At 36.3% G+C, this 144,179-nt stretch overlaps 7 protein-coding genes and 1 pseudogene across 11 annotated transcripts; 3 read left to right on the top strand and 5 right to left on the bottom strand.

The window, feature by feature from the left end:
- The first annotated feature begins 263 nt into the window (after positions 1-263).
- On the top strand, positions 264-3,475 carry LOC113077673 (uncharacterized). Of its 2 annotated transcripts, none has more exons than XM_026249989.1 (7): positions 264-392; positions 622-752; positions 1,497-1,586; positions 1,666-1,760; positions 1,871-2,025; positions 2,623-2,739; positions 2,857-3,475. In XM_026249989.1, exons 2-7 carry the CDS (start codon positions 628-630, stop codon positions 2,950-2,952), a joined length of 678 nt encoding a protein of 225 aa, XP_026105774.1. In that variant the 5' UTR covers positions 264-392; positions 622-627; the 3' UTR covers positions 2,953-3,475. The 2 variants fall into 2 exon arrangements, with proteins under 2 accessions (XP_026105774.1, XP_026105776.1); XM_026249991.1 differs by having other exon boundaries at positions 264-476.
- A 614-nt stretch (positions 3,476-4,089) lies between these two features.
- Positions 4,090-5,582, bottom strand: LOC113077672 (interleukin-1 receptor-associated kinase 1-binding protein 1 homolog). The gene is made up of 4 exons (XM_026249988.1): positions 5,230-5,582; positions 5,087-5,152; positions 4,866-4,996; positions 4,090-4,731 (listed from the first exon to the last, which is right to left on the bottom strand). The coding sequence occupies exons 1-4, from the start codon at positions 5,521-5,523 to the stop codon at positions 4,473-4,475; spliced, it is 750 nt and encodes a 249-aa protein (XP_026105773.1). The 5' UTR covers positions 5,524-5,582; the 3' UTR covers positions 4,090-4,472.
- Positions 5,583-54,711: 49,129 nt separating this feature from the next.
- Positions 54,712-64,393, bottom strand: LOC113077674 (T-box transcription factor TBX18-like). The gene is made up of 8 exons (XM_026249992.1): positions 63,575-64,393; positions 62,533-62,707; positions 61,865-61,966; positions 60,884-61,055; positions 60,269-60,436; positions 59,032-59,096; positions 57,662-57,756; positions 54,712-56,532 (listed from the first exon to the last, which is right to left on the bottom strand). The coding sequence occupies exons 1-8, from the start codon at positions 63,798-63,800 to the stop codon at positions 55,874-55,876; spliced, it is 1,662 nt and encodes a 553-aa protein (XP_026105777.1). The 5' UTR covers positions 63,801-64,393; the 3' UTR covers positions 54,712-55,873.
- An 18,296-nt stretch (positions 64,394-82,689) lies between these two features.
- LOC113077676 (uncharacterized) lies at positions 82,690-91,869 on the top strand. The gene is made up of 6 exons (XM_026249994.1): positions 82,690-83,251; positions 85,038-85,330; positions 88,465-88,642; positions 89,446-89,529; positions 89,627-89,858; positions 90,945-91,869. The coding sequence occupies exons 2-6, from the start codon at positions 85,098-85,100 to the stop codon at positions 91,700-91,702; spliced, it is 1,485 nt and encodes a 494-aa protein (XP_026105779.1). The 5' UTR covers positions 82,690-83,251; positions 85,038-85,097; the 3' UTR covers positions 91,703-91,869.
- Positions 91,870-95,826: 3,957 nt separating this feature from the next.
- Positions 95,827-105,907, bottom strand: LOC113077668 (ethanolaminephosphotransferase 1-like; annotated as a pseudogene).
- Positions 105,908-107,239: 1,332 nt separating this feature from the next.
- LOC113077670 (protein SOGA1-like) lies at positions 107,240-120,942 on the bottom strand. Of its 3 annotated transcripts, none has more exons than XM_026249984.1 (11): positions 119,852-120,942; positions 118,542-118,766; positions 116,761-116,916; positions 114,969-115,034; positions 113,336-114,478; positions 112,538-112,624; positions 112,121-112,282; positions 111,696-111,947; positions 110,085-110,128; positions 108,648-110,001; positions 107,240-108,050 (listed from the first exon to the last, which is right to left on the bottom strand). In XM_026249984.1, exons 1-11 carry the CDS (start codon positions 120,626-120,628, stop codon positions 107,904-107,906), a joined length of 4,413 nt encoding a protein of 1,470 aa, XP_026105769.1. In that variant the 5' UTR covers positions 120,629-120,942; the 3' UTR covers positions 107,240-107,903. The 3 variants fall into 3 exon arrangements, with proteins under 3 accessions (XP_026105769.1, XP_026105772.1, XP_026105771.1); XM_026249987.1 differs by having other exon boundaries at positions 111,807-111,947; positions 119,852-120,941; XM_026249986.1 differs by having other exon boundaries at positions 113,336-114,475; positions 119,852-120,941.
- Positions 120,943-122,409: 1,467 nt separating this feature from the next.
- LOC113077667 (oxysterol-binding protein-related protein 2-like) lies at positions 122,410-131,427 on the top strand. Of its 2 annotated transcripts, XM_026249981.1 has the most exons (15): positions 122,488-122,564; positions 124,876-124,943; positions 125,128-125,228; positions 125,300-125,411; positions 125,523-125,598; positions 125,757-125,891; positions 126,561-126,658; positions 126,768-126,950; positions 127,238-127,345; positions 127,485-127,574; positions 127,771-127,897; positions 128,992-129,111; positions 129,200-129,323; positions 129,439-129,529; positions 130,492-131,427. In XM_026249981.1, exons 3-15 carry the CDS (start codon positions 125,192-125,194, stop codon positions 130,592-130,594), a joined length of 1,404 nt encoding a protein of 467 aa, XP_026105766.1. In that variant the 5' UTR covers positions 122,488-122,564; positions 124,876-124,943; positions 125,128-125,191; the 3' UTR covers positions 130,595-131,427. The 2 variants fall into 2 exon arrangements, with proteins under 2 accessions (XP_026105765.1, XP_026105766.1); XM_026249980.1 differs by lacking the exon at positions 124,876-124,943 and having other exon boundaries at positions 122,410-122,564.
- Positions 131,428-135,133: 3,706 nt separating this feature from the next.
- Positions 135,134-144,169, bottom strand: LOC113077675 (CDK5 and ABL1 enzyme substrate 2-like; the record flags this gene model as incomplete). Its single annotated transcript, XM_026249993.1, is given in 10 exon segments — positions 135,134-137,522; positions 137,675-137,879; positions 138,390-138,496; positions 138,843-138,940; positions 139,330-139,498; positions 139,695-139,791; positions 140,681-140,758; positions 142,431-142,523; positions 143,935-144,101; positions 144,104-144,169. Coding segments are annotated over 10 exon segments (1,221 nt in total), but the record flags the coding sequence as incomplete, so codon positions are not given.
- Positions 144,170-144,179: the final 10 nt, after the last annotated feature.

Below are 144,179 nucleotides of genomic sequence, written 5' to 3'. Positions count from 1 at the left end.
CCACATGTATGAACGTGAGTCTGCAAGATGTGTGCATGAGCGCATGGTGTAAAACTACAAACCGTGTGTGTTGTTGTGAAAAAGAAGAAGTATTTTTGGCGGGGTGTTGGGTTATGATTCAGGATATTTGGCTTAAAAAACTGTTAAAGTGTCTAGCACTTAAGGAAGAAAACTAACAGAACTAAATTAATCATGCGCACGCGGCATCCGTTCCTTACGTGGCGGCGCGAGACGCGTACACACCTCCTCTCGTGGGCCGCAGCCATTGGACGCGCGCTGTCTAATAAAGCTGAACTTAGACGCGCAGGTGTCAAACCGAAACTACCCGCATGTAAATATTTTATTGTTTTCAAGGCAATGCATACACAACGCATTACAAACTACGTGTGTCGGTGAGTTCTTCCTGTTATCAAGTTAAAAATAGTCTTTCTGACGATAGTGAATTCTGTGTTTATTCATTTAAGTTCTTGCATAAGGTAAGATACATACAATTTGTTCAATAAACAGTGCAGAAAACATTTAGGCTACTGTACAAATATTTTATATTTCAAATGTAAAAATACAACAGTAGGCTAAGAATCTGAGTGCTGATGTGAAATTTTTGTCATACTGAATGCACAGGCAGTGATGCCTCAAATCACGTTAGGTGTGATCATACAGCTGACGCTCCTGCTGTCAGCTCTACCTGCGCAGTATCTCATCTCCAAATGGACAAGCGGCACCGCGACACAACGACACATCGCCACTCAGAGGTAAACACCTGTGTGTGTGTGTGTGTGTGTGTGTGTGTCACACTATGGGACTTTAAAAGTAAGAAGGTGTTTTAAAAAAACTGCATTGCATCACTACAACTGAGAATTTGGGTCGGTGTTTATTTATTTATTTATACTTTTATTCAACAAGGTTGCAATGAGTCAAATCAAAAGTATACAATAATTTTATTTATTTTAAACTTTCTGTTCATCAAAGAATCCTGTAAAAATGTTTCCTAGTTTACACAAAATATTAATCAACATAACTGTTTCAACTTTGAAAATAATAGTTAGAAAATGTTTCTTGAGTATCAAATCGTCAATGATTTCTGAATGATCGTGTGACACTAAAATGGAGAAAAAGACTGCTGAAAATTTAGCTTTGGCACCACAGTAATTACTTACATTTTCAAATGTTTTCAAATGGAAACCAAGCATTTTAAATTTTAATTCACAGTATTACTATTTAACAGTATTTTAAATGCAGCATTGGTGAGCATAAAGACTTCTGTCAAAAACATTCCAAAAAATCTTCTGACCCCACCAATTTCAGGTTTGGTGATTAGGCATTTTTAATCAGCTTCTTTAGCATTCTGGTACTGTGCTTCTCAATTAGGAAGTTGAAATATATATATATATATATATATATATATATATATATATATATATATATATATATATATATATATATATATAAAAAACTTGTCACTGCTTGTAATATTCCATTACATCTTTCATATTCAGAATCCTTGACACATGGGACTCCATAAGAACATCCTACTTGAACACAGCTGCTTGGGTTGACTGGCTAAATACCTGGATTCCCAAACTACCGTAAGTCTATGCTAATTATCTTTTTTAATTCATTTAAATTCACTCAGATGCTGAAGTGGGATGTCATGTCATGTTACAGGACCTTCGCTGAGGAAGAGGACGAGTATCAAACTCTGGAAGAAGCGCTTGCAATCGAGCTGATGATGCATGATAATGAGCACGGGTACTTTGCAGGTAATTCGTCTGAATGATCTCAAATGAAAGTGGTCATTTAGATACTGTATATATTTACTGTATTTAATTACCTTAAAAGCAACAGAACATGACAGATTATTGTTGTTCAGTGTCAAAGGAGGTGCGAAGCCCCAGGCCGGCATACGTGCTGCACCGTGTAGGTCAAGTTGTGATGACACAGAATAATATGGTGGGGGTGATCATAGGATGGGACGCAGGACTCAGAGCCCCACCAGAGTGGATCAAGAGAAAGAAATACTCAGAGGTTTGTTAGATACATAAACACTATTTTCATTGAAATTAAATAAATCACACACTCTTACAAATAAAGGTTCCAAACGTGGATTTTCAAAGTAATAGGAAGCCATAGAAGAACCAGTTTTGGGTTCCCCAAAAAACCTTTCAGTAACCACTATAAAGAACCTTTTGTGCCAGTGTGTGATCTGAGTCCACCTTTGGTCTGAGTCCTTGTCTTTAACCAATTGAGTTTGAATGAAACACATTTATTAATGTCGTTATCTTAATTTTAATTTAATCTTTAATTTAATTTTTTTAATCTTTCACATTATACATGACTCGGAATCATCTGTACTCTGAATAAGTTCTTTGTCCAAAATGCCCAAGTACAAGTCAGTCATAGTCCATCCGAGTTCATTCATAACTGTAGTCTGAGTCCAAGTCCAAAGTCCAAGTACCCCAACACTATTTTGTGCATTCAAAAGGTGGATTTAAAAGGTTTTTCACAGAACCATCAATGCCAGTAAAGAACCTTTAATTTTAAGAGTGTAAATGATGACCTGACAATGAACCTGAAACCACAGAAATATAACAGTAGTCCATTAAAAGATGTATTTGTGTATAGCTGGAGAGAGTCAAGGATACTCCTCATTACAGAATAATGTTCAGTGGACCCGATTCCTCATCAATACTGATTGGATACATTCCCCAGAATAACATCAAGCTATTTCAAGGCTTTCAGGTGCAGAGAATTCTTTTACCTTTATTTCCTTCTTAAAACATTTGTGTTTTCTTGGTAGTTTCTTGAGGTTGTTTAGATTCCGTATTAATCAGTGTTTGTGTCTGTCTTGTGCTACAGCCAGACATTCCTACTCTACAGCACTATTTTTCACACTTTGATGGGGAAAAGTTTGTTTTGGAGGAATGGTTGCAAGAAATCTACCCTCACGACTGAAGGAGTGAAAACCTGTGAGGTTTTAAAAACACTTTGAAATGCTTGAGAACACAGACATTATGTCTGCTACCCTTCATTGACAGTATTGATTCTTTTAAAGCAATTGAAAAACAAAGACAAAATGAAGTAAGAAAATGTGCGAGATATATCTTGTTTACTTACCCCATAGACTGAGTAATTTCAGTTATTAAACTTATACTTGTGGAATATATATAAATATATGTTAAGTGGCTTTCTCAGGGCAAAATATATATGTATATATATATATATATATATATATATATTCCACAAAAAGCAATTTTTAGTATTGCTTTTTTATATTCTTAAAATGATTAATTACTTGCAGACTTTGCATAGTATAGGTAAAGTTATGAAGGAAACTACTGTGATAAAGGTCAAATAAAGATTAAATGAAATGTTTTTAAATGCCCTTAAGTCAATATACACGTTAATTGGACTCAGATGGGTTCCAGAAAATTAATTACTTTCTGTTAATACCATATAGTATATTTATTCACATGAATAAAATGGAAGGATTTGTTGTTTAAAACAGTATTGAGAATGTGGTAAACAGTGTTCAAAGTAAGCCATTGATACAAACATGATTTCTTATTAAAGTTTAATTTATTTAAAATAGGCCTACTAGAAAAGTTGTCTCTTTACTTCTTAAAAGCCATCAGTCTATGTGCCATTCCCATAATGCATTGGGGGCCGGTGAGTACACGTTGGTCCTCCAAAAACACATCTTAATAAAAAAAAAAAAAACCTGACATGTTTAGTCTAATTAAATTAGTATGGGAACTATAAAGTGAATGAACATGTCGCAGTAAGGTGAGATCTGTTGCACGCCATCATCATGTGTTCGGCAGATGCAGGTATGTGGCGTTTTTTTTCCTTCAAGCATGAGGTTTTTTGGAGTGATGGACCACATCCATCATGAAAATTGTATGGTAGTCGTTATGGTCATGTTTTGTTATCAAACTCTTATTAAAATGTTCATAGCAAGTGCAACTGTGCAAGCAAATTTCGAAACCTTACCAAAACACACATTGTCAACAAGAAGTAAACACAGTGAAACACCTGTAAACACTGCCAGTGGTTTTACAAGATTGGGGAATTTGATTGGATTTTTGGGTGTCAGTACGTATAACAAGCTTGCAGAGTTTCTTTATGTGTGCAAGTCAAGACACAGTCATGCAACAATATATAGTACATGTAATCCCTATTCAAACACAGTCACATCTAACTCATTTGTTAAACTTTAACATTGTTTTCTGTCAATGTTTAGAACATATTTTACAAGTATATTTTGAGTTGCACACAGTGCTATTCAATATATTCTGGAATTTGGAGACTTAATTAAGTGACACCAGTAGAAACAAGTGGTATCTTTATTTCTAGCTCCTTTTGTGAGTATCTGAGGTCATCTATGGTGCTCACTTCACAAGACTATGTGTTTACAGGTTATAACAGCAAATAAATGAAATAACATGTACTATTATTATTGCTAAACAGAAACTTCAAAATTTCCTCCTGTTGCTGTCCTTTGGTCGCAATTCAAAGGCCACAAATACACGCGAAGAGGCAGTGACTAATGTAACCCCAGTCTTCTGATGTAGTGTTAGAGGAGAGTCAGTCACTTCATGCTGGCCGCTGGTCCACTCTCGTGATTCTTCCTCACGTACAAGCAGCGGCCGTCCCAGAGCTTGTCCCAGAATGCAACATGCCTCACTGGCTTTTAGCCGGGCATTGTCCACAGCTTCCAAACATACTCTGCGTCTGCAGAGAAGACCATAAAAATGTTTTGACATGCTTTCAAACAGGCTTATTAAATTAATTTCATGTTACAAAGCTGTGTTCAGGCAAACAGTGGCGGTTTATATGAGGACTGAGATTGTTCAAGCTTTGTTTACCTCAACAAACTGAGACTTTCAGCGCTGTGACTGTAGTAGGGGTCACCCACGCACACGCTTTTGTCAAGTTTTTCAATCAAAACTGAGCGTGCTTGTTGCATCTTCTCAAAGTCTGAAAACACCACAAGCACCTGCACAGACAAAAGGGATAATTAAAGAGCAAATATATTATAAAATAGGTCAAATAGGACACATGCAACAACTAATGTTTTCCATTTTACCTCAGCTCGCATGTGGAAGAGCTCTTCCTCTCTTTGTAAGTGCTTTGTCACAGTGATACTTTCTTCCTGTTTGGAAATAAACTATTATAACTTTTTGTACTTTCTTTATAAATAACGTTACACAGATTTTAATTATTTAGCACCTTGACGTCATGCTGTCTCGCGGTCTGTAGTATGTATTCCAGTCTTCGGGTAACGCTATTGGTCACGTCGTTTACATGTTCTTTACTGTTTTTGACGCTGATGGTGACGGTGGCTCGGTCCGGAGGATACGATAACTCCGCACAGCCAGTCATTTGAACCACTCTTGTGTTGTTTAGAGTGTGTAAAGGTGTTTGCTTGCGACCCCGGTTAAACACCGTTTCGTTTTCGTCTTGGTAAACATCTCCAGCACTCGGTGAAACTGCAGCAAAGACACGAGACGGACTGTGCGCCATGCTTGTTGGTAAACCAACGTGGCGCTATGGCAACGTGTCCAGCGCATGGCGGGAAATGTCGTCTCCTTTGTTGTTGTACGTTACGTCACAATAGCAGTATCTGAAACACTGATCTATAACAGAGATCTCAGATCAGTGATCTGAAATGCGACGAGCTCTTGTGTAGTCGAACGTGTTTAAGCCTGTACGCTTCAAATACTTAGAATCGTTCAAAAATGTGCTTTATTTTATTCTCATAGACTTTGAAGGCAAATTATTTTTGAGAACTGACCAGGAGAGGGCAGCAGAGATCTACAAAGTGATTGAAAGAGCTGAAGACCGAAAGCCTGGAAAACAAAACAAAAACAAAAACAAAACAAAAAAACACAAAAAAAAACTTACATAATACTAAATTCCTAAATCAGAAACATTATTACTATTATTATTCCGCTATAAAAAAAAGCTATACAATTGTAGTAATTGTATGAATAATATCAGTATTAAAAACAACAGTGATTAATAGCAGAAATGGCAGTGTATCTCTTAATGCATATTTATTTAATTATCCTTTTTTAAAGGATCAAGTATATATATATATATATATATATATATATATATATATATATATATATATATATATATATATATATATGTACATACATACATACATACATACATACACCCATGTGTGTCATGTTATTTTAAAACATTGTAATTGCTTATAAATTTATAAAATCTTGTTTGTTTTATAACCAAACTTATTTACTGATTTCCAAATCAGACCTTTAATAGTTTGTCAATTGATAACTTACGATATTTAATAAATGTTTGTATTATTGAGCACAAAAAGATGTTACATCAAAAAGAATAGAATATTATTATTGTTATGCTCCTCTGATTATTATTGTATGTATTAGAAATAATTAAAGGCAGAACAAGGTTCATGCATGGCCACTGAAAGCAGTCTGTTTGTATTAAACCGTAAAGCCCTCTGTCTAATATAGCTCTGAAAAAGCACAGGACGTATTTGTTGATATTGTCTCGGGTTGTGCATAGTTCTGTGTTAGCTTTTTGAAACTGTTTATCTGATGATGTGTGTTTGCCAAGATCCATGCAATGGCTTCTTTTATTTGTTTAGCCTTGTGGGCCCTGACTCTGGACCACTGCCATTCTGTTGAAGGAAGGAATATTTAATGTTCAAGCTGGGATTGTGGGTGCAGGAGTGGGGTTTGGAGACACTGAGCGCTTCAAACGGGTTGATAAGTGATCCGATAAGTTGCGTACGGAAGCGCAGCAGTCGAGCTGTGGAAACAAAGAAACAAGCCCCATTCCCAGGAAATGAAAAATAACATTAACTCTTTATCCCTCTGTCTCTGTGGCCCAGAAAGAAATTAACTCTGTCAGTCGCAGTGAATCTGTTATATTCAAGGGCTTTAATATTTTGATAAATTAAATTAATTTACCATATTAACATTTGGATTTTATTTAACTTTATTTTACTGCATTGCTGGTCTTTATTTCACTCATTTATAATACTACAAAGCTACATAAATTCACCAACAAATAGTTTCAATAATTTAATTTACATCAGAGATCACCTGTGTAGTCCACCTGTCTGTGATGTCATGTGACACCTCTGTCCACCTGACCTCTCTCCCGTTGGCTTTCAGTGGTTGGTCTCAAAAGTGCCTGCTTGCTGTGAACCTTGGGAAAATGTGCTTTGACTCGTCTTTCGTGTTCCTGGACATGATTAGAGACTTCAGCAGGGGAGAGGGGGCGCTGAGTCTGCCTGAGGGCATGAACGTATATGTATTTGTGTGTCTTTTCCCATGTGTGCCCTGTGGTGCTCCAGTTTAAATCGGATATGTCAGTGACATTGGGAGGCTCTAGAATTCTACTTGTTTGGACCGTTTCAAATTAAACTAAAGTTAGCTGTAAGATGCTCATTTTGTGTAGGTTCTGCACATTTTGTTAGGCAGATAAGTTTCAACCAATAAAACAAAAACAAAATTGATATTTTAATTTAGACTTTACAGTGAATAATATTTGGTGCAATAATTTTCAAGATTTCTGGTGTTATATCAGAAATTTGCTAGTAAAATTAATTATTAATTGCATTTAAAATGCAAGTTTCATGAATTGGAAATTTTCTAGTAAGTCATACTCATACACTTTGATTATTATTTTTATTTTTTACAGCGTGTAAGTTAAAAAAAATTTAATTTAATAAAAATACTGCAGTTTGCAACATTTGGAGCTCATGTTTTTTTTTCTGTGAATACATATTAGCTCAAATAAACAAACTCATGCACTGTTCAGTGCAGCCTGTCATTTAGTTGAGTTTTATCTCAGTTTTCACTCAGTTACTCCATTTCTTGTTTACATCTTCAGGAATGTGAATGACACTTTACATTAAAACTTTGTGATAGACTTAAACTTAAGGATATCAAATTCAGATCAAAGACCTAAATTATTTGATTCTTTTTAACATTTGTTCATTTTGTAGCAAAAGTTCCATAAAGGGTACATGAATTTATTAAAACATTGTCAGTTTGTACACCACATTATAAAAAGGAGTCCCCCCATTAAAAAAAAAAAAAGTTTAATTTATAGGTTTTCACCTTGTAGAATATACAGTGAAGCAACTTGAGTGACATAATTCATAGTAAAGCTTGGAAATTATCTTTTTTTTAATTTTTTTTATAATATCTTAAATATTATTTCTTTATTATATTTTTTTCCCCCACTTGTTTTGCCAGCCATTATGCAACATGAAAGACACATCTTTGCAGTATCACGTCAATCAATCAAACTGTCAATCATTAGAACTGGTTTATTAATGCTTCACCTTTGGTTCTGACCCACAGGGCTTGCTATCTCGGGCCACTGCTGACACAGACCACTGATGTGAAATTAAGAGTTGTTAGGATGTCTGAATATTGAGAATTAAAGTGGTTTAAGATCTATGAAATCATTTTTGGTAAGCTCTCAGCTTTCTGTCTCTTGTACATTTAGTTGTGCGTTCACTGTCTCTCTCAGCCTCAATCTTTCAGTCATTCTTACAGTCTCGCATTGTTATGTAGAAATGTGTATTTTAAAGGCTGCTTGGATTTCAGAGCTCTATTAAAAGTTCAAAGCTGCAGTTTACTGCTGTAACAAGAGTTACTCTGATCCAAACACTCGGCTAATGAGAGAGAGCCAGCTGCACCCCCCACCTCCCACCCTGTGGCCTGTGGCTCTTATATTTGAATGTGCATTATTGTGCAGATTAAGGAACCGTTTTATAGATCTTAATCATTTTTTTTATTTCCGTCAATCTTTAAATAGATCTTTCCCCATGTCCTCCATCTGACTCTGTCTCTCTTCTGACCTACTGATAGACTGAAGTTCTTTTTGATAATGGGAAATCTTTGCCGGACTTCTCTCTCTTCCCCTATAGTCCCTAATCTGAAGCTGTTCAGAATCCTGTGTGTGTTGTGGTGGGGTTTCTCCAATAGTTTAACAGTATATTATTCCAGGACCTATCTATAACAAGATTGAATTATTGCTCTTCTGAACTCCAGAATGATACAAACAAACAAGTTAACACTTTTAAAGGGTCCTTGTGATTATTTGACAATGGTCCTGGAGGATGATAAGATGAGAAGAATGATCTGGCTGGCCACAATTCAGTGAGGAATGGAATTAAAGAAGCTGTTTTGAAATTCTCCGGCCCTGTAAACCTTTTTTATGTGATTATTAAATATAAAAATATCATGTTAGAGGGGAAAATACACATGTGAGGTCATCTGGGCTCAGAGGAATGGTCTTCTAGACTTCTCTTATGGACTGTGCCATTTTAATGTCAAAATGTATTTTACCAACTAAGGAGAGAGGTACATTTGCACTTTTGCTGTCTAGCAAAAGATTCAGTAGGAGTTATATTGATGTTTTTGTATAGTGACTGCTGTCCCTGACAAACAATATCTGAATGATATGAATGAACAATGAAAATAATTTAAATTAAAATCAATATTGAATATTTCGTTTAATGTTTTGTTATTTTTTGGAACTCAGTCAGGTGATACAAAGGACAATAAGCAATCAGCCGGTCATTATGGCAGAATAACGCTTTTAGGATGATACAAGGTCTTGATCACTCTGTTCTTTGTTGATTCGGTTCGGTCATTAAAGATTTTTTCCCCTTTTTTTGAAAGTGTTTTTTTTTTCCACAATTTTTATCATTATTTTTACATCAATTGTTATTATAGATAAATGTTTTTCCTACTAATTTGTTTGTTTATATATATACATATACATATCTCCTATCTGTGGTAATTACAAAGTTTTTTTGCATTATTTGACATTTTGCATTATTACTTCCATTTCTTTTTTTGTTACTCTTTAAATGTTTTATTTGTAGTAGTAGTAGTATTTAATTCAGAAATAAGAATCTTGTTTGTAAATATTAATTTATAATATTTAACCCCCTCCCCCCAGCATTTTTGGCAGATTGCAGGATTCTTTTTTCAGCCGTGTAACTTGCCATCCAAACTAAACCATCTACAATTATATTAAAGTTATTGTAAGAGTTTTATGTGGTGTCTTCAAAGAGTAACACTGGTAGTGTTTCCAAACTCTGTAAATGTACATTTTAAAGATCATTCATTGCCAAACCCTCCAAAGTGATGCCCTCTGTGCTCATTCACAAGCTAATGTAAGTTTCACTGCATTTCCTCCCCTTGCCTTGGCACAGTCAAAAACATTTAGTTCCTCCTATCTCGCTCACATTTAAACACTTTGGGTTTAGCCTAACTGAGCTGGCTCTACAGGGCAGCACATGCCTGTTCTTAAACCCAGACCTGCGTGAGCAACAGGAAACTTCCACAGCTGAGTCGAGCCAACACAGTGCTGCTCTGGGACATGGCGAGGCTTTAACCCAGACTCCCTGAGTCAAGATGGTGACCCTGCAGTAGAACTGAGCCTCTACTGGGGTCTCATTTAAACAGGTCCAGTGTTTTGTAATGGATCTGGGCGAAACATAGAGGATGAGCCGTGATATTTCTGCCCACAGATTGAAGGGAGAGGAATGGGAATGTGTGTATAATAACAGAGTCTAGGAGGGAGATTAATGTGTAGAGTTATTGGTGTAATGATTGAGTCGCGCTCTCTGGGTTTCAGCTTTCGAACCGATTAAAATAATGAAGTACCTATTTTCATCCAGGACACACTGGAGACCAAGTAGACAGAAAAATGGCCTGTGTGTGTTTGTACTTTGTGACTGGGGAGGTTGCAGGGAATAAGTGGCATATTTTAGACGGGTTGGCAGAGATATTTGGGTTGGTTTCTGGATGGTAAAAATATACTTAAGAAATGCTGAATAAATGTATCTGTTTACATGTGTGTTTGTAAATGTGAAAGAGAGAGTTAGTGGTGATATTATATTGAGTGTTTAATAATGGGAATTGTAGAAAATTTAATGATTCAGGTTCCTCTTAACAATTCCAGAATTTTAATGCTTCAGTTTAATGGTTCTTTTATTACTGAAAGTTGCCATTAAATGAAAATTCATGTTATCTAGTTTTTAAATGCATGTCATTTGTCTTCTTGTGAACAATTCATCTGTGCATATGTTTCTTTTTTTGACCTAGTAATTCTTAATCAAATTTTCCTTTTCATAACTCAGTCTTCTGGTAAAGTGACAAACGTCTTTTTTGGTGTGGAACATTTCCAGTTATTTAGTGCAGTATTTGGTGTTAATACGTTGCAGCCAGCCCAAGCCAGAGTAAGCATCACTATCAAACAAAACTAAGCCATATCAACAATCAGTCTGATTTGTTAAATATGCGTGTTTGGGATTCAGGAGTCGGACTACACGGGTTTCACAGTATGTTTTGGATTCACTAATAAGGACTGGCTCATAAGTCACTTGTAATTGGACTACATTTGCGCCCTCTGTTTTACATTGTAGATTGAGTAGCAGTGTTGTGGTTCTATTGAATAAATACTGCATTTTTGGTTGTATTTTAGTGTAGGTTACTGTCTGCAGCAGCAGAAGAATGCAAGTGCGAAAACTGTTAATGAAACCAAACATCATGTTATTCAAAAAAATGTAACTGGTTCTGAATGAAAGAGTGAAGCACGTGTGTGGTAAGAATGTTCTCCTGTGAGTAGACTAGTCAGGTGTTGACAGAAATGCCTTCTCCCCCAATACACATCTAGTAGTGTACCCATCCAAACCATGAGTTCTCCTTCATCTGGTCTTTGAACCATTAAGTGTCCGCTGACCCCTGGAAGCAGCCCCTCAAAAGAATGATTGACAGTTAGATGCTGGGGCTGAATTAAAAACAATTGGGGCCACAGAAGTTGAAAATCAATATGTTAAATATGATATATGATGGTTACTGTAACAGTCATTTAAAGATGAAGTGTGTATAATATATTTTTGGGATTAAAATAAAAAAAATGTCGATCCCATCTTAATATGGAAAGACAACTCTTAGCAAGCCATTTGTAGCGTGAGTTTACTATACATTTTAAACATTGTGGCTGTGTGTTGCTATCAAAGCATCCATTTTTGAACCGAGAACAATCCTTTAACCTGCTGTTTCCCAAAGGAACAACATCTATACCAATTCCCTTTTTATTTGATGCCATTCTCTCAAGTCTTCAAATGTCCTGAACTCAGTGTGGATGTTTTCACCAAAGCACACCGTGTGCGAGCACGTGGAGCATGGCCAACTTTGCTAAGCAGGAGTTTTAAATGGTCGAGGTGCAAATCTACTGCCCATGCGCCAAGCGGGTGTCAGTTTTTCCTTGGCTGACTCGCAGACTAGCAGATCAATAAAGTTAATTTAAAACATTCACACTCTGCCATCTGAAATCAACCATTTAATGGCTCTCTGTTCCAGTAAAACTGCAAAAAGGCCTTTCGGATTTACAGCAACAATAAGAGGGGGGATAAAACACCGAATGCAGTCGGAAAATGCGAGCATAAAAAGACAAAAGAGAGGAAACTCTGGCTCTTTGTTTTGTTTTCACGGCAGACCAAATGCTTTAAGACCTCATTATTGACGGTAAAGGAACAATCCAGATGAAATGTAGAAACACATGTCTCTTGATCTCTGTTTTGAGAAGAAGTAGTCCAAATGGAGGGACAAACCGTGCCATGGACAAAGTTTCAAAAATTAAGTTGTACGTTTGAAGGAGTATTTATGTTCCAAAAATACTCCTTCCGGTAGGTCACAAGTTTCGGAAAGTTTTTTTCGAGTATGGCTCTGTGTGATGTTAGATGGAGCGGAATTTCCTTATATGGGTCCTGAGGGCACGTCTGCCCGAAGAGCGCGCGCTCCCGTATAGCAGAGCACTGAGAGCACAGACTTCACTGATCAGAGTGAGAGCGTCGCAAAATGTCTCAAAAGGAGTGTGTTTTTGGTTGCCAGTGCAAGACAACCCTGCACAGATTACCAAAAGAAAAACAGCATTAAGGGACCAGTGGATGGAGTTTATTTTTACAGAGCATCAACGGAGTTGTGCAAGTGTTTGTGTTTGTTTCCTGCATTTCGAAGATGCATGTTTTACAAACAAGGCCCAGTTTGACGCCGGATTTGCGTATCGTTTATTTCTTAAGGATAATGCAATCCCAATGAAAAAGGGTCACGATCGTGTGTTGGAACCGCATGCGGTGAGTAAAACTGCTTCAAATATCTCTGTGTTGTTAACTTAGCTATCAGCATGTAAGCACATCAAGTAAACAACATGCGATGTTGTCATCAAACTGCACTTTCCACATGTACAGCTTAAAAAAAAGACGACAAAGTGGAACTTAGTCACTTTCCAAAACCGCTAAGCAAATATATACAGTTTCAGTACATACCACATAGAGATGTCATTGCTGATGCTGCTCTTGTTAAATTTCAGCCTCTGGATCTGATTCTGGATTATAAATATATGCCGAATCTGACTGTTAGCCATGGTTTGTTTTGGATGATGTTTTTTCCTCACGGTAATGTCACAGCTTCCACATGCTCTCAACGCAAAAGCCTACTGGCGCTCGTGATTCTTTAGCTCCGCCCACACGTCACGCCTCCAGTCGGTCGTGTTTTTCCGGGAAAAATCGGTACAGACTATCTTTCTCTTATGAATATAATAAAACTAAAGACTTTTTGGAGTTATGAAGGATGCAGTACTACTCTATAGGTACTCAAGATTAACAGGATATTGAGTGAAAATGAGCATTTCACCCCCCTTTAAGAAGACAGATAAAAATAAATAAACACATTTAATCTGAAAAGGAATATTCCAGATTCAATATGAGTTAAGCTAATTTTGCATTATTTTTGTAACCAACCCAGAACATTCTTTCAAGCATTGCTATGCAACTTAATGAAGCAGATGCCTCTGATCCATGCAAACTATCATAAAGCTTGAAGCTGTGCACCGACACACTCCATGTGTTCCCTTTTAGCAAAGTGAGTGCAAAAGCCCTGCGTGCTTTATCTGAACTTTTTCACTTTGAGCAAATACACCTGCGGTCAGCACATTAAAGACCTCCCATCTTTACAATGCTCTAATTGGCCCTTGCATTCATAAAACACTGTGAGAATGAATTACTTAACTACATGTTCATGCTTTTGGCGTCATCTGCTCTGGCCCTCAGTTGTTTCTAATTACATATGCGTTACTTTGAAATGATTTGTCTCTCTTCTAAAAAAGTGAAGTCATGTTCTAGACTCCTCTGGTTTTCCAGTGAACCTTCTAACATGAGTTGGCCGGAACAGGCACAGTTTGCAGTGATCGGCCTCTGGAGAAGACCCTACCTCCTGAAAATGCTTTTCATAATACTGAAGACCGCACGACATGCACCATAAACACTCGTTACACCATCCGTCAAACACAAAAAACACACACGCTCTCTCGTTCACACATATTCTCTATGGGACCTCAGGGAGACATGCATTCATCATCATCCGCAACAGGCCGGAGATAAGCCCATGCTAAGACACACTAGCCGATGACTTGTCACTGTTTATGAAGCAAAACCAAAGAACTTCCCGTTTTCACCGTGACAATTAAATTAGCTGAACGAGGGATGGAGGAGGAGGAGAGAGGGCTGAAAGATGGATGATATCATCTGCCTCCATCTCTCTCTTTTCACAGTGATGTCTTACTTTGGCTTTACATTAAGAGAAAATCCATTAAACAGCTGTGCCTGTTTTAGCGAGATCATGGTGGAGTGGATTTTTCAGAGATAGCATTACCAGCTCTCTTTATTTTATGTGTCAGCAGAAGAGAAGCAGCGTATCTTAACAAGCGAGCATGGAATCGATTAGATCTTGAGTCTTTCTCTGTTTCTTTTGCACCTTCCTCCTCTTTCACAACAATAAAATGTGACAATTTTCACTTTCCCCTCTGGTTCTTTTAATGCAATATTCCTCATGACTCCTTGCTGACAGCACACAACCCCCTCAGACGGACGTGTGTATTTTGGTTTGTCACTTAGTTCTTGCTAATTTGGTTTAATCTGAGAATCATTTGGCTATATAAAATTAAATCACATTATATATATATATATATATATATATATATATATATATATATATATATATATATATATATATAACATAACTACTAACTAGCATAACTACTGACAGTACGAAAGTCATTTGCTGCAATATGTAATCCTCATAACAGATTTTGACTGTCATTATTCTCTTATTTAATTCTGGGGTTTGTAGCACATGTTCAGACATTAGCTTTTTACCTAATAATGTTAAATGAGACACTTTGAGATAAGTCAAATTGAATCTGTAGTGCAGCCAGAGACAGGGAGTGGTGAAAGAAAGAGAGAGAAACAGGGAGGAACGAGAGCAACCCGAGCATCTGTTTCTTGTTAAGGTCCACCTCACTCAAGTTTTCAACATTGAGCTTCAAATCATCTGTTTCCCTCAGCTTCTCTGGTGAGACTGGTCAAATGAAAGAAATGAGGACATTGAGTCTCCAACTGTATTTAATAAATGATGGAGAACGGTAGAATGAATGAATGGCTAATTTATAACAGGTTTTGTTTATAAACATCAAGTCAAACGAAGTTAATTGTGGTTTTCTCTCTTTTTTTAAAATAAGAAAATTCCCATGTATTTTAGGAGTGTGTGAACTGATAAATCGATGTGTGTGCATGTGTGAGTGTGTGTGGTCTGAGATAGTGACTGGTTCTGTCATTCTGTGTAGGATGTTGCCTCGCCCCGTTTCCTCTTGTCCTATCATTCTCGATTTTGACCACACTACACCTCTTTAAAAATGAACTTAAACACACGTCGGTGAGGTATCTGGTGAAGATCAGCTTACGGCAAAAATAATATTATTTTATGGACAACTGAAAGAGTGAGAGATTTAATGCAGGATCACACATAGGAGAACAGAGATGATTTGGTTTTGCTCATTTATTTATAAAGTTTTGTGTGTGTGTGTGTGTGTGTGTGTGTGCAGCTCTGTAAAATCTCTTCAGACATCTTTGGCATATTAGAAGCTTATCATAATAAAATGTGTAATTTAATGGATTTGCAATAAAATTGTAATGAAGGTAGGTCTATGTGATAAATGTAAATGTAGAAACATTCTGAATAATTTGTATTGTTTTATTGTTTTATATTTTATGTTTAGTGTTAGTTCATACACAACACTTTTTTTAGACTTCAAACCCTACTTATTTTAATATTAAGCACAGACTTCTTTTTATTGAAACCAGACTATGTAGTTTTTCATCAGGCCAAAAAAACATGCAAATAATCTTTTGAAGGAGGGAGAATTGATTTGATTTGAATAGTTGCATATAAAATTATGATATTAGAAAAACTAAAAAAATACATAAGACTTTTTTCTAATGTAGTCTGTTGTTCTGGGAGGTAGACGATTGAATCTTATGTGTCACTGTAAGTTTGTTGCATTATGTTTTAACATTTATCGAGCATTAGAGTTATCTGCTTCAGATACTTCAAAAGAAACTATGCTGAACAACTTAAGACATCTGATTTAACACGCATCCAGCATCTGAGAAAGCAGGTTTCATTAAGCAAGTTCTTACTCTGCCAATAGTGCTGCCATTTGTTTCTTTGTGCCCTTTAGGTTCTCCTGGATGACCTATGACCTCAGCTCTCCACACCATTTGGTGCTGGTGTACTGGAGGTCTCAATGCTTGGACACACACAGGCTGTCTCTTGAAAAATATTTTACAGATGTATCCATATAAATATAATATTTTTGACAAGAGACATTGATAATCACAATTGTATTTTCCTGGAAATTGTCATTTCATAGCTCAGGAGTCTTGATGGGAATTATTAGTTATGTTTAATCAAAGTTTGTTTTTCTTAAAATAGACACAAATTAAGTGATTGTTTATGTACAGCACAAGTAAAAACATAAAGAAATCGAATTCGAAAATGTTGTTAAAAAGCACCAGGTTTGCTGTGTTTGTTTTTTAGGGTTGCAAAAGTAGGCATATATTAAATAATAATAATAACAAATAATAATAATAATTATTAGTAGTAGAAATATTTCTTTTTTATTACTACTCAATAAAAAGATTTAACAAAATAAGAAATATTTTAATATTTACTTATAAAATAAAATTAGTATTTAAGAAAATGTATATAATTATAATGTATATAGTGTAAATTTACATTACTAATATTTGTGGCTGTCTTCATTTCTTTATTTTCAAATGTTAAACCAAACTTTTACATTAAAACACACATCGTCTTTAAATAATTGTACTGTCTTATCATGATTTTTATTTAATTTAATTTATTTCATTAATCATACAGCCTCTATGTACATTAATATTATAGAAATATTATATAAATGTGGCCAACTCTTCAAATAGTTTAGTCTTGAAAGAATTAGTTGAGAAATATTTGAGTTCATACAGAGATCACTTTTTTAACAAACTAAAGACTCAAGTAAACATGAATCTCAGTTTACTTTTCAATTAGCTCTTATTGGAGAATCATTATTTTAAAGAAAATTCTTTTTTTATTTACAGCTGAGTTGATCAAGTGTGTGTTGATATCTGATATTGTGTGTTCACGTGTGTTTTTGTGCGTCCACTATGCGTTCAGACTCTGATGAGGGTCTGAGCTTGTGTGGTTGTGTTTTGGTGTGTGCGGTGGCAGGTGTGTAAGAGTGAATGGTGATCCGAAGAGAAAGACGAACATACAGACACACACATAAAGAGTAGCTTTGATATATTAAACCAGGGAAATCGGAGGGAGGTAAAGTCAAGCGTAGTGTTCACACACACACACACACACACACACACACACAAACTCGCACTCCAGCTCTGATCTGATTCTGTTGGATGTTTTTAGAGCTTACACTCACTTCCTTGTAAACATGCCCACGGCTCCTGTGGTGATAGCCGGCTTTGACACGCCGCCAGTAGAGGGCCTCACTGTATCTTCATGGAGACGGAGAACAGCGGGGCACACGCACATACGTGCACACACATGTGCATGCTCTCACACTCTTTCAACTTCACATATGGCCTCAATGTGTCCGTGTGATCGCCATGGATACAGAATGGGTCCCGTTATATGGCTCTATTGCTGCTACAGATATAAAATCAAATCCCATTAAGACACCTGGAGAGGGAGAGTGAGTGAGCGAGTAAGAGAGAGAGAGAGAGAGAGAGAAAGGCCAGGAGAACTGTAGGGCTCACCCCTGGCTGGTGCAGGTCCACTGAACACACAAAATCCACACATACTCACCCTCACCCAAAAAGTTTATGAGAAAGAGACTTACTGACAGTTTCACTATACAGAGTGAGGGAACGGCAGACCAAATGAAGCAAAGTACACAGAGGAGGGAGGCTACGGGAAAAGAAAGGCTGAAAAGGAGCTTGTTAATTTAAAGCAATTGCTCAGCCAACATTAATGCCATTCCAAACCTGAATGATGTTCTTTCTTGAACTGAATAGAGATGTTTAGTAGAATGTCCTTGCTGCTCTTGTCTATGCAACAAAGATTGACATTCATCAAGGGTTATAAAACTCCAAACAGAAATGTACTATAAAACTTTATTTCAAGATTTCTGGGATCATAATAGCTTTGTGTTAGGAAAAGATCAAAATGTATGTTATTTGCCAAGTTGATTTGAAATCTTCCTTCCATTATAGATCTCTCTCTATATAAATTATTTATTTTTCAAAGAGGGGTTTTGAAATGAACTGCGATTGAATAAACAATGACGTGAAATTGATGAATTTTTGTTAAAATTTAAAATAATTTAAATTACAATTATTAAAATTAAATAAAAAAATTAGATTTATGCATTTAGCAGACGCTTTTATCCAAAGCGACTTACAGTGCATTCAGGCTATCAATTCATGTATATTATTATTATTATATGGGCAAATTTTCCCAAAAAGTTTTTGTTTAGGAATGATTTCAAGCTTTATTTCCATTAACATTTTTAAAATACTTTCAAGGAATAGATATTTGAATTATAATTTCAGTAATAGATTAACTTAAAATAATTATTGTAAAAAAATGTATGTCTTTCCACAGGCTTTTTACGGATGGCATAAGTGCAATCTCATTCATGCCTCAACTGCTAATGTATTTCATTCATTAATATTTTTTATTATGAAGTATCTCAGTTCAAACGGAGTCAAACATTCTGGAATCAGGCTTAATTGATAACACTTTGTTTTTGATTCATTAAAACAAACTGGCTCTCAAGAATCTTTTGGAATCGGAGTCACCAGACTGCATCGGCCGTACTGTAGATTCAGCAGCAGGTTGCAACACCACTCAATAACTATTACAGGAAACACTGTCAGATTATTTCTACCAGTGTTTCATCCACATTTGCGGCCGCTTCCTGTTTCCCACAACTGTTGAGTTACACTGGTATAAATATTACTGATTGTAAATTCTAGGGACAAACTCATTGCATTCTTGTAAACCACATTATTTTTTAATTCAGTTCTATCTGAAGGAAGGAGCACATCTTACTTTTTTAAACCCTGATTTGAATTAATATTTTTTAAAAATGTATCTGAACATTAAGTCCAATGAGTTTCAGATGATCAAATAGATAAATTACGTTTTATGCAGTCTTGAGTTTTTCCACAGATCCAGATGACCGAGGTGTTGATGATGGATCATATTTGGCTCAGATTGCGTTCTCTGTCTCTCTAACACTCATTTTGTCCTCCTTTCTTTTCTTCCACCTTACACATACCCCTCCAGCAGCAGTTGTGGCTGTTAGACATATAGAGAAAATTCAGGGAAGTTGAAAATAAAAGGAAAAATGTGGAATAAAACGTGTGAGTGGAACCCTCTCCTAAGGGCAGGGTAAACCTCTGCTGGTTCTCAGATCACACAAAGCCTCTTGAACAACAGCAAAAGAATTGGTTTAAAATGCAGAAGGGAATGCCAGGCACTTGGACAAGTTTATATCATCATACCAATTGAATGATAAAATAAATGTAACGTATTTAAAGCAGGTGCATTTGATTTGTGGTGCTCAACATCAGGTGTTATTTTTAAATAAAATTAAAGTGAACCATCCTGACACATTGGCATTTGGAATCTTAAAATGTGATATTCTATTTCTACATGCTAGATAAGATGAATGAGATACTAACAGCAGCTCTCACATTTACAGGTGGGTGATTCGAGTGTAAGAGGTTAGGCCATGTTCACTCTCTCTCGGTTTTACACGCTCTCACAAACACACACACACACACACAGGCAATCTGTGGTTTCTCAGCAGGATGCAGAGATTATTTTATCACTGCAGGATTCCGGGACATTCCTGCTGGACTTCCGAGTGTTGGTGGGATAAAAGCATAAGCAAATCCCGCCGCTCTTACTTGGGTTTCACTCCCTGGGCAGCGCTTCTGTTTGGCCAACAGGCTGCGGGCCCCAGGCTGGTGATGAGAGCCAGGTTTTAAAGGCCTGAGTGTATTTATAGTCATTTCCCAACATTGCTGCATGACTCCAGCACAAATACATTACACATTTGCACTCCTAGAGCGCTGAACACGGACACAAACCCCACAATTTTACATACAAACTTCAGAGTGAAAAGATTAGGAGAAAAACTGCGCGGTGTTGTTTGTGATAGTGTGTTCCGTGGAGACAGGAAGAGGGTGAGACTGAAATGGTGAGAAATTCTGCAAACCTCGATGGGGTCCTACAAAAACAAAATGAAAGTTTAGGGCCCTCTGATCATTCTCCATTGACACATCAGCCCTTTTCAACTGGGTAAAGTGAGTCAGCTTCAAAGTAACAGAGCAGATGAATAGAAGCATAGAGAGTCAAACAGAACAACACTATACTTCACCTCTGACTCAATGATATTTACTTCTGTAATATGCAACACTCATCCAATTCAGGATAATTGAATTTCATATTATAGTTTAGTACATCGAATAATACAATGTTATATCACAGTCCATCCATATGCAGCTCTGATCAAATTCAGGAAAGTTGATTGTAGTGTGGGGCTCCTTAGCCATATCTTCCTATCATCAGCCTGTGAAACTGGAGATACATGATATTATCGTACTAAATTATTTACTTACTTTGTTTCATAGCCGGAGAGTGAACCAACTCCAGGGTAAGGCTAAAAGCAGCCTAATGTTAGTGTAATCTATCAACTACACATTATATATTTTTAGTCAAGTAGCATATGGATGTCATGCATGACTAAATTTGTATTTTTTTGGACTGTTTGAAATAGAAACATTGTAAGTTACTAATTATAATGCTTATTTCCTCAGTTATTCAAACAGCAGCTAAAGAAAACGAGCAAAGAACATTTATATTATCAAAAAACATCCTCACTGACTTCAGTCTAGTGCGTTTATGCACTTTAAAAACACTCCTGTTATAATCAGTGAAGCTGTCTACACTGTATGATGAATACATTATTATCGTTTATCTGCACAACCCTAGTTTATTTCAATTCTATTCTATTCTATTGGTTTTAATTTTTTTTTTTTTTTTTTGGTATTGACTGTGATACATCAATGTTACTTACTATGACACATTGTGTGTTTTGTCAGTATAAGTATTATTGAATGATGAGTGAAATAAATAAATTTTTATTTTGGTTTAATAATTGGATTACGTTAATGAAAATAAATTAAAATGCTGGTACATACCTAAACATACCTTGTTCAATAAATTGTTTTAAATGTATTTATTACTGAAATTCTCATCATTGACGGTGGAATTGCATTTTGTTCCTAAAATTATTATTAATGGAATGGTCAAGGAAATGTAAATTTTTACATTGCTATTTTAGAACAACCCAAGCTTTACAGCCCATGCTTTAGACAGGAAATGTAAATGGATTAATTATGGGTTAAAAGTTAAACTCCCACACACAGAATATTCTGAAATGGATCGTCCAGACAAGAGCACTCTCCAAGTCTTTAACACACACACACACTCACACACACACACACACGCTCACACATAGAGCCGGTGGGGCCGGGATTGGTCAGAATGACACACTGTAAAATTTTACAGGTGCAGTGAGGCGGGTAATTGGTGTGTTAATTCGTCCACAAGCGATCAGTGCAGTCTAATGAAATTTCCACTGGTGTTCTCTTACATCCTGCAGGTCAGGAGGCAACTTCCTGTTTGGATAAGAAAAACTTTAAAGAGAGCGAAATAGGGGAGAGAGAAAAGGGCACACTTTGACTTTCAGCTGTGCTAGACTGGGCTGAGGGTAAAGGGGATGGATGGAATTTTAATTTGCCGCTACCCACCCGCATAACTACCTACGTACACACACACACTCACACACACACACACACACACACACACATGCTTCTTGGATCCCTGTCTGCAGGCGTTGAAAAGATCACAAAAGGAGAGTTTATGCAAATGTCTGGAAGAGCCACTGAGCATCTGACCAATTAATGTTGCAGGTGGATAAATGCACCTGAGGGCTTGACACGCACACTTCACTAAACCCCCCAAACATGCATAAAAACTGTTTTAGTTTTCAAGCTGAAATAGACTTGTCAGCAAATCACTCTCAGAAACCGTTTGTTTGTATGTGTCTGATCATCTGAGAGGAGTTGAGAAGCTCCTGTTGAGAAGACATATGTGTAAGAGCCTGACATTTGACCTTTGACCTTTGGATGGAATTCACACACACACACACACACACACACACTCATTCCAGCTGCTGATGAGAGATCATCGCCACTGTCACATTGCATGTCAAATCAATATGTGATACAAATGTCCTTTAAATCTCTATTATATATTATTGTTTATAATTGTTTGATACAATTGTTGTCAAAATATGCTATTTGAAAGGTAATTTTGTATTAATATAGGTAACACTTTGTAATTATAATTATGTTTTTTTTTTAGTTAAGTCATTAGGTATCATTAACTATGAACTACACTTCTATTCATTTTATAGAGTTTATCCATTTTTTTAATGAAGCATTATTAAAATCTGACAATAATGGTATAAAAATTTATTTATTGATTAAATGACTGATATAAAATATCATTTGTTTTTTAATTATCTTTTGTTAACGTTACTTAAGATATTATGTTTCATAAACTAACAATAAATGACATTTTTTTGTGCTGTTTTTAATCTAGTTTAATTCTATGTGTAATTTTAATCTATTTATTAATGAATTAATACTATCAATTATTTAATTGTACTAATTCAGAAATATTCAGGTACTTAATGTTTGTTCAAAATGCTTTTTATTTATACAACTTGAAATAGCAAAAACGTGTTAATAAGTATAAGGTAATATTCATCGGCATTTAATAAATGATTTAAATGTATGGCTCGTTATGTCATGATACACTCTGCTAAAAACTAATATTGGTCCTTATCGAGATGTGTTACCAAAATGTGTTATTGAAGCATAAGCTTATTAATATATTAGCTTATAAAAGCACCGTTCCCGTTTGCAGTTTGAGTATTTCTGTGAGGTTGTGTGTTTATTTGAATCTTGATACCGGTCTGTTTGTTCACGTTCAGGGTTGCTTTTGCCTTAAATCTATTTACAATATATGAGAGCACATATAATGTCCTGCTGTAATGGGTGATGTGACACTGCATTCAAGTGCTGAAAAGCTGTTATTTCTGTTCTGTCGATGAGGTCCTGTGATGTGCAGAGCAGACCATTCTTTCATGCTCAAACACACACAGTTAACTGCTACATTCAGTGACACTGACTTGCATGGAGTCCAAATTTACCAGATCAGCTTTCCCCTCTGGGAAGAAACTTTATAGGAGTGGTCACTTTTCCCTCTCTGTTTCCCTCTTGAAGAGGAACAGTCTACAAGAGAATGGATTTGATTTAAATATGATAGAGTTATCATGTGTGTGAAACAGTAATCAGGGAGATCTGACACACACCTCACTTCTGTCTTAAAGGCATGAAACTCTAATACATTCACATTCACTTATGAAAGGTTCTGCTGAACCTTTTGGTGAAATTATGCAGTGTTTGCAACGGGATTAATGATGTTCTTAATCGAGCTTAAATTTGTTACAAATTTTACTATATGACTTTCATACAGTTGGCTGCTTAAAGAGATAGTTCAGCTAAAATTGTAAGCCTAATCCTGTTATAATTTACTGTCCCTAATGTCATCCCAAACGTGTATTACTTTCTTTAATTATTTGAACACAAAAGTGTTCTTTTCCATTCAATTTTAATCACACAAATTAATGTTTGGCTTCAGATAATTGACATGAGACGCATATATACTTTTGTTGGTGCTTCTGCATCATGTATGAAGCTTGAAATGATCTGTCCCCATTAATAATAATTACACTTAAAAGAAACGGCAGCACTGTCTTATAAATTCCTTTTTTGCGTTCAAAACAAATGGGTTTGAAATTACATGATGGTGAATAAAAATGTCAGAAATATGAGTTGTGGATGAACTATAATAATAATAATAATAATATATATATATTTCTATATTTCTTTTTCTTTCTTTCTTTTTTTTTTACTAGCAATTTCTGAGTGAAAACTGTTAAAATCCTACACAACATTTTCTTGAATCTAATTGTCACAAATGCAACATATCAACTTATTTGTTTTAGTAATTAATGGTATGTAGTTATGTGTTTGGACACAAGAATGTAGGAAAATTATTGATAATTTATCTCTGTTTGTTTTGGGGACCAGCTTTTCCAGTTACCAGCAATGTGTCCATCTGACAGATAACTGAAGGTGAAAATTCCCATTGAAACACTAGGGGGAGCCAGGCACCATTGTCTCTGTCTCTTTGTCTTTTTCACAAATAGACTCTTGGTACAATAATGAAATGCTCTGTGGATTGGCATAATTACATTAATTTACATGTATTAAACCTAACTGTGCACTATACTGGAAAGAATTAGCTTATTTAACATAATAAGATGAATATTTCTTGGATATGGTTATTTTGGTTTAGCAATTTAAATAATTGAATTATGTAGCTTTATTACATTATATTTTGTATTTTTAAAGACATTAAGAAATTCAGTCATCTTATTACTGTCACAACTTACCACAGAGTTAATGAACATATGAGATTTTCAGTTTGCTTTGGGATTTAATGTATATAAAGCATTTCCTTTGCTTGGTTCTTTTGAACTTCATTAAATGTAGGCAGTCTAAAAAAAGACAGAAAGGACCATGAGGTTGCGTTTGAAGACAGACTGTTAAAAAGTTTGGGATATTTTTCACTGCGTTAGATTCAAAAACACCCCAAACCAAAATCCACATTCTACGGAAAGCTGTCAACGTGTAGAGAAATCAAACATTTGCAAAAAAAATGGAAACATAATCATGCTAATCAGAAAATCAGGACCAAAATGTCAATCAATTCTTTTTTTTTAAACTCTCTAAAAATGGTTCATTTCATCTAGTAATTGGAAGGACTGATTTTTTTCTAATTAGCTGTTTTTGGATAATGACTAATTACAGATTTACAGACTGTTTGCCGAATGCATATCACAGATTGAATGACCATCCAGCAATTCTGTTTTGTTTTTCTTTTTGTTCTGATCTGTCTTTTCACCCACTTATTTTGTTAATTCATCTTTTTCATGTTCTAAAATGCATGCACATTTTTAAAAGTCATGAATGAAAATAGCTTTCTGTACACTCATAATGTCCCTCTCTGCTAACGAACACATCAGAAATAGTGAACTAATTGGTCTGGGTTGGAGTTTAGGATCTAAAATGAATCAAATGCATTTCAATCCCTGTTTTGTAGAATATCACGTGGTTTTCAGTTGTTCAACATTGAAAATTGTTCTGGTTTGCCCCTTAATCTGGCCTCTCTCTCCTATATCTGGACAGAGCTGGGTATAAACTGGCCCGCAAAGGGCTGCAGGGCTGTTTGGACATGCTGTGTGTGTGTGTGTGTGCAGTGAAAGAAAGAGGAAGAGAGAGTGTGTATGTGTGTGTGGTGTGCAGATTTTTCAAAGCCACAGACTAAATAACAAATATTAGAGAGACAGGGTGAAACGCATACATACATATACATGCTCTGGTCTCTGGATGACTGACAATAGGCTATTTCTGGATGCTCAGTCTACATTCGTTTGGTTAACCATGGCAGAGATCACATAAGAACACATAAGCATCAGATTCAAGGGATAATCCACCCGAAAATTTAAATTCTGTTATCATTTACTCACCTTCATGTTGTTCCAAAACAGTACGAATATCATTCTTCTATCAAACTCAAAAGTTGAACACAAAAATTATGTTGCACATTTCCATGCAATTTAAAATAACCAGAGCTTTCAAGCATAAAAAAAGATTCAAAAGCAACACTAAGGCGTGTAGAAGTTGTACATTTGACTTCAGGTTTATACATTCTGTGTGTGGACCCCTTCAGTGAGTAGTTAAACCACTAAGATTGAACATTGAATCAGGGAGTTGAATGGATCTGTCTGATGTGAAAACGAATCATTCAGACCAGTGTGAACTGAATCACGCTATTCATTGAAAATATTAATTTGTTCACAAATTGGACATCTATAATTCTCTGAATCTAGGACAGATTTTCAGTGAATAACAACTTAAATGTTGGCCTATTGCTTACACAGTTGTATCGTATGGGTCCAGAAGATTTGTAATGAGGTATTGGGATGCTTTTATTATACTTTTTGATTGTTCTTTAATTGAACTCCCCAGTTTCTATTCTTTACAACTGTAGAAAGATGGGTGAACTAATCTTTTAAAGGTTAATATTTTTCCAGGCAACAGTTTTTTTCATTCCCCGTCGGATGCATGCATAGACACTGTCTCTTCTCTTTATCTCTTTCTCACTGTTTGTGATAGTGAAGTGTGTTATACGACTCCTTTGCAAATATGGGCAGGCTGCAGTGGGCCAGCAGGGTCTGGTTTATTGAGGGGAAGAGACCAGTCATGTGCACACACGATGGAAAATATGAGAACATTTCTGAGCTGCTGACTTTATGGGGAGGGTATTGATGAGATACTTGCAGACAGCATTATAAATACAGAAAACAATCAATTGCTTTCTCTACTAAAGTAGAGAATATAACAGTAGTGCCTCTCAGTCAGTTTTGCTTCAGAACCCATTTTTGCCCAGGAATTTGAATGGTGACAAAACTCAGCATCAAATTGTTTATCATACAAACAGAAGTGTCTTTAATATATACTTGCATTTTTTATTTTATTAATTATTAGATTGGATAATAAAACAAATAGTCACTCCAGACAGTAATTAAACTTTTTCAGGAGTTAGTAATAAGACAATAAATCATTTTCCCCTTTCTTTTTTATATCTTTTACAGCTATGCAAGAAATCAAGAACAGCTTTATTCAGAGGAAACGTAAGATGCTCCCTCGAACAGAGTAAAGAGACTTCAGTGAATTAGTTGTAGAGTTTATAAACTCTTTCTCTGAAATGTATATGTAAGATCCACTAATAGCATCAGCGTCCCCCTGTGCTCAAAGTATTGGATCAGACTGGATGTTAGAGGATTGTTTCTGTCTCCAGGCAGCAGAGGGGAATGTTGTAATACTGATAATGGTAATCTGGTGAGTGCATTGAGGGTAATTGTAGATGATTTGCAGATGACAAAAAGAAAGAAGAAAAAAATTATGTTGAAACCAGCCCAGGCCAAATGATGTCATTTCTGGGCTTTAATCTTGTTTTGCTGTAGAAGGGTGAATTCTCTGGAAGATCTGAATACTTTTAAACTTCACTGGCACCTTTGTTCCTGTCGCAAACACACGCTCCCAAATTCTCCTTTCCTTTTAAAATAGATATGATAAAGATTATGAAATGTATTGTGCATTTTTGTTTGAAGGTGTGTGTGGTCTTTTCTGGTATGACTGAGATGGTAAAGCCTTCAGAGGAGAGTGACAGTGGGTGACACTCTCTTCAGGGGGCTGAAGGGTGATACAAGATCAGCCCTAATTAGCTACGTAATGGATTTCACACCCTCCAGCATGCACACATAAACTCACACACCACCTAGTGCTTGCATACTTTTATAAAGTTTGTGATTTTGTCTGAGGGACAGAGAACTTTTTTATCACAATTATTCTTGTTAATCTTATGTGTGTAAATAAAGTGAAGTCGAAAAGTCTAAGATCTTCCTTGTCACTGAAGCCTTGTGGCTTTCTTAGTTGTGGACACTTAATATTTGGTAATATTATCAGCTTGATTGCACAGACAATACTGGATAAAAACTTTATTTGAGCTGGATGATGATATCTCTGTTTTCTCCAGAGCTGCTTTATAGATCACTAAAACTCCTTCCATAATTGATTAACTTTACACAGTTATTAAACTGAACTGAAACAACAGTTAACTGACTTTAACTGAAAAAATGTACTGTTTATTATTGTCCTATTTTGAGAGCTACTTTTCAGCAGAACTGATACTTGTTTCTATCATTGAACCATTATTTTCCTTTTTTACATGTAAAGCTGCATTGACACAGTCTCTATTGAATTAAGTATTATATAAATAAAGCTGACTTGATTTCAGTTAAAAATTCATCCTCTAAAAAATAAAATAAAACACATTATGAGCATATTAGCTTTATAAAATATAATCATGTGTACTTCAATGAAACAAAAGTGATCTGACCTTTGACCCAGAAATACTTCAATGTAATATTACTCATATTATTTATTTTATGTTAACCTTTTATACAAATAAAGATTACATATTTTCAAAACCGTGGCCACAGGCTTCTGGACCCACAGTATGTTTGAAAGGCCTATGCATAAACTCTACCGGTCAAAAGTTTGGAATAATTACAATATTTTAATTCTGATTTGGTGCTAAATTATCTTCAGTTATTATTGGTGCTTAATTATCAATAATGATTCTTATTATCAATGCTGAAAAACCATTTTTACTTAACTTTTTTTTTTTTTTTTTTTTTTTTGGAAACCATGATACTCGGATTATTGATGAGAAAAGTTCTAGGGGTGTGCACAGATAGTCGAAAATTCAAATCAAACTAACTATGCACTGGGTGGCGCTGTGAAACGTGTCAACAAATTGATTGTAGGCTATTTGATCACAGAATGCTTGGAATTACTATGATCTAAATGATCTTACTACATAATTTTGATCAAATGACTCAGAGTGAAAATCCACTCTTAATATCACAACCACAATGAGAAATCACATGAAATCCAAACACCAGTCCACTGCGGAAAGACAGCTGTCCAGCCATCGGCGATTCAGCACTTTCAGGACCGGAGGTGAGCTGTAGCTCGCGCGACCCGAGAAGGAATGCTGATCATCATCTGATAGCCACGTAATGGAGAGACATTTGCTTTCTTTAAGTTTCCTCGAGTCGAGAGAGAGAGTTCTTTAAGACAGAAAACACAAAGGGCTGTATGAAACTTTGCTTGATTTTATTTATTTTTTTGCATACGTTTTCAGCTAAACATCGTCCGTTAAAAATAACCATTTCAATAATCAAAAATAATATTTTTTATGAGCCCAAATATTCAAATACAATATTTGTATTTCTTTAAATTTACATTTGGAAACTGTTTAAAATAACATTTTTTAAGCATTTTGATAATTCCACACTTTTGACCTGTAGTGTATATGTATTAATGTATTCATTTTTTTACTTTTGAGTATTATACTATCAAATCCTGTTTTGCCAGCACAAATTTATCATTAATTATGCTAATAATCTATCTTTAGACTCCAAAACTTTGTAGAAAACTTCTAACCATCTCAAAGGAAGTTTGCTTTGTAAAGGCCATCTTTGCTCTCACAAGGTGATTGAGAGATAGATATAACACACGTGCTTACTGTGTGTCATTTTTAGGTTTCTCTTTTCACTGCATGTAGTACTGTATGGTTAAGTTGGTGCATGATATTTTTCACTAATGAAATCCATAATAAGCCTCTCTTTATGGCACATTTCTGTTGTCTTTATGTGGTTGCAGTTCCACTTTATAATCTGTCTGGTTATTTTGAAGTATAAACTTGGTAACACAGGCATTGTGCCATTAACAAATGTCGCCTCTCTCCCTCTCTCTCTAGTTTAGAATAGAAAAACGCTAACGTGTCAAAAGAAGTATTTTCCCTGCGGATGCAATTAAAATCACAATAAGGGAAATACAGGCTTTGTGCAGTTCCAAAACAGCAATGTGTGCATCTGCCTCTGTGTGTGTGTGTATTGATAAAGAACATTTACATATAAAAATACTTTCCACGGTTTTAAAAATGACCCAATCAGATGTGTTTCCATTGTAATACCTCAGAAGAGAGTGTCTTGAAATAAGTATTTTGGAGGGAAAAAAAGAATCAAAGAAACATCCACACAAGTCACATTTCTATCTACCTTTATTCATGCTATATTATTATTATTATTATTATTATTATAAAGTTAGTAATTCTTTCACCATAGCTTTAAAATGTTATTGACAATTCCAGATATCAAATTTTGCATGCTGTGATTACAGGTATCAATAGAGTTTAGAATCACTTCATCTGGCATGATGCATAATGCATAGCATTTATCACTTTCTAGACATTTTTAGAAGACTCCACCAGCATATCTATACAATTCACTGCAGTTTCCTTCAGAAATTGACAGAATAAATACCAACAATGTTTATTCATTTTCATAAATTGTTTACCGGGGCAGATTTCTAATGTTATTATGAGCTCAACACACTTTTACTGCAGTGCATGATTTGTAATGCATTTTGATGTTTGCATGTAATAACAAATACATCATTGTAGGCTATTTGTGATATGGAGCACTGGATAGGTGTCTGATGATACACGTGTCAAGATAAAACAGCTGAAAGACTTGCAGATTTACTTCAGCTAATGCATTATCTCACATTTTGTGTTGGGATTAGTGGTGGTCTGTTATTTTCAAACGCGATAGAGCATTAACCCCTCTTAATGCCTCTCATCAGACATGCCCAATGTAATGAAAAATGGTCAGATTGAACACTGTACAGTACAGTACACTGTAAAAAGTGATCATCTTTGTAATATTTTCATATTGATAGCTGCATTCTTCTGAATGTGTGTTTGTGACAGAAACCAGCAGTGCAATGATATGGATGCAGTCTCATTTTGTGTGTTTGTGATAATGGGTAACATCTCCTGGCATCCCATCACATAAAGATAAAATAAGGGTGACATATGTTTCAGGGCTGTCTGGAGACATTCAAGTGCAGAGTTATCGCACACAGAGTCAGAGTGACGGGGCTGATAGCATGATGTGAGTGCTGCTTCCATGGAGCAAAGATGATACGCTGCTCTTTACGTCTGATGTGTCTTGAGACACTCGCATCGGTGTGTGTGTGTTAATGTGGTTCTTGACCTCACAGTCAGACTCATAATTGTGTTTAAGTGTGTGTGTAATTTGCGATTTTTGCTGAAAGACACAAGAGGGTTTAGAGTGACTGAGGAAGGAGCTCCTTTGTCTCTGTGTGACCGGGAGAAGGAGTATAGAATGGTTGGAATTCTGGCATTAATACCCTCATTTTAATGAATAATGTCAATGCTGTTGAACATTTTTAATCTGGACTAGATGCAAATTTAGCTTAAGGTGAAAGGACAAGCACCTGTGGACATGGCAAAAATGGTGGCAAATGATCAAACAAAAAGAGCGAAATTTATTATTTGTAGTAGTATTATTAATATTATAGAAGTGACTACGTTTGGCAGTATTGTTTCATTCTGTTTCCTAAAGACTAATTGTTTTGTCATTTCAATCGTCATACAGTTTTGTTGAAAAATCCTGGACTGTATATATGCTTTGCAAGTGTATCATCATATTTGGGAGTCTGTGGCAGCATATATGAAAACCCCATATATGATGGAGACATGAAAATGTTCTTCATAACAACAATGGCCTAACTGAGTGGTTTGTGGAGGTCATTTCATTTTTCTTGCTTTTGCTCATTTTCTTCATGGTTTTCACAGTCTGCAAATGCTTTGCCAAGTGAGAAGTCAATATGAGCCGAAAAATTACATAAAACAGAGCGAGACAGAGAGAGAGAGAGAGCAAGCAAGTGAGTGAGAGTCAAAGACCACCTCTTTGTTTCTTGATAGCTTTCACAGATGTTAAACACCAACCGCTCACTCTGAACTCTTTATTAGCGCCTGATGCCTTTTAGAACATGAGCATGAAAACAGCTCTCACACACTTTCCTCTCTCTCTTTCTCTGTCACTGTCTTTCCATTCATCCTTTGGCTTTTTCTTTCACACAAACCCACAAATGGCCATATTTACTCTGCCTAAGGTACTCATAGAGTGACTGTGTGTGAATGTGTTCAATACTGTGCCATGTTTCCCTCTTCAGAGAGTCAGATTAAAACATGCTATGTTATTTGCTTTCCTCTTAAAGTGTATGTCTGGGTGACATCTTCTTGCTTAATTTATTTAGTCTTAAAATAATGAATTCCATTATGTTGGATTCAGACTTACAGTGGGTAATGATGTTTTTCATGTATGTAATTGTCTGTGTGTGTGAGTGTTTGTGGCTCTTATGAAGCTGAACTAATGCGGCTCTGTTGTAAATCACACTAATAAGGCCACAGCTGATCACACACACACTCCTTCTTCTCTCTTTCCTCATCCCTCGTTCTCCCTCTCCCCCTTTCCTATCCTCCGTCGGCCAATAAATAACCTCCGGCCTGGCTGTGGACATAACGCTCTCACTACAAAGATTCGCCATCCCATATTTTCTGCATAACGATGTCTGAAAAGGTAGGAGGGACTGTTGCCATCAGCAAATTAAATGCCATAAATGTGATTCATGAAGGAATGAAGGCGTCAGATTATTCTTCCATCTTATTGCTCTATCACTGACTCCTGTTTTTGTTCTGTGCTTTTTTCTTACTTGATACCAATTATCTTTCGCAAGTGTTTTGCTCAGAGTTCCTTTGGTATTCCCTGAGGCCCTGCCCACATTTGGCACGTTGCCATGGGGGCAACTGTCTTAGAGAATGTTCTCATGTCTCATGATGTCATAAATTATCACCACCGCTTCCCTCTCCACTTATCAGAGGAAGATAGAGATGTCTTCCCTGCAGACAGATGGGGAGGGAAGGAAGTTAGAAATAGACAGAAAGAAAGGATGGGAGTACATGGTCTGGTGTGTGTATTTGCTGTGAAACTGTGATACAACTTATTCTCTCTCAGAAACTCCTCTCAAATACTGAAAGTCAGTGCGGAATCCTCAAAGAATATCTGTTAATCATATCTTAAGCCCTCTTGATTTTTATTGTACTGCTAGAGCTTACAATCAGAAACAGATTGCTACTCTGTTGCAGTTTCTCTACCAATGGTTATTTAAATAAGTTGGTGAATGGTCAGGCAACGTCAATCATTATATACACACATGCCACTCTAAAACCCATTGCCAAGGTGCATATAAGTATGTTTTTGTTTTTTTGCAACTTTAAAAATTGTTAAATAGTTTGTCTTTGATCTAATATTAAAGCAATATGTTTGACCTTTGCTTGTGTTTATGTAAGTTCAATGGGAGTTGCAAAATGTAAATCTGAATGTGTTTATTGTTGGGTGCATGTGGTTTATGTACATGTGTGCTGTACTTCTGAATATCCATATGGACTTATATGCATTATGCTTTAGCTAATAAATCTCAGGACATTAATGTTGTGCTAATCCAGGTGCTTTCAAACAAGGAACCATTGCATTTCTCTCCAGTCATGACCTTCCTATCTCATCTTCATTAAGTCTTAACTGCTTAACTGCTTAACTTATGCTTAACTGGTCATCAGTGGTCATAAATGTGCTGTTGATTTGGTTACTTCCTGAGACAATGGCAGAATTGTTTTATGTGCCATTCAATTAGCAGCTGCTGCTGGGCTGCTCCATCTGGAGCTCTTTATGCTGAAAGACTGATGAGGAGAGAGAGAAGTGCAAAGCCAAAACCTCCGCTGATGGAGGACCAAATGACAGGGAGAACTGTGGCGTCCCCAAAATCCTGAGCCCAAACAGAGGGAAGGAGAGAGAAAGTCTCTTTACATTTCAAGAGTCCTTCAGGTGCCTGTCAAGCCTGCAACGCAGAATGAAGTAATTCATTAAATCAATGCTAAATTTAATTGGTATCCATAATTGCAAATCGACACAAAGAAGTCACATTTTGTCACAGACATGTTTGTAACCTTATTTGAATTTAATATACTATAAGTATTTTAATTCCATATCCAAAACATAGGTTTCAGAACTATTGGCGCTCTCAGAAGAATATTTAAAGACCAAACAAAGTGGCGGCTGTTATGAAATCCTATGCTTTACAGTTGGTTTCCGTTTCCAAGAACTGTATCGCTGCCTTTCTCCAATTGTACTTTCCCTTGTGTATAAGTATGAGTTTGCACACATGTAAAATACCTTTGTCCATCACCATGGGTAAAACCGCAGAGCTTTCAGCCGAAAAGTGACAGATGATTGTTGAACTGCTCAGATCAAGTAACAGATATAAAAGAATACATAAACAGTTGAAAATGCCGCTAAGCACAAAGGGTAAAATCAAAAGCTTTCAGAAGTCTGGAACAACTGCTAATTTTCCAGAAAATTATGTGCGGGGATTTTGCTCCCACACTGAGTGAGGAACATGATGAGATGCGTAGAGGAATCCAGGGGTCAGAATTCCACACTTGAAAATCAGCTGTTTGATGACACAGCATTGTCAACAAGCGCTTAGGAAAGGATGCACAGATTAACCATTTCTGAGCACAGAACATAAACTGCAGCGTCTGAACTTTTCTGGGAGTTATATTTCAACTTATGTCAATTGTGTCTTGTGGTTAGATGAGACCAAAATTGATCTTTTTGTCCATATACAATGTCATTATTTTTGGTGTCAAAGAAAAATACATGCAAGGAAAAGCACCTGACACACGCAATAAAGTATTGTGGTGGATCTGACACATTTGATGTTGTTTGGATAGTATTTTTATTATTATGTTAACCTTGTGTGTTACCCTGATGGTGTTTTTTTTGCCCTTTCGTGGATAAAACTCCACTCTTCTATTCACGTCATTAGTCTCTGTTCATGGAAAGGACACTTTTGATGAATTTTAAGTCATGTTTAAGACATCTGTTTTACCACTTGTTCTATTATGGTGGTTATCATTATATTTTGTAGTACAACTTAGGTTTAAGTAGTTCAGATATGTTAAATTAACATTAAATATTATAATAATATATATGGTTGCGACCTGTAAAATATACAGCCTCCAAAACGACTTCCCATAATGCCGTGAACAGTATAATTGTATTTATTTATTTATTTTTTTACCACGGCTGGCCAAAACCTGGCTGCTTCTGCCAGGAGGTTCAGACTTGGCCTCAGTTTGGTCCTTTCAACAAGATTATGTCACAGAAATGGTTTCTAAGAACATTAAATAAAGTTTTATAAAGGACACCCAGTCTTGGGATTTGAATCTCATTTAAAACACAGGATTTGTTTTTCTTCAGTAGTTGACTCCATAAATATTGGTGCTGTTATTGTTGAAGAGAACAAGCTCCTAGTTCCTCGTTCTTCAGAGTGTCATGTCTCATAGTAGCTAGCAATGGTGTTTTCTGGATATCTGTATTTAGTGTATGTCTAATATAGCACTTTGCTTTCAGGATATAGGGTTGAATTTTACACTCATCAGACCACAAAGTTTTCTTCTAAAGCATTTCAGGTTTTGTCAATTAGCTTCTAACAAGCTCCAGGCATTACTAAATATTGGTTGTTCTTTGAAGTGGTTCGCTTTCAGCCGTTCTCTAAAAGAGGCTGAATATGCTGGAGAGATTGGTGATGTCAGAACATTTTGTTTTCCATTTTAGCCACGCAGTTTAAGTTGAGAGATCTTGTATAGCCTCAGTGATATCTTTTGTGCAATTTGAACACAAGCGTGTGTAAAATTAACAACAATAATGCATTAGTGTGTTTATGTCATCTTATATTATAAACATTTCACCCAATTTAAAGGCATTCATGTTTATCAGTTAAATACACTTCAGATACAGTGTATGGTTAATATATTTCTGAGTCTGTTAATTTGTGAATTATAGAAATTTGCTTTATGTGTTATGTAAACTGCTGAATAAAGGGTGCTAATAATTCTTCATTTTCTATTCCACTGTCAATAATGTTAGTTAAATTTACACTGTGGTCAAATATTGCTTGTTTTTTAGTTGTTTGCACTTTGAGAATATTAGTGGTGCAGGTCAGAAATAGTCTCATTGTAAGAGACAGATCTTATAGTGGGTACATTTGAATGTTTTTGCACAATGAAAACAAAGCTGTTTCCAGTTTGTAGTTGTTTGGTTCCATTGGTGACTAGGACTACCATAAAATTGGCTACTTGAACTGTCTGATTGATGAAGTGCGGTTGCTACCCAAAATCAAATGATATGTTTTAGGTGGTGGGTAATTAGCATAAAAACGACCTAGCTGTGCAAATATAAACTTAAAATGCTTATTTTCCTTGAATTTGAAGTCTCTTGAATATAAAACGTGATTGTAGGATGAAACCTTGACCTGTTTTGCAGAGCAAGGTCTGATTTTGTTTGTTTTTTTAGGTTGTTGATGTATGACCGAATCCTTTTAGACAAGACATCAATCCTGTTTTTAGATCAACATTATCATCTTTTATGGCAACATTCCTGATCTCTCAACTTCCATACACACATAAACAATGCCGACACAAACTTATAGTTTGTTTATGATGTTCATGTATAAAACTATTTCCCTTTGGATTAATGTGTCGTTTTCTATGTTTTTTGTCTAAAGGGAATTATTGGAGTGTGGTAGTCCTACTGGTTTTCAGTCTTCTTGAGGCTTGACTATGTGTGTTTGTGTGAAGATGGTCTCTCTTGATAATTCCCGGGTGGAATGTGTGAGCAGACGCTGTCATCACTCGTTGCCGTGGCACCTCCTCATGGCAGTGTTTTCCTTAGCGATAGCATTATTTTGACTAGTCCGGAGTTTTTGAGATGGATGAAGGAATGGCAGGAAAGACATATGAAGGGAGAGACTAGAGGGAGGCTCTGTTTTCCTCTCTGTGAACGTGTGATAGGAGGTGAGACTGATGACAGATAGAGCAAACAGAGTGTATGAAGAACAAGAGAGAGAAAGTGAACAATGAGAATTTGAGTTTCAAAAAGAATGTGAATGCAAGGGACTTTATGATATTAAAAGGGATAGTTCACCCAAAAATCACCGTTTACGTAGTATATAGAGATTTGGACTTAAGCACATAATGTTATTCTGATATATAAGAATGTTTATTGTTACAGGTGTTGTGAGATAATAGCAAGCACAACACATTTCCTGTTTAAATTGCAATATTATGAACATATACAGTATAATACACATTTATAATTAATATTGAATCATTTACAGAACATACTGAAAACCATTAATCCAGTATTCAGAGTCACATGATCCTTCAGAAGTCATTCTGATATATTTAATGTTGAAAACAGTTGTGATTAATATTTTTCTTCTGGATTATATAATAATTTCAAAAGAACAATTGTTACTTATCTATTATTTATTTAGAATAGAAGTCTTTTGTAACATAATAAATATCTTTACAGTCATTTAAATGAACAATATGTACGTTTTTGCCACTGGAGGTTTCATTTTCAAAACAATAACAAAGGCCAAGCTTGATGACGCTAAGAAGGAGAGTTTTGTTTTCACCTTGGAATTCATGAGTCATGTTCACAGATGAGATAATGAATTCATTTGTATTACCTGTACGTTTGATCACACTATTTTATGTCATCGTAATGAATTAGCAGCAAGGAACGTGAAATTTAATGTTGTTGAAAGTGAAAAAAAAAAAAAAAAAAAGTGAAAGTGACGTACAGCCAAGTATGGTGACCCATACTCAGAATTCATGCTCTGCATTTAACCCATCCAAAGTGCACACACACACGGAGCAGTGGGCAGCCATTTATGCTGCGGTGCACAGGGAGCAGTTGGGGGTTCAGTGCCTTGCTCAGGGGCACCACAGTTGTGGTATTGCTGACCCAAAACTGGAACCCACAACCTTAGGGTTAGGAGTCATACTCTCTAACCAGTAGGCCACGATTTCCCCGTTACGTATTAGCCCGTTACTGACAATATTGTCCGCTGGTGTGAAGTATAAAATAGTTATACTTTATAGTTGTTATTGGAATTTCTCTGGATTTTTTTGGAAAATGTAAGTACACAACTGCATGAAAAAAAATGTACATGTGTTTTTTTGGATATTTTGTTGTAAGAAAATCTTACATATTGTGCCTTTAATGCATTTCTGCCAAATAAAAGTCTTAATTTATTTGTTTTTTAAATTTTACTGACCTCATATCTTTGAATTGTAGTGCATACATGTAATAATTTGTTTAAGACTCTAATTTGTCTTTTTTTTTACATTGTAGTGTCTTGAATGACCTGTGTCAAGCATGAGCAGTAAAGTTCACACATTGTTATTGTTAATTTATATTATAAACACGTTCGCATAATGTGAATGTAATATGGACACATTGACAATAATTGCTGCTTACTGACTAGAGATGTCCTGTAAACAACAAAATTAACTCATAATTCTTGTATAAACAAATCTAACAATGATTCAAAGATATTTCTGCTTAAACAATATTCTGGATGTTACCAGGCCAATTTTTGGATGGTCGTGAAACATCCAGAAGCTGGCCTGACAGAGCAACTTTTTGTCATACAGCAAGAATATTAGGAATGATGATAATGTTTTTTTTTTATTTTATTTTTTTTATCTAACCTCTTAAAAATAAAGGATCTTTATTGCATCAATGGTTCCAACATCCAAGGAGCCTTTCCATTCCACAAAAGGTTCTGTCAGTCTAGCACTAACTTATCTCTGAAGAGTTATGAGTTACGTGCCATACCTAAATACTTTTTCAGAAATTGTAAATGATCAAAATACCACAACCCACTGCTCATGGCCTGACCTTTAACCTTTGACCTCAGAGCTGACCATGAGGTGTCAGCCCTTTCCCGTGGTTTCTTCACTTAAACATAGTGGACTACATTAAACACACAAACACACTCCTAAAGAGCCATGTTTCATGTTTTTAACATGTTTGATCGTGAGCGTTCAGTTATAATTATTGCTGACGCTGCCATTTTTAAACCAGCTTGAGGAACTGAAGTATGTTAAGTTTCTCTGATGTGTTCTGTACGTGTGTATTTTAAGTATTCTTTTCCTCTATAGATTAAATTAGCTACTCTAGCCATGCAGGGTCTGCGTAGTTAAAACTCTAAGTTTGGTTGAGGGCATCTAAAAACTGCCTGATTGTAAATATCTTCCACCACAGTGCTCAGATCTGCTGTAATGACACGATGTAGGCCTGTGTGGTAACAATACAGTGCAAGCCTCACAATCTGTCATTACGCTTTATAAAGGACACAGACATGTGGCTCTTTATGGACAAACCTCAGAGTCAATCAAACATCCCCTTCTGTTGGCACTGGACAATAGCATTATAAATAGTTGAGAATACACAAGAATTACATGAAAAGCCAAATTGCATAAAATATAGGGATTATCTTCAGATTATATATCTTGAATGAAGTTTACATTTCTTTCTTTAACCGTTGGCAGATCCATTTATCCCCTTGTTTTAAGCTAAAATCAAATAGAATTTTATGTTTATGATTTATGTTTGAAACCAGAAATAAAAGTTGATTCAGTGGTTGATTCAGGATATAGCAGTTTTACTTAACTAATTTAGACAAGGCAATGAAAATAACAAAGTCATCAAAATAAATCCATCACATGTCCCCTTTTATACATATGTATGCATAAATATATACGACACATCACAAATCTCAACTGCTTGTCTTTATTTAATTACAAAATGTAATGATTATTGTCCAGCTCTTTACATAAAGTTGGATATATAAGTATGTTCAGCTTTATCCACATACAGGATACTTGCGTAGCTCAATATATTCTAAGTAACATAATTCAGTGGCTTGACTGATCGCAAAATGTAAAATATATCATCACCTATCTCTTAAATGCATGGCGATATTAAGATTTTAATAACATCAACCTCATGATTTTCTGTAAAGCTGCTTTGAAACAATATGTATTGTGAAAAGTGTTTTACAAAAAAATATGACTTATATAGACATATAGAACATACCAACTTTACTAACAAAAGGCAGATAAAAAGGATGCCAGTCCATCTCTGGACTTAGCAATTTGTTGTTTTTGTCAGTTACTCAACAAAACCTTCCAAAAGGCTCTGGTTTATAATCTTAGTAATGCTATGAACAAAAATCCTGGGTTGTTAGATATAACCCGGTTTCTAGAGAATTGAGAAAGAGTGGGAGAGCAAATGAGATATTGTGATAAGAAGGGGCAAAGGGGCAAGGCGAATGAGAGAGTGGGCTGTGTGATTTGTGGCTAGTAATAAAGGTGGTGTTTGTGGTGTGTTGTTTTAGTGTGACAGAGCAGAGCTGGTTAAACCCCCACTACAGGAATCCACTACTCACACTGTATCTTTAATGCATGTAATGTGTACAATGCAGATGTCTCTTTAAAAAAAGAGAGGACCAGCAACAGGTAAGATGGGAGCTGTTGCATCAGGTGTAAATAAAATTTGGGTGATGTACAGGCTGATACTAACACTGACAGAGGTCGCACACAGGCCACACACGACGCACAAGCTCCTTGTTAACACGTCTGTCTGCAGAGATGTGGTGTCAAAGGCACCCAAAGAAACAAGAGAGCAAACTTTCACTTCAGCAGATGAAAACATTAAGCATTCATATTCTACACTTATACACTCATAGAAAAAAAGATACCAAAGCTGTCAATGGAAGGACTAAAATGCACAATGTGGGTACTAATATGTGCTTTTTTGTTAGGTATTAATATGTATATTTAATTATTAATATGCATGGGTAAATAAGGTACAAAAGTATATTTGAAAGGTTTCACATGGAATCATAAATAATTTTTAATCAGTGTTTTTTTTCTTCAGTAATCTATCTAAACATCCTTAATACGTTTACACAATAAACCAAACTGCATAAGATTAAATATGTTTTTCAGAAAATATATGTTAAATAAAAAAAAAATCTTTCTTTACCGTTGGTAAATAGATTTCTGCTCTTGTTTTCAAAAACTAACAAAATTTAGAGGCAAGTATTATATTTAAAACTGGAAATAAACTTCAAAGCCCAGTTTTACTTGGGTAATTTAGACTAGTTAGAAAATAATAATGAAATTGTCAATGCCAAAAATAACAGTGTAACGAAATGTTAAAATGTTTAAAATGCCAATAATGTTGACTGTTTTTTTCCCACTAAAATTAAGCATTTTTAAAAGTTTGTCCTTAAAATAAGAGTCAAATAAAACTAAAATTACCCGAGGAGCAAAATTGCATAAGATTTTAAGACATTTTTTCAACAGAATTGTTGCAAGGATGTTTAGATATTTGTACTGGAAAATAAGACAAAACTAATGATTAAGAAACTGCAGTCAAACAAATGTGACTCTGATATGAGAGCATTTATAGCTGTGTGTGTGCATGTATGTTGTCCCTGAGGTGAAATGGTCTAAGAAGTATGTGTTTTGTGTGTGTGTAAGATGTGTGATGAAGCGGTCTCTTGTGGAGACTAGTGTTATGGATCATTGAGTTTGTGATGGAAGGTGTTCATGAGGAATTTACATTAGCACCGAGAGAAAATAAACTTAGCACATAGTACACACACACATGCGTTTTGTTTTTGTGAAAAGTGGGTACATCCGTAATGGTAATGGCGTAATGGTTTTTATACTGTACAAACTGTATATTCTATCGCCCTTCACCAACCCTACACCTAACCCTCACAGGAAACTTTGTGCATTTTTACTTTCTCAAAAAAACTCATTCTGTATGATTTATAAGCGTTTTGAAAAAGGGGGACATGGGTTATGTCCTCAGAAGTGACCCACTCCTTGTAATACCTGTGTCATACCCATGTCATTATAGTTAAATTAAGTAAAAAGAGCTCACTCAGCAACAGTTTCTCTACAGGGTTAACAATTTTTTTCCCAGATTAGATGTCATGTTGTGTTTCATCACATTTTCCTTTTTTAATGTTTTCTTTATACCCTGTCAGTGCATTTTCCTTTTGAAGCCAATGGAGACCACAAAGACCAACTGAAACATTGACGCCTGAATATTTATGGAAATAGAATGGAAAAATTACTTTGATGCAAATTTGCATGCATTTCTATGTGTGGTTGTGCATAGGTGTATGTGGTTGTTAAACCCAGAGTTTTGTGGTGTAGTCTGTAATTGTCCCTGTACAAACAGCCTCAGTACTAACTCTCTCTACCATATTTCCACTCCACTTGCAAAAGCAGGTCTTAACCTTTAAGACACATGTTCCATTTTATTTCAATTACACTCTCAGAATTCCCCTACAGTATTTGCTCCAATGCCCCTAATGCAGTCCTGTTCCTCTAGGCATCACTAGTTGCCCATGGCAATGGGATATTGGCCGTTGCCACCGGTGATGGGTTATTGGGCGTTGCAGAGTTCCATGCTACATTTGCAATGCTTGGAGCCAGCGAAAGGGGAAGGAGGTCATCATGGGAACCAAGCACGCTCACTCTGTCCAGACTGCTGACTGAGATCTCCTCACTGCTGTCTGTAACCCAGTAGATTTATACACCCATAGGCAATTTTCAGCACCTTACATGTTTTGGAGTCCCATAATGGGATTTTGATTAGATTCTGTGGTTGTTGTTACGTTTAGTTATACTGCCCTTAAAAGTATACGTTTATTCGGGCAAATGCTCAGGCGCTAAGGTCCAATGCTAACATCTACTGTAAGTGTCAGCTGTGGATATTTTGTTTGTGTTTGAAAAATTAAGAGGACAGTTTGAGGTTTGACCAATTCTATGCAACTCCAATATTTTTGTTTCCAGTGGAACATTTGAGGCTGTTGACTTTACTAGTGTACTGCTAATCTGGAACACAGAGTAAGCAAACTGTGCTAAAAGAACCAGAATGGTGGTGAAGTCCTCTGCTTCTGCATTATATGATATATCTGAGGGGTCAGTAATATGCTTAATATGAATCAGTGTACTTAATGTATTTGTTTAAGAAGGCTGGATTTTACTTAAAACACCCAGTCTAACCTTGACAAATTTGCTGACAAAACTTCAACTTTGAAGATTGTTGCTTTATTTTTCTAAGTTAACTCCACTTTTTGTTTGATTATTTTTACAGCATGTCTGTATGCAGAGTCTTTTAATTTAGGAAAATGTACTTTACTGAATATCAGAGTGTATGATCTTACTTTTATACTCAGTATTTAATTAAAATACTGTATATAGAATTGGAGAAATCTTAAACGATTCCTTCTATTTGATTGTTTTCAGTGAACTTGTTAAATTGGTTCACATATTGCACTGAAAGATTCGATTATGAATTGTCCTGATCCAATTGCAGTTGTTTTCAGGTCAGCAACAATTATTCAGTGATTTAGTTGGAGAGAACCCTGTAGGAGTGTCTTTGGCACAGAAATACTCTGCCATACGTTCAACTCGTTTTCTGAGACTTTGGTCACGTTTAGCATGAGAATCCAAGCCTTTAGCAGTGTCATTAGACCTCCCCTTTAAGTATAAAGATGGATTTGACAGATGGTGTGAAAAGTTAATTTTATGAATTTATTTTTAGGATTGTTTATTGTAAATGGAACTTAAATTTAGGTTATACATTACTTTTTGTTAACTAAATATACTGTAAAAGGGTCATAAAATGTTGAATGAGTGAAAGTGGATATATGTGCACATTTGTGGGTCAGCAATACCCAATAAAGTAATACAAAGTTTTACATTAAACAAACAGGAGAAAGCATTTTAACACAGAAAACTTACACTTCACCTTTAAGAAATTTTAGATTAAACCTCAAATTACTAAGAAGGTTATATAAATGAATATATTCTGCAGAATTTGTTTGGCAGTGAGGTGGACTTTGGTGCTAACAGCTTGCCAGTCTTGAATTAGAAGCCCTGGTGTATTGATTTCCCATCCCGCAGTGTCTGATGTCACAGTCATGGCAGTGAACTCTTGAGTCTCTCATCTACCAGCATGACCCCTAACAGTAATGGTGAGGACATGCATTCCAGCTGCACCAGAGGGACAAGTTTTATGGTAGTTCTATGAGTCGACTCATTCCACCTGGCTCTGTGAGGAGGCCCACTTTATCATGGTTGGTTAATGCCATCAGAGCCATTTATCATGCTGTTCCCTACACAGCAGAAGCCTGTAGGAAGCTGTCAATCAACCTGTTCAAACACATCCAGGGTGACAAACTCAGACAAAAGCATAAACACACATAAGCTTTAAAGTTTGTTTTGCGTTTCAATCAGTCTATGAATATATATATATATATATATATATATATATATATATATATATATATATATAAATATATATATATATATATATATATATATATATATATATATATATATATATATATATATATATATATATATATATATATATATATATATATATAAAACCTCTGGTACATTAAATAGTTGATCACACATGATCATTAAAAAAGTGTGAAAAAGTGTTACACTGAACATGTAAAATGTCGTTAACATATTAATTATTGTTTATTGCAAAATATTTATAATGAAACATTTTATAAATAAAAATATTTTTATTGTCCATGCATGACAGGCCATTACAAAAAAAAGTATTTTTTTCTGTTTTAAATTGAATATAGGCATTTAAAATAAATGGTATATTTAATCAATATTTAGTTAATATTTGAAAATATTTTTCAATCTTGTAAATAAAACAGATAATTGAAGTACATGTTACAAGAAAATATTATTAATTCTTTACACAGAATTTCATGTTTAAAGTGTTACTTTCCATGTCTTTGTAATTATTTGTGAAATGTAATTTAATTCCTGAGTGAACACAGACTACAAAAACAGTTTTAAGCTCTTTAGAAACTGTTTGTTTTTGTTTAAGTCCTCAGAAGAAATGCTTTTTCTGAAGTTGATAAGCTTCCTCAGTAAAAGTAAGCGAACTTGTTGTAGCTCCTCCCCTTATCCAATTAGTTATCCAATCAGAACACAGATTCTCTTCTGATTGGTATGCCCCACTGCTCACATCAGTAAGTGTAGAAATGCTGTAAGACAACAGAAGGAGATCTGGACACGGGTGAGAAGTGAGTGAATGTGTGTGTAAATGAGGGTTTGTAGGGGTGTGAATGAGATATATCTTCTGATTAGGATTGGATGGATTCCGGATCCCTGCAGTTCAAAGACTGGATGAGGGGTGTTGACAAGCAAGAGAAGGATGTGTTTGTCTGTGCAAGTGCCTGCGTGTGTCTGTTTGCGTGTGTTAGCTTCATGCAGTCTGACTGTGTTACCTTGAAATAGAAAAAAAAGAACAATGTGTACACACACACACATACACACACCCTTCACTTTGTCCCCGTCTTTCATTTTCTCTCTTTTCACACACACATGGTTTTGTGGTGAATTTTTTATAGTTTCTCAACATCTGTCTGATTCTCTAGGTGCCAGTAATGATCAAACCAGTAAAACCTTCCAGTAAAACCACTCTCTACAACCCCAGTATGCTCCCACTGGCCTTTAACATTTACACAAATCATCTGTCAATTCAAAACACACCAGATTCAATAACCTGCTCACCCAGACAAAAGTACACGAGTCCAGAGCAGCTGAAGAACTTTCTCTGTCAAGCAGATGTGCACATTTCTGATAGTTTTCCATGAGTTGAGGGTAGCACAGTAAGTACAAACAGATGACAAATGAGCAGTTTGTTTAGGTGTTTATGTGTCCACGTGTATAAATGTGTGTGTGTGTGTGTGTGTGTGTGCAGAGAGCTATCACAAATGTGATACACTCTGGCAAACCTTACAGATGCAGTGGATACTTCCTACTACTCTTACATGCCTGTGTAAGGATAAGAAGTAATTCTGAATGTGTGGTGTCAGAAAATATGTGTCTGTCTCCGTGCATGTGTGTGTTTATATTTATATGTTACTTATGTGTATATATGTATTATGAGTTATATATTGATCTCTTCTGTTTTTGAACAATGTGGATTTGGGAAGCAGAAATTCTCATTTGCTTGGCTGAAAGTTACATGCAGTCCTTGATGGAGGTGCATGTAAACAAAATAACAACACAGGGTATTTGAATCATTTACTACATGCTATAAAAACATAATTATAGCACAGCTGCTAAGCAACCTTCAAAACATTTTTGTCATGGTGTCATGATGTACTTACTCTTTCATGATTTGATTCTCAGGTGTGTTTTGCAACATTATTCAGAATGTGTGCATGTGTATTTTGCTCTTTAGTAGGCAAATATGAACAGTTTGGATTTCATTCACAAGGTGATGTGTACGTGTGTTTGTGTTTGTGTCTGTCTCTGATCTCAGGCCTGTTAGAGCCTGCAGAAGCTGCTCATCTGACTGCAGGGCTGATAAGAGACTATGTGCGGGTGAAGCTTTCATCTGTTACACCCGTGCGGTTTGCTCTTCTCATAGATCTTATGATCCACAAAGTTGATACATTCCTTAAATGCTGGTGTCTCTTTTACACATCAGAATCTCTCGATTCATCTGTTTGAGCGGATTTGTACTGCTTTTCATGAGCTTCAAAACTGAGACAAAAATAACAAACACAAACACACACACAAACAAAAACCTGATGCATGTTTTATAATATTATATACAGTAACTGAAACTTTCAATATTTTCTTTTATACTTTACTGTAAGTGAATAAATAGTAGAATATATCATATATGAAGTATTATTATATATTTGTACAAAATTATTATTATCATAGAAAATAAAAAAGTAATATAACAATATACATTTATAACATTATGTGACTAAGAATACATAATATTAATTATTGCACAAAGTTCAACAAAATCATCCCTTTATATAACTATAAATTGTTTATATTATATCACTTTATATAATTTAGCATTGCTGGTTTTTTAAATTCGATTATGTGTATTTTATTGACTGTTTTGATTGTCTGGATGGTCTGCATATATCTGTTTTCTTCTAGTCAGATGTAAACACGGTGTAAGCCCTGCTTCCTCTACCTGCAGTCACAATATACTGGAGTATGTTTAAACAGTGACAGTCACACACACACACACACACACACACACACACACACACACACACACACACACACACACACAGGGATTAGGGAATAATCTGTGCTTGTGTCTGACCTCTGGGGTCACCAGCTCATCCGGCTACCAGCAAAATCTGATCACTCTCCCCCTCTCTTTCCACATATACACAGCAAACAATCTTAATCTTGTCGAGTGAAAAAAAAGTATATATATATATATATATATATATATATATATATATATATATATATATATATATATATATATATTATAAAAAGCATTTTTTTAGCATTAACTGTAAAAACATACGAGTACACACTACTGTTCAAAAGTAGCATTTTGAATGTTTTTGAAGTAATGCTTTACAAGCTTGCATTTATTTGATCAAAAAAAGTGAAATACCATTACAGTTAGTTCTTTTCTGTTTTGCATTCAATATTATTATTATGTATTATAAGATGTACTTTATTCCTATGATGCAAAGCTGAATTTCCAGCAATTTCCAGCAGCCATTAATCCAGTCTTCAGTGTTGCATGGTCCGTTTTTAAAATGTCTCTTTCAGGGTTCTTCGATGAATATAAAGTTCAAAAGAACAGCGTTTAATTTAAAATATAAATATTTTATAACATTCTAAATGTTTCTGCTGTCCCTTTTGATCAATTTAATGCATCCAAGCTAATTAAAGTATAATTTTCTTCCAATAATCATATGGTATTTAAATTGTCATGAAAGATTTTATGCATTAATTTCACCCCCTTATAAATAATTACAGATGGATTTAAATGTGTTAAGTTCTCATAGAATATCTGGCAGTGTTGGTGCTTGTATTCACTGTAATTTTGGTTTGTTTAACTAGCTTTAACAGGAACAGATGGGGAAAGAGAATCTGATTGATTTTCTAATCCTAATATTGATTGTTACAGTGGATTGAGTTTGTACTCTACACACACACACTGTACTGTGTGTATAGGTGTGTAAGAGAGTGTTTACTGTAGTCCTGTGGGTCATTTCTAATTCTCTTTTACTTCCCTGTAGTGTGTGCCTCCTTGCAACTCATTCGGATTATGGCTGATTTAAATGTAAACTGCTCAACTCACACATACGCAGCATACAGAACAATCCTCTTTAATATTGTTCATTTCTGTATGTGTATGTCTGTGTGTATGTTGTCATTCCAGACTCTGTGTGTGTCTTTCAGTAAAATCAGTTACTCACAGCAGTCATCTCCTCAATAATAAACACACACATACACATATTAATTTACATACTCTGTCACCATAAATGCCTTTTTAAGTGTTGTATGTTTTAGTGACAATCATTTGCCATATAGATCTAGTTAAAGGAATTTTCAACCCAAACATGTGATATGTCATTCCAAATTTGTATGCTGTTGTTGTGATTGTTTAATATTTTGGCTTATTTATCACAGAAAGTTATTGTGTAGACTTGGCTTCATAGACTGTATTTTACTTGTATTTTCAAAATATATGTAAAATATAAGATCAGTATTATTTCATAGAGCACAAGTGATATAGACTATGCTTTTGTAGAGTCTTTAAACTGCTTTTTGTCCCTAGTGGCAACTCTTAGTCACTACTAAATGAACAGCTGTTAAATGGAAAATTCTTCCAAATTCTCCTGTTTCGGTCCACTGAATAAAAAACAGCGCAGGTTTGGAACATCACAAGATGTTTGGAACATCACAATTTTTGGGGGTTTTGGTCTTTAAAGTTTATATTATTATTATTATTATTATTTTCCCCAGAGCATTAAAATTATTCTGAAAAGTAAAAGTAAAAGTTGAGGATCAACTGGTTACTGTATTTCTGTTTTGTGATTGGCTGTTAAATTTACAAAGATGTAATTTGCCTTTTTGATTGATTGACAGCTCTGAGGACTTCTGGCGGCCTGGGTGGCCATGTTGATCCTTCCTTTTCAAATGGACAGCCAATCAGAAGACACTCCAGGGACTCTGGGTAATGCAAACCAAGACTCTGAGCTCCCAACATAATCTCCCTTGTGAATGACACACACTAGTATTCTCGATTGAGGATATTTGAAAAAAAAATGTTTTTGGTACTTTAATGTAATTGAATGACTTTGTAATTATTAGTTAAATTTACTAGCAATTTCTGAGTAAAATAAGTATATGCGTATTTAAGAGAGAGAGCATGTGTGTGTGCATTATGTGCATAGGAGAGCATGTTTTTGTGGCTGCGGCTCGTTGATGTAGCTGTCATGGGAGAGTGGACTCTAGTCCAGGAACCCTCCGGATGGAACCGGTGGGACTCAGAGATCTTCTCTAAAACCTAAATAAACCAAGATTTCCTCACTGCCCAGCAGAGAGAAAGTGAGAGAGACTTTTGTCTCTAGATAGCCTTTATATGGTTTGAAGTCTGCCAAGTTAATATTACAACAGTTTGTTTCTATGTATCAGTTTCATATCCAATTTCAATTTCAATCTTGGCAAGATTGTAATGGTAAGTGTTCAGACAATCCATGATAAGCGAATGATAAACAGATGGTATGGTATTTGTTCAGCTGTTGTCCTTTCTTGTGAGTATTTACATGCATGTGTGTTTGGGGGCATGTATTTGATGACAGACTTGGGGTGCAGATTTAATGAGGATGTCATTTTTCAAAGCTGAAAATGACATGCTTCTTATGTTTGTTAGTGTGTTTGTGTGTGTGTGTGTATGTGTGTGTGTGTGAGAGAGAGAGAGAGAGAGAGAGAGAGAGAGAGAGAGAAAGTTTGTGTGTGTGTGTGTGTGTTTGTAAGGGCACTAGTTGGTATGAGTGACCTTGAGCTTGTTTTAACCATGAAGGTTTAATGCAATCGGTCACTCATATCTTTGTGTGTGTACGTCTGTGTTTGTATTCATATCTCTGTGTCCTTGGCCTGTTAAGGAATGCAGGGCTCAAAGGTCACGGTCTATACATCCAGAATGCTTTGCATCATGACACACATTCATTTAGCTGTGGGGAGTTTAAAATCATTGCACCTAGTAGAGATAAAATTTATTCTATTCCACTCATCTAAACCTGTCAGTGTGACTTGTTTTATTACTCCGTCCTGTTTTTATCTGTTTCTCTTCCAAACTATGTTTTTTATTGCAGTGCTTGCAATGCATGACAGATATGTATTGATATTACATTTTTTTGTACATTTTTGTTATATTTTGATAAACTCTTTTGTTCAACAGTGAAAAGATTTGCATATTCAATTTGATTTTGATTTGGTCTCTTCGGTCTATTTTAGATGCAATAAATCCATAATTAAATACCAGCACAATGATATCCAATATTGATCAAATTCCAAAACGTACTTTTTTAAAACACTAACCAAAAAAAAAAAAAAAGCTGTTTTCTTGCTTGCTTTCCTTTTTTTCCTGGTGGAAATGTCAGTCCAGTTTTATTAATTTCTGCTCATTTACACACACATCCCTAAATGTCGTAACTTGGCAGACATTTACATTTATAGATTTGGCAGGCACATTTATCCAAAGTGTTTTTACAGTGCATTTACAGTATCAGTTTTATTTTTTATTTTTTTTGTTGTTGTTGTGAAAATCAAATCCAAAACCTTGCTGTTGCGGATCCCAACAGTTGCATCATGGCATAATTAAAAGTCATTTGTCAAACTTAGATTTTCATAGTTATGAATAATTTCAGAACCCCCAGATCCGACACACAAAAATACGTTTACAAATGTAAACACCCTCATTTGTGCCAAAACACACATTATTATCATCAGTAATCAGATGATTCATGTCATTACCTAACGATCAGATTTTCATTTCTCTTTTTTTCCTCCCCCTGGAAAAGCTTTCACAGGGCTCCCAAGCATTTCACTGCTCTTCTCTCTCCCTTCCGCTTCTCTCTTTCACTGCTGTGGACACTCATCTCTCTCCTCTCCTCTCCTACTCCTTCCTCCCACCCTCTCCCAGGCCGAAATAGTGATCATGGCTGCTGTTTCATCGGCTCTTTGCACTTCTCACTTCTATTAAGATTGATGGTGTGCTGTGCTATAAAAGACTGCTAAGTCTGGCCATAGCATGAAGGAGGGGACCTGACAGGGGAAGAGGCAATGCCAGCCCTCGGCATTCTACTGCTAATGGGACGAGAGAAGTTAGATGTGTGTGTGAGTGTGTATGTGGGATGTCACTATTTATGCTTCATGCTAAAGACAAATGGCCTTTGCTGTTAACTAACTAACTAACTTTTTAGCTGTCTGAGAAGTGGAGGAAGATAGAAAACCATGTCTCTTTCATACCTTTGTGTTTCTTTTTCTTTCATGAGTGTGTGAAGGAAGGTGTGTGATGAAAGCTGACTGTGAGTGGGCTGAGCTGACCTTATCTATGATTTGCATTTCAGTTTTGATTTATCCAAGCCACAGATCGTTTAGACGCCTGGCAAGAAACAGAGAAGACGTTTATAGAAGAGATCAGTTTCTCAGACACACACGCACACATTGTACATAAACAGAGTTTAATGGTTAATGGGGGAGGAGAATGAGGAAGTGTCTCATAATAATTTTTCATGGTTATTTATATATAGAGAGGCAAATATGACCATAGATCGACATTCATCATGACCTGATATAAGGCTCTGAAAACAGGATTGAACCGTAGCCATTAATCAGACGGGTGGTGGGATTTGATGACAAAGATTAAATGAGTGTAAGAGACACCAGTCAGCTTCAGATTACTGCAACTGTCATCAAATACCCCCCAGACCATTAACGGGTCACACAGACCCTCTCGCCCCCCTACATACACATATCAGTAGCCAGCCACCAACACAGATCGACCCTATACACCACAGGTGCTCTTCCTGGATCACCCATGAGCACCAGCGGACATACACACGCTGTCCACTTGTCCTTTCACACTTGTATCTGAGTGAAATGTCCTGCACACAGAAGGGCTTGATACTTCCCTTCAACTCCCTGATGCAGCTTATTTCGGACGAGGAATGGGCCAATTTTAGTTGACCTTTAAAAACTGAAAAAATATAGATAAAATGATATTTTACTTTACATTTATTGAAATATAAATTAATCCCTAAATTACAAATTCACAAAATGAGGGTTTATTTTGAAGTTTTTATAAGGCTTATATTATGCAAACTGGGACATTAAATAGCAATATTATAACCATAAGCATTAATAAATGCAGTTGCTATGAAAATTAATTGCACAATTGCTGTTTTAGACTAACAATGATAATTGAGATCTTAATGACAATTGGACAGAGGTAAAGTATGACCTAACCAAAAAATTGTGTTTTAAGTGTAAAATACTCTTTCCTCTCCTCATCACCCTATCATTTTGGTGAATATCCGCTGAACACAAGAAGCATATGCTCTTCTGTGTCATCTGTGCTCTACGAATGCGCTGTTTTCATTCAAATCAAAGCGTAAATACACATAGAAAACATATCCTTCAGTTGCGGCTGACACAGATGCTTTGTTCAGCGGATATTCTCCAAAATGTCACTACGGTGATGCAGGGAGACACAGAGGAGACAAATTGTTGAAAAAATTCATTATTTTTGTTTTCCTGGCATACAAAAAGTATTCGCGTCACTTCATAAAATTCAGATTGAATCACTGATGGCAGATGGACTATTCTGATGATGTCTTTCATACATTTCTGGACCTTGAAAGTACAATTTACTTAGTCTTTGGGACAGTCACAAGCCTCCCAGTTTTAATCCAAAATATATTAAATTGTGTTCTGAAGACAAAGCTTTTACGGGTTTGGAACGACATGGGGGTAAGTAATTAATGACAAAATGTTCATTTTTGGTTGGAATGACCCTTTAACACTTTTTTATGATGTGTCACGATTGTTTGACCACATCATAAAAAGAAAGACAAGGATTTCTAAAATATCATCTAGTATCCAGCGTTTGTATTAGTAATAGGCAATGCAGAACACAAAGCTCCTCTCTAAAGTAAATTGTAAAGCATGCTATTAGTGGGTATGGAAGTTAAATGTCAGACCAGATAGAAATATACCCGGAGACACATTGAATAATATATTTAACAGTGCATGGTAGTGTGATGTGGGCTGAGTTGCACAGATTGAAATAAGGCTTGCTTTCTTCCCAAACCATAATGGACGTTTGAGGAGCTGTTAAACAAGAATAAATTATACATGATTTGTGTGAACAGTTGAATGTAATGTACTGCCCTTTCTAGGTTGTTTTGGGGTCTTAATGACTAAATATCAGACATCATTTTCTGTAACTCTCTATACTTGAATGTTGAAAAGATGTAAATGTGCAAAAGATAGATTGCACAATCAATAAAAATCCTCTTTAAGTAGATAATTGACGTCTGTAAGACCTGTGAGATGAAGTCAGGAGTGTGAAAATGTAATACTGTGTTGGCCGTGTAGAGAGATGATGGTGCCAGGCAGTGAGGGACTGAAAGTTGATCCTGTATGCCAACACACTGACAGGAAAAGAGAGCCCTGGCAGAATAGTGGTGACCAGTACAGAAGGCATGCTAGCCAGTCAATCTAAAAAGCATCTGTAGATGAGTTATATGACACTTATTGCTGGATATGAAAATCATTATGGACAAAAATAAACAAGCTTCTTTTTCATTTGCTTTTAAATGATTGTGTTTTAAGTTAACTGCAAATGGATGGTTATTTTTTATAGTAATTAAAGTGAAGTGTATATGTGTAAATAATTCTTCTCTTTATATACAGTATGTATCTATAATGTGTGTGACATTTGTTAAATGATTGATGACATGAGTTAATGTCCTCATGTTTACTGATAATGAGCCAGCAATGTGAGTGTGTGTGCATAAGGATATGGGTGTATGCAAGGTTTGCCAACCATAGGGGGCTATCACCTGTTAGTGAGATACAGCAAGCCAACCATTCCTCTGTTCTAAAATAAAAAAGCACCGAACAACCTTTCTCTGCATATGCTGTTTGTCCGTCACCTTTAGTCCATAACAGGTGTCTCACTAGTTCTGGTTTCGAAGACAGACCAATAACAACATGTATTTAAACACTCCTAATACAAATTCCTAGTACTGTTTGAGTATTTAATGTTAAAGAAATTAGCCAAATTTCAAACACTACCTGTTTCAAATCCCCTAATTTATTTGTATATCTGTGGTATATTAGGTGTTGAAAGTTAGTAGTGTTCAGAAGGTCTTGCATAACCTCCTTAAGATACACATACATTCTCAACTGCAACCTAACCACAGTACAAATACATGACGATGGTGTGTGTAATGTCACACTCATTTACCGTTTCGCATGAACAGAATAATGTTGTTGGCATGTATGATCTCTCAGTGACAGAAGTGTTTTTAAACTGTAAGGTCGCAAGTTCAGACTTTATGTCTTTGTGTGCATTAATGCATTTTGTTTGTGTTTGTGTGTGTGTGTGCTGCTCTCCAGGAGCCCCTGGTGGTATTTTTCATTTGTTAGGCATTCCGAACCTTTGCCTGACCCCAAAAGAAGCATCTGATGCTGAAACACACATGCACACACTCCACAATTATGCTTTAGCATATGGGTATATTTTATTTGGCTCAAAGGGTTTTCTAATTCTCAGGCCAACAAGAGTCAAACATGGAGGTAATGTCTATTGTGGCCACTCTGGCAAAAAAGCCTGAATACGAAAAAGCAAGTATTTAAAATTGCTGTTAAGTGCAAGTGAAATCTTTACACAGTATCAATAATATTCATTTTCTCCATATTTGTGAAAAAGGGAAAAGCATTCTTTTCGGTCCTTGGATTAAGAGCGAGACAGCTGACCTGGAATCAGCATGTATCTCGTGGTAGGACTATAATCTTTCTGAAGAATGCCAATGGTTTTATTTATAAAGTGTGAGAATTATCATCTCAGATCAGATTTCATTCAGCCTTGTCTGTTCCAAGAGTTGGAGAGCAGTGCTGATCCTGAGCAAAACCCTTTGACTTGGAGAGAATTTGTAAACACTAGCCCACGTTTCCTTTTTCTTCGTCCAGTTTCATTTTAAAGCACATTATCTGCCATAAATGCTGAGTGGAAATGCTTAAAACCCCAGCACAAACAAGACGTTTGCCCAGAGTGACAGTTACCTGCTGATTGTCACCTTGCAAACTATGAAGTTAAAAAGCAATGGCAATGCAGCCTGTGTTTGTGACATCACTTCCTGTATTTTTTTCAGTCTGCTCACTTTTAAGTGCCAAACTCTGTTTTATTGTCCATAAGACACCGAGTCCAGCCTCACAAAACTCATCTGTTAAACTCCTCACACTTCTACCAGAAGTTCAGGGGTCTCATTGAACCTTGATGAGATCTGATGGTTGATATCCTTTTATGCTGTGAAACAGTGTCTGTAAAGTGTTTTCTGGCTTTCCCACATTATTCTTCAGGCATTTCCATACCCTAATGTCCAATAATGGTCTGTGCTGCTTCATCAGAATGATTTTTAAGACATAAAGGCTTTTTAAAAATATCCACAATGTGATCTTCAGCTGTCATTTACATAAAACATAAATGATATTGCAGATTTGTCTCCTTTCCTTTTCATTGCAGTATGTCCGTCTCTCAACTCTTGCGAGAGTGATGAACCTCCAGGAGATAATAAATTATACTATTGACTAGTCTTCAACTAGTTTATACTCAAAGAAAACATTCTTAGCTGAGTTTGAAATCCGTCAAAGGATGCAGGTCATGCCATGTGGGCTGTCACCTGGGAGGTGGAGCTTGTCATCCCCAAAGTCCGTGAGTCAAAAAGATTCTGTTGACTGCTGCTGAGCATGTGCAGACTGTCCACAGTGGCTAGGACCTGCCTGTCTGTCAGTGTCCCGCTCGGGGAGGACCCAAGGAATGAACTTTGTGTAACTGCTGTTTTTTCAGTGCTGGTGGCCAGGCGAGGAGAAGTGGAAAAGTTGTAACCATAGAGACCATATGGGCTGTGCAAGCGGAACCCATTATAGGAACCCGGTGTGCTCTGATTGGTAGAAAATGCATTATGGGTGTGGCTGGGCATTAGGTACTGCAGCTGGGAGGTTGTGCTTGGCATTCCGTGGATCTGGATTGGCAGGCCAGTCTGTGTACACGAGAATGCTTCACCTTCTGTCCCGTTCACATACGTGGAGCTCCGAGTCGAGGAAAACGCGTCTGCTGCTGGGCTGGCCAGTCGACTGTAGTCTGTGGAGAAGGGAGGGGCATAGCGATGGAGTGGGTGGCTTGTTCGACTGCAGGTGGTGTAATCACACACTGGCCCCGCCCCTGAAGCTAGGTGAAATGTAGGGGACGAGCATGAGGATGAAGACAGCAGATGCGAGTGTGCTGAAGACCCAACAACACCATGAGAGCCGGCTGCACCTGTGAGCAGTCATACATTTCAATTACACAATTCATATAAAACATATACATATAACATTAAAAAAATACAGATATAGACCTTGTGCATCAGAGAAACATTTTTAGAATTTTGTCTTGGAACTTCCATTTTTGCATCTCTAGCATCAATGTTGAAGAGTAATTCGCTGGTGAAGTAGATTTAGTTATTGCAGAGTTAACAAAAGTTATTGTAATTTTCAAATTGTAATGTTCGTACCTTCATGCTGTGGAAATACAAAAGGAAGACAGAAAACAATGAGTACTGAAATGGGGTGGAGCTACATAAAGGCTATAGTAAACATAAAATCTAATTGATTCTTTAATTATTTTAAAAATTTCAAAAAAAATTCATACTTGACGAATTGCCTTATTTTCACATTTAAAATTTAATTTTCTTTCATTCTGCAATCATATTAAAATTGCAATTCTACATCATGTTTCGATAGTTCACCCAAAACATTTTTCATTAGCTTCACCTTGTTCCCAACAACATTTAACCCTACTGACGTTCATTGTATCATTACAATTTTTAGACATTTTACAGTATATTATCTTGCGTTTCACAGAACAAAAAAAGTAATACAGGTTTGAAATGACAGTACAAAAAATGGATTAAAGGGTTAACGCTCCCTCTGAGGATGCACAACTCTTTTTACTCCAAAGAAATTAAAGGTGTGTGGTCACATTTATCATTGTTCTGCAAAAGTTTCACTTGCATTTCCACTAGGAATCTGTCCGATTTGGAGTTTTGTATGAGGACGAAGTTTTGCTTATTTTCAAGTTGGTCACATGAATTTGCAAAATGGAGCAACAAAAACCTTCTTGGTGTGAGCAGTGCTTCTTACATCTCTACGCTATTGAGAATTAACAACAATACAAAACCTTTTTGCTTGGAAAATTTCTCTGCAATTAAACCAGTGTGACAAACCTTAATTCTAAACAAATACTTATAAACCCATTGTGCAAGAATGCATTAAGGCAAGGAAACACAAACACACACAAAGACACATATATATATATATATATATATATATATATATATATATATATATATATATATATATATATATATATATATATATATATATATATATATAAACACATACAGTACCTTGTTTAGTGATTCCAGGGATGTCCTCAAATGTCAGGGTTCTCAGTGAGGGCCGCCAGAATGCATATGACTCAACTAGAGCCTCTAGTCCCATCCTACAATGAACAAGCATTCTGATTAATAAACACATGCCACTCTTTAAAGATATACAAAAACTCTCAATATGCTTACAAAAACAAAGGCAAGAGTGATTCAGTAAAGCACTCAGTCCACTTAGCAGAAAAGCTCTTAACTTTCCAACAGGGTGTTCAGTCCTGCCAGCCATCTTAGTACAAAGCCCTTTCCTTATCAGTGTGTACTTGGACATTAAAGCAGAGCAGGTAATGAAGAACATAGAGTGTGTGTGTTGTTGTGAATGGATGGCAAGGCTATAATTATTTTCACATAGCTTTATCGGTGGGATCAGACATAGAGTGCAGGAAGCCACAGTTAAAGCTTTACGAGGAGAGAGAAAGAAAAATGGAGGGGAAGTAATAGTGGTGCTCGGTGCGCTTTGTTAACGTGGACGTTACCCCACCCCCTCTGCTGTACCACTCAGGCGATAATTCACACAAGATGCCTCAACATGTTTCGACCCCAGTTTTATCAGCTACACCACTTGTTAGCTATCAAGTGGCCGTGTTTGTTTAGCAAACTGCTTAACTTTTCCTGTAACACTGAGACACGGGGTTGGTCTAAGTGCGCTGCGAGACCTTGCAGAGGGACAGATGAAATGTGGATGTACGTGGTCTGGTGTGATTCAGTGGGGCGTTAAAAACACTCTCGTTTAAATCTAATGAGCAGAGTTAAACTTCCCCACTGAGCTTGCGAGCCAGTGTCACACAAGCCTTATTTCTGAACAGCCTCCATTGCGTATTGATTATTTATCTTGTTTTATGTGAAGATGGAGATTATTTTTACTGTGCTGTGTATTTTAGGTTATACATTTGTTTTGTGTAAGGGCTTTTAATGTGACACTGTTTTTATGTTTATTTTGTCTGGGCTTCACTGGAATCTTTTAGTTTGGCTGAAAGAAGACTTTTCCCTTTGGATAAACAATTATCCGATAATCCTTTAATATGGGTTTGATAGTTCTGAAATAACTAAATTCTGATGTCAGAATTTGAACACGTTTGTTCGAAAACGTTTGTTGCCTCAAAGAGAGCTAGAGATATGTAAATGTAATGAAGTGTAATTTATCTTCTGCCTTACAAAAAAAAAAAAAAAGAGCAGAAACTACTGTACACACCTTGTCCAAATTTAGTAAAACTATAATCTATTCTGTGCTAGATGGGTTTGACTCAAGAACCTTGGAAGACATTTCCCTCAGTGCCAGTATTAGTGTAGTTACTGTCAAACAAAGATCTTTACATATAGTTTACTATATTAACCTGTTTCTTCCAGAGTCTCTGAATCCTTTTGCAAAAGGGTTCCTGTCGATCTTCAGTCTTGTTATCTGTAAAAGATCCACACACAAAACACATTCTCCTTACTGACCCAAAGCCTGTAATGTCAAATTCCCTGACCTAGCACCAGTGACCCTTATCCCACAATGCAATGTGTGTGGGTTTATTTTAAAAGCTTTTTGCTTCCGCATATATGTGTGAGAGAAAGCATGCGTGTTGTGTTTTTATAAGCTCAGACAAATGGATGACATAATTTCGAAAACTTGGCAGTAACATGAAAATGATACGATTTCGAGCTCTAACTTATCAAAAACATGCTCTGGTATTAATCTTTTAGCAAATCAAAACAAACGTAATTTTAATGAAATTAAATTTCTAAAGTATTTGTACTTTTTTTACTTTGGTTGCAATTTATCAATACATTGCTTCTGAACTGCTGGCACAGGAAAGTCGATGCATATGCCTAAATAAACACTTATGTAACGGTGCTCTTTATAAATAAATGACCCTTTATGGGGTGCTGCTCATTTTTTTAGTCTCATATAGGCTTTGATCTATGGATGCGGAGAACAAGAACCTTTTAACTCCCAGCTGCTTTAGGCAATTTGTATGATTATTTCAATTAAACATCTCGTAAATTAGGTCAATTTTCCAAAATGTTTAACCTAAATAAGAGAGTTCTGCAATTTAATTGGGTTTATTATAAAAATAACTATTATAGTCACAAAAGAATAGCTTAGCTTTATGCATTTTCTGTAAGCAGCATAATGGGGATGGTATGGCACCTGAGGCAAAAACATAAAATGTTTCTAAATTATACAGGCTAGTATAGAGTCCAGATAATTCTGTTGATTCTTCTTTATAGCTGATTACGGTTTTAATTTTGCATATCTTGTGACAAAATAATAAAATGATTTATATTGACAAAACTTGCTTCTGTTGTGCTTGCTGGTTTTTATTTTTTACATTTTCTTTCTTTAGCAGTGTTAAGCTAATGTACATTAACATTTTGTCTTGCTTGCCTGGCAAAATGAACAGGCATTTTTGTTGTGACTTTCCTGCATGTTTATTTATTTTTTTATAAAAATCATGATTTAATAAAAGGAAATGGCACTGAGTCCTTTTCATTTTAAGAATTGATGTGACATTTAGTAGCATTTTTTATGATTTGTGTAATCAAATTGTGCACTGGATAGTTATAGCATGATGTGGAGTCAATTACCTGTTGGTTTTGGTATGCAGTCACCGTTGTGAAGACCGTTTCTGGGAAGGAAAATAGTTTGACACCATCCCCAGTGGGAACTGCCTTAACGGGTGAGAGTTCTTCACCGCACTCCTTAAGGATGACGTGGACACGGGGCTGGTACTTGTGCATAGAGTGAAGAATGATCTGGAAAACATTACATTGCGCATCCGTGTTTAGAATGGGAAACGGAGGAATTACCAAAGCCGTTTTCTACCTCAATAAAAACACACATGCCTCCAAACAGGCCTTTAACTGCCTCGCACTGGGATGCTTTCAATTGAGATTGTTTACAACCCTCCACATTACAACATGTTTAGGCCTTTAAAAAAAATCCAGCAAAACAAAATGCACACCAGGCGACAATGTCTAGCATGTTTGTATGGGGTGCTGGAAAAGAGTTGTCTATTTATAACATTGAATTTATTTCAAAATCACAGAAGGAAATTCTGCTGTGCTTCACAAACTCATCAAACCTTAATAAGTTTACAGGTTTCCTCTCAGGCCTAACAGACTAGACAGAAGAAATGTGATTTTTTTTTCTGATCAATATACAGTAATTCTTCTGGGATATAAATAACAAAATTCTCTCACATGGCCTTGGTCGTCGAGCTCATTGTTGGTCAGTTTGAGTTTGTCGAAGCTTAAAATTTGGCGCATCCACGTCTCACCGGAAGCAGGCGAATCAGGATGAATGTAGACACGCGGAGGGACCGGAGAGTCGGCGTTACCCGCTACCATCCACTTCGAGCTGTGGTACACGTACCTTGGAAGAGAAAAAGAGTCAGTGTCACATAATGTGAATTTTAGATAGTATAACACATGGCTCAACCTTTCAAAGCAATTTCTGTCAGAAATTTTCTGAACGTAGGCTAATGTGAGGTTAGTCGCGCGCAATGCAAATGTTTTGTACCCTAGTACAGGTCTAAGACCTCAAAGATCTTTAAAACAAAACAGCTTTCTGGGATGTAAAAAAAATATGTAAAAAAAAAGAAGTATATATATATATATATATATATATATATATATATATACATATATACATATATATATATATACATATATATACATATATATATATATATATATATATATATATATATATACATATATACATATACACATATATACATATACACATATATACATATATACATACACACACACACACACACACACACACACACACACACACACACACACACACACACATATATATATATATATATATATAATGTATGAATGTTGATTCAGAACCCTCTTAATCCGCTCTCATTAAGATGCACAGAGCAGCCCTCAATAAACTAACCTAACGCGTTATGAATTTGTTTTGACTGTAGTTGTCTCATGACCTTCAGGTCCAGCAGGTCAAGCTCCCAAAAGGGCATCGCAAAAGGCCATACCGAACATGTCAACAACGTCCGGGAATGCCATTTGTTGAGACGGCTAGTTCAAAATGTTCAATATTATGTTTGCACATTTTTAGTTTGTTTCGATTATTTGTCTACAATAGTCGCAGCATGCAGGCTGCCCTACAGCGACCAGTTGGTAAGACAAATTTCGTAAATTGCTCACCTGTACCGTTTGTTGTCGACAGGAACAATATCCATCGCGACATAATACTGTTGATGAGGATCCAGTCCCGCAATCTTAACTCTCATCGCGGGAAACATTCGCCTAGGGATAAAATGACATTGTATATTAATATTTTAGTTTGGCCTAGCTACATCACATTTACTAAGTGCGGAACTTTTACCTTGAAGTGGGCATAATTTTTCTAATCTACATTTTTTTTAACTAAAATATGTAATTTCAATTAATGTTGTGTAATTTGTTCAGTAATTTAAATAAATTGTCATTATGAATGAATACAATTCCACAAAAATCAACATCAAATACAAACGTATAGCTAAGTAGCCTAATGCACACCATGCACGACTAATAGCCTATTTTAAAAAAATGTAAATACATAGACCTATATTTTTTAATCTTCGACATTTTGACACTTTTAGGGACATTTTCAAAAATTGTTTGTTAAATGTAGGCTAGTATTCAATTGCTCCATGTATCTGAAAGTAACATTTACATCTAACATGTGTCAAAGGAGACTATAGCGTAGCATATTTTACTAAAAATGTATAAAAACAGTCTTTCTATTACCACTATATTCAAATACAAATGTTTAATATTGTAATATTTAGCTAATAATTATTAAACTGTTTAACATGTTTTGTGTGATGCACCTGCCGGCTTTGGTGATGATCATTTCAGTTCCTATCTCGTGGAATCGCTTCCACAAGTCTGAGCCCTGCAGGTCCACGCGCATCTCCTCCCCGCAGCTCGTGGCTGAATGCACGAGGACCTGCGAGCCTTTGGATGCAGGTTGTGAGCTATCCAACAACACGTCCTCAGACTCCGCTGAGAAAGACAGAAAATTTTGTTCTCGATTATTTCATATTTTAACTGCAGAAAACTTTTAATTTAAACGACTGTTGCAATAACGACCGAGTGTTGAAGTGGCATGCATAGGAATTTGCGATGGTTGGCTCAGAAGTCATTGCAAGTATTTATAAACTTTTTATATTTTAATGTTGTTAAACATTACAATGCCATTATAAATAACCTGCAGTTTTTTTTTCTTTTTCTCTTCTTTTGACGTTATTGTTGTTTAATTTATTTGGTTTGGCGCCAGTCAAAGTCATGGAATTATTGTAAAAAATTACATTTATATTAACCATATGCATTTCTGACGAATTACATTAGTTTCCTTTAAAAAGAAAAAGAAAAAAACTCTAAGAGACATAGAAAAAGTGAATTGTATTTTTATCCATATTATTCTACAACAGTTAGCCTGTTTATTTATTTATTATTATTATTTAAAAAAAAATTAAGAGTATTCCTATGTAGGATTTCGTGAAAGCAAGTTAATTTGAGTGTTTATGACTGTTTTTGTCCACTGTATTTCTCGTCTTTTGTCACCGTGACTTCACTCCATTACACCTCTAAATTACAAAGGTGTTTTACTTTTTAATTTTGTTAGTAAAAAAAAAAAAAACTTTAATGTGAATTATTGTTTGCCATTTATTTGGAAGCCTGCACTGGTCAAAATACAGAATAACGACGGGTGTAGGCTATTTTCTTCGTACAGTGTTACTTTTCAGCTGACATAATTACAAATATAAAAATATAGCCTAAATATAAAATACAAAATTGATTTGTTTTGCGTACGTGTCACACAGAATTATTATGGTTTAGTTGCAGTCAAAACTCTAGAAGGCTACTTACGGGATTCGTCGCTTGCACAGTCTGTCTCACAACTCCTGGTGCTTGGACAAGTTCTCTCAGTCCGGGGCTGCGGGATTTCTGTCAGGTTCGACACCTCGTTTTCTTTCTCACAAAAGTTTTCATTGTCCTCCTCAAGCTTTCTTTTTTTCTCCGTACCAATAAGTGCTTCTACCGAGAATGCGTGCGCTTTAAGGCTCATACACGGGGACCGTCGTTTCTCAGCCATGGTAACAAACCGAGAAGACCGATTGGCCGAGAAAGAGAAGTTCACGAGAAGTGCATTTGCAACAGCACTTAATCTAGCATTCCTTGAGTCAGAATAGTCCGCTTCAGTAGCTAATTACCACGGGCCATGTGACAAGGACGTTGAAAACCAAGCGACAGTCAATTTAAAACAGTCTCATCGGTCTGTCAACGCGTACAGACACCGAGGCAGTGACCGGGATTCGTTAAAGTGTCAATAACCAAGGCAGAGGATGGGCGTGGCTGCCTCACGTCAATCACCGGTGGCGCACGGCGTTTCGGCCCCTCGTGTAGAAAGTTCCGCCCATAAGTGGTAAAGCGGCCTGGCAGAATGAATCATCTCTCGCTCACTGAGCTCCAGTCATGCTCTCGGCATTGCGATAATTTTCACACTCCGACTGCACATGCTCCACATGCTTCCGCATTACCTCCCCTAGCCCTCGTGAGCCAATCGTGTCGAATTATTACCAAATCTACGCCTGTATCTTCTTGAGGCCCAGCAATAAGACCTGTTAAACCTAACCTGACATGAGACGTGCAGTCTATAGTTTCTGAATACAAGTCCCCAAGAAGCACTAATTTTTTATTAAGATATACAATTGCAGGTATATATCCTCTAAACAATGCCATTAATGTTGAATTGTTATAATACGTTATTTTTCGATTTTTAAAACGCCTGAAAAAGTGTTTGCATTGATTTGAATACATTTGAATAGACTATAAATTAGACAAATTTACAATGCAATCATGAATATGATAGCCTTCAGTTATAGTTAAGTTTTTTTTTCTTTAAACACAGGCTGAGCATTATGATTGATGGTGTAGCCTATTTTCGATAGGTTATTTGTGTTTTTTGTTTATCTATCAGGCAATATAATGAAATCCAAGGGAGAACATTTCAGATGGTTTCAAAGAAACTGGGATTTTGCAAAAAAATGTATGCTAGACCTACTTGGCCAAATATCAATTTGTCTTAAACCTGTTTTTACCGAGAAATTTTTTCTTCCAAATTTAGGCCAAGTCGCGTAAGTTATCATTCTTTAGATGATACGATTTATTTAAACCCATGTGATTTTTAGAGCATGTTTTGGGTGTAATGTAGATGCTCCATCTACCCGCCGTTTGGAAAGTGCGAATTATTGCACGGTCACTGGAGAGTTCTTGTCCCACGCGCAAGTGAGAATCCTTTGGAGCACGCCTGTGTATTATGCACATACACAATGCGTGTTGTCTTTCTCTTAGTAAAAAACATATGAACTAGAAAAATATTTATTGTTTATTTATAAAATATAACCTGATAAAGAGACGTGACATAAATTGTATAAACAATTTTATTTTAAAACCATAGCCTACCTATTTTATAAAATGTATTATTTATTAGCCTATAAAATAATGTTATTAAAATACAATTAATTTACATTTTAAAAAGCTTTAATTACATTCGTTACTTTATAATGTTTAGAAGTCAATTGTCTGTGCTAAAGCAGCAACATTTAGCGCTGTACATTCCTAAAATAAATAGGCTATTCATATGAAATAAAAAATATAAAATATACCAGACGTATACAGGAAACTGGCTTTTTAATACACTGTTGATTATATTCGTACAGTTTACCGCATGCTCCAGTGAATTACCGAGATAATCTTAACTCACTCTTCATTTGATGTCGCGGCTCTTCCAGACCGCATAAACCACTATTATGCTGTAGCCTACAATACAAATACGAAAAAGTATATGGATATTTTTTTTCCGTATTGTGATGACCTAAATGTCTGACAGCTTATATTTCAGAAATTACGGAAATAGAAGTTTCTGTTTTGTATAACAACAACAATAGCCTATAATAATAATAATAATAATAGGCTAATAATAATAATACAATTATTGCTGTTTTTGTTTTCATTGATATGTTTAGTTAGAAAAAAAATACACCTTTACTTTAGTTAATGTAGGCTAATGATTTATTCTGAATAAATTACACAGTATTAAGCCTTCCTAAATTCCTAAATAGGCCTAATTTGATCCTTATGTATGTTCGGTCTTGGCTTCCCATAGCCTTAATTATTTACATAGTAGAAATCGAGTGTATTTAATATTTAAAACATCGTGATGCCTATAATTTCAGTAACATTTTGAGTTATTAATATAACCAAAATATTTGTGTTCATTGTTCAGCAATATGAACGTGCAGTGCTGCACCTCTTATTCTGGTAACGAGATTAATTTTGATTTAAACGTTGCATGAGGCTGGACAACGCGTTCAATAGCCTATTTATATGGAAAACAAAACCTCAATAGGCCTACTTTACTTTGACCCCCCCCCCCCAAATAAATAAATAAATAAATAAAATAAATTATTGTTAAAAATGATTATTGTTAGTACAATGTATTATTATAAATTACATCTCATTAATTTTGCCTACTTAAATTTTTTAGTTCTGCGATTATGATTGTTTTTCTTGTACATTCAAGAACAATTTATTAAGTTATAGGCTACTGTTAATGTGGCTTTATCATCACAGTTGTACATTATCACCACAATACTTCATTCTCGTTATTATAAATGTAGACTTGATCACCTTAAAGAAAATAATACTCTTATTCAACCGTTATAGATCGGTTTTAATTATTTGTAGGCTATGTTGATCTTGAATTACTGTAATCTGCAACTAGCGCATTTATTCTGAATTGGTAGTTACTTTATAGTTACCGAATATAGGCTATATCCATACAATATAATTTAAATGCTCAGATCTTTGTAGAATGACAAAGTTGATGTAGTTACATAAAATATTAATTGTTCTCCAATTTGTATAGGCGTATTTATCATTGATTATATAATTTCCATTACATGTACTGAACATTTTTGATTTACCTAAAACCGTTCATAGAATGACACTTGCCTAATAACGGACCTTTTCAGCTCATAATATAATAACCTACCTTGTGATATAAAGCAGAGGAAATACTGCATGCGCTTTATCTTTATCCCGCAGCGCGCAATTAACAATTTTTTGTGTAATTTCTTCGGCATTGCATAACTAAGTTTTGGCTTATTTATAAATATAATATTTTTTTCACATACGTATTCGCAATATTAAACTGTTAATGAATGTGTTCCTCTCAGGTGTGAAGCATTAATAAAAAAATAAAGTGTGCACTTATTGCACAGACGAGACTGCACTGAAGTGTTAAATGCGTTGTTTACTAATCCTCGCTCTGTAACCTCTGGCATCACTGGACTCAGATCACGTCGGCTGGTTAAACTTTAGAGTCGGGATTGCTGTGTCTGGGCACCATATTGTTAACAGTTATTTTGCTAGTGCTAATGGCCCCGTGGCAGCCAGCCAAGGGCTTTATAGCGGAAGTGGCAGCGCGAGGAACGCGGGTATGGAGGAAGAAAAAAACGATTAAGAAAAAAATCCCTTTGAAAGAAAGGCGAGAGAGACCCCACTGCGGCGGACGCGACCCACTGCTGCCAAATCCAGAGGTGTGCCGTTATTAGTGAGCATATGAGAAAAAGACAGAACACAGAACCGGTAACCGGCGGTTATAGGCTAAATGTCTGAGGGCACTGAAGCATCCTCAATCCGCCTCAAATGAAACGACACGCCAAACCATCCGTGACCCACAAACCTAATCATAAAGGTTATTTCACCGTGAAAATCCGGTATTTTTTAACGTGCACCATATACACTGATGTATTTACCGTATTTATGACGGTCTTCATGGGGCGGCGCAGACAAGGACCCCCGGCGACTCCACCGGTATTGACATTGGATGTAATCGACGCGCGTTAGGACCTGTCACGCGGGAGTGTATCCAAACACACGCGGACGGAGGTCAACTTTGTTTCTGTGAGAAAATTATTAAGGGGAAGGAAGCTTAGCTGGCATGAAATATGACATATCGTTGCCCTTCCTTGCCACTCAAAAAAGGGACAAATAATAGAGAATAATGTAGACATAAGAGACTAGATGTAGACAAATAAGTCTAGATAACGATGGGCTCTCAGTGTGACCAGGAACCCCTCTATACCAACAGACAAATCTGACCAGACTAAAACTTACAAACCAGGTAAATAATATCATTTAGCCAAGCTACTCTCATTCTAAATGCTTTGCTGATCTATTCACACTGGTAGTCTTTTTTCATCTTAACAATATTTTAGGAAGATCAATTAATATTCTTTCTTTGGAATTGTGAGGATGTGTCATTATTTCAGGTGTGTTGTGTGTAATCCCGAAGAATGTTTTAAAGTTTGTTTGTGTTCGATTCCGAAATAGGCTGATGGTGAGACAGACAAATATTCTTTATAAGAATATAAAAGCCTTTTTGGTTCGTTAAGATGCTGATGTATTAGAGCTGTACATTCTGATGTCAGTCAGTAAGCTCTATTGGTTTTGTTAATGACAGAGTTTTGAGGGCGGCTGGTGGTTCTATACTGACATCTATTTTTTGGGACAAATTGATAAATGATGGTAGAGTCTGGAGAAATGATGGTAGTTTCTCATTTTAGCCTCTAGAGGGAGATGCAATGGTTTCTCACTCCATAGGCCTACAACAGGGAGCCTGAGCGTCGCTCAGAGGGTCTCCAAGCCTCCTGGGACAACATTAGCACTGGACAGACGAAGTACCAGACAACTGCTCCCTTTGGTAGAACAAAGGAAAAAAGGAAGTGAGAAAGAGGAAGTGTTGAATAGAGAATGGCAAAGAGATTGTAGGTCAGATTGGGGGAGATGAAAAGTTAAGAAAAGAAAAAAAGAGTAAAGAGCAAGCAGGTGTTTTTATGAACCCTACTCTCTTGAGAAAAGATAGTGAGAACAATTTAAATCCAAAAGCAATAAAATCATGAATGATTGAATCACTCAGAGGAAATGACTTGGGAAAGAAAAAAGGAGAGAGGAATGAATAAGGAGCAAAAGACAAATTATACTATTTCTAGAACATGCTGAATGGACTTAAATGGACTGGATTTTTTAAAATCTTATTTAAAGGTTTTTTTTTTTTTTGGTGTTTAAAAATAATTGTAGCCTCTCATTTAGGACCGCTGCATGAGGAAAAGCTCTTCCATAAATCCATTCATTCATATTAATTGTCCGTTGTTTCTAGAATACAGAGGGATCTAAAAAAGACAAAGCAGCGCTCCTCTAACGTAGTAATTAAAGTAAAAAGGGAGATGCCATTCCCCTAGTATTTTAGAAGCAGATACCATACATACTTAAGTATGTTAAAGATTCAATGTTTAATGTATTTCATGCACACACACACACACACACACACAGCAAGTCTTATTTTAGACATTTTAGAGCGTGTAATTGAATGTAATGGTATACTGCTGGCCTTTGGGAAGAAACTCGCAAATTAAGACCAAATCGTTCGGAATTACTGAACTATTACACGCACATTCCTCCATCAGCTGTCTGTTTTGTCCATCAAACCTTCTTTAGCAGTTAATTAACACATAGACACGCACGCACACTTTTGTTTAATATTTGAAGATGGGTTGTTCTGTCCTATGGTCCTTAAGCACTGCTGTATCCCTTAATTGGCGGAGTGTGGTTTTAATTTACATATCTGTGTATAGGACTAATAGAATTATACGGCGTCTAATGTGCTCTCTGAATTCACATGGGCATCCTGCCCTGACACCTGCAATAACACCGCAAGGACCTACTGAAAATATCCGCACTGTCAGGCAGCCACAGGGCAGCCCTATTCTGGGACCTGGACTGTTTGATATTTCATGAATGGAGGAGAGGATAAGAGGGAACTGGGGAGTAAGGAAGGAGAGAGATCACACGAAAAACTTGTTTTATCTTCCTTCAAGTTGTCATCAGAAGGTCTCTCACACACAACACACCTGACTCAATGCATCTGCAAGGCAGTGAGCGAGTGTGCGATCAGGGCTTGAAAACCTGGGATTCAGAATCTAATTTAGACCTGGAAATACAGACAAAATATTACTGCATGTATTTACGTATGTATAACAATAACAAAAATATAAAATAAACATTAAATGACAGGTTGAATTAGTGTTTCTGAACAAATTAAGTATGTTGTAAAGTATGTTAAGTAAGTTGTTGTAAGATTTTCTTTTATGATTGGCTTTGGAGACTGAAAGAGTGAGTATTGAAGTGATTAAGTGTTTATATTTTTGCGCTTTTTTTATTCTTATTTTCTTCTCTCTTGGATAGACAGATGAAACTAGAATGAGGGTTTTCTCTTTTGTGTGATATAGCGTGTGTGTGTGTGTGTGTGTGTATATATATATATGTGTGTGTGTGTGTGTATGCTCTAACTCTAGAATAAATAGATATAATGAACAGAAAATGAGACAAAAGTTGTTTACCCCCCCCCCCTTCCTGTTTTATATGCCCCTTTATACCCTTTCCTGCTGCTCAAATCCAACCACCATGAAACCACTGCCACATTAGAACCTTTTACTGGCTATGGCTGGCCCAACACGGGCATTACGCTGGCATTGCCACCCTGATGCTGTTTCCAGTTGTGGCTGTTTCCATGGAGTGGTCATTCCTTATCAGTGTCAATCATGTTTCATCATCCTACAGCCAATCAGCTGTCATCACAGACAACCTTTAAGAGAGCTCATAAACCTAAATCTCAGTTCTTGTTTCATGCTAGTCCAACAGCAGTTTTATTTTTAAACAGGCTCATTTTTAGAGTTGTTTTTTATTGGACTGTGCAAAGAATGTTTGGAACATTCAAGGATGGAATGGCGTCGTAAAGACCAGCTGGACTGGTATGACTTGGGTGTTCTATTAGAATGAAGTCATCAGCATGAAACGACACATTTCTGCAGGGTCATTTTAAAACACCAAAGTCCACTTGAGCTCTTTCACTGTCACATGTGGTCACAAAACACTCCCACCCCCAAAAATCACGTGCATATACACACACAAACTCTTTACTCTATATGGTGACTCATATAAACCTTCTGTTCTCAATAATGATGCCATCATTTAATCAGCCAGAACTCACTAGGAGTTGAATGCATTGTGTGTAAACCTGTTTGTTTGTTTGTTAGTGCTTATGTTTGTGTATGTGTCCTTGTTCAGATTGTTATTCACTGCTAATTGCCTGTGGTGATCGCTCACTAATTAACTTTAAATGTTGCTCTTGAAGTTCTGACAAACAACCATATAACTATCTGCTTATCTGCACTTGTCCAACACATTTTACTCTTCGATGTATTCACGAAGCCATTGCATATAATAGTGTAATTGCACTCAATTCATAAACAGCCATTTAGCTCACCATTTACAATTCAGACTGCAGCAAGAACTTGTGCAGCATTTGCAACTTTTCGAACATCATCATGCCGCGCCGAACCCCCAGAAATGTGTGTTTGTAATAATAATAAAAAACAAAAACTGGCCATCTAAGTACATAGTTATGTCAACAAATTGGTTACAGAGTTTTGACCAAATAAAATTCCTGTCATTACACTGAGAACCTTTGGCATGCTGCTTGTCTAAACCAATTGAATCTGCAGCATTGAAAAACATGAAGCAGGCTTTTTCCAGCTCTCAGTTCCTGCCAAATCTATATACGCATCAGCACAATCTCTTACAAATCTGTCAAAACAGAGAGAAGCTTGGAATAATAAACCATTTAGCTGAGACGTCGTAACTTCATGTAAACAACATGAAATATCTTGCGACAATATGAATTTATATATATATATAATTTTTTCTTCTTTTTTTAAAAGACTGATTCAGCAAGGATGCATTGTTGATCAGTTGTTTCATTAAATACATTTATTATGTTACAAAGATATTTCTGTTTCAAATAAATGCTGTTTTCCATCACATAAATGAATTAAATTTTTTAACAAATATACAGAAATACAAAAGTTATTTGAGTTGTGATTCATGTTTTACAATACTAATGTTTTACTGTATTTTTAATCAAATAAACGTAGCTTTGGTGAGCATAAGAGACTTAAAAGATTTAAAAGAAAAATCTTACTGACATTCAAAAGTTTGGAATGGTACGGTACACATATATATAGTGTTTCTATAACTGAGCCTGACACACCCAAATGGATCATTAAAACATTTTTATTTATTTATACTGTATATAAACATGGTAGCAGAAAGTATTTTAGATTCAGGAAATAAAACTTTAGTCATATGTTTAAATGACCCATTTGGAAGTGTCAGGGTCAATCAACATTTTGTTTTGGTCCTTGCTTGGATTTAAGCCTCTGCTGCCAGGATCCAGCCATTTCACCGAGTACCATATTTAGATGTCTGTCTGGCAGTGACAAGCACAGTAGTTGGACTGAACGGGTTCTGAATGAGACCGAGTAATTATAGTCTTCAGAGTGTTTAATGTTTCTCACATTTAATTCTTATTTTCTTAAAAGGCACTATGTTTTATGCTGAAGCATATTATTTCATGTGGTGGATTCTCTGTTAACTCTGATAGTCTCGTAGTTGTTCTTTATCACACTGTCGTGCTGCTGTGGTCTGGGCATAAGTCACTCTCAGTGGGGAGGGGGTCAATTTATTCCCCCTGATCATTTTATTAATCAAATCAATGGAAGAATGTAAAAACAAGGCAACCTTCATCATCAGATGGCCCTGTGGTGAGGACTCGGGATCTGTGCGGAAATATGATAAAAAAGCTGCGGTTCTGTCCTCTCTTTCTATTCATGTCACACTGAGGGCTAACTCAACCGGCTACAGGAAGTCTAAGGTGGCCCTGTTTGGACAAAATGAATTTGCATTGAAAGTTAATGTTGTGTGGATAACCAGGGAGTGAGGAGACGGTGGTATGGTGGCTTTTATTTGATGGATGAATTTAAACATGTTGCCAGACAGCTTGCGTTTGGTTTGTTCACTGGCGTTCCAAACTGCTGATTATTTGTTTGTTACTCATAACATCCATTTCGCTGTCTCTGTTAAAACCATTGTTGTTTACCTCCATGTGTTTTTGGCCCTTGTCTTCACAACTGATGGCTGTTAGCTGGAGAGTGTAGTGAAATTTTTTTGTGTCTGGATTGAGCCAGCAAAATGAAAAACGTATTTTAATGTCAAACACCAAGACTCTTGCAGTCACTTCTGACCTTGCTGAGAGAGGAACAGCAAGAGAACATTAGTGACATGTTTGAAGACAGAGAATGGCTGCCTTCCCAGATCACCTCATGCTGGCTGCATGGCGCCATCATCAGACATTAAGTGGAACGTCAGCACACAGTCAAAACAGCCCGGTTTCAAAAATACATCATTTCATTTTTTTTTTCTTAAAATAACTGTAACACACAGAGAGCTCCAAAAGTCTGAAACCTCTAGTGAAAAGCTTCTGTTTTTATAAAAATAAAATTCTTTCTAATAGTCAGTAACAGTCCCAGTTTTTCAGTGAAACAATGTTTGTTTTTACTTTGGAAAATCATGCAGATTATTAAATGTTTCTTCATTTTATTTTTTGTTTTTTAAAAAAGAAGAAAAAAAAAACAAATTCTAATTATAAATAATTTTTATAAATCATTCTTTAATTATTATTTATTATTTGCCTTAATACTTCACAGAAATAAAACCCCATCTCTCTCTCTCTCTCTCTCTCTCTCTCTCACACACACACACACACACACAAACACACACACACACACGCACATACTTTTTCTCTATCATATAATATGGGGTTTTTCTTTCTGGAGTGAAATTACATTTTGCTGAAGTTTCCATCGTAAAACGTCTATGCGGAATTACTTCTGGCTTTCGACATCGCACTTCTCCCTGCTTTCTTCTCTTTTTTGTCAACAGCTCTGTGAGAGAAAGGAGTAATAAAACATAAGAATTTTAACCAGCTCTTGAAGCAGTCGTTTTTAATTTGCTCTCCAGTGGGATTTCAAGGGCCTTGGGGCCCTGTTGATCCCCCTCGACTCGACTCAAACTTGTTCTGAGCACTCAAGCATGATGGTCTGAACTTCACAGAAAGATGGTGAAAGGGCTGTTCTCTCTCTCTCTCTGTGTGTGTGTGTGTGTGTGTGTAAGTATTTGTACATAAAACTTGTGCCTAAGCTAGAAAATAAGTGATCTCATTGTCATAATGATCTGTTCCATGTATGGTCATGGACTGAACTTAAATTGTTAAGAAGGAACTTTTGTGTGTATGAACAAAGTATGCCTGAGCATCATAGTTTTTGTGTGTGTGTGTGTGGTCTGTGATTCTTAGCCTTGCACCTGCAGTGAGGTCGACACTTCACCCTGGGGTTTATTTAGATGAGTAGATGAGACACAGACACAGACACAAACTCATGCTTAAAGAGTAACCCTCCCATGTCTCCCAAAGGAGGAAGTTCTAAATTAAAATCAGTCCTATGGAATTGAAAGAAGACTTTACAAAGAAGAAACGAGCACTTTAAGTAATGACTATTTGACATCAGTGGGGTTTCCCTGATGAAAGGATTTAATGTGGTATTGGATGTCTTTTATTTTACATGATATATTTACTAATAATGGTTGATTGCTTGACTGTGTTGGTGTGTGTGTGCACATTAGTCCTGTCAAATTAATGAAATTACATAATACATAATATATGTGTGTCATGTGTATGTTTATTATGTTTTTTTAAGATAAATGTATTTAAGATAAATATATTTTGTTTATATATGTGTGTGTGTGTGTGTGTGTATAATTTTACTTTATTTCATTTATTTTAACTTTTTTAGTTATAGGGTGGTGACATTGGGTTTGGTATAGGATTTTTTTTTAATGTTTTTAATCTTTTTATGTTTAAGTCTTCACCAAGGAGGTGTTTATTTGATAAAAAAATTTATATATTTTAAATGTATTTATTAAATATTCTCCTTTTCTTATTGTTTTACTTGTGTGTGTGTGTGTGTGTGTGTGTGTGTGTGTGTGTGTTTGTATACACTGTGTAAAAGTTTGGGGTCAGTAGGATATTTTAATGTTTTTGAAAGAAATGTCCAATGCTCACCAAGGCTGCAATTAATTACAACAACAACAACAAAACAAATTAATCCTTAATATTTTCTTTTTTAATATATTTTATTATTTATTCCTTATTATTATCAATGTGTGGGAAGCAGCTGCTTAATTTTTATGTGAAGACCTTGATATCTTTTTAAGGATTCTTTGATGAATATTTTTAATTAGTATTTATTATTTATTTATTAATCTATTTATTTATTTTTGTAACATTATTGAATAAACTTAATAAAAGTGTTATTTTGTTTAAGTTTTTAGTGTAATGTTTGCATGTATGTACAGTGTGTCTCCCCTCACTCAGTTTGCTACTGGAGCAACAAAACAACCGGCCAGCACAAAAACACCAGCAAAACATGAAGCTGTAGCCTCATTACCTTTCTCCTTTTTCTCCTCAGCTCCTTGCAGCTTGGGTCACTGTCCAGATATTCATGACAACTTGGTATACTAGCTTCTGTTTTCACTCAGGGATTTGCCAAGGAAGGAAATGTGTGAGAGGGAACAAAAACAGCCAGGTGACTGCAGTGTGGAGAATGTGTGTGTGTCTGGTATCCGTGAGCCTGGTGTGTGTGTGTGTGTGTGTGTGTGCACTTGGCACTCATTTAGCCAATGTGTCCGTGTATGTGTGTGTAGCGAGTTATGACCTGCTAAAACAGCCACATCTTAGTCTACACACTGTAAATCAGCAGGAAGCACCAAACAGCAGGGTGATTGGTGATGTGAAGCCACACCCCCTAATTACTGCAGACATCATGCCAATGTGCTAACGATGTTCCTCACAGCCAGTCTTACTCCATTTAACCTCACTGTATTTAATCATAATAACAGAAGTTACCTTCCTTCCTCGTAAACACAATATAAAAATAGAACAGATATCATTGTAAGTGTTCATAAATAAGTGACACTAGTTGCATTTAGTAGATTAAAGATTGATGATAATATAGTTTATTTGTAAGTTTTTATGTATAAATTGATATACGGAAATGGAATACATTTCTGAATATGTCAATAAAAGCTTACAGTAAAAAGCAAAGATCAAACTATATCATAATGAAGATGAGGTGTTTGGCAAATAACATAAAAGTGAAATGCTGAGTACTTACATTTTGTATCCCATAATGCACCTGTCTCAAGATGCTTTATTAGATCATATAAGAAGCTGATTCATATTAAAGGATAACCATATGATTTGCAGATTCACTAACCCCTTTGTTATAGTTTAGAAACTCAGTTCAGAGTAAACTTTCCGTTCACCAACTGTGGCACTGAAGGTGTTAACCTGTTGCATGTGAAGCTGAAAACAGCTATGAGTATTAAACTCACACATCATTAGTGAGGTGTAAATCCCCATCCCACACTGACACACACTCACGCACTGAAGATTGTTTTTGTGGGTCCTGGAGGCATACCACTGAAAATGGACCCAGTTTAACACAAGTTGCTTTTAATTGGCTGTTTCTGCCCGGCAAATAAGGTGTGCCATTAACAACATAACACACAGAGATATCAGACAGTGAAAACACTCACACACACAAACATACATAAACTCTAAGGCAGAACTAAATCAATGCATCTCTTAAGATCGTTCGTTCCTAATGAAGCATTTCCCATTCTGTATTATTGGCAGAGGCTGGCAGTACAGTACAGTGTCATGGTACTTTACAGCAGCAGCAAAGTGATCACTGAGTGAAAGTGAGAGAAAAGCGGATGTGGGGGTGGCATTCATCAATTACTCAAGCTTCGAGTTGAGCTGTGGTTTCTTTCCCATCTTAGACCCGATGACTTTATTAAAAACTAGTTACTCAGCAACCATTACCCTTCAACACACGCTCTTTAACCACATGGCCAGCTGCTGAGTTAAGGTTTGATGTGGCATGGCCGACAGTATCTTAAAACCATGTGCCAAAAAAAAGAGGAAAGCGGAGGAGTCAATCAGAAACTGCATTTAAAAATATACACTAAACACATGTTTTCAGGACAAAATATTTTGCAGCTATAGTTATTATCATTTTTTATTCTGGAAAAATAAATAAATATTATTTTTAAATATATGTAAATATTACTGTTCATTATATATTTATCAATACTATCATAATATATAAGTGGGATATTATTATTATGTAGTTGCTGCATTTAATATTTATATTAATTTATCAACTGCATAGTTTTTATATAGCCTATTACACACTCCATATAGTGGCTTCAAAACATATTTGGACACACATACAAATATTTGAATATATTTGTATTATTTTACAAAATGTCCAACCTAGGGTAATTTATATATAAAAAAAAAACATCAGCACAAACAGAAAAAAAAACGTTTATTTAAATGTAAATGTTAAAAAAGTAGTAACAATGTCCATGTTTTAATCACTCATCAATCCCTTTCTTATTAAATACAAAATATTTTATATAAACATAATATATATTTTCCATGTATTTATATGCTTGCACATGGAATCTACACATATATTTATACACTTTTCTGTGTCTTGTGAAAGGCATTCTCACAAGGTTTCAGACACTTATTTAGTTAGATTAGCAGGAACCTTTTGTTCAGTGGAGCAGACAGCCGCTTGAATTACTGCTGTCAAGTTTGGCAACACATTTAATATTTACATTAAAATGGCACAAATCTTGCCGAATTAAGACCAGATTTTTTTTGGTCTACAATGCACTACAATGCATTAATGATTTCAGAAGCCCACAGCCACACGTGGATGCATGCACACTCATTAACAATACATTTCAGCCCATTTCTCATCTCTCTCAGCAAATATGAGTCTGTAGTGAGGACTCATCAGGGAGCTAGGCAAAGAGACAGATGAGGATACTGTAGATAGAAAAGTCAATAATTTCATATAGCATTTACATATCTTTCTTAAAATAAGCAAGTCTCTCTAAATGGATGGTGGGACGGACGTTGATAGAGGCGTTGCTCAGCACAGTGCAGAGGGAATAGTTTACTGCTTTTCCTTCATGCACCTTTAAAACTGCCTCTAAATTGAGTATATTACAGTACATTATGGCCCATTATCGACCATTCACACATGCAAAGCCTAAATCACATAAACATCAGATCACAGGTTACAAGAAGGATAAACACTCTGAATAATAAACTACTGCCAAACATTTAGAGAGGTGAACATTTATTCTGCAATATAAATGCGTAATGTATGTATATAAAATGTTTTTCATACTTTTAAATCCTTATTTATCCCCATAAATTCTAATTAAATCCCAAGCAGCTAAATGTTACATTTTTATTAGTTTTTTCTATTTTTTGTGCGTGTCACACACTTTTTCAATCTGTTCTATGTCCAGAACTGTCCACATAGATCTCTCTCTCACTCGGACACACATACAGAGGAATCCCTCAAACCCACCCTCAGTTCTATTTTCAGGACGGAAGCCAAAGACCGCCATTAGTCCACCGCACACTGCTATTAAACTTAATATAACACCCTTTCCATAAAACACATCCATTATGCTGAATGGTCTCTCTGCTGTTGACTTTGGGTGCATAGATGACCATATGAGCAGCAAATCACTGGTATTGTGGTGAAAAAATAAAATCTGCGTGTTCAAATTGAGGTAGAGAGAGTCAAATAATTGTATTTAAATTGTAAATAATTAGAATTTACAGTCAGTGACCTTTATGGAGAAATGGGTGTCATGGAAGTCATTTTTGGGAAGGCTTTTTGCATGAGGAATGCTTTTGTCACAGCTTGCTGCTAGTAATCAGTAACTCATTTCCCCCGAGTGTTAAAAGGAGAAAAAGAAAATGAGTTTCTCTGTAGTGCCCTCTTCTGGAAATTACAGGGAAACATTCCGATGGCTCAAAACATGGATGAGTCTGGAAACATCTGGCGTTTATGCAAGTTTTCCCATGTGAAATAGAATAGTCTCTATTTCTCACATCCGGACACATTCTTAGATGATTAATGATACATTTATCTAAGTTTAACATTTTCACATCTGGTACAGCACATCTACGTTAGCACATAATTCGCTCTAACAATTCAGAATAACATTCACTATACACCAACTAATCTCTAAGGAGATTTTTACTGCAGTTGCACTCTGTTGATTTGGGCCCTAAAATCCATGCTTTTAGCTTTTTTACACACATGCACACACACACACACACACACACACACACACATCCTTTAGAAGGTGTGCAATTTACGAGCTGTGAGCGCGGTGTGGCAGTTCCACCATATGAGTTGCTCACAAACTCACACACAGCTTTTCATTAGCACACAGTAATTAAGCCACACGCTGCATCACATGCAAACACACACACACACACACACACACACACACACACACACACACACACACACGCACGCACACACACACACACACACACACACACACATTACTCAGAACAAGCACTAAAACAGCACTCTGTGTTATTTTATGCAACTCTGTACCCCAAATAGTGTGGTTTGCCCTTTAGCAGGACTTGGTAATGAAGTTTTGCCGAGCAGCTGTCTGAGTGACCCTTGTATTGGTATTAATGAGAACTAAATGTCTGACTTAAGTTATTGCACACCAGTATGTGTGTGAGCGGGATTTCTGAGATGTAGTGTGTGAGACATCTGGCCATGGTGCTCAGGAAATGACTGCTTCACTTCACTGCTGTCATCACCCTGCCCCATGTTACTCTGTATGTGTGTGTGTGTGTGTGTGTGTGTGTGCAGGAGGTCTTCATTAGGTGTGTTGAAGCATTTTCAATGTAATTATGGTTTAAACTCGATCCCATCTACAAGCTTACAGACAGGCAAATCTCTCTCTGTTCCACAGTTTTATTTGCTTTTCTTGTCTTTCTTGTGGATTATTCTGTTGACAGCACAAGGCCTCTAAATAAGCTGTGATGCTGGCAGTCACTGAAGGTGTTTGTTTGAATTAAATCTTCAACAGGAGGTTGTGTGATTAGACTGCGTGTTTGAGTCAAGCAAAGTGAAATATGAAACAAATTTGCTTACGGTATCCACCATATACCATTCAAACAGTCATACACACACACACACACACACACACACACACACACACACACAAATGTGTTTTCTATCCTGGTGGGGACTTAAACTAGAATACATACTTGACTCATGGGGACTCATGTCACCATGAAGACCTAAACTGAGGTCCCCATTGGGAAACAAGCTTATAAATAATACAGAATGCTATATATATATATATATATATATATATATATATATATATATATATATATTTTTTTTTTTTGAGAATGTAAAATGCAGAAAGTTTTTGTGGTTTAGGTGTAGGGTTGGTATAGAGCGATAGAATATATGGTTTGTACCATTACCCTATAGAGAGTCCCCAGAAGGATAGTGAACCAGAAACGTGTGTGAGTGTGCGTGCTCTTGTTTTTGTGACATATCAGGACACAACTCTGTATAATGACATGGGTATGACACAGGTATTACAAGGTGAGGGTGACTTATGAGGACATACCCCATGTCCCCATTTTTCAAAAAGCTTATAAATCATACAGCATGAGTGTTTTTTTGTTGTTGTTGTTGTTGAAAAAGTAAAAATGCACAAAGTCTTCTGTGAGGGTTAGGGTTAGGTGTAGGGTTGGTCAAGGGCCATAGAATAAACAGTTTCTACAGTATAAAAAACAGTATTTACATATGCTTCTTCAGCCACAAGAGGGCAGACTTCAAAACTGAACTTATGCTTCAAGAATAAAGTTCACACAAAAATTTCAATTCTGTCATAATTTTCTTACCTTCAAGATTCAAGATTCAAGATTCAAGATTTTTATTCGTCACATACAAAATTATATATAGCATATATAACCAGCAGTGAAATGTGAGTCAGGTCCGCTCCATGGACAGTGCAATTATTAAAGAAAACAACACAGATGAAAATATACATAAATAAAGCTATGTAAGAATGAAATAAAAGTAAACAATAAAAATATAAGAATAAAATATAAAAAATGTATATTGTAGAATTAAATATAGAACGCAAAATAATGTGCATGAGTGTAAACTGTAGTCTTAAATATTAAGATGTACAGGGATGTACAATGTGCATATATGCATTTTACTGTAGTCTTAAATATTAAGATACCCAGGAATGTACAAGAAGCAAATGTGCAAAACAGGGCGACACTGTCAGTGTGTCTATGTGAGGTAGTGAATATAGTAAAAAGATAAAGTGAACATTAAGTGGAGGCATGAGGATGTTAAGAAGCTGGTTTAGAGTTTAAGAGCCTGATGGCCTGGGGGAAGAAACTCCTCCTGAGTCTCTCAGTTTTTGCCATCAGGCTACGGAAGCGCTTACCAGATGGCAGCAAAGTGAAAATATGATTACTGGGGTGGGTGGAGTCTTTGATGATTTTTGCAGCTCTACTTCTGCAGCGTTTGAGGTAGATGTCCTGCAGAGAGGGGGGAACAGACCCTGAAATGCGCTCAGCTAAGCGCACAACTCTCTGCAGGGCTTTGCAGTCTTGGCTGGAGCTGTTCCCATACCACACTGAGATACACTGAGATACACCTTCCTCATGTTGTTCAGCATTTATAATATAAGTGAACACTATTTTCTCCTAATAAAGTTTCTCTCTCTCTCTCTCTCTCTCTCTCTCTCTCTCTCTCTCTCTCTCTCTCTATATATATATATATATATATTTTTTTTTTTCATACAATGGAAATCATTGTTGTTTAGGTTTCGGTGTTCTGCTGAAGTCATCATGCAGATTTGGATAAGTTTGAAAATAGAGAATTTTTCCATTTTGGGGTGTATACTGTCTTTTTAATAACAGAGAACAGACTGCACATGTATCTGCTTTGTGTGAACCCCCAGCTACACTTTACTATATGTTTTCTTAATGTTTTTGCATGATATTTAGTGATGTGTCTGCTGATATCCTGCTAAGAGACTTCCTCATGAAGATTAGCATGTTAGCGCATGGATGCTCCAGCGGGGTTTTGAAAAGTTATTTAGTGTTAAGATATGCTTTAATGGATTGCTGGAGATTGGTTTCTTACAGAGCAGGAAATGGATGGAGGTTTTCAGCACTATTAATTTGACCGCATTGTGTTTTGCCAAAGCCTCGAGGCTGGAACACATTTTTGGGGGTGAACGCAAAGAGTTCTGTTCTGTGCGTCTTTGTGTTTGCACTTTCTGGCTCTTGTTGTCATGGCCTGCTTTGAACCATGGATATTAAACTTTTCAGGCACATACACACACAGTTTTGCCATATAGGGCCTGTCTTTGTTTTCTCAAAGTGGATAGAGCTGATGTGAATGAGAGATATTTAACATACTGCAATGCATATATGAATCTGTGTGAGTGTATATGTGTGTGTGCTTGTACAGTTTGGTGGTCTCAGGTTCCAGCCCCTTGCTGCTCAGTTCATCTCCCTCTCTGGTGAATAAATGGAGTGAGCAAATAAGAAATAAAGAAACCTGACCCAACCACACACTTATCCAACAATGGCCTCTCATTCAAGCACACAGACCCCTGTGGTCCAAGGCCAAATCCAATCACACAGAAGTGGTTTACTGGATGATGTTGCTTTTTGAGTTATTGTGATATCTCAAGAATATTATTGGGGGAATATGAGACTGTGTGATGAATAGGGTGATTATTTCCATCAGTTTAATTTCTGCTGTGGTAAAGGAAATTAATTCTAACTGATGATATTGAATGTACAGGTTTTAACCAAGAAAAGTAGTCTCTGTCTCTGTGTGTGTGTGTGTGTGTAGGTGTGTAGGTGGGGGGTCATTACGGTGTAGTGTGTCCTCTTACTACGCTAGGCTCACAGCATCAACCTGAGACCAGATACAGTTAATTATCTACCAGCACACATACACACACACACACACACACACACACAAAGACAAGGGTGCATGAACTAACCAGACTGACAGAAGAACCTTCCACTGGACAGAAAAGAGACAGTCTAGATGAAAAAGACAGATAAAGCGAGGTAGATCTGAGGCTAGAGACAGATACCTAGTCCCAAAACACGGGATGTGATTGTGGATCAAAATCTGAACTACAGAAAAACACAGAGGAGTGAAGAATGGATATTCTTCTTCTTGACAGGAGAGAAAAACACCAACAGCAAAAGAAGAACCAATGAGACCAGCCTCCATCACACATGCCCTTCCTCTCCTGCCAACCTGTCTTCCTCCATCCTCTACCTGTCCGCTCGGGGTCATACTGTGGATCTGCTAGCAGACGTGCATTACTAGCATCATGCCAGCTGTGTTGAAGTCATCTCAGGATGGGAGCATGACAGATTCAGGCGAGCTGGAGCAGGCGGCAACCCCCTGCTTTGGAAAAGTGCCCCGTGACCTGCTCCAAAACTTTCCTCACACTAAGCGTGTGGGCAGCTACCTGGTGGGCAAAATGATCAACAAGGGCTCATTCGCCAAGGTTATGCTAGGCATGCACATCAGTACAGGAGAGAAGGTAACAGGCACACACCCAGTCTCTTACACACAGACGCCTGTCAGTCAAAGGCACACTAAGGGTGTCAGTCATCGGTGCGCTGAAGGGTTGTCATCCATTTTTCATGCTGACTTGCTCTCTCAGGTTTCATAGCAATTCCGTCTTGGCTTATCTCTGACTTGCACCGCAGTAATAATCCATCCACACTAACACACTCAAACTGTTAGAGACATTTATTAATACAAAAGCACTTTATTTGGGGGGGAGGAGGGGTGATCATGAATTGTGCGTTGTGTGGCTGTGGATGTTTTGATGTTGACTCATTAGTGTTTCATTACTCATTTTGTTAATGTAATGGATCTGATGAATTTTTAGCATGCTAAATAGTGTGTAGTTTAATGTTCTTAATGTTTATAATAGATAATGATTTGTAATGGTGCTTTAGATTGTCATTATTTCAGTGATTTGCTTTTCGGGGCCTGCAGAAATAGTACTTTACAGTTATTTGCTGTAAAATGTTTCATATGCGCTTACATCAGCATTATTAGAAGATGAGTGAAAAGCATTTTGTCATGGTATTTTAGTCAAATCATGTAAATGTAATTGCATATGACTATATTTTGTGTATAAATTACTTTTTATTTTATTTTTTTACATATACATTTCATAATTTATTTATTAATGTATTAGTGTTTATTTATGAATACATTATATTGCAAGTATCAATCAAGAGTATCTGTTATGAAATGCCCCCACAAATAATGTATATGAGTGGGATGACTTAGCTATAGTTTGGGGATACATTTTGGATTTCATATAATATAATTTATATTGGATTTAATACATAATGTATATAAATTAATACAATTAATATTATTATTAAACAAAATAAATATAATTTTAAAAACTCAGTTCAAATGAAATTTAATTCATCTGTCAACATCTTTCGTTTCACTTCTTGTTTTTTTGTTTTGTTTGTTTGTTTGTTTGTTTGTTTTTTCCAGTATCTCTGATGTCAGTATCAATATAGAATATCTAATAGATGCCTAAAAATCTATTAGATTTTGGGGAAACTGGAAAACTTCTGGGTTCATCATGACGCAGACAAACAGAGAGAAAGAGAGAGAGAGAGAGAGAGAGAGAGAGAGAGAGAGAGAGTTTTAGCTCAACCTGTCCTCCTCTTCTCACTGAGGTGACCTGAGCTTTCATGGGTCAGTAATTGTGGCCGCTGTGTGTGTGTATATGTGTGTGTGTGTGTGTGTGTGTGTTACCAGCTCTTATACACATCACTGAGCCCTTCCTGCACACTCTGTTTTGCTGGTTTCCATGGGTTGCTATGATGACACATATCCTAGAATTTGAGATTGTAAATTATTATCATGGAGTTGGAGAGATGGACTTTGAGCTATAGTTTTGGCCATGCTACTGCTCTGCCATTAAACACAGCAAACTAAACTAAATCAGTTTTAATATAATGCATAAATACTATGGATGTTTTCTTAGGGCAATAATGTCCCACAGAAAAAATTAAATAAAATGAAAAAAATCTCCTAGACAGCAGTGAGATTAATATAGATTGATTAAATAGAAAAAAAATGGAGTCATGAACTAGGACTCCAGTAATCTCATGTGCCACCTTTTGCCAACAATCATCTTGTTTGTCTCTGTATTTATTTTTTTCCAGGAAAATTTTGAAGAAACAGCTGTGGAAAAGTTAAATGAAACATAACGGAAATGAACAGAAACATATGAGACAAAGTTGATACTTCAATAAAGCATAATGACTCTCTGTTTCTGTCATTGTCAGGTGGCGATCAAGGTGATAGATAAGAAAAAGGCTCGTCAGGATTCATATATTTAAAAAAACATGAAGCGCGAACCCCGGATTCACCAGCTGATCCACCACCCGAACATCGTCTTGCTGCTGGAGACGCTGGAGACAGAGAACTGCTACTACATGGCCATGGAGCTTTGCGGAGGAGGAGACCTTATGGATCGAATCTGTGAACGCAAACGGTTGGAGGAGAGAGAGGTTCGCAGATACACCCGTCAGATACTGTCTGCAGTGGAACACCTGCATCGACACGGGATAGTTCACAGGTAATGAATGGAAATTCTTGCATAGTGACACAATTGGACCCACAAAAATTAAGTTTTGAGATCATTTGGTTTGGTAAGGGATTTAGGGATAGTGGGGTTGAATGAGAATAAAAAGAGAAAGGAAAACACTGAGAGGGTGCTAAGCTGTATAGCAGATTAGTTATAAGAGCCTTAAAATAATGAAGTGCATTGTCATAGGATATATATATATATATATATATATATATATATATATATATATATATATATATATAATTAATAAATAAAAACTACTACAATTTATTAAAACATTTATTTTTCTTTAGAATCTTACAAAAATACATTTGTTAATAATTTTACATTTATAATTTATTTAAAAAAATACTTTTCTCATTATAAAATGTATAAAAAAATATAGTCATATAAATCATATATAGTGTTTTTTAGGTCATTGTTTTGTGGGTGACAAAGTGTGTTTGTTGACTGTCAACCTTTGCTAGTGTTCTGGAAGAATGAGTTGATCTGAGACCTGAATGAAGTGCTTTGGTAGTTGTAGTGCATTTGGAATGTGAAATGAACGGCTTTGCCAAGCTGAAAGTTGGTTAGGAGAACTGTGTGAAGAGTTTTGCAAAAGTGATGTTAGTATTGAGAAATGTGTACCAGTGCCTGTAAAAAAAACTGTAATACAATTAATTGTTAATTTTAAGGGTGATAATAAACATTATTTGTCCAGTTCACATTAATTTTGGAATAATTATATAATACAAAAATGATAGAAGTTTGTGTGTGTGTGTGTGTGTGTGTGTAGTACTTTGGTCTGGCAGTGAAGCCTAATTGAGGCAACAGTGGGAATGTCATTAGCCACTATGGTTAACACATCATTCACTGACTTCCTTACTAATGGAGTCCCAGGATAAAGCTTCATAATGCTGAGGTCTGTCACACACAATCCACTCAGTAAAGGGCCTTTATTCGAGTATGTCAAGGATCAAAAGATGTTCGTCAGCCTACACATACATACACACACACTTGACTACCCGCGGGTTAGTCAGCATACACAGTCCCTATGTAATGAAGGGTGTGTGGGTTCATGTCTATTTCAGTTCAAAATTTCACCCACTTCAAATGACATTAATCAACCCAAATCAAACTATTTTATCAACTGGCTCCACAAACACTCACTTTATGCCTTTGAGTCTGTCTCTGCTGACTTATCTCTATAATTTAAATTAATAATACCCCAAAAACCCAGTCAAGCTGCTGGACAGCAGTCCAGTTTTCCCCTTAAACACGTCATGTCTGTCAGAGAACTTTAATACGGTCATATTTGAAGTAGCTTTTCAACTTTTCTTTGTACTTTGGACATTTTAGGGACAGCGTCTGTGTGTTTGAGTTGAGGAACATTACGACGCCCATTGTGCTTTGAGATGTCAGCCTTGTCAGTAAAAATGGAGAGAAATGAAAATAACTTTGATGGCTATGATATTTTTTTATAGCCTTTTCATACAATTTTATATTAAATGTGAGGAGCGTGAGGTCATCAAAGTGAGTGTGAGTGTTTATTATGAAGTGGAAAGAAAGGGAGAAGGCGGGAGTAAGATAAAAGGAAAAAGAGCGGGGAGAGTGTAAAAGTAAAACTTGGCAGAGTGACTGAACTTCCAGGACCACCAAGCAGTGATATCACCAACAATAACTCTCAAAGCTCTGTCCTTTAATACAAATCCCCTTTTAATTCACATTTTTCATTACATTTTGTGTGCTGCTAGAGGTTGTTGGCTGGTCATGATTTCCCCGCACAGGGAGGGAGGTGATCTGAGTTGGACCCATACGGGTGTTTGTATATACAGTATGAATAGTATATATGAACAGTGGGGTCCCAAAGTCTGAGACCACTAGTAAAAATGCTTTTTTTTTTTTTTTTTGCATTTTTTTCTAGTTTAATACGTTATATTACCATAATTAAAAGTTTGAGTAAAAGTTGGTTTCTGTTGAAAGCAGCGGTGTTATTGTTAAGTAAAGCAACTAAAGATTGTTTTCTAAATACAGCTGAAATAAAATATAAATATTAGATGAAAAATTTTAAACGCCTAATTGAAAATTTTAAATGTTGCCTTGGCAACTAACTGCAATAATTCTAAGTACTAAAATTATATATATATATATATATATATATATATACACTAATAAAAATGATAAAAGCACATAATATAAAATTAAAATGAAAACAAAAAATGTACATTTATGCATTTAGCAGACATTTCTATCCATGGCTATTTGCCATGGAGGAGCATGAGCAGATTTTGAAGGTGCTATCAGAATTTTGGTCCCCAATGTGCGTTATTTTTTTTAAACTAACCTCTTTCACTTTTTTTTTTCTTTTTTTTTTTTTTTAACTAGAGACTTGAAGATTGAGAACTTACTACTGGATGAACTCAACAACATAAAGATAGTAAAGGTCGCCATCATAGGGCCATTGCTGTGGGTGAAATATGGTGGATATTAATTATGATAGAAGCTTATGGTATGCCATTTTTGTGTGTTTTGTTGGCATCCAGAGGCTGCCTGTAATGGCACTCTAAGTGAATGAGTAAATGTGATCGTCACTGTCTTCTGACACAAACACTACCTTCACCTCAGTACACACACACACACACACACACTCACACAAGGCCAATACAGTGCCAAGTTGGCACTCTGATCTGAGGAGTCTTCCCTAGGTTGAGAAGGTAGAACAGGGGAGCAAAGTGCTTCTTAAATCTGATCTGTCCTTCTGTAAGAGAAACCTGGAGAAGTTCAGTCTGGGTCGGAAACACACATACAATCACTCTTCTGACAAATCAGTGTCAAGATGTCAATGTTCTCATTCTTTATTTCTCTCTAGCGGCTGTACAGTTTGTCTTGTCTCTGCTGGAGCCAGAACCAGCAAAAAGGCCAACAGTAAAAACAGCAATGCAGGATAAATGGTTGAATGAGGGATATGCCAAGAGGCCCCTCCATACTGTCACTCATAAAAACAGGTAGCTGTAAAATGAAATCTAATGGTAAAGCTACCCAAAGGAATAGACATAGAGATGGACAAAAATACACAAACATCTCGAAAAATCAATTCAGCATTTTCTGATATCTGTATTTGTGTGTTTTTTGTTGCATTTTAGGCTGCGTCCTGAGGATCTGAATTCTGCTGTGTTAAAATACATGACTGAATCTCTAGGTTACGGTCTTTCTGATATCATCCACACGGTCACCAGTAACAAGCCATCAACCACTTTGGCTTGCTACCATCTCCTGCTGAAAAAACTCTCCAGGCATCAGAAAGTAGTGAGGACCATGAAGGTAAAACCATACGTGCTTTGATATATGTCTACATTTTTTATGTTTCTGAAAGAATACTCTTATGCTCACCAAGGTTGCATTTTTTTTAATCAAAATTACAGTAAAAACTGTTATACTGTCAAATATTGTTACAATTTGAAATAACTGTTTTCTGTTTTAAAATATTTTAACATGTTATTTATTTCTGTAAAGGCAAAGCTGTTTTTTGTTTCATCAATCCAGTCTTCAGTGGAAACTGATATATTCTTTTATTCCGTTTTTTTTTTTTGATGAATAGAAAAATTCAAAAAACATTATAAATATTTTTCCTGTCACTTTTGATCAATTTAATGTATCTGCTGAATATAAGGATTAATAAAAAAAATTATAAAAAAATTAAATAAAACTTTTACCGACCACAAACTTTAAAACAGCAGTGTATAGCAGTATCACATTGGATATAGGTCAGTATTACAGTTTTGTTTTTTATACCTCTTTTTACATTAGATGTGATTTAACAGTAAATTGAATCTTTAAATTGTAATAATTAATATTAAGAATCTTTATCAAATCTCAAAATACGTACAATATAATGTTGTGATGCCTAAATTCACTTGTAACATTTAAAATGCTACATTTTAGTTTTAGCGTTTATTTTACTTTACTGAATTTATTGGTTTATTGACCATAACATGAAAAGTCTATTTATCAGTATTTATTTTGTCCTAAACAAGAGAAAACTGATCCCAATTGATGCTATGATGCAATGGTCGGCTAATTGTTAGGTTTTGGATCATAGCTAGCATGTTAATGACTGTCCTCAGAGAGAAGAGAACAGCGAATGGAATCTTCTGAATAAGGGCTTGTTGAGAAGGACAAGCAATGCAAGTGCAAAGAGTCAGCAGCAGGTGAACCATCCAGCTATACTCTCAACCCAAGAATTCCATCTTGTGTCTAAAACGATCATGGTCACACAAAACATTTAACAACCTGTTCCTTCGCTTGTCTCCTCAGAGTGACACAGCCAATGAGAGGAGCTCAAGGCAGTCCAGTAAGACCCAGCGGAGCCAATCACAGGACAGAGACACCCAGAGTGCCACGAAAAGGACAGCAGAGAGCATAAGACCAAAGCAGTCGAGCCTAGTGGACAGAGAAGATTCTCCTTCCTTTCTGCCTGTGGATACAGCTAATGAGATCACCATGCTGGTCAAGACACATGATGGACTGATTCCTAAGGGTAATATTAATTTCTTATCACTAATAGAGTGCTTCAAGGATGGTGTATTTTGTAGGCCAACCATAACATAATTTTATCTGAATTTTGAAGCCAAAATATAATCATTAGAAGTAAAAAGCTAAAGTTAGGCTATAAACGTCAACATCTAGAAGTTGGAAAGTTTTGTTTGCATCGTTTGAAACAGTGTGATTAAAATAACAGCAAGGCTATGAAAGTGGACTATTGAATAGATGAGTTTACATCTTCTGCATGATGCCAATGTCCCCAACAACCTCTGTAGTAACATTTAGCAATCTTTTTTAAGACATAAAAACTTAAAAATAAATTACGAGTGGGGTTGATATTGATGTATTTTATAGAATAAATACTGTAATAGATAAAATCCTTTCTTGCAGCTATCATGTTCTTGCTAGAGCAGGGAAAATAACCAACCAGCACATTCATAGAGTTTTTTTTTTTTTTCCTCATCTGATGTTGGACTGGACGGAGCAAAGGAATCATTGTGAAGCTCATTAGGAATTGTTAAATACAGCTACCCCAGCCAAAACTTCTTAACACATACTGGATAAGAATGTCCTGCTCAAAGCTGCCAGATCCAACAAAAAATAGTTCAAGTTCAAGATGCACTGAATCCAGTAAAACACAATTAATACTTGCATAGTGTAATAAAGGAACAAAGCATTTCCTGTTTAAGGAAATTCTTTTTTGGAATAAAATGTGATTTTTACCTACTAGTCTGTTGCTCAGTTCATTGTAATTCATAGACCGAATAGGTCCCATGGAGTATATTACATTGTGCCCTGTCACTTGAACCTGGGCAAAGTGAGTGCCAGTCACAGAGCCAGTCACAATTAACAAAGCTTGTTGATGGTTTAAAGCATGATATCATTCAATAATCATCAACATTTAAATAGTCTAATAGTAATACATTAATCTCTCACATGTCCCACACTGTCCTGCAAAATCACATCTACAGTCTTGTAACAGAGCAATAACCAAGTGGTCACCCTATTTTGGACCCACTTAATTTAGAAATTCATACGATGCATACTCAGCTGACAGAATTTGTATATGTGTATATTTCAGTCTTAACTTTTGGTGAGAAGGAGAAGCTTTGTGTTTCACCGCCTAAGTGTTCCTGCAGAGAGGGGAGTGGCACCAAACTCTGTGACTCCGCCACTTTTGATGCCACTGTGACCATCGAAACCTCCAGAGACTCCCAGACAATGAAAACATCAATCAGACCACATGATCTGAGACCGGCTTACTCTGACAAATATCAAGTGCTAGAATACGAACATCAGCCTGATGACAAGTTAGAAAAGTTGCAGACATTCTACTCCGAGAAAGGGGCTTTTCCCAGAACGGGACAGCGATTTAAGGATTTATTACTAGCCATTGAGGAGAAAACCTACAATGCTTGCCACCTCAGCGCCATGGAAACCACAACACAAACCTCCCCTCTACCTCGATTACGTCACACTAGAACGCTGAAGGAAGCCACACCTAGAAAAATCACTTGGGTCGGTCTTACGCACCACACAACACCTGGCACTGGCTCCTCGCCTTTCTTAATAAATTGGTCCAAACCTCCATTGTTTCCATCTCAGAGACAACAAACTCTCGTCATTACAAACCTGAGACATGCAAAGGAGAAGAGGAACACAGGAACGGGAGGGGGAGGAGGGATTGGTGTCCCCAGTAATTCCTCGAAAAGAAACTCTGTTCAGTTGCGAACAGCTATACAGCGCAGAGTCACGGACCTCAGCTTACCAGTGCTTCCGTCTGCTTTACAAAACAAATCTGACATAAAGACAGAAATACTCAGAATGGATTTCAGGTGACATTTGAGGATAAGAGGCCTTCTCAAAGGGAATATGCTGGGTTCAGTACAAGCCATGCTCAGTCGACAGCATTTGTGGCATACTGTTGTTTACTACAAAACAAATCATTTTGATCCATGCATCCCTTAAGGCAAGTCACTAGAGGCAAAACCATTGTTTTTTTTTTTTCATGCACATATATTCTGAAGATTTTTACAGAGGAGTTTTGTTCATATATCATCCATCTGGTTAATATAAATTTGTATTCCTTAAAATATGGTAAAAATATTTTTTGTTTTATAGAGTCACAAAGGTTTTTACAAAGGGGATTTTGGATATCTCTATTTTTAACTCTCAAATTTTTTATTTGAGAGAAATTTTTAACAATCACATCACTCACTTTCACTTTCAGTCTTCGCCTTATTCACCTCTAGTGCTTTACCTTGAATTCACTTCCACTTTATGTGCCTCACCTTCATATTTTGTGAGATAATCAGCATTATGCCAGTTGCTGAAAATAAGCTATCTGCTTCAGGAAGAATGAGATACATTATCTTATTAAAATCCACATATTGTCTTATCATTACCTCCCCTCTTGCCCCCCATCCTCCCTTTTCCTACCATAATCCCCTGGTCCCAGGACAATTTGGCTACTCTTGAGTTTCTTAATTGTCTGGTTGGGATTTGACTGATGTCCATTGTAGGTTTTAAGCCGCTATCATGTTTCTCGCTTTATGAATGAACGCATCTGAATAGCATCACTCAGCTTTGCCAGTCGGTGCCAAAGGATGAGGATCTAGCTTATGAGGAAAATGGCTAATATAACTGAACTTAACTGAAGCTTACAATACAATAAACTATTGTTCAGGAATAACAGGTACAAACTTTGTTTTCTTTTTTTTTAACAACTTATCTTAAAAATAAGTTGACATTCTACTCAATACTGGACTGCTCACATAATTGTAGACATCTAATTTCGGCTAATTTAAGGGTGTGTGTATGTATGTTAAATGAGCAACTGTGATGTGGCTGCTCCCCAATGGCCAGAATGGTCTTGAATAATGGACATGTAAAGGAATCTTTCCCTCTTTTCAAATGGTGAGGAGCTCATGAATTATGAACACTTTGTTTTGGTACATGATATGGTGCTGAGGGGGGTTTGGACTTTGTGTGTGCGTGCGTGCAGATATGTGTGCTGGAGAGAGATTGATCTGAAGTGAGAGTGGCATGTCTGCACCTCAACTCATATTTGCAACCACATAGTTTCCGGAGACACTTAAATATCCTCAGATTATATAATCTGTCTTTTTTCAACAGTTAGTATGAATTTTATTGCATTAGATACAGTATAACAACATAAAAGAACCAAGTGGCATCAGCAAACAATTGCGGATCTGTACATTTTCAGCAGCCATTACTCAATGCAAACTGCAAACTGAATTTGAGCACCAAACAGTCTACGGAGAGAGCTGCATTTGCATTTAATTTATTTGACATGATTTTATCCAAAGTGACTTGCATTGCAATCAAATTATAAATATTTTTTTATTAGTTTGTGCATTTTCTGGGAATCGAACCACGAGTGCCATGCAGTACAGTTTGAGCTTCAAGAATGTTAACAATTTATTCAGTGGCCTGGGGTGACCAGGCACCTGTGAAGCCCAGTCTTTCCAGAAAACAAGCCCAAACTTGCCTAACACCAAATATAATAAATCATTAGTTAGTCCTTAATGAATTATAGACTCTATTTATGTTTATGCTTAGTGGTCTGACTAGTGATTTCTATCGTGTGTATGCGTTGATAAATAATTGTATTCACCATATCCACTTAAGGCTTGCATATCAAGATTTAAATAATTCTGTGAGACAAAATATTTCATAATGTAGATTTAAATGCCTCAATGAATGTCTACCCTGTTGGAAAAAAAACTCAGCATTTGCTGGTTAAGTATGTTCTGAGGTGGCTGCTGGTTTGAGCTGGTTTAAGAAGACCCTTAGCTGGTTTAAGATGGTCATGTGTTGTTGCTACCTGCTCAGCACCAGCAACTCAAACCAGCTAAAGACCTTTTTAAACAAGCTCTAATCTCAGCACACTGTCGTGAACAAATGGTGCGAGAATTTTGAAGCCGGTTTTGGTGAACTGAAGGGTCGCGAGCGCAGCGTTTCTGTAGGCCTAGTTATTAGCCTCGAGTTTATTCGTTAGGCTACTGCTGTACTCGTTGTTAATCCCAGTTTGCATAAAACATGCGTGCTTCAGTATGGAATTACATTTGGTTCAATAAAAATGAACGTAACTTTATAAATCTGAATGTAACTTTTTCAGAAACTATCAAAAATATGCCATTACAAAAGAAGAAAAACAATAATAAAAAAAAAAAATGAACTCAGTCACACAAATTTAACAGGCTCTTCAAATATGCTTCATTCTTTGTTAATGTTTTTCAAAGATTCATTTTCACTAATTCACATGTTCATTTTTATCGAACCAAATGTAATTCCATACTTCTGGGTCAAACAGGAGTGACACCACACGGGGATATCAGTAACTCATAAAACTTAGAGCTGCATAAAAATCTGCAAGCATATTGCACGTGGGGGTAAATATGTCTTCAAGTTTTCAAGAATTCTGTGTGACCTAAAGTGCTTCAGAGGCTGGACTGTCAGCACCTCGACTTGACTCGCCTTTCCCAGAAAATAACGGCTATACACCGGACTTTTCTAATGACGTGCATGCATTATTGAGCGCGCTCTCCCGGGCAGTAGCCTATACGGACGGTCCCTCACGCACGCGCTCACGGACGCGGCCATTGTTTAATCCATGCAACCTCCGATTAACTGTTAGTTTAGGACCAGGACCATCCCTCCAAAGTGTCCTAACCCTTAAACAACAACAACAACAACAAAACCTGCATAATACATTATGATCTATATTATAGATATCGTTATAGACTAAGCTACTAACTGACACTCTCAGTCTGAACTGCATCACATGAATTTTGAACGAAATAGCTTATTGAATGTCACAACTCACTTTCTGCTAACAATTTTGTAACAAATATACAACTATGCATATAGCTCTTCATAAAATCATAAATGTAAACATTCCAGGTTCATGAAACCTTAAAAAAATCAAAAAGCTACTCTGATTGAAGCGTCCTTCAGAGTGGCTCTGTGCTAAATGAAGCAAGCTCTATCTCTTTGTGCGCTAATAGTTTAACGTGCATTTGGAAGCACTATGCAGCCCAGGTTCCTTTTATTTACTCATTCACATAAATTTCCAACATTTCTGTAAACAGGCTTACAGCATTTCTTCATTCTGCCAAAATAAAAAGCTGGAATTTGAAATGTTAAAAGATCAAGGGTTTGAATGTTTGAAAGAATTTACATACAAACATGTATCATTATATAGTATGCCATAGTTTTATTTTTATTTAAAGTAGTCTTTTGTGATTTAAACTTATTTATAAAAAAAACAAACACTTTACTGTTTTAAGGCAATAAAAAATAACAATAAATAAATAATAACTATTATTTTGTTGCATTTGAATGGGTTCCTAAAAAACACCAAAGTGAATAATGTGAACTGAGAGACAAGTAAATTGCAGCTTTAAATTCCAGCTACAACAGTTAATCATATCGCTGTACAAACAACAACATAACAAAAGTTGTGCAGCCCTAAATAAAACTCCATAAAAAATGTCAAAAATAAAAAAGCTTTAAAAAGGCTAAATATTTTATATGTTAACTTGCATGAAAAAAAAAAAAAAAAAAAAAAAAAAATATATATATATATATATATATATATATATATATATATATAAATAAAAGTTGGGGAACCCCTGAATGAGGCAGAAGGGTGCAATATCCACAGAGTTCTCTCAAAACTCAATTTCACATGTCACCCCATACTGAGATACTATATTTTTATATTCAGAGAAACATGTGCGTTAACTAAAGAAAAATAACCAAAATGTGCAATGCCAATACCATGATATTATCTTCCACAATAAGGTATAAGCCCATGAAAACAAAACATTGGTGGTGCACTATTCAGTACCTGAGACACAGATGAAGTACTGTGCCTCTGAGTGAAATCCAGCCTGTCCTGAGACTGGGGTGTCAAAATCTGCAATAGGACAAAATTATACTGTGGATACGCTTACATTTAATGGGGCAGCACAAGAAGATAATGTTACAGCATGGCTGGATTTTGTTTTACAATATGCAGAGGTTTGAGTGTTTTTATCTCACTTTAGATTAATAAAAGTTATATTTGCTTGTTCTCTAAAGCATCACACAAATGCTTTTACACAGTCTTGATAAGAGTCCTGCAACCAAAACTGTCACATTTAAGAGGGATGTCTAGATTAAAAACAATAACAGGAACAAAATAAGACAATAAAACAATAACAGGAACAAAATAAGTATAGCCTCCTCGGATATTCTTTGCACTAATAACTTAAAATGTGCAGATTTGAGTATGGGTCTTGAGTTTGACCCTCAGAGGAACTACCATCAGACTCTATGCAAAAAAAAAAATACAACGCTCTACTGCATACAAAGAAAAAAGCGCCATCTGCTGACTAAAATCTTTCTAATCAAATCTTGCAGGAGTTACCTCAGGAATGAGTGTCATTAACATTCTTTAACAAAGAATATATTGCAAAAGTGTACTGGACAGTAATTAGATATTGACATAATTACAAATAAAGAATTTACTTGACATATAACAGTTATAATTTGTAGTAGGCTATGTAAATTCTTTATCCATGTGATTTCTCGATTCATGTAAAACAGGTATTTGAAGGTTAAGAAACATGTATCATCATATTATGGAGATTAAAAAAATGTTATAGCCTAACAACATAGCTAAGCTATACAAGTTTAAACATCAATGGATTGTTTTCACTGACCGACTCTTCTCAGAGAAACAGAATATATGGAGGCATGAGGTTTCCAGAATGAGTGTATAAGTTTAAAACACATACACGGATATATACATACAGTACATATGCACATACACATACACTCATCCACATATTTACACATACATTCAACTCACACACTTCAGACAACCCGTGAAAAAAAAATTAAAAATCCTATTTCCGGTATATAAGACCTCAGTCCACCAAACAGAAATGAAGATATGTAGACAAAACAAAGGATAAAGAGAAAGGAAAAAACAGACTAAATGATGGAATGAGCTTTACGTAGGCCATGACATCCGCGGTTCACAGGTTTAACAGACATGTTGGTGACACACAAGACTAGTGCTTTTATCGTGTTTATAGAACGGAGCGAGGTTCGACTCGCTCACTCCAAGTGCACCCTCTCCTGGACAGGGCTTGAAGCGCACTCTTCATTCAAGCACAAACTCAATAAAAGCCGACTGACTGGTGAAGCAAACAAAAAGAAAACTGAAAATAAAAATAAAAAAAACACTGAAAATCGGCACGCAGACACACCATCACCAATGTAAAAAGGAAACAAAAACGAATATCTTCTTTGCAGTAGTAATACAAATTCAGTTGTTTAAATGAGGTTTTAGTTTGAGCTGTGTGTTATAGATAACTAGTTGTGGTTGTTTAAATTTGTCTCATGTCATTTTTAAAATGTGTATAGCTGTAGAGATCAGCAAAAACACCATAGATTTAAATAAGCATCTAACATCCCTGTTCCCTCATGCAATTGTTTCATATTAACTAAAAACTAGACATTTCCCACAGTCCGTTTATATTGTCCATCATAGAAACATAATTAAATGAATGCTTCTAATAAAAAAAAAAAATTAAAAAAAAAAGATTTCTTTCCCCCAAATTGAGCAATTGAGGTCAAAATTAAATGTTAATAAAATCTTCAAATCAAATAAGATTAAGACATTCATCACATTCTATTTGTGTTCATCATGTGGTTTGCGTGTGACTCATCTGAGAGAGCATGTAAGTGAGATTAACCGTTCAAGGCTCCTAGTATCTCGGCTGAAAAGCATATTTCCTTAGGAAACAAGCAAATCCCCAACTTCACGGATACCAGGCAACCAAACAGCCTCAGCTTGGCACAAGCAACACAATATAGCTCTTTCTAGGAGGAACGGGCTCTGTTACACAGCTGCAAGTTGAGGCACTGTAGGTCCTGGACTCAGTGGGCCCTGTTTTTCTTAGCTATTGATTCCCATGGTGTAAATACTTGTCCGAGCCCAATTTGTCCTATGGCGTAGCTCCACCTCTGGGCACAGTGGGCCCTGTGGTGCAGCTCTGCCTCAGGGCTCTGTGAGCCCCATGGCACAGCTCCACCTCAGGGATCATTGGGCCCTGGGCTGAAGCTCCATTCATTTGTTGATTGAGCAGCATCCTCAGAATAAGGCGGCGCATTTGGTCAGTACAATTTGGTTTCCTGTTGTTAGTTGTGTCTCCTTGGTGATTGGTAAGAGTCGACTAGCTGAAGAACATGCTGAGATAGCTTAAACCTCAGCAGCCTTCAGGCCGATTTTCTCCTCATCCTGTCAGTCCGAATTGGGCTTCTTTAGTGAGAAAGCGTATATGTTAAAATGATCACTCAGCTGCTTCACCTGCACAGGGAGACAGAAGGAAAAAAATGACTATAATGAGAAATATTTTAATGTAGCTGTGCATAAAAACATAACAGTTACAAAAGATAATTCCATAAAATGTATTCTACACTATAATGTTTAATAAAGTTTCATAAGTTGTTAATAATAATCATATTTACTATTGTCATGACATACATTTGTTTTTTATTTACTAGCACCATCTTGTGGCAGTTTGATGTTATAATAAAGAAATTGATTATTGTAAACCATTTTCTTAGTGCTTGGTTTAGTTCATGTGACTCTTGGGTTAGAGGTTAACCAGGAAATAGCCACTGTGTTCCAGTTTCTTTCTGTGTGGTGGGCCAACAAGTCATCTCTCTGTTTTCTTCACGTTTTTGTGCCTCAGAAAGGCTTTGCCTGTAAGTTTATCTTTTTTGCAGTTTTTGCAAAAACGAACTATTCAACAGTGATGGCAATTTGTTTATAATTACACTAAGAGAACTGATTATAGCCTTTAATATGTGCTCAGAGAATATTTGTAAACAGCAGAAATTCATTTGTGTTTATTTTGAGAATATTTTGTAACAAGACATTTGTAATCTTTGTATATTTCAGTTTTACAAAAAAGAGAAAGAAGAGGAAAGAACAAAACAGTAAAACTTTCAACTTTACTACTGCGTCTGCCCTTTTCTGACTCCTGTTAGCTATCTGTCAATGTTGCGTAGATGGAACACGCATCTAGGACAGAATAACTATTATAATAATTGATAATCAATGAATTGTACAAGTTGTTATAAAATTGATATAATTTTAATAAATTATATTAAATGGTTACAGGACATATTAAATAAGTTGATTATAGAAATTATAAAAAAAAGTGTGTGTATACACATATACATATATATATATATACATATATATATATATATATATATATATATATACACACACACACATTTATACATAAGTACTTTTTCATCATTTATTATTATTATTAGTTGATTATTTGTACATACATAATTATTTGACTAATTAAGTAATAAGCAGTCTGTGTGTGTCTTTACTCACAACTGATACTCCATAGTGTATGTGAGTGAGGATGACTACGGCAGTCCATATGTAGAGGACAGTCATTTCAGCGTGCTGTACAACCCCAGATATCACTAGCAACACCACAGCTGTCATCGGCAACAACAACAAACTCAGTGGCTCACATCGAGTGTTACTCATCTGGCATACAATGAGCTTGCACTGAGACAGAGAGAGAGAGCGAGAGAAAGAGAGCATGTCAGGATCAGAAATGTGACAAGATATTTCAAATGGAACTGAAAGGCATCCATTGTCACGGCTGCTCAACTCGTTTATCTACAGCAGAAAGAGAGGACTGAGTACACTCACAGTAACATTGGAGAAGGCTGTTCCCACCATGAGATAAAAGATTCTGGGTTGCTTCTCAATGATGTCTGTAGGAGAGAGACTGATCCACAGTGTAGACAAGACAAACAGGAAGACGGGAGAGAAAAACGGCAAAAAGGCCTCATACACCGAACTGTGCTTCAGGGTGCTTTTACGGTATGCCCTAAAAACATAAAGAGAGAACACATGAGAACAAATATCCCTGTTCCAAAGCATACATTATTCAATAGGACAATCAGTAAGCTACAAAGTATGAGCTATTTTTATGTAGTCCAAAAACAAGAGGCCTGAAATGAAACTTACTTAAAGACATTGTAGAGGCTCATTGGCAATGTTACAACAAATAAACAACCTGTAAAAAAAATAAAATAATAACGAATGAGGATATCAGATCATCCTTTAATTTGCAAGTTTGGCCTAATAGTGAATGAAGTATTAACTGTAAGAGAGTTCACTCACCAACTATCATAACAGTGAAGAGATCTCTGTACTGAACAATCCCAAAAACAGGTTTGTACCATGTTTCAACACCAACCACCGCTGTTATTATGTACACCACAGAGATAGTCTGGTATGGAGAAAATAAAAAGACTTTCATACAAACTGTAATATTTATTTCCATCCAAGAGTCACTGAAGTTTCAATGTACTGTGTGTGATGTGTACAAAAAAACGAAATTCTACCTTCAAGATGTATTAATTTCACATGTTTTATATTCACTACTGCTCAAACACTGGGTACTTATACTTAATACTTATAACTAATAATTTTATTCTGCAAGGATTCATAACATTGTTTACAAAAGGACAGTAAAATAATGATACAAAAAATTGGCTACTGAAATCCAGCCTTACCATGACATGAATAACTTATAAAAAAAATATACACACACACACACTCTCTCTCTCTCTCTCTATATATATATATGTATAGAGAGAGAGAGAAAGATATATATATAGAGAGATATATATATAGTTTGTTTAATTTAATATTTTGTAAAAAACACTTTCTTTTCACAAATTTTTCTTTAGCCCATTGTAATAAATTACCACTTGACTGATGTCGTAGCCCCAGGGTAGGAACAAAATCCCAGTGTTGTACTTCTCCCAGTGAGACAGTATGAAGGAAAACAGGACAACCCATAACAGATAATACAGCGTCACCACGCCGACGCCGGTCTCACCCCGTCCGAAGACAGAGTACACTGTAGCGACGAAGAACACACATGCCCAGCTGTCCAGGCCGTGGTCGAACAGCTCACCCAGAGGAGTGCTGGAGTTTGTTCTCCGAGCCTGTTTGCCATCCACACCATCTGTATGTACACACACAAGATATCTGAAACTTATATGTGGGCATTACACCATTTCCAATTTTGCTACCGCATACACAATGTTTCAGAGGTCCTAAAAGATGTTTATATTCAGGGGTGCACATCATTTTTTCAGCCTGTTTCTCATAAGAGAATCGCATTATGTAATCTACAATTCTAAGTCGCTTTGGATAAAAGGGTCTAAAAATAAATACATTTAAAGCATTTTCAAGATCATATTCAAACTTAAAATTAGCAGGCTTTTATCTTGGCGGGTTGCCGGCAAGTAAGTATACGCGCTTCCAGATTTAGCACTGCTGCTGATTAAAGAGCGTCAGTGGATGAATGTCACAGTTTTGCATTGTGCTTTGAAAAAGGCATGGCATAGCCAAGATTTATGCTTTCAGGTTGAAAATAAAACTTATATAGTACAGTTTGTGATCTAACTTAAGTGCACCCCTGTTTATATTAAACAATAATACTGAAATGCATTCAAATTTAGCTTTTTTTTTATTAAAGGTGTTCGATAGCATATTGGTGTTTGCTGTGGTCAAGAGATTTGTTCTGAACAACAACTTGAACAATGTTTTGACTCTATTAGCAAAAATGTTCCTTAAACACAAATAAATTGATTCAGAAACATTAGCCACAAGCCAACTGCCTCCCAGGCGCCGCAGCAAAAAATAGCTGCCCACTGCTCTGGTAGTGTGGGTTCACCACTCACTGCTGTGTGTGTGCACATGGATGGGATAAATCCAAAGCACAAATTCCCAGTATGGGACTCCATACTTGGCCACATCATGTCACTTTCGAAAACAAAAAGACACACTCACCTAAGGTATAGGCCAGAAAGTTGAACAGACCAGCAGCTATCCACACCCAACTTGGCACATGTGTACGGCCTTCCCCTGTGCCACACAACACCCACGAAACAATCAATCCCATTTGTAAACAGATACAAGTCCAAAAAAACTAAAACAGTATTAAAATAACAAATTGCAATGAATTATACCCTTAAAAATACAGAACTTCTTTAGTTAATTTATAAAGAAAGAATTTAACTTTCAAAATACATTTCCATTACTACTTAATAGAAACATCTGAAACCAATTTTTTTTTTAAAAGCAGAACATATTTATAGTGTGACTTCTTTTAATTATTCACTCTACCACTGAATGTACAGTGTGTTATGCATATGTGAGAGAGTTGGCAATGTGCACAGGTGTGGCTGTGTATTAACAGATGGCTAGTTGATAATTGAGGGAATGATGAGCTGGAAGTGAGACCTTGATCTTTGTCATATGAAAAAAATAAAACATACAACCTTTTCCCTATCTTTGCTCATAATCAATAATTGGTTATAGTTGCTATTCCAAACGAGTTAAGGTCCCTAAGCTTTTTAGAAAGTGAGCATTACCCACAATACCCTCTCACTAGTAAATCAAATCCATACCAATCATACACACACAGTTTATTGACCTCACCTGAGGCATAAAAGTCAAAGTCGAAAAAGGACAACAAGATGAAGGTGAGAACCAGGAACATGAACCCTGTAAATGTGATGAGGTTTGGGGCAAGCCATGTGGGCAAGATCTGAAAAACAGCGAGAAAGAGGGGAATTAGCAAGTTGCAAATGGTCTGATCTCCCTTGCAGGTAATCAGATCCACACAGAACATTAATTCATGTTGCATATATGTAATTCAATGAAAGCAAAACACAGCATAATGGTAATCTATTTATGTGAAATAACACCATACATTCATGGATTCAAAATATTTTCATATAGATTGACAGACAAGAAAAAATATTCATAAACGTATATACACTATTAATATATTTAATAATAGTGTATTTTAATAGACAATATAAACAAAAATAAAATGCTGTACTAAAATGTATAACTACAAAATAATTGTAAATAGAAATATATTACAATCTGATAAAACTGTATAATTAAATCTAATATATAATTTTTTAAATAATAAAACACTTTTGTTTGCCATATTTGAAAGGGACTTTTCCATTTGCTTGTCTTAATGTCAGTCTTGAGTTTAAATCCATCAAATAGTACATTTAAATAACACAAATTAATATTCATCTATAATAAAAGTGTCATTATTATTATTAAATTTCATATGAGAGACTGAATGCCCTTGTGTATTCAGGGTGACATTCTGATTCGGAACGTTCTCACCTTCACCAATGAGTTCCAGAAGGGGTGCATGACGTAGATTGAGAGGGGGTTGGAGTCAACCGCACTGTACTGTAAAGAAGAGATGAGGAGAAATGCAGAATAAGACAACACATACTAATAACACACAGTTTCAGAAGTGTGAATGTCGAATAAAGTGTTGACAAAAGAGTGTTTCTGCTGTGTCAAATAATATGGCACACTTGTGTCTAAGTAATGTAATTCAATGTAATAATGTCTATCGAAAATGAAACAGTACACGACTACAGCACACAATAGTAGGATTCAGGGGTGAAGGTCACTTTTCAACTGCTCCCACAGCATGTGTTTATTGTTTGGGCTCACATTTGGAGCTTAGGAAGAAGTCGGCAATGTCAGCAAATGAACGTACACAAAACCACAAATTAATATACACAGAATGCTGAAATGAAATACTTATTTTATAACTATAACTTTAAGTGTTTTATTGGTTTTAGTAAACTATAAACACACTGTGGGTCACCAGGAGGGGGTAGTTATGTACATTCAATGCCCCCTAAAATATGTGCAAATATGCAGAGCAAGAATAGCGCATACAAACTCAGCAGCCTGTATAACAGTCCAAAACACTGGGAGTAAATAAATACACCTTATCAGGCCAACGGGACATTCAACCAGGAGGTACACAGGGTCAGAGCAACATTCATTCACAAGTTCTGTCAAATAACCACTGAGACATACACACAACTGCGTCACACCCAGGAATTCAACCTCTCGAGCCCTCTAGTCCCACACCCTTTTAAGAAAACTATCCTCTTCAGAGTTGCTTTGGGACAAATACTAATAGAGACAGAATGATTGATGTGAAGGAGTGGATGCCAAGTTGTCATTTCCTTCATATTGATATTAATTATATTATTAGATTATATCTCGTTTGACTGTTAATCAAGTTATGGCAAGAGTGAAATGTGTAACCTCATGTGCGCTTATGAGATTTTAAAGAATCCTGCTTTATGCTGTACTTCTACTCTCTAAGATAAGATGATGACTTCATAGTGTATGTGTGTGTAACGAATCTTACTGATAAAATTCTAGCTAGGGCTAGGCGGCCTTGAAGTTCTGATATGTCCCAGGACAAACGTTCAACTGCCAATGTCCAGCGTATCAGATATACGTCTTTGGAGAGACGTATTGTGTCTGACCTCGGATCACTTGTCAACAAAATAGTTGTCAGAAGATATGTTTGAATCATTTATGTCCATATGTGGAAACTGTCTAAGTTTATCTAGGTTTTGGAACCAATCTGAATTTTGTTGACTTTGACGTAATAAGTATCCTCTGACAAGGTATGATTGTTGTATTGAAGCGGACTTCTCTTCTTTCTTCTCTTCTCTAACGCATCTCTGACTCCTGGTCTTCATTCATCATATCTGGTGCTTGGGTTTTAACTGTATATTCCTCTACAAATGTATTATAAATTAATAATTATCATATAAAAAATTATTATATGCATTAAGAAAATGCAAACTTAAAATAAAACATGATATATATATATATATAGTGTTCATGTTCTAGTAAGTCAATAAATAAGCAAGTTCTTGTTGGTGCCTGTTGAACACAGTAGTATATAATGGCATTGTTAGTGGCATTTATTGGATAACAAGATACAGTAAAAAAAATTTTTATTGCCAAATATTATTACAATTTGAACAATTGTCCACATTTTTTTTCTTCCCAGAATGTAATTTATTCATGTGATTGTAAAGCTGGATTTTCAGCATCATTAATGCAGTCTTCTGTGCCTCATCATTACATGATAATATGTTGATTTGGTGCTCAATTAATATTTCTTCTTATCATGTATTATCATCATTGAAAACAGTTGTGCTGCCTAATATATTTTTGTGGAAACCATGATACATTTTTTTCAGGACTGGGTTATGAACAGTAATTTTAGAGAACAACCTTCTTTGCATCTCAATCAGGTGTTTCTTCTTCTATAAATTATATCAGAGGTCTCTGACACTACACTACTATGTACAGTAACACCTGAATATTAAATGAACACAGCGAAAAATTAAAGTGAAAGCACGGTGAGTGAGTGAGTGACTCACATGCAAATTATGTCCGAACCACATATCCTTATTAGACGCGGAACCAGCAGCCCATGCCTTTAATTCAAACCGATTTACAAGCTAACCGACAACATAAAGCATGTATTAGCTAAACAAAGCTGGATAATGTCTTTGTGTTGTGTTTGCTGGTAGAACAACACAATGTTGTCGCATAATGTTTAGAACTGAAGATCTACTTTCACTGGCGGTTTCAAGTCACTGTGACACACCAGTTTCACCGGTTTACAGCACTAATATGTCTTTAAAAATCTTCGAATTGGATGTATATGCAATAATAACTAAACTGTGTAACAATTCATCCAGAAAATTCGAGGGAAGAATAGACTATTTCTCTTTAAAATGTCACAATAAGCAGCCGTTGTCCTTTCTAGAGAGCGGCACACACCGGCAGACCTCATGCTTCATGATAGCATTAACAGCACGGCTCAACTTACCAACACCCTAAAACACATTGTGCAGAATAACAGCGGTCTCACCTTATATTTATCAAAACCTGAGAGTTGCTCTTGGGTGACATAGTGGTAGAGAGCCATGATGACCGCAGCACGCCTCTGAGACGGACCGAAATTCACCCGTGTCGGCTCAGTTTCCGCAGTGCCGCGCGTGTGCGGTGGCGGTGCAGTGGCGTGACGCCTGAAAATCCGCCCACAATCCAACGTCATGTTTCATAATAAAAGCCGACGTGGAACTTGCCGTGGTCTTTTATTCAGTTATGCTACGTTTTTTCTACTCACTCAGTATAGTGTTTTACTATATATATATATATATATATATCATTTGTACACAAAAAGTGAGCTAAACCTGACAAATTATTCAAAAACCTCCCTCTGGGGACGTCCTCATTTGTAAAACTGGTATAAAAATAAAGTTAACAAAGCTTTTTAAAAGTTATAAAAATGAAAAAAAAAAAGGGCAATTTTGTAAAGGGCAAGTTTAGGTTTAGGGTTGGTGTAGGGCGATAAAATATACAGTTTGTACAGTATCAAAAACATTACTGTCAGTCTATGTAATGCCCTCATTTACATAGCTCAGTAAAGGTGTATTTATTTATTTATGTATGCATGCATTTATAGGCTATAAGTATTTATTTATTTACATTCATTTACATTTCAAACTGTTCTACATACCACCTCCTCTTTCCTAAGTATAAAAACCTCAGGACTAGTCAACATAAAACGGGAACAAATGTTGCAACATATAGATTAAATATTCTCAGTATTACATAAACGATTATTTTACATTACGTGAGCTATTTCTCATTGTAGGTTAATTTAAAATTATTTTTCCTATAAGCATATACATTAAAGGTATGGATAAATAGCTTTTTAATTGTTTTCTATTAGGCTCGCTCATATTCACTATGCTGTTATGTCACTATCTATCCAAAAGGGGGCACTACAAATACACGAATAAAAAATAATAATAATAATAGTAAATAACACCTCTGTACAGTAGAAAGGTTACGACTAACATACACATAACTCATGTAGGCTATGTTTCTCGATTAAAACTAAATAAACTTATCGTATATTTCTACGATGTCCCGGTATACACCCAACAGTGAAGATAAGGTATCTTTCCTGGTGCTGCATTACAGTAGATAAGTACATCTCATATCCATACTTTGCTTTGTTTGGTTTGGCCCTACCTCGTCATAATATGTAAGAGTGATCATATAAGCAGCTATCACAAAGACTTAACCTAAAATTAAAATTGAGATAAATAAAAGAAGCAGAGAATAACCGACATTTCCTTCTGACAAAATAATTTTTTATTTTATAATTATTATTATAATTTTTTTTCAGCACATACCTTTATATCTTGTTTCATGGAATTGTAATTAAAGTCACGGGATTCAAAACTACAAATTTTCCTTACAACTGTTAATTCTTTACTTTTCTGGTTACGGACAGCTCAGAAATGAAACATCATTATTAGGATAACATATCTTCAAATCACAGCAATAGGGGACTACAATGACATGGATTTGCATTTATTAACATGCCATAAAAAAGTTTCACATTTCAAATAGCTACAATTCACAAACCTAATCTCTGATTAAGGTGCTTGGCCCCCACAACTGTTGTATGCAGATATTAAACACAGATCATGTTACATTTAAGACAGCTATGAGAAACAGGTCACATTCATTAAGCGTCTAACAACATTAAAAAAAAAAAAAAATTCTCCACACATTCTATTATGCATGAAATATTATAAAAAATAATAATAAATCATAAAATGTTTACGATACATTGCAGAAATATATATATTTAAAATGTAACAATGTAAAGTTAATCAAGGATCTAAAAAGTAAAAACTTGATCTTGCTGGAATTGCATCTCCTGCACAATACATCATTAATTCTGTAAAATATAAAAGTCTTTAACTAATACTGGAGACTTTTTATGTTTGTTTTTTTTTTACACTGATTTTGAGGAAAATTTTGTGGAATGGATTTTTACATGGTAAAATGTTCTGAAGGCAAAATAGATTTAGCCAGATTATTTAATAAACTAACACAAAATGGACAGGGAATACGTAGAAATATGTGTATGATGGGCATTCCAATTCTGAAGAAATCTGTCCATGCAGCCCTGAAGTGTCATGGTTTCAGTGAATAAATTGAATCTGTTTCCCTTTAAGCTAGAGAATCACCTTTACCACGTGATGGGGGGTGTTCATGTGGACGGGGCTTGTTTTGACCGTGAATGTGCCGGAGGTTTTTCTGTGAGGGTCGAGCAAAGCAGGATGTCAAAGACCGTGAGCTGCAGTCACAGGCTCCATCCTGGCAAAGAGATGGGAAAGAGTCAGGAGATATGCTCGGTTCAGCGTTATAACAAATCATGTGGCATTAAGACAAAGACTGTGCAAAATATTAATAATGTAGATTTTCACTTTTTCTAGTTGTATTTAGTAGAAAAGAGTTCCAATTGTTTGTATGTGATTTGTACTGTTCGTATATCTGATTGTATGTGTGCCATATATTATGTATTATGTATTTGTATCTTTGTAAATTACAAATAGTCATGTGAACAACCAGTCTGAGTCATGAAACTATACATAACATACCCACAAAATAACTTTACTGAAGGAATCAGATGTGAACTTAATAACAGCTATGAATGATTTACTGACCGAGCAAATCTGATTCAGACAGCAAACTCACTAGTGAGTTTGAGGCTATCTCGTGAATCTTTTTGACTGACTTGCTAAAAGAGGCTTTTTTTGTTTAGAGTGACTAGATTTCAAATTATTGTCACACATTTTTATTTTTACATTTGCAACCAGTCACGGGTTTGAACCTTAATATATTACTCTCTTAACACCAAACCTTCAATTTAGTTTCTTCATATTTTTGAACGGATTCAACTTTGCTACTAACCTCCAAGCCCTTGTTCTTACTGATTGAACCTCTGTTGATTTGACGCTGAGTTGGGGTCTGGCTCTGGCTCTCCTCTTTTGGGCTTTGTTTCATAAATCTACGGTTCACAATCTTGGTGATGCTGTCATTTCTGACTAGCGGCACCGCTGGTATACGAGACGGGGGGTGCTCAGATTTCTTTGAACCCATCAGACCGACGTGATCCTTACGAGCTGCTGGTGCTTTCTCCATCTCCGGGTTGGTCTTCTCTCCTCGACCACACACATTGCGCAGAAACTCATGGACCAGACCGTACTTGTGAACGCCTGCATTTTTACGACCGCCAGGTTTTACGCTGGCCTGCACTGATACTGAACTCGGCCTGCTGGATGTCGAAGCACGTTGCGGCAGAACCCACAAACCACGTTCCTTCGCTCCATAATCCAGCCTGGGGGAGGCGCTCAGAGATGAGGAGGATGTAGTGAAAGAGGAAGAGGATGAGGGGGATGTTGAAGAGGAAGACTTTGTAGAAAACGGAGAAGATGCGGAATGTCTGCGTTGTATTTTCGGCGAGTTGGTGTGAGGCTGAATGTGATCTGCTGGACCAGGTACCCTTTCCAGTGACACTGACATCTGCGGGGTTCTTGCAGATACAAATGAGGTCACTCGGGGCGACCAGTGCTTTGCAGCATAAAGACTTCGAGGACCATTGGTTTGTAGCCCAACTGTGCTTGGCTGTGGTTGGGATTGAGTTTGCGTTCCTATACTCACAACACTCACCATATTGCTCCCAAAATCCTTTGCTCTTTTCCTCTCCAAAGGGCTGGATTGCGAGGTCTGCAGCACACTAGCTGTAATTTCCTTCATGTCATCACTCAGGTTGGCTGAGACGTCCAAGTTATTGAAAGCCAAGCATGAAGGCGACGCCATACTGGAGGTCTGAAGACCAGAAGACGATCTAGAACTGGTGACCGCCATCGAATCTCTCTCCAACAAACTCTGGCAGTCAAACGGCAGGCTACCCAGCCAGTTTTCATAAGCAGTGACCCAGTCTTGGTTTACAAGACCACAGGCAACGGCATTGAAATGTGGTTGCTGGCTCTCCTCAAGCTCTTCCTCTTCAGCTGCTATCAGAGAGCTCATTTGGATCCTTTTTGCTGATGGTGGGCTGTAATATATACGAATGCTGGATCTCTCTGGAGCAGTGTGGCTTCTCTGGGTCAGCTCCTGGTTTAGGTTCAGACCAGGGAGATTGGGAGGCATGATAGGAGAGTCCCAAGTCTTGCAGGGGTCTTCCCTGTCCAGAAGAGCAGCTTCTCGACTGAGATACTTCCAGTTCTTGTTGGGTTTTGAAATGCCAGTTTTAAGAGGCATCCTGTTGGAAAAGCAAACTCTGTTAAGGAATTCAGTCAGATAGCTTGAGTTCAAACTACGTGCAAACAAATGAATCAAGCTCACCTCTCTATTTTTCCATCTTTTTTCATCATCTTGCATCTGGGGGACTGAAAATGCACGAGAAAGATTAATGTTTGTGCATGGATAATTAAATGTGTAATATTAAATAACGGATATTAAACAACAACACATACTTCAAAACATCTTTAGATCAATAATTAAATGAAACAACGTAGGAACTTAGGATAAAAATAAATAAGAAAAGAAATAAGACTGAATCTTAGACTGAACTGTTTTGAGACAGTTGATATTAGTTAGGGATGAGCAATTTAAGACACACTGTAATCAAATGTAAAAGCCTGTCTTATTTAGAAAGTGTGTCAGAGAGATAGTTAGGGATTACAAAAAAGAAAACAGCAAGAAAACCCTTGGACCGAAAAAAAAAAAAACCCTGATAAAATCCCTTTGCACTCCAATCCAGGCTTTACTTAACCCCATCAAAGACTGTCACTGTCCACGTTCCACTTTTATTATAAGCATCTATGAAAATGAACAGGACTTTTTGTTTAAATGGAAAAAGGAAACTGTCAAACTGGAAGAAACAATACCATTTAAAGATTCATTTTGCATTAGTTCCTCTGAATATTGCTTCTTTATTCCTCTCTCGCCTCCTTTCCCTCGACACTGCACAATGTTACCCCCCATTAACTGTAAAGGAAAATAAATTCCTTATTTGAACTTCAACTGAGCCTCGATAAGTCTTTCTGTGGTCACTGTGGTTTGGCTAAGACCTTTTTATAGTCAGAAGCTGTGATTGAAGCTGATGTCTGCACTCCGCCTGCTGTCCTGCAGTCCCAAAAAGGGATTAGCCTAAATTCAGTTGCCACGCACAGGACTATCTCATATCTCTAGTAGGAATGCAAAACAAATTATTTTAATAATGATAGCTCAGATTTCAGCTAGCAGAGAGCATGAACTACTTTTCAAAAGTGTGGAGTCTGTAAGATATTTAAATGTTTTTGAAAGAGGTCTTTTATGTTCAATAACACTGTATTTATTTGATTATTTACAATAATAAAAAAAAAAAGTTTTCTATCTGAATATTTTTTTGAATGCATTTTATTCCTGTGATGGCAAAGCTGAATTTTCAGCAGCCATTCCACCAGTCTTCAGTGTCACACGATCCTTCAGAAATCATTCAAATACGCTGATTTGACATTTTTATTATTATTATTATCACAGTTGAAAATGGTTGTGCTGCATAATATTTGTTTGTGGAATTTTTTTTTTTATTTTAAATAAATTTACTGACAACAACTTTTGAGCGGTCATACTAAAACTACCAAAAAAATACCTAAATAGTGGAAATAGGTAAATATAAAAATAAGAATACGGTCCAATTCAAACACTAGTTACCACGTTAGATATCATGAACTAACTTCTACATAACATGCTAATTTCTACATATACTGTATTAATTTGAACATTTTAAGTTGAATAAATTAATATTAGGACAAACACAAATTTGTTTATTTATTTGTTTATTTAGTCTAGTAAGTCTAGTAAGACCTGTTTAATGATTGACCTTTGACGGTTGAAATCATGTCAAAGTTCCACAATACACAGAATATGTAAATTATTGTTTCAGTGTATTACACTAATTTTTGCTCTGACCTGCAGTTTTCTATTTTGCTTAGCTGTCTTCGACTCTTCGCACTCTAGACTCGTGTGGTTAAGGTGTTCTAGCAGTTCCTGCCACTCAGAGCTCCAATTGCTGTCACAGACCTTCAGCTGTCTTGTCAGGTCCATCACTGCAGTGTAGGACTCTGCTAACAGGTGCTGAAGCTTCTCAACGTGGTCCTTCTGTAAAGCCACATTCAGGTCTGATGGTCCCTCTGCTCCTGCCTTCCCAGCTGAACCGTCCAGCTATAAACAAACACAAACAGCTTGGATGACATTTCTGCTTCATAAAGCTTTTTTCATTTCCTCCATAAGTCCCTACAGGCACAAGAATGAAGAAAGAGGAGATGACATGAGAACCAGGCAACAGGTTCACTGATACTCTCTGAAGGGAATTTAAACTGATCTTCTGTTCTCACCCTGCTTATGAGGCCCTTGAGCTCTGCACACTCCACAGCCCATGCTGCTTTGGCGTTTGCAAACTGCTGGTTGACAAACTGGGCTGCACTGTGCTGCTCCCAAAGTTCAGAGAACAGATCTGACAGTGCAGTCCTGAGGTCTGAAAGCAGGGCACTGCTCACCTGAGAGAGGAGCACACATTGATGAATCTACACTTGGCAACAGGAACTGAACCATCCTAACTTCAACAGGTCAAGGAACAATGCTATTGGTCAACTATGCTCAAAGAGCAGGCATGTTCAGCTATACTATATTATGAAAAAGGCATATTTTTGAGTTACATTCTTTCAAGCTGAATTTATTGCAGAATGAAAACTTTTTGGTAGTCATGTTGAAACACTTATTTTTACCACAGTAATTGTCATTCTTTTTCATACCTGACTGTTGCACTTCTCTTGAAGATTATACTTGCATGCTTTTGACTTCGTGTCCTTTAGTAGGTGAAGATCATTCTGACAATACATCTGGAATAAAAACAAAAAACAATAAACAAAACAAGCATATTTTAAGCACATGAGTTAAATAAACATTACACATTTATTGTGTGAAATTATTTATATTATTATTTCAACAAAACATCACACTGAAAAATTTTGTCACTAATAAAGCTTTTTTTTTTTATTAACTGAAATAAGCAATCACTTAAACAAGCAATCAGTTAAAAAATATAGAATAACAGAAAAAGCATTTAAGAATGATATAAATACAGAATATTTAATTGTGCATCATTTTCAATCTTACTCTCATTTTCTCAGATTATCTCTCTCTTTAAATATAATAGCTTAAATTATGCAAAAGGTTTGAAAAATATTATGTAACAGTGCCTATTTTCCACTGCCGAACATTATTTACACAATATATGATAGGAAAGATTATAAAGATGCATGTATACATACCATTGAACATTGTTAGTGGGCAAATAAAATAACATAAAAGTGTATGCTTTTGGCAGGCATTCTTATTTTGCATTCAATGTACTCATTTACATTGATTTATTTATAGGTTCTTGCTTTCTCTGAGAATAGAATTCATGACCTTGCCGTTGCTAGTGCTATGTTTGAACAACAGGAAAGCATACAGTATACAGTATATAAAAATTATTATTTATAAAATTGCCACCATCTTCATTGATAAAGATGTGTGACAGCAGTAGCAAATGTTGTTGCCCAATTTACCTCGAACAGGTTCTTTCCATCAGCTGTGGGTCTCTCTCCCTGCCTCCACTGCTGGACAAACCACTGGAGCTGCAGAGTGAGCAGCACTAAGCTGTCCTGGTTACACCCATTTCCAACATTTCCTTCACATGGACATTCTTGTCTTGCTTGATTCTTTGCGTCCTCTTTTATTTCACATAAATCTTTGTCAGAATGTAGCATATTCTTCTCAGTAAAAGGCCCTAGGCACTCTGAAGTGGAGTTTGAGAGCACCTCCAACTTTTCTACAAGAGCACGCAGTTGGGCTTGTAACACCTCTAGGCCATTGGTCAAGGGACTCAACATTGGGTCCAAAAGCCATTGATGTGTTTTGCACTGAGGATCTACTGCAGTTTTGCTTAGGCAAGGAGCACCAGTAGGAGTCGTATGTGTACATGTAGGTGAGAGGCCATTTTTTGCTGGGGTTGTTAGGAGCTGGATAGTCGATCTGACAAGCAGTGCCTGGTCATGGATGGCAAGAAGACTGTCTAGATCTTTCACAGCAAATGTGCAGTCTGACGTACATTGAGCTTGTCTGTCTTCCTCTTTAGTCTCTTCAGAAAGCTCCTGTTCCCCACCAATCGGCCCTTCTCTCTGCATATGACTGACAGAAGAGTTCTCCACATGATCTTCCTCAACATGCATCTGGTTCTCCTGCATATTATTATGGGTAGTCACTGCATCTGCATTATCTGTCCCATCCAGACCTCTGTGCATCTCCACCTGTTCTCTAGTTTGGAGAGGCAATGCTAATCCTTCACTGGCCCCCTTCATCACCTCCTCTTCTTCCAGGCTTCCTCCTCCTCTTTCACGTTGTTCACTCATCTCTGCCCGCAACCCACGGTTCTCCACCTCTAGTTCCACTATTCGACGACTCAGCAACGTGGCTTCCTCCTCCACCAGCCGCAAGTGAACTTTGACCTCTGCTTCTCGGGTGTGGGCAGAGTTAGTGGCGCCCGCTGCAGCCTGGGTTTCATCCACCTCACCATAAAGCAGACGGTATTTGGCGAGCTCCTCCCGCATCGCCTCGCTCTCCAGGGCCATCTTTGTTAGCTTCTTGCACATGAGCGCAGACTCCTCTTTGGCAAAGTGGAGCTGGCATTTCAAATCAGCGCTATCATCCTGCAGAGGTGTGTTAAAATAGTTGGCATATATCAAAAACTTAAACTAAAAACACAGCAAGGCTACTATGGCTTTGATCACCATGGCTAACAGGGTCACGTGCCAGTAAAAAGTGAATTGAGAATGCATTTTAAAATTCTGAATTTGAATTGTAGGGAAGTTCACTGAAATGCAGAGAAATTCATTCAAGTGTCATTTTAACTAGAAAAGATCTAGACCAACTTTGGACTTAAGTATGACAAACCATCGTTTAAAAGTTTTTTAATAAAAACAAATGATAGAATGTTTTAATGAATGTTTTTTTTATATCACTCCATTTTCCAGTGTTGAATTTCTTTGAATTCCAATTTTGTAAAGCATGAATTGAAAATACATATTCTTAATTCTGAGTTTTGCACAACTTTGAAGGCTAATATTGGATCTCTTGAAGGACTAGCACTAGAACAGCACTAACCTTCACAAATTAATTAGACTATTGTAACTCCCAACTCACCTGTGGTGAGGGCTTTTTTTCGTTCTTGTTGGATGTTGATCTCAAACTTCGTCTCTTTAGAGAATTCTGTGGAGGCACCATATCCATAATTAGTCTAAAGACATTTTAGCAGCTTATACAGCACAGCTCACTATGTATAGGTTTGTTGATGCAATTTGTCCCCTAAGATAATGTCCTCCTATGGGCATAAATGTTCATTTGAGTTATATTAATCAGAGTTGCTATTTTCCATCATACCGCTGTCCAATGCATTCCAATTCCCAATGAAATGTGTGACTGTAAGGAAAGCATGCACCTAATAAACACACTCAATCATGTTCGTGTAGTGAGATGGCAAGAACTCCAACTCCATTTCTACACCAAACATCCATACTGCTCCAAGTATGTCAAAAATGCTGGCTAGAGTCAGTCTATCTGTCTGCTGCTTTGTCTGGTAGGCTCAATTCCTTAAAAGTACAAAGAGCACAGGAGGAGCATGTAGACTTCACATTATCTTCTTCAAATAAAAAAAAAACAATCCAATCCAATCCAAACCGAGACTGACGTGTCATAACTTAAGCATAAAACCAAAAAAAAATGCCTTTAACAGAGCTCTTCATAATATATCTTGATGAATTGAAATTATAAATCAGTCTGCAGAAGACTGCAAAAAATGGATGAGTAGAAAGTGTTTGTATGGAAATCATCATGTTTCAGGTAGTGTCAGGCTCACATGAGGCCTTGATAATCTGGTTGTAGCTGATTTGTTCTGCTGGTCAGGATCAGGAATTGGCAGCAGCTGTCTGAGCTGAGCTGCTGGGATCCACTTCTAAGCACTGAATCCTGGATTAAACTGTATGCGTGCCGTTATTAAAGACCCACAGGCTTTCATTGCCAATAAAATTTGTTTTTGGTGCAATATGTTGGTATAATGGTGACGGCCTATATTTTTTAATATTGTGAGAAAGTGAAAGCAAAAAGCATGCCTTCTTGTTAGTATTTTTAGCATGTATGTGGTTATTGAACATCATAAGACCCAAGAGTTGGACAAGGATCTCCCTTTCAGGTGTATTTTCTAAATGGTGTCTTTCTCACTCGCTCTTCAACCTTTCAGTTGCCCCATTTTTCTCTCTTCTCCCCCTCACTGCATCCACCACGAGTGAGAATGACAGCAGCTGCAGTTTGAATTCAGACCCTTAGTTCATTCTATGCCCTACCCAAGCAGTCAGCTGTCGATTACATACGGCTGGGGTAAGGGTCAGATTGTAATCCTAACGGCATCATGAAACGAAGGAGTCTAAGCAACAAACTAGTACTGCTTTAAAGTGATAAAGGGCATTAAGGATATATATGCATATATTACCGTTTAAAAGTTTAGGGTTAGTACGTTTTTGTTTTTTTTTAAAGAAATTAATACTTTTATTCAGCAAGGGTGCATTAAATTAAGCAAAAGTAATAGTAAAGACATTTATAATGAAAAAAAGCTATTTCTATTTCAAATTCTTTTGAACTTTCTATTCATCAAACAATCCTGAAAATTGTATCTTGTTTTACACTAAAATATTAGATCAACTATTGTTGACTTTATTTTTTAATTACATTTTAATATATATGAAAAAATAACAGTTATTTGAAATTGTAATAATATTTCACAATATTACTGTTTCTATGATTCAGTAAATGCAGCCTTGGTGAGCAAATGAGACTTTGATCAAAAACATTACAATAGTTTAATAAACTTTTGTTTAGTTTATGTGTGTGTGTGTGTGTGTGTACATATATATATACAGCAATGGCTTTGTGGTCATAACACCTGTGATTTGTCCATCTCAGCCTGCAGGACCTGCTTTGCCACTTCCAGATCCTGCAGCCGTTCACGTAACTCCTCATTTTCCCATTCCAGCCGTGAATTTTTCTTTTGAATGGCCTCAAGTTCACCGTGTAGGCGAAGGGACACGCTTTTTGCCACCTAGGAACAAAATATTCATTTAGAGTCAAGTAAATAAACTGCAAACCATTTGTCCATTGGAACTATCCACAAAAATGTTGATGTAATAAGATAATTATCTCATGTCATTTCATTCTGTTGGGAAATACTATTAAAAACAAGAAGCTCTATTTAAAGAAAATGATGTTATACGTAGCATTGCAAAATGAGGATTAAATTACCATGTTCCAGCTGTGGTTTGTGACATTGAGAATGTAAGGAAGTAAGGCGGTTAGTTAATTGTATGGGTTTCAATATGGGTTAAACTCTCCTATGATCTCCCTCCTTTGCAATCCTTTGCAAAGCACTCATCCTCTTGTTGCTCAAGGGGTTGCTAACTATTGTGGACAATGTCAAGGGAAAACGGTTGGAAAGCATGTGATTATACCACAGCATTCAGCGCATGACTCTGTGCTTTTCTTTTTTTATAGCGCAGGGCGATGATTATCAGCAGTGAGTTCCAGGAGCAACGCCACAAACTCATATTTCTCTGTGAAAAAAATGAATGATGGAAATCTGGAGTAGAGCAGAGATTGAAAAGGATGCTGTTAGATATCAGATTGCAGGACACTCCCATGGGGGTTGTTGAAGACTGAATCTAACTTGACAGAGTGCTAGTGAGGACTCTGAGCAGCGATGGACACACACTGGCCTAGTTTGTGAAAGGAGGGTATCTATTTCTCTCACATGCCTTTAAAATAGACTGGTCATGGACATGCCCACAACACACACCAGCAGCTGTGCTTGGACACTTCCCATCTCGGATACTGTGGCTATATAGTCCTTGACATATATAACATACACATGCAAATGCACAAAGTCTTTCATGCTACCTTAATTTTTCGGTAATACTTTACACTGTGTTTCTACCAAATAAATGTCCACACTTAATTCAAAGACAAAACGTTCAGAAGAAACCTGAGGAATTTACTTTGCATAGTCTGGAAGCAGATTTCAAAAGAAAACAGCCATTTTATATGGGTTACCCTGCTGTGTAGATTTTTAATTCGTAACGTTCCTACAGAAAGCTCTGTCACTGATTGGCTGAGAAGTTCAAACCAAAAAATGCTTATGCTGTGAGTGGCCCACCACAAACTGAGCTACTACACCAATTATCTGCCAAAGAGAAAACCGAGGGTTTTTCTCCTCATTTTACTATTGGGTCATTACCAAAAAATAAAACCACTCCCTATGTCAAACTATAAAACAAAATGTTATCTCAGCTCTCACTAAACCCTTAGTACCATGATTTGGGTCACAAACCACAGTGGAAGGATTACACAATCCATCTGAGTGCATGCTGATTCATAAAAACAGAGTTTTGACTCATTCAGTGACTTACTATTCAACATTTGATTGGCACTAAGCACAAGCCTAAGCAATTTAGATAAACATCCTGTCCTGATGAATGCCATGGATGGCATCCAAAACACTAACAGTGGTTTTCCTGTACACACACCACTGCTATCTGAAGTAACTTAACTGAACCCAAATCATGAGTGTCAGTGATTGCTCTTTATGCATGTGACCTGATACAAGGACTTTCTCACAGAAACACACTAAACACCAGCAAATTATGATGCAGCATGATAGCAGCACATCCTCACCCTGATATCATGCTCAAGTGTCCTGATAAGCTCCCCGTCCACTTGTCCCGTCTGGGCTACACGCAGGCTGCGTCTCTCTGCTTTCCTAAGTCGGTACTGCAGGATGCGACAGGCCTTGTTGGCCTGTTCCAGCTGCTGTCGGAGTTCCTGCAGCTGGTAAACATCCTCCTCCATGTACATGTCCCTCATCTCCAGCATCTCTGAGCGGAGCTCCTCCATTTCATCCTAAGAATGCAATCAAAGATGGTGTATGTAAAAATCAACTTCATAGAACTTCACTGTGACGGTCTAAAAAAATTAACTTTTTGGACGTTTTTGATTGGAAAGCATGAGATATATGAATGCATTATAGTTAAGTTGAAAGCATTTGTGTGTTAGTGTGTACAAAGTGTGTTTCCTATATCACTATCAATGATAGTCTTCAACCAGCTTGTCCATGACAGCACTGCACTGGTCTTACGTGTCGAGTGCCAGCATGGTGTGCGCATTAACCCACAGAACTAGTGGCACACGCCAAGAATGAAGCACTGCCCTTATTGGATGCACTTGTGGCACTCTGTTGACTTCTTGATTTCTGCTGAGACACCTTTCACTTAATCACAGTAAAGCTTGTCTCATTCTCACTGTGAACCCCTCCTTCTATTGCATGTCAGAGACAATGAGGGATGACACGAGCCAATTAGAGAAAGTATAATCTTCTAAGAAGAGAGTAAATCTTACCGTATAAGGCACATCACGTGCAGTTTATTTTGACTGTTAAGATATGTATCATACATGTAGCAGACAATGTGGGATTGTTTTAATTTAATTTTACATTAAGTACAATGTCCATCACATCATATGACATGGTTTATGCCATGTTAGCTGATAATAATCTGATGATTTATAATCATAATCCATCAAACCAGGTTGCATTTAGTACTACTTTATCTAACATTATCTACTTAAAACAGACTCACTAAAATAATTAAAAGCAATAACACAGCAAATACATCATTTTGGTAATTGAATTCATCTTTTAAAAACTACAATGCTTGTTTCAGAAGAGCGTTTTCATCTGGTGGATTTTCCATATGCACTCATTGAGATCAGTCAGATGTTTCATCATGCCCACACGATGGTGTGAAGACAAAATAAAACATGTTCATAATGACAAAATTATAAATGATATATTTAAAGAGCAAATGTGAAATGGGTCCCACTTTATCTGAACACTCCCAAATTTCCACCATGCAAGAAATGATTATTTTGCATTTAATTAAAAATCAAATAAATGATTTAGGCCTAATAGATTAATCAACAAATCTCACCTTCAAATATTCATTTTCCGATTTTAGGTCGTCAATCTCTCTCAGCAGATCCTCGTGCACCCCATCAGCAAAGTCTCCAGTCAGATCCGAAAATGCCACAGACGCGCTCAAGTTCAAGCGACTGTCCAGAGAAATGTAGGACCTCTGGTCGCCAGGAGAGATGCTCCCCTCTCCGAAGCCAAACCCTGGAGACAGGGTGGCATTAACCAGTCCATCTTCTTCTCTGTGTTCTGACATTTGCTCCGCTGAATCGTCCATCATCTCTTCGCTGGGACCTCTGGGACAGACCTCGCCACACTGGGCATCAGTGGACTGCTTATGCTCCTCTGATGCGTCCGAGATCTCAGAGCTGCTGTCCGTGGAAGACAGTTTCCCGGTAGCGCAGCCAGAGTCCTTACTCAGGTCATCAGACGTGATGCTTCCATCAGACAGCTTTCTCCTCCCGAAAGATTTACTGCGATTGCTATCGGTGCGTTTTCTCGACTCTGGTTTCATCTCTCTTTTCCCTGTGTGGATGTTTGGCGTGACAGATGCTCCACGCTTTGGTTTCTTCGAGTGAATCTCTTTGGCTTTGCTCTGTGAGGCTGCTGGGATGATTTTAGACCAAGCGTCCGCCTGAGCTTGTTTTGACGTCATGTGTTGCACATGATGCCGGTGGATTTGTCTTGTCGGCTGCTGGCTGCTCGCGTCTCCGCAGGCTTTTTCCTGCCCGTCCTGTCCGTGATGGGATGAGCGTGCATTAGACTCAGGATTTGCCTCTACTTTTGTCTTTGTCATTGTTGGCGTTCAAAGATTATAATTTTCTCTCAATTCACCATTCATTGTTTTTACAAACAAATCCTACTAATTACAGTAATGAGATGAATGATACCAGTAGAATCCTCTCAAGAGTTTGTGTGAGATGAGATAAAGTTGAGGTAAATCCGGGTAAAGCCGTTAGTCTAGTGTTTGAGTGAAGAACTGTACAGTGTGCGGCCATGTGCTTTAACAACTCGGAAATCTCCGCCCCAAAAACAGGAGCTTTACTCTCTCTCTCTCTTTCACTCACTCTGAGTCACAGATAACTCAGCTTTACTGGAATTATAACTAACAGCTATAATAGTGCCAAACCAATGTTTTAATAGCATAAAATTGTAGTCATCCCCCACCCCCCAAAAAACCCATGGATATTTTTTTAATGTTAATTTAGCAATCAGGTATTTTTTCTTATTCATTAATTTATGTGAAGGCCTTTAATTCTCACACCTATGAATTAATTCGGTGACAGTGCCTTTATTATTCAACTCATAAAATCTAATAAGTTATTTAATTCATAGCTAAGTCTCTTCTAAATAAAGGTCTGCACTGGTTTCAAAAAGAAGAAAGTTTATCCAAACTCACTCTTCTTCTCAAATGACACGGAGCTGAAGTAGGCTATTATAACATTGCTCCGATGACATCTAGTGGCTTCAAATGAAACTAAAGGAAATATCAGGAAATATTTCAACAATAGCAAAACTAAAAGTAGAAACTAGTAACACGCACAGCAATTGGCATAATTTAGCCTGTTCATGCCGCGGTGCATTGCTGAGAACTTGAATATCGGATATATGCAAATTCCCAGGCTTGCACAAAAATTCTCACGTTAAAAACAAAGATCTAAAAGAAAAAAAATAGCCTACTGTTAAAGAAAAAGAGTGTATGAAATCAGAACGTGAAAAAAGTCATGAATCTGCACGCTAACCTTAATTTTCATGTGTTATTTGTTAAATATATACGTATATTTTGATGTATTTTTCACCTATTTAAATTTATAAATGTATTGTATTTAATATATGTTTATGTTAGATTCTTTTAATTTCCCCCAAACTGCACCTGTTTTTCACTTGCGTTCTTTCACGTCTATCTTGCAAATAGTTTTACACCAGTTTCTTGCTGCACTAAATAAAAATGTTAACATTTACATACAGTTATGTAGTTTACATGATTTTTTTTTTACCTTATTTTAATTATTACTGCATATTTTACATTAATTGAACTGCATAATAAGCGTCTGATTAAAGTCATAATGAAATCAAATGCTTTATTTTAAAACCAAGAAACCATTTGTTATACTGATTGGGCCTAATTTATTTTCATGTTTTTGTCAAAGGACCCAGAAACCCTTGGTCCTGTTTCACAGCACAAATAGGAATTCACAATATGAAATGAAGTTGTGAAAACATATGTCTATTTGTGAATTCATATAATATTCTCTGTAGCTTTTTACAATTTATTCATTTATTTATTTATTTTAATTCACATTGAAAATTTAAATTTAATGTGTTGTCTATATAATTTGTATATAGCTATCTATTCCTAGCCAGCAGTCATAATCAATCAAGGAGCGCCACTGCCATCGCCGAAGGCGATATTTATTGTTAGGATTATAAATAACCCACATCCCTGCCTTTTTTAGTACCGACCCCTTTATGTAACCTCAATATAACTCCACCCTTTCAAAAGGTTAATATCGTTCGTTCGCAAAGGGGTCTTCTTTCACAATAGGCTACTGCTTCTGTCAATCAAACGTCGCCCCGCCCAACTTCTTTTGTACCGCCGCCTCAACCCTCCAATCCAGTTTGTTCTCCCGTCCTGGCGAAATGTATCCGCCCCGCTGTCAGTCTTCCCGAACTCGGCGCTTGTTTTGTGTCCCACAGGAGACAGGAGAGATTCAGCTTTACATTACTGAAAGGTAACGCGACACACGCACATTATACAGCCTGCTAAGCTTGGTCGATGTTACACGTCATTTTATGTGGCATCTTTAATGTTTTGACGATATCAAACGGGTTGATGAGTAATAACGTTTCTCGGGTTTATTATTGGTCAGTGCTCATTGCTAGCGGCTAACGCGGGTCAAAACAGCTCAAGCCGAACGCCCAGTGACTTCCCCCCGCAGTAGCTCTAAGTAGCTACCGAGCGAGGCTGGTTATTCATAGTATCAGATATGTTTGTATATCTAACGGGACATGACTTGAATGTCAGATTGCCCTCATGCACGGATGGCTAGACGTTGCGTTTAATATGGTTCTGCATGCGATCATATACTAAGCAGTGCCTTCTGTGTCTTTTGAGGGATATACTGAATCAACTGATTGCCCTGTAAGTTAGTTTTGACGGGTTTAATCTTCTCCACTGATTTGACTGACACTCATTACAAATGTGCATCTGATGAAAGATGCTACTATGATCCATCTGTTAGTTGACAGCAGTATTTATTCTGGGGAAGCATTTTAACTTGATTGAGAAGAGCACATACTGTTCAGGTGCATTGAAAAAAAGAAGAGGTTTTATTTAACAAAGATGTGTCAAATTGATCAAAAGTGACCGTAGAGATTTACATGACTTTTCGTCAGTTATGACTGTGAACCCGGCAACTAACTGCTCTTAGTTAGTAAACTAACTTTATGTATCCAGGTCAATACAAAGTCCAAAACTATTGGTACAGTAGTTTCTTCAGACACAACCACCAGGAACTATGCCACTCTTTCTGAGAAGCAGACATTTATGTGGTTGTCTTAGTCACCATTGATCTTTAGCACTGTCATTTTCCAGGTCAGTTGTATGACTAGTTTTCTCTGTTTATTGTTGTTATAACAGCCCATCACAGCCGAAAGATGTCTAACCAACCATTACCCTTAGCAGAGAGACTATAAGGTGTATTGTTTACATGATTATTTGGAAGATTTTTTACTACATTCATTTCAGTTGAGCAACCTTGAATCTGTGTTGTTGCAAAACGACCAGGGCTACGTGCTGTTCATCCAGCCAAGACTTCCCCTGTTAACTTGGCACTTTACCACATGGGTGTTTGAATATGTGATAGCTGTCAGCTTGTTAAGCGGCTGCTTTACCTTTCTGAGTTCCAAATAATTTGCATAGTGCCCACCTCTGTTATATGGCCAATAGTCGTTTAAACTGCTTTGCATTTTGGTCATTTGCAGCTGTATAACTGGCGGTCTGAGCAAGAGTTTTCCTCTATTTTTGTTTGTGTGTGTGTGTGTGTGTGTGTGTGTGTGTGCGGGTCAATGACATGATGCTTATTTATATGTCCATTCTATTCATTTATTCAATAATAATATATTAGTGTAATTCATTCAATGACTTGAATACCACTTTGTAATGAGCATTTTTTATTATTTATTTAAAATCTAATTGAAATTAATTTTTTTTAGGGTGCATTAATATAACTTTCCTGATGATAAGAAAGAAAAAAAATCCTCATTAAAATAATGAAAATCTTGAAAAGTGTTAAATAATTCGGCATAATTAATATTTAATAAAATATTTGAAAAACTTTTGTTTGTCATGTGGTATGATTAAAATAATGTGGAAAGACAAAACCAACATGCAGAACAAAAGGAAAATATGTTTGTAATGTTTTTTTTACAGTGTTACAAAAATGTTATTAAATGGATATATATATATATATATATATATATATATATATATATATATATATATATATATATATATATATATATATATATATATATATATATATTTTTTTTTTTTTTTTTTTTATGTAATGTTTTTCTTTGGAACTGTTTAATAATCAGAAAACAATTCAGAAAAAAATGTACAATGCTTTCCACAAAAATATTAAGCATCACAACTGTTTTCAACATTGATACTAATAGAAATGAGCAATTTCTTCAGCACTTATTCAGCATATCAGCATGATTTCTGAAGGATGTGACTTACTACCGACCCCAAACTTTTAAACGGTAGTGGATTTGATATATATTTGATTAAACGTATTTAATGTACTTTTATTGAAAATTGCAAAAAAAAATAAAACATTTAATTCCATCTTGAATACAAGGAGCACATTTATGAAAATTCTAAGAACTCTAAGAAATGACTTATATGAAACTCATATATGAGAATTGCATCACAATTCCTGAATGATGTCCTTTCTTTAATTAAGCCAGCATTGTGAATCGGTACAGTCAGTTGCAGTAATGACAATCGGATGCTGACACACTCTCTCTCTGCTAAAGGATTAGCTTGTTCGGACACTCTCATCAGATGGTTTTGCCAAGCACAGCTGTTTAAAGACTGCAGTGAGGTGATTGGATTTGTTCTGTGTGTTCAATAAGGAAATGGACAGAGTGTATAGGCCAGCATTAGTGTCCACTGTCCAGTATGTTCCAGCTTTACAGCATAGTAGTACAGTACACTACAGTACATTTACAGACTTCCAGTTTGATATCTTTTTAATTTTCAAACCTACAATATGGTTTGATCTACAGAAGAACACATTCAAGCTGTGAAACAATGCCTTCTGATTGACCTCAACAGCAGTAACTGTCCATCATGAACAGCGAGGAAGAGTTCTATGATGCTGAGACAGGTACGTGATGAAGTTTAGTACTGTACATCACATTTTTATCGTCACCTAGGACTAAATCTCTCTCGTCTCAGGTTTAGAATCGGACGACTCATGTGAAGTCAGCTTTAAAGATGCCTGTGTCTATGAGAGCAAGCAGACAGTGAATGGCAAAGTGCCGTCTGAAAATGGAGTATGGGAGAGGAGGTAAGGAGTCTGAATGAAGTGAAATAATATTCAGTGGCAGGAAACAAATTGTGAAGGTGTTTATATCCGTTGGACTGTGTAATGTTTTAATGTGTGTGTCTGTGTGTTCAGAACTACTCTGCCAGCACCTATGTTCTCCAGAAATGACTTTAGTGTGTGGGGCTTCCTGAAGAAATGCATTGGAATGGTGAGCAAAATTACTTTGGCCAAACAAAAGCTTAGTCAAAAGAGCTCCATTCAAACACTGCATGAAATATGAAATTGTAAAGAGACATGTTGTTTGGATCGTGGTGACATTGTCCATAAACCAAGCCATTTCTATCTGGGAATACTTTCTCTTTACAGGAGCTGTCCAAGATAACAATGCCCATTGTTTTCAACGAACCACTGAGCTTCTTGCAGAGGATTACAGAGTACATGGAACATACATACCTCATCCATAAAGCTTGTACACTTTCTGACTCTATAGAGCGTATGCAGGTTAGTGCCTCTAGGATTTCTACAGGTCTTAAAAAAAATCTTAATTGGCCGATTTGGCCCTTCCGCACACTAGTCCTAAATACATAAAGTCATGGTGTTAAATGTTGCATACAAAAATGAATATCTTGTTTTACAATACAGATATCTGAACATCCTGAACATTTTTTTTAATGCAAAATGAAAGTATGAGGTTTTCTGAGAGCAAAATTCGTTTTAAAGGAGTTAATGCTTAAAACAACAACAACAAATATATTTCCATGGGGTATGAAAACTTGTTTTCCCTTTGGATTAAGTTCTTTTTTTTCTGAGCTCATTTGCAGGTATTTGTTTTTGTGCTTACATTTAATTTTTAATCGATTTTCTCAGAAAACATGTCATTTTGCTTCACAATGCATCTATTGTGATCTTTTGCACTGGAAAATGGAGGAAGAACATCGCTTTTTTTGCAGTGTGATCAGAAGCTACAGTAAAAGTTATTTGCATTATTTCTAGTTTGAGACAACTTTTATGCAAAATTTAAATAGTGATTAATTGGTCTTGAAAAAGTCAAAAATGTACCCTCATAAAACCTGCAGAAAACTTGCCTCCTTTATATTTTTACTCTCAAATGTGTGCATGCATGGAAGATTCAACAAATCCTTATTTACGCAATTGCATCTCATTTGTCAGCTTATTGCCGCATTCGCCATCTCTGCTGTTGCATCGCAATGGGACAGAACTGGAAAACCTTTTAACCCTTTATTAGGAGAGACTTTTGAACTTACACGGTAAATCTGCAGAACATTTGGACACAAACGCTATACATCAATCTAGCACAAAGCTGAATATGTAAATCCTAATTAGCCTGCACCAATAATTTGTAATGTCTGTGCTCAGGGATGAAGAGGGTTACCGCATGATCTCAGAACAAGTGAGCCACCATCCACCAATCAGTGCCTTCTACACCGAGTCACTCAATCAAGACTTCTCGTTTCACGGCTCCATCTACCCTAAACTCAAATTCTGGGGGAAGAGTGTGGAGGCAGAGCCTAAAGGCACCATGACACTTGAGCTCTCCAAGTGAGTCTTGTTTATGTGACCTCACTAAGTATAATATGATCACTTTTTATTGGAGCTGGAGAGTCATTGAGATCCTCAAATACAATCGGACCCTTGAGCAAAGCAGTAACTTTTCCTCGCCCTTAGTTTAAGCAACATCTGCTTTATAAATAACATGCTGGAATGTCCATTTATTATTTAGCATGTTTCTTATGTGTATTGAAGAGATTTTGTGCGTAAGTTATGGCTGAGCTATTTCTCTCTCTTGTTGTTATAACTCTCATTATAACTCTCTCTCTCTCTTTCAGGCATAGAGAAGCTTACACATGGACGAACCCTATGTGCTGTGTGCATAACGTTATTCTGGGTAAACTGTGGATTGAACAGTATGGGACAGTGGAGATCGTCAACCACAGGTTTTTCTTCTCTTTCCTTTCTGACACTAAATTTTCTGCCTGTGTTTTTGTTAAGGCTATAGTGTGATCTTTCCATGTCACATTGTGGATTACTGTACACTCTTTCCTTTTATTTTTGACTTCTTTCTGTTCGTTTTAGCACTGGGGACAAGTGTGTGCTGAATTTTAAGCCATGCGGCATGTTTGGCAAAGAGCTGCATAGGGTAGAGGGACATATCCAGGACAAGAGGTGAGCAGTCATTCGTATCAAATGTCAGTGGGTATATCTGGCTCCCAGCCTGTAGAGTTCACTCTGCACATCCACTCCATGTCTGTAGCACTAAAGGCATCGGCAGTGTCTTTTAAAGCTGGATTGTGTGTGTACTTTTAGTTTTTCTGGATTTGATGCTTCTGTTTCTGACTAAATTTGTCTGGGTGTATTTCAGTAAAAAGAAGCATCATGTTATCTATGGGAAGTGGACTGAGTGTGTATATAGCATTGAGCCAAAAGTCTATGAAGTCAACAAGAAAGCAGAGAAGAAAAGCGGAGGAGATTCCAAGAAACACAAGCAGGTACAAAGCGTTAGTCATTTATCTCTCACTGCAGAGCCGTGGTCTATTTTCTGTTGTGTTTTCACATGGAAGTCCAAAAGGCTCTCACGCATCCTCATATAGAGGCTCCACCTATTATTATTACAATAGAGACTGTTTGCAAACTCTTAGAAATGAGAAATGAGAAGATCTTTACTGAAGTGTAGAAGAAATGACTACTAGATCAAGTTCTTTCCATTCATTGGTTTTTAATGTCACTACACAAACAGACTCCTTGTTCTGATTTTTTAGTAATATATTTTTTCATTTATCTCAATAGAAAACAAATTAATTATCGGCCTTTCTTAGAATTTTTAGTGTCTGTAAGATTTTTTAATGATTTTGAAAGAGGTCTCTTATACACACCTGCATTAATTTGACCAAAAATACCATAAAAACAGTAATATTGTAAATTAATGTTGAAATTGAATATAGCTTTTCTATTTGAGACTGTTGTAAAGTTTTATTAATTCCTGTGATGGCAAAGCTTAATTTTCACCAGTCATGACTGGTCTTCACTGCCACAAGATCTTCCAGAAATCATTTTAATATGCTGATTCAGTCCTAAGAAAACATTTATTATAATTATCGATACTGAAATACAGTTATCTTTGTGGAAACTGTGATAAATTGTTTTCAGGATTCTTTGATGAATGGAAAGTTAAAAGGAATAGCATTATTCGCAGTCTTTTGAAACATTATAAATTATACATTTACTGTCATCTTTGATCAATTTATTGCAAAATAAAAAAGTACTGACCCCAAACTTTTGTACAATAGTGTTATTGAAAAATACAGTTGAATTAAAATGATCTGCAGTGTGTTTGCTGGAAATCAACTTTTTTTTGTTTCCCTTCTTTGTATTAACATGCAATTTCAGTAAGAAGTGAAGGTAAAGAAAGACTGTGGGTTTTTAGCAGTGTAGCTACATTGCCTGAGCCACCATCATAGTAGAGTGTTAGTTCTATTAGTTTTCCTAGATTATTTGTTTCCTGATCTTGCTTTATATGTGGTGTTTAATGGTTTTCATCTGGCATTATGGGGCATAAATGGAAGTACTGTATGCATGTGATTAGGAGCAGAGTACAGGGGGTGATGATGCAGATGAAATGCCAGATGTCCAGGAAACAGTTACCATGATCCCAGGCAGTACGCTGCTATGGAGAGAAGCCCCTCGACCGCCACACTCAACGCAGGTAACCCCAAGCCCCCAATGATCTGTCTTGGGTGATTGCATGTTATGCATATTCTCACTTCACTATCTTTTTCCTCGATTCTGTTTAGATGTATAATTTTACTAATTTTGCCATGACGCTTAATGAGCTGGAGCCTGGCATGATTGGAGTCATAGCACCAACAGACTGTCGTTTGCGGCCTGACATCAGAGCTATGGAGAATGGGGATATCGGTATGCACAATCTCTTTTTTGGCCCGTTTTGTTCCCATCTGTTCAGAAAAGCTATTTTCTGGATGATGCTGTACTTATTTTACCCCTAAATTTAAAAGCTGTTCTTAACTTCCAGATACTGCAAGTCAAGAGAAGGAGAGATTGGAAGAGAAGCAGAGAGCTGCCAGAAGAGAGCGTGCTAAAGATGAGGAAGAATGGTCTACGAGGCCAGTATTTGAATTAAGAACAAACCATCCACTTTTTTCCTCATTTTGTATATTCTCATTCCTCTCACGATTAGCAATATCATATATACATGGAAATTTATATCAACATGTGTATTATTAAAATGCAATCAAAATATTATATATATATATATATATATATATATATATATATATATATATATATATATATATATATATATATATATATAAAAAATATTTTGATTGCATTTTAATAATACACATGTTGATATAAACTCCAGGAGGTGGAGGAAAACAACATTTCCAGCTCCGCCATATTTCAAGATGTTTAGAAATATTTTAGATCTGTTTTGTTTTTGTTTAACAGACAAAAACGAAAGCTTCTCATTAGTATTATATCAAAATGAAGACAGACATGTTCCTTATTATTTTAAATATATTTTATTTAAAATGCTGGTTTAAGTTTTCTATGGGAATTAACAGTCAACCCTGAATACATTTTAGAGTTTATTTATTTATTTATTTTAAGCATTTTAGAATTAACTAAATCAAACTTGTGTAGGTTTTTACATTTTAAATTATACTATTTCAACTTTATTTACCATGAAAATAACCAAGGAAGCTGGCATGGCAATAAAACACAAACCGACCAACCACAGGCATTACATTTTTTTAATGAATCAATCCAGTTCTGAGACTGCAGATTGCAATATTAACATTCAAAAACAAAATTAAAAAGAAAAAAGTGAAAAGAGGGTAAAATAACTATGAGAAATCGACTATCATAGCCTAGCATAGTTAAAAAATAAAAAATCTGATTTCACACTGGCCAGTGCTTTCTACTGAAGCAGATACTATCATTTAAAAACCTTTTGCTATGTTCATCTTGAAAGGTTAATATATTAGTGCAAAATGTTCTTTTTCGGTGGAGATTTTGAATATCCTTTTTATTTTTATAAACTTTTTGGCATCCCGTCTTTCAGATGGTTCCAGCAAGGCAATAATCGGTACACTGGAGCTGCAGACTGGATCTACAAGGGTGGTTACTTCGACAGAAGGTACTCTGACCTTCCAGACATCTACTGATTCAGTTGGGAAGACTGATAGAGTCTAGAGATTCATCCTTTGCTCTCCTTCACCCAATCCATATCATCTCCTCTCCTTAAGCTCTTTTCATTTTTTTCATCAGAATGTGAGATTCATGTGAACAGTTTTTGGACAAAGCCTCTCCACGAGTTTACTAGACTTTTGAAAATGTAGTGTGAGTGGATTTATTTATTTTGAGACGTAGGGAATGCCTTAATTATTTTTCATTTTTTTTTTCATGTATGTTAGATTTTGTCTGTGCAAACTTAGTACATTTAGAAAATGCTAGTTTATGTACAGAATGTGCTAACCTACCTTTCCATGCATCTCACTAGATACACTCAGGTGTTCAGTTTATGGGTACAAGTGGTTAGTGATAGCATCACTGCGATGCAATTTTTTTTTTAAATATGAGGCTGCTCAGAACCTATTAGGAGAGCATAATTTTGTGTTTTTGTTCAAACTAATGCTATGTTATCATCTCGTTGATATGCTTTTTTCCCCCTTATCTCAGAAATATGACCTCTGTTTGTGGTATGTATGATGTGCAGGAACTTCACAGTTAAAGATTCTGCCTGATTTTGAGTACCCAAAAATGAAAAGGAGTTTTGAATTATCCCACCTTTGTTCAGAAATTATTGTTATATCTCGCTGATAAGGCTCTTGGGCCATTTTTCTCACCATCTCCATGGTACAGGGGAATTTACTAAAAACAAATTAGTCTCATTCCTCACACATTTAGAAATGTTTTGGATCGGTTTTGTTTTTGTTTGACAGACACAAATGATAGCTGCTCATGAAAAATGTTTACTTGGTAAAAAAAAAAAAAAAAAGGTGTTTTGTATTTGTTAAAAAGCTCTTATAACTAAAATCCTTTTACATCTTAGCGTTAGTGTTTTGAGTGTTGCCAAAGCGAGTTTTCTCTTGTAGAAACTAAAGCCATATAACTTGTCAGTGTTGAGTGATACATCCAGGTGAATGAAATGGAGGTGGGTGCTAATCTTTCTTTTTATTTCAGCACTTAATGGCTCACGGATGTCAAGGTGCTTCACCTTAGCCCACATATATTCGTGTGTCCCAGAAATGCTCAGAATGTGCTTCATTGCTCACATGCTTTTTGCCATACAGCAAACTTCATTCTTCAAGGACTAATTATTTTCCAGACATGCAAATCGTAGATGAGATGACCTCAGAGGATCATGAAAGACACCACTGTCTTTTATTTCGAAAATGTAAACTGTAATACTGTGATGTTAACACTCACAAATCTCAGAAGCTATGCAAACATTAATGGAAATGTCTGTCTATGAATTGTACAGTTTAATGTTTATGTAAAATACATTGGTTGGCCTAGTGCAAAGGTTTCAAGCATGCTAGTACTTTTGTTTTTGGTTTGACACAGTATTACTGGCTGTTTTGCACAGCCTAAAGTTGGTTAGGTGGAGACACAGGTGTATTTAACGGCAGTGATTAATAACACTGTTATCTAATTATTAGAAGTGTTTATCATTCACCCTTTAATATGTCTTTAATATGTTCCATATAGTGCGTACAGTTCCAAAAGCCAAGCTTCGGGCCATGGCAAAGAATTAACTACAATTAATTTCCCAATGTATTTTATACACTATACTGTGGCATGTCTAAGCATAAATTATTTAATCTCACTATCAATGTTTACTAGCGGTTAGAGATATCAGTATATTATTCCACCAGCTGCTAATGTAATGTCTTTTAGAAACCTTGAAATCATGGGACATTAAAAAAATCACACCCCCAATTGTCTCATGATTTTATGCTGTTAATCAGCTATTCCTTTAACAATCACATCAAGTGAATATACAAGTAAACCTGGTCACATTGCAACTATGTAAAGCAAACATACACTCGAAAATTTTCAAGTCATTCTGTCTGTTCTTATTAAACTGTTTTGATTGGTTGTTTCTGTTGTGAAACTCACTATTTCACAGATAGAAGCCCAAATTATACCACTGTGGTGCTATGACGGCTTTACATAACTGTACATGATGTATTGTGACTTTTTACTAGATTTGTATAGATCACGTGAAATGCACTCATGAATCTGCTAATTTGTATACTTGCAATATTAATTATATATGTGAGACCTCACTAAGAAACATCAGTTTGCTCTTTTGTGTCTGAAGGGAATTGACAAGCATCAGTTTGAGATTTCTGACAAAACATTTGGGAGAAGCTTTAGCTTCAGTTTGATGGTGGGAATGTTTGTGAAATATTATCTGTTGTTTTACATTAATTTGACCTCAAATGTGAACTGATCTTTATCAAAGTCAATGTCATGGAAAAAGATTCTAATTAAACTTATAAAAAAACATGCTTTTTATGTCTTTATTAATCAAGCTGCTTCTAGTTAAGGAGTAGAATTATAAGATTATTTAATAATTTATTTGACAAAGAATTGCTAATGCTCAAGAGGTAAACCTTTTTAAAGGGCTATAAGGTCAGACAATATTGATCAAAGGGCATTAATTTAGACTGCCATGGACAGGTTGTCTATACACTCAATGCAAAGGCATATAATAGTAAAAAAGGTGACAAACAATTGCATAATAGCTGTCATGGATTTCTTATCAGTTCAGTAGTCATAACTGTGGGGGGGGGGGGGGGGGGGGGAATTGTTTGAAACTGAGAACAATGATTCAGCACTGAGTTATTGAATTGTTCATGCAAGACCTAACATGCCAGACAATTAACGTATTTGGCCAGCAAAGTGAAAGTAATTCGATCTAAAATGATTTAACAGTGGTGAAAATCTAATTTAACATCTAAAAGGTTACACTTATCACTCCAGTCTGTCTTTGACAAACTCGTGACAGCGTTGTTTGTGTGGGCATATCGACATGTGCAACCACCAATCAGAGCAAAGGACGAAGAAACCTCCACCAATCGAACGTAAGCCCCGCCCCTTCTCCTTGTAGAGGTTTATCGACATCCAGAAAAGTGAAAGAATTCTTAGAATTTAACTAGAAAGAGAGAAATTCAAGTTTGATGTTTTTCATATAACAGTCACCACACACATTCGTCAGCACTGCATTTATAGATGTGTGATGAAGAAGCCAGTGTTTTAAAGCATGGACCTTTTTTGTTTTAAATAGTTTCCTCATGTTAATCTGTTGTTTGCCAGAACCAAATTATGAACCTTTCAAATAGCATAATTAAAATGGAAACCTGTTAATAAATAAAAGCAAATTCAAAACACTAATAAATTATATTAATATAATAATAAACGTAAAAAAAAAATCTAATTTTGCCTTGTTTGAATAGGACAGATTTTTTTTTACATTTAGGTTGCTTATTTTTGATTGATTAAATTTTGGTGCAGCGCCAATTATCTACACTTGGTAAATTAATATCAAGAACAAGTTTGTTAGCATATCTGCTCTTGAAAATGAATATTTTTAGAATAAATTTTCTAATAATTTATCAGCACACTTCTGGGTTGTGCAGGCTATGAGTATGTTCAGCAGTGCACTAGCATTGGGACAGTTTGGGCCTTTGATTAATCAGTTTGGATTACCTACTGAAGCTGTAGAGGCAGCCAATAAAGGAGGTCAGTATATTTCAAATGTACACAAACTAATCTGGTTCATTCCAGCTGAAACTCTTTCTAAACACCCTTGTTTATACTTTCACATGCATTTATATGCACATTTCCTCTCTCCAAGACATCCTTCTGTTAAGTCTGTGGTTTATACAGAATGACCTTACAAGGGCAAAATTAGATGTAATCTAATGTATCTAGACAATTGTTTTTGCTTAGATTTGCATAAATCTTGTAATAAAAGAGACTTCAGGAAAGAAAAGATCATACTTGGATAGAATGGCTTTTCTAAATTGTTTGTAAATTTGGAAGCATTTGCCAAGGCCATGGAAGGTCAAGGGAAGTCGAACGAAGGAGGAGACAAGAAAGATGACGAGGAGGATATGAGTTTGGATTAAGCAACTCTCTACATGAGCTGCCTTCATCAGTTTAACATTTTTTATACTGTAGCGTTTCCAAAGTATCATGTTGTCAAGATAAGTCATGTCAAGGGTGATCTGTGTATTTTTATGTTGAAAGAACAGTGCACTCAAAAATTCTGTCATTTACTCACCCTCGAGTCGTTCTAAACCCTTAAGATTTTGATTTATTTTCAAAACACAAATTTAGATATTTCTATTGAAACCCTAGAGCAGTGGTTCCCAACCTTTTTTAACTCGCAGCCCACACAACCAAACACATATGTTTGCGTGGCCCACTGCAAAAAAAAAAATAACTGACCCCGCTATTGTTTGGTTAATAACTTAGTACTCAGAAGTACAAGATAGATAGGCTGAATATGCCGAGTTTAATGTGCAGTGTGGTACTTTCAACATTTCTCTATTTGAGCGGCCTCTTGGCATGGGGGTGGGACTACCTGTGTGTCTGAACAATAGAAATTAGACATTTCTCTTTTAATCAGGTATTTTACTGTTTTGAAAACCCTTTTCCAAAAAAGAAACTTGCATTTACCGGATAAGTCGTTTTTTGGTGTGTATAATTTACAAAAACTTTACAAACAAGTGAAACAAATCAAAAACATCTTTATAAATGCAAATAGAAAAAAAAATTCAAATGACAAAAACACAGCACAAAAGATAGGACCCTGTGAACAGTTCAGTTCAAACTAAAGCCATGCTCACACCGCCCAGTAAACACCAACATACTGTGGTTTCCTGTTGGTGTTTAATCAAGCAGTGCAATCTATTCTCACATCATTCTATGACATACTGCTAAAATAGAGATTTTGACACACTCACAAAAAACACAGTATTCTCATGCGGAAGGTCACAGGATTCCCTCACAGTGCTTGTACCCTTCCACATCCTCAAAGATTCCGCGACAGTATCACAGGAGTGAGTGCATTCACATACAGTAAGATTTCAATAAACATGTCACACGCTTTTCCAACCGAAACACATTCATAACGTGTCAAGGTGTGTGTTTACTCAGTATCAAAAAGATTAAATATGTGTGAAAAACGGTGTGGCAGCAGAACCGTACTGACAAATGTAATAGAAAAGGCACTTCATTCTTCAACGCTCAGTAAAGATTTACACTAGTGAGGAATAGTGATGTACGATTACCCACACTTCTCTCCAATTCAATTAACCTCTCATAGTTGATCATTTGTCTCAGAAATGTGACCAGTCTGAATCCCTGAGGGAAAGAAGCAAATAAACCATACAGAGCCATCATGTTAAAAAGACCACCACTAGATGGAGGCTATGTGCTTCTGTTTTTCAGTCCAAAAAAACATAAGAGAAAATGTAAAAATGATGTAAAAACAATGTTGCATATTTCTGGTAATGCTGCACACTGTGATACTGTCTAGGTTCTGAAAGTAAACATAGGCCACTCCTATGGTGTATAAACATTCCCAAAGAAGAATATCACAGATAAAGATAAGACGATATTGTATGAACACTAACCAAGAAGACTCAGTAAGGTTAGGTCATATTCAACACTGCACAACACAAAACAAAACCGACTCCCCCGGTCAAAGGAGGTGGCATTTCCTCCGTGACCAAATACATAACAGTTTAATACGCAGATGTGGAGTTATTTGTAAAACCTACTGGACTGTTTGAAACGTACTCAACGTTGCACATAAGATAAATAGGACACAGTAGGATGCAAAAAAATGTAACATTTCATCACTGTAATTGTCACAGCTGTGCATTGATATGGAGACTTGACTTCTGTCAAGACATTCAAAAACACTTGCATCTTAAGAAAAGACAAGTGGTTAACAGTTCAGTTTCTTTTAACATTTGATTAACTGGTTAAAAAGGCACTCACATATTCAAAAGACTTTTTTTTACATTCAACACTACCTAAAATTCATTGCGGTGTGTCTAAAAAAAACATTACATCACTGTTAAACCACAGCCTAGCTAGTAAATGTTAGATGACTAAAAGAAGAGAGAGAGAGTGATAAAAGCACAATGTGCCCGTTAAATGTCATCTCTAACATAGAGTGCCTGGCAGGATACGCATCGGAATGCCACACATACCCGAAAACTCATCAGAAAGGCAAACAAACAAAAAACACCTATGTGAAAAAGCATTCAAAATATATTCAGTATTCATAAATTATGTATTCTAATGAAATTAATGTCCATAAATAAAATATTGCATAAATAAAGTTGTGCATTAGAAAAAGCTATGATCTACGGTGGTTAATAAGCATTTGTGGTATTAAAAAATTAAAATAAATAAATGATTCAAAAATTATCAGTGCTTAAAGAAAGTGTCTCCATAAATGTGTTTGATTTATAAAATCAGTTCCATGAAGGACATAAACAAGTGAAGATGGAGTGCTGAAACCTGTACATAGCTGATAGAAAATTCCACTTATCCATTTAACCAATAAATAATACAAATAACCTTTCCGAACTGCCATAACACAAGAGTGTCATCTCTATGGTCTACAGGCAGCTCTTAAAGGGAAAGTTCACACCAAAATGAAAATTGTGTCATCAATTCTCACCCTCGTGTTGTTCCAAGCCTGTATGACTTACTTTGTTCTGTGAAACATACCGCAAAATATATTTCAAGAGGTAACCAAAAAGGTTTGGTTATCAACATTTTAAAAAATATTTTCTTTTGTGTTCTGCAAAAAAAAAAAAAGAAGAAAGACATACAGGTTTTGAACAATATCAGGGCGAGTAAGTGATGACGGAATTAAAGTTTTTTGGATGAACCATCCCTTTAAGGACCCTCTCCATTTCAGCCCTGCTGCACAAGCCTGCGATAGTGAGGCATGACCTTGCTGTCCGGGAGGTAGAGTGCCATCTCCAAAGCAACCAGAACCGTGAACTCCAGGGAAATCAACTCCTTGCAATTTATTCGGAAACGCTCCTCCAACCTCTGTTCAGGGTCAGGAAGAACAAAAAAGTCAGTACATAAATCATATTTTTATATATACAAAAAATTAGATGACCAAGAAAACGAAGTATATACCTATAAAGAACAGTTAAGTCTCTGAATTAAATAAACATCCAAAGCAGTAAGACACTTACATCGATCAGCTGCTTGACTTCTTGTTTCTTGAGGTCGCTGCTGATCTTGGCAGCTAATAAGACGCAAGCAGCAGACACCAGCTTTCGGTTGTGCTTGTTCAGCCTCCCTTGCAGAACCAGCTTCTCGAAGTAAACATAAGCCATCGCTATTGTAACCGGCTGTAGGCCACACTCTTCGCTCACAGAGCGCATCTCTCTTTTCAAACTGTGGTGGACATTAAAAAGAGGAGAAAGAGTAGTTTGTAAACATGATTAGGGTCGATTAACAAGATGCCCATGTTGTATGTTAATTCATTGTTTATTCATTCAGCCAAATTTTTAATTTTATTGTGATAGTGCTATGTGCTAAAATACCCCATGAAAACAGCTTAGTGGGCACCATTTTGTTCTTGTGTTTACGTATTTTCTATTAAACTAGATATGCACTATGTAATTTTTTTTTTTTTTTTTACTGTAGCCGATAACTGAAAAACGATCAAACTTAATATTCAATTCAATATAATTTTGTGTAAAAAAAAAAAAACATTGAAGCCTTAAAGCAAATGTAGTCATCTCAACATTATAAATGTACAGTATTAGAAATAGATATTCTTTTTGTTTTTAAAGATGATGGTAAATCTAAACACAAAAATATAAGAAATAAACATGCACAATTACATTTCCTAACAGACATGGTCTAAAGCAACACAAATAGTTTACATAAAAATGACTTTACCTTCTGATTTTGCTGAGTGTCAGCTTTATGTGAGGAAACTTCTCCTTGAATGTCTCGTTCATGTCTTTCTTCAAGTCAGACGGTTTCACATACTCAATAACCGTAGTCTGGAGGGGACAAGGAGAGTCTTATTACAGTCTTATTATTATTATTATTATTTTTATAGCTGCTAAAACTCAATGGTGACAGCTTTTTACAGCTAGAGTCTAGTCAGCTGTGATACAGAAGATATCATGCTTCATGCCTTTAGCTAATAGACCATACTGAGCCCTTAGGGTTATCACATGAAACGCTGATGTGATCTGATACAAGTCATGAGCTGGGTTCAAAAATTATGAATCACTGTTATGCTGTTGTGAGACTCAGATGTCCTTGCAAATCTTTTCACTGGCATCATGTTAGAAGAGATTATTGAAACAGCGTTGGTTGAAACAGTTCAATCAAGGAGCTTACCACATAAGATGCGAAAATTAAGACTCGCTTGTGCTTCCCACAAGGCCACTGGGGGTCACTGAGCAAGTTGGGATCATAGTCTGATAGCTCGTCCACACCTACCAAGAGTTACAACATGATTGTTTTTTTTTTGTTTCTTTAAGAAATTAATATGTTTGCTCAGCAAGGATGCATTACATTTATCAAAAGTGAGTTAAGTCATTCATAATGTCACAAAAGATTTTCTTTCCATTCTGAAACAAAATGCAATGTTTCCACAAAAACATTAAGCAACACAACTGTTTTCAACATTGATGATAATAAGAAATGTCTCTTGGGTGGCAAATCAGCGTATTAGAATGATTTCTGTAGGATCATGTGACACTGAAGACTGGAGTATTGGCTACTGGAAATTCAGCTTTGCCATCACAGCAATAAATATTCAAATAGAAAACAGTTGTTTTAAATTGTAACAATATTTCAATAATTATCTGAATATGTAACACACAAGTATCTTGTCCAACTGCGCTGGTGATCCGAGAAGGGGTGAAGTTCTTCTGCCCGTTAATACGGTTGCGAGAGACTGGCATCTGCGCTGCACTGATGTCAGGTGGGCCGCTGCTCTTCTGCCGGACCAAGGCATTAGTTGGAAGCAGAAAACGGGCATATGATACCGTCTGCAACAGAAAACATCCCAGGGCTATCAGTGTAAACACAAACATATGCATTGCGTAAAACACACACCCAGTGACCCAGTACTGCAACTTGCACAATGATGCTTTAAAACAAATAGCAATACTACAGCGAATAAACAAACAAGAAGGTTTCTAAAGCATGTAATCACGTCTTTGCTCAATCTTCTTAGAGGAATACCTTTCCAAAGTCCACCTCCACTCCCTCCAGTCCAGGGACCATATCACCTCCCCCACCAGAAGAGTGTCTCTGTCTCTGGGCTTCTAGTTTAGGGTCACTGCAGAGGGTAGATAAATTATTAAAAATCAGAATTGAATAACACTTGCCTGTACTGAAATAATCTCTTTTATTTGGATATTGCAAAAGACACCCACAGAGTCTGGTAATACCAGGCTGCAGTTCGCTGTTTGTAAGCTGGTCTATTTGTAAATACAGTACATTATTATATTAAAGCTAAAAATTATACAAAAGCACATTTTTAAGAAGTGATTAAGCACACTGACTAAGAAAAAAAATCATATTTCTGTGAATGATGTGATTGGGTGTACTGTATGACAGGTGGACAAATCACTGTGATCTCTGGACTGCCAAAACCAAAATCGAATCTCTCACTTGGAGTTCAGCACAAAGCTGGATAACACATTATGAATGTTATTTAATGTTATTTACTGGCTGGTAAGATTTAATGTTGATCGAAGTCTCTTTTACTCACCAAGGCTGCATTTGTTTGATCAAAAATACAGTAAAAGCAGTAATATTAAGAAATATTACTACAAATTTAAGGGTTTTAATATATTTTGAAATGCAATTTAAGCTGAATTTTCAGCAGCCATTTCTCCAGTGTCACATGACCCTTCAGAAATCATTCTAATATGATGATTTGGTCCTCAAAAAACATTATAATATGTTGAAAATATTTTCTGGCTTTGTTTTTGTTTTCAGGATTCTTTGGTGAATAGAAAGTTCAAAAGAATGTATTGGAAACAGAAAACTTTTAATCAACTGAATGCATCCTTGCTGAATAAAAGCTGAATAGGCCAATTTAACTTGGAACATCATGTTTCATAAAAAAAGAAAGAAAAAAACAGCGGATTTGTCCACCACTCATGTATGGGTTTGCATGATATGAAATGAGCTGAGTTTGGCTGACTGTGGTGGCTTTGTACCTGATGTGATAGCTCTCTCCATAGGGCAATACAGAGAAAGCAGCACACAGGGATCTCTTGGCACAGATCAGCACAACCCTGCAGGACACAGATGGCAAGTGCACACAGAACAGACAACATCAGTCACCTAAACATCAAACCATCACTGTACACCAGCCGTGTCTACACCTTAACAAGTGCATATGGACCACAAAGCAAATGGGAGATCTTATAGCCCTGGAATGACATTGGTGAGAAAATGAGCCAAAAAAATCTATTCTTCATTATTAAATTAAAGCAGCATGTAGCTTTCTAGACTGGTCAACAAGACCAAATCTAAATTATCTAATTACAACCAACTCCGCCACATTTCACAGGAGACTGAACATCATAACAGGTCAGCAGCTTGAGACACAGGATGTGCTCAGTGAGGGTCTATATTACATCACTACTGATGTCATGAGGCTGGGGGGGAATGTGCACATAAGTGAAGGCATGAATTCATGGTTGATGATGTAATGCATGTCAGGTAAAGAAAAAAAAGGGGTGGGGATGGGTGGTATAATTCTGTATAATAAACAAGGTCATATCAAAATAACACTTTTTTTTCTTTTTTTGAAAGTGGAATGTGTACTGTGTTTGGTCTTATTTTCTTCCTCAATCTGTGCAAAATTCATCACCAAATAAGGTTGTATATAAATCATATGTTATAATGCAAAAAAAAATAAAAAAAAAGTCAAAAGAGCCATCTGGGTTTACAGTATTTTGGGGGTTTTACCAGAAGAGGTAAGTAAGTCGGAGGGAGAAAGAAAAGGAATCAGGGAAGCTTTCATCTTACGTAACTGAATTTCATTACATTTTAATGGTTCTTGCCAAGGTGCAGTTCTACTTTCAGAAAATGCCATTTCTATATAAGGTTCCATTCAAGACTAATTTTATTCAGACTGGTTGTTCCTCGTGTAGACAGACATATCTATCCCTCATTTCGTCTGTGTGAGAACCTAAGTGAGTTATCTCAGTGAGTACTTACGCCAGTTATTAAGTTAACCAAGGAATCACAGAGTCTGTCTGAAGCTCCACTGTTTCACTCAGCATGAGATTACACTACAGTTATATAACAAAGAACTTTACTGCACGAGGAAACAGTCCAGCATCCACTTCACCATTTTATATTCACCTTATCTGACATGAGCCCAGTATGGGACTGTCTGAGCACCTCCATTCTACACAAGTTATTTATAAGAAAGTGCTAATAAAGGACTAGCCTAACAAAGGACCAATTATATTTAAAAATAATTTCTGAAAATTAAAAATAAAATAAATGCATTAAACAAGATTGTTAATAAAAAAATACAAAAACTAATATTGATAGAAAGTTAAAAATTATAAGTAATTTTTTTTTATTAATAAGTTAAGAAGTTAAAATTAAATGTTTCATTGTTTTCCTTCGTTGAAAGGTTTTAAAATGAATATGCAATTTATTAATTTGACTCAATAATGATTATGTAAGAGTTAAATTGGCTTTGCAATGCAAGATTCATAAAGTATGAAAACTGTAAATACGTTATTAGGGTACTACATTATATTCATGCTATTATTGGCCAAGCTCAAAAATCAACTCTGTTTTATTTGTGCTCGAAGGCTCCTCAAAAACTTGAAGACCCCTGGTCTGAAGTAATTTATACAGATTATTTCTCAAAAAGATTAAACAAATACAGCTCCTCCTCACAGGGAAAATATTTCCCAAACAATATCAGACCCGCCAACTCACCTGCTCCCTCGAGTGTCATACTGTCTCATATTCTTGATGAAATGCACCTTCTTGGAAACCTTTGGCCCTGGAGACCCAGAGAGGTTACGTGTCCTGCAACAAGAACATAATACAATTTAGAGACAAAGAAATGTGACTTCAATTTGTACACACTTCGAGAAAAAACTGTGATGGATTAAATTGAAGCAAAGCATAAGCTTTTAGCCCTTGACTATATAGAAAGGCTTAAAGGTCACCCGTCCAGCATCAGTCCATCAGCAGACCTTACATAAAAAGATGAGAGGGTGAGGGGAACAGAACAGGAGAGAGATGAAAGGCAAGAAACAAAAAAGACAAACAGGAAATGATGTGCGCATGTACTGTAGTGAGATCACGGGGCTGGTTTACATGAGTCACATCACCTATTATGCAGATAAAGCTTGTTGTGACTAGTTGACGGTCTTTGACTGACTCAGCAGCCCACCGATTATCTACTCTGACAGCAGGTGATATCAATCATACAAATCTTTCATCTGTTCTATGGGTTTCCCTAATCACTGTCTCTTTTGTCTTCAGTTACAAATGACTTTTTAAAGGCAAAATGCAAAGGCAATAGGATGGAGAGCTCACTCACTAACCTTCATATAACTGTCAAACATTTCTGATACTCAATCAGACAGTACATGCTTTTTTCACCAGGAGACTTCTATGCGTTTTTAATTTTACTAAGTCCTCATTGAATTCGGACCACGAAGAACCAGATTCATGAATGAATGACTCTTCTAATTCGATTCTTTCAGTGAATCACAAAACATTTGGTGCCACCTGAGCAGTCCGATTTCCTTACGAGTCGGTTCATTTTGAGAATCACAGTAAATATCTGAGATCTATTTTATTACACGAAATGTCTGATTCTCGAATGAACAGATACACATTATGGTTTTGGATTCATTTTCCCAAACATTTTTCATCTAAATTACTGCAAAAGAAATGCAGCCGTTATTTATTTGAAGTCCCTCCCCGACCTATTCATCTTAAAAGGTTTCAAAAAATGTCGCAGACATATTTCCAGTCAAACTCACCTAGAAAACAAGACCGCTCTTCAGAGATGAAAATGAAAGTTGTAGACATTAAACCGGAAGCCAGCCATTCCCCTTAAATATTTGTTATTGTTTTGTTCGGTTAACGTTACTCGTATTGTAATATGTACTGTTTATAATACTGCTTCAAAAAGTCATAATAGAATGTAAACACTGGTAAACAACAGGCCAGTTAAACATTCTATCCTCATAATCAAAACCGTGACACGATTTGGGAAATGGGAATAAACATGGCTTTCATAAACAAATACAAATTCATAATTGTTAATGAAACCTGTACACATTAAGGTTTCATCACACATTCACTTCATATCTATTATGAATGGTGTAAATTTTAAATATACAGTGACACTGTGGCAGTCAGAGAATAACGAGTGTCATTGTCATGACAAAAAAAACAACAACAAATCAAAAACCAAACTCACCTTTGGCGCGGATCAGGAGCAGGATTAGATCCCGGGAATTGGCTGGGACATTTACTGGATCCTGAAAACGGATTCAGCGGTCCAGAGGTCGGTGAACGCGGCGGTGCCTGGACTGACAAAGGATCGGTTCGTCCATCCTCCGTGAAAACGTCGCAGCTCCCCCTTGAATAAATACTGGATGAGGGCTCAGAGGAGCAGGGTAAGTGTTAGTCCTCGGTAGAGGGGTCGCTGCTCCCCGCTGATGG

The sequence above is a fragment of the Carassius auratus genome, unplaced genomic scaffold (genome assembly GCF_003368295.1).
Source record: "Carassius auratus strain Wakin unplaced genomic scaffold, ASM336829v1 scaf_tig00023110, whole genome shotgun sequence".
Lineage (NCBI taxonomy): Eukaryota > Metazoa > Chordata > Actinopteri > Cypriniformes > Cyprinidae > Carassius > Carassius auratus.
Note: the sequence above shows the minus strand (reverse complement) of the source record. Positions and strands in the feature narration are given on the sequence as shown.

Coding starts and splice junctions, on each gene's coding strand:
- LOC113077673 (XM_026249989.1), top strand. CDS start 628: ATGCCTCAAATCACGTTAGGTGTGATCATACAGCTGACGCTCCTGCTG. Junction 1,761..1,870: donor TGAGCACGGGTACTTTGCAG/GTAATTCGTCTG, acceptor ATTGTTGTTCAG/TGTCAAAGGAGGTGCGAAGC. Junction 2,026..2,622: donor AGAGAAAGAAATACTCAGAG/GTTTGTTAGATA, acceptor ATTTGTGTATAG/CTGGAGAGAGTCAAGGATAC.
- LOC113077672 (XM_026249988.1), bottom strand. CDS start 5,523: ATGGCGCACAGTCCGTCTCGTGTCTTTGCTGCAGTTTCACCGAGTGCT. Junction 5,153..5,229: donor CGAGACAGCATGACGTCAAG/GTGCTAAATAAT, acceptor ATTTCCAAACAG/GAAGAAAGTATCACTGTGAC. Junction 4,997..5,086: donor TCTTCCACATGCGAGCTGAG/GTAAAATGGAAA, acceptor TTGTCTGTGCAG/GTGCTTGTGGTGTTTTCAGA.
- LOC113077674 (XM_026249992.1), bottom strand. CDS start 63,800: ATGGCTGAGAAACGACGGTCCCCGTGTATGAGCCTTAAAGCGCACGCA. Junction 60,437..60,883: donor AGCTCGACGACCAAGGCCAT/GTGAGAGAATTT, acceptor AATGTTTTCCAG/ATCATTCTTCACTCTATGCA. Junction 57,757..59,031: donor AGAGACTCTGGAAGAAACAG/GTTAATATAGTA, acceptor TGTTCATTGTAG/GATGGGACTAGAGGCTCTAG.
- LOC113077676 (XM_026249994.1), top strand. CDS start 85,098: ATGAAGCGCGAACCCCGGATTCACCAGCTGATCCACCACCCGAACATC. Junction 88,643..89,445: donor AAGTAGTGAGGACCATGAAG/GTAAAACCATAC, acceptor GACTGTCCTCAG/AGAGAAGAGAACAGCGAATG. Junction 89,859..90,944: donor TGATGGACTGATTCCTAAGG/GTAATATTAATT, acceptor TGTATATTTCAG/TCTTAACTTTTGGTGAGAAG.
- LOC113077670 (XM_026249984.1), bottom strand. CDS start 120,628: ATGACAAAGACAAAAGTAGAGGCAAATCCTGAGTCTAATGCACGCTCA. Junction 118,767..119,851: donor CGGAAAATGAATATTTGAAG/GTGAGATTTGTT, acceptor TTGCATTCTTAG/GATGAAATGGAGGAGCTCCG. Junction 116,917..118,541: donor CACTTGAGCATGATATCAGG/GTGAGGATGTGC, acceptor TTTTGTTCCTAG/GTGGCAAAAAGCGTGTCCCT.
- LOC113077667 (XM_026249980.1), top strand. CDS start 125,192: ATGAACAGCGAGGAAGAGTTCTATGATGCTGAGACAG. Junction 126,951..127,237: donor ATGACACTTGAGCTCTCCAA/GTGAGTCTTGTT, acceptor TCTCTCTTTCAG/GCATAGAGAAGCTTACACAT. Junction 127,575..127,770: donor GGACATATCCAGGACAAGAG/GTGAGCAGTCAT, acceptor GGTGTATTTCAG/TAAAAAGAAGCATCATGTTA.